The 144,179-nt window shown below is 36.7% G+C and overlaps 2 protein-coding genes across 3 annotated transcripts; both read left to right on the top strand.

The window, feature by feature from the left end:
- Positions 1–60,593: 60,593 nt before the first annotated feature.
- LOC149820806 (DEAD-box ATP-dependent RNA helicase 20-like) lies at positions 60,594–115,420 on the top strand. Of its 2 annotated transcripts, XM_089983890.1 has the most exons (15): positions 60,594–60,945; positions 63,071–63,163; positions 63,262–63,426; positions 63,538–63,633; positions 73,773–73,847; positions 74,085–74,246; positions 78,847–78,927; positions 97,103–97,201; positions 100,946–101,041; positions 106,001–106,132; positions 106,251–106,325; positions 113,183–113,272; positions 113,397–113,471; positions 114,518–114,771; positions 115,104–115,420. In XM_089983890.1, the coding sequence occupies exons 1-14, from the start codon at positions 60,673–60,675 to the stop codon at positions 114,695–114,697; spliced, it is 1,692 nt and encodes a 563-aa protein (XP_089840016.1). In that variant the 5' UTR covers positions 60,594–60,672; the 3' UTR covers positions 114,698–114,771; positions 115,104–115,420. The 2 variants fall into 2 exon arrangements, with proteins under 2 accessions (XP_089840016.1, XP_089840017.1); XM_089983891.1 differs by lacking the exon at positions 100,946–101,041 and having other exon boundaries at positions 60,597–60,945.
- Positions 115,421–118,597: 3,177 nt separating this feature from the next.
- On the top strand, positions 118,598–122,274 carry LOC149820805 (WRKY transcription factor 55-like). Its single transcript, XM_089983134.1, has 3 exons — positions 118,598–119,013; positions 119,164–119,295; positions 121,529–122,274. Exons 1-3 carry the CDS (start codon positions 118,622–118,624, stop codon positions 121,893–121,895), a joined length of 891 nt encoding a protein of 296 aa, XP_089839260.1. The 5' UTR covers positions 118,598–118,621; the 3' UTR covers positions 121,896–122,274.
- The last annotated feature ends 21,905 nt before the right edge of the window (positions 122,275–144,179 follow it).

Genomic DNA, 144,179 nt, shown 5'->3' with positions numbered 1-144,179 from the left:
ATGACATTAAATATTACATTGTCAAAAATAAAATGTAAACTTATTTTTCTCTTCAAAATAGCGTAGAGAGGACTTTAAAGAATACCACTCCTACACTAGAGTTGATGAAGGTGTAGTTTCCACACTCAGTTGTTGTTTTTTTCAATAGAATGGTGGAGGGTTTAGAGGAGAGAGAGAGAAGGGAGGAGTCACTTTACAAAAAAATGTGAATAGTGTTTTTCCTCCGTTTCTCCAAAAACATGATTTATAAAATGCTTGTGAGGGGGGGGAGGAGAGTAGATGAAGATGGAGAGTAGTGAGTGATGGAATGGGGATGGAGGGTTGACATGAGTCAACACCAGCCCCTTTTCCCTTTTTAAAAATACCTTTTTCATGTTTCACTAAAATAAAAGAAAACCAAAAAGACATTTTTTTATTTGTTGACTTAGCTTGGGAACCAATTTTTGACCCACCAATAGGGCCCTTAGCTTAGGAAGGAGGAGAGGGGTTGTCTCCATCAAGTGGGCCCCACTCCTTTCCCTCATGATTTACAAATTTTTATGGTTTCCTCCTTTGATCTCAAACCAATTGGGTCCAATCCAAACCAATGTGGATCCAAACCTAAAAGCACATTCATATATTTGTTTAGTATACTTTAACCAATTTCACCTTTGGTTAAATTCCAAAAATCACATTTATAAATGAAATGTAATATTTCACCTAACTAATTATACATAATTTACAGCTAATTCTTGTTAGTTAGCAACCAATTACTAATTATTTATAATTAGTGAATAAATATTGATAAACTCTAATTAGCAAAATTAAATACTAAGCCACCAATATTGTCAGTTAAACACTAATTTAATTTGCCACTCAAAAAATTTCCTTTTTATTGATTAAAATTTCAAAAAAATTGGGGATATTACAAAAACAGCTAGCACCACGAGAATCTCAAATAAGGGTACAAGGATTGGGATGGCATAGGGGATGAATGAAACCGATTTTGATCTGGTTTGTCTTGCCTAGCTCTAGGCCAGCAATAGTTGGTCCAGCCCAGCCTGACCGGTAAATGAGTCATACCAATACAGGGCCCAGATAACATCCAAATAGAGCCTTGACCTGTTTACCAGTCTTGTTTAAAAGGTCCTACTTAAGCCACCTAGCCACAACCTGATAGGACCAAGACCTGACATGAACATGACAAGAGTATGGGCAGCCCTCAATCTGGGCCAAGCCGGATGGACATTAGATCGAGCTGGGCTGGGCCAGCCCATTTTTTCCTAGGCCAAGAAAAACCCTCTCATCATCGACCACACCTTGGTAGTCCTTTGGTGGGTAAAACCCTTGAGGTGTCCTCCACCCATCAAGTGCACTATAGGCATAGCTTGAACTTTGTGACAAGACAAAACGTTAGGGTTTGGTGATAAATAAGAAAGCCCGATTAGAATCCAAGTCAGACCCGAAGAGTTAGATTAATATATGGAGCTGGGTATGGTTTGCCACACTTCATAACATATTCGGGCTGACCTGAGTTTTGATTAAAATATGTAAATTTTCAATATAAACATGATAAAAATTATTATTACATAATCTAGGTATATTTTTTCTTATGGTGACTCCGATTAGATCGGAGTTCAGATATCATCATCTCAAATCAGGTTTAGGTCTACTTAACTACTTTGATGATCAGGTCCTTGTGGGAAGGGTCGGTTAAATTTTTGGTCAATCATGTTGGGCAAGATGGTTTTCAATCATCACTGAAATAGACTGTCATTCAATGCACACACTAAACGTTTTAGAGTTTGCAACAGGAAAATTTTCAAATACCTCCCAAACGTTTAGGCTTAATTCATGCACACACTAAACGTTTTAGAGTTTGCAAATGCCCATCAAAGTTTTCTCATTGTTTAATCAAATTACCCCAATTGAAAACTAGTGTTAGGTTGTTCTTGGGTTAACCTGACTCATGTTTTAAGGTTATAATTTTACTTCTATAACTTGCAAAATCAAATTACTACTTTGACCTTATTCTAGAAACATGAACAAAGTAAGCTTGACCATGTGTAAGGTTGTCTATTGAACATATTTAATAAAAAGTTTATTGCTTACAATGATATTTGAACCATTGACCTCCCCAACAAAAAAACAAGACAATTGTTGATTGTTTTATAAAATATTTTATATAAAGCTTAAATTGCAATAAGCCAATTGACCCAACAATTACTAAACCCACTAATAATGCAAGTGAGCCAGTTTGGTTCCTCAATAACTGACCCTATAAATATCCTAACCCAAACTAAATGCATTTTCTTAAAAACTAAGCCTTCTCCTATGGCAAAACATATGAATAGCATGGTCAATTTTAAAAACTATTACTGAAGTAGTTAGAGGTAATTAAATTATGAGTCTCAAGTAAAACTTTGGTAGGCATTTGAAAACTCTGAAATGTTTGGAGGGTATTTGAAAATTTTTCTAAAAAATAATAAGTCAATTAATAATGAAAGCAATAACCGAAATGAGAGGGTGTTGTGTGTTCTCCCCCGAAGATGCACTGTACAGTGCGTGTTCGGGGGTCCGAATGAGCTCCACGTATATAAGCATGTGGGGCTCGTATCCCCATTTGTGCCGGCATCACTTAGCATCGTAGTTCGGTGTTGTTGCAAAGACTTAAGTACCCTTTTCCGCCATTCTTGTCATGAAATGATGGTTCGAGAAAAGGACAAAAATGTCCTCCATTCATAAAAGGGAAACGATGGTTCGAGAAAAGGACAAAAATGTCCTCCATCAAGAAAGTCGAGGATGATGTTAACTCTTCAAAGTCCAAACGTTTCGTTTTTGCCCTAAGCAGTAAACTTTTGCACCATCTGCTATAACAGGAGCTTTCTTTGACGACTCATCCTTTACCATTGTCCGTTGCCGCTAGAGCAGCCTTGTCGTCGTCTCGAGTCCAGGTTCCCACCTTGGTTTTTAGCTTATGTTACAACACATTGTTGCCTTCTCGTTCCTGCCTTGTGTTACAAAATATTTCTGGGTTTGTTCCTACCTCGTGGAGATAACTATAAATCGATTGACTGGTTCGATCATTCGTGGGCGTCATAGGGGCATTTGTCGGCCATCTCTTTTTACAGTCTTCTCTTCTTTTTCGTTGTCGTTAGGTAGTATGGAAGAAAGCAATGATGCACAAACATTCCAACAAGTGCCATTAAGGCATCATGAGTACCTTTCCATGTCATCATGCTATTGTTGAAGAACGTATGTCGTCGTGAGTGCCATTAAGGCATTGTTTTGTTATTGCAGGTGGATCTTGTCCTTTCAACGGTTTGAAAATGAAAGATATTTGTAAGACGTTGAGATCTGTTGACAAGAATGCTTGTTTACATATGCGAGAAAGGGCCTCTACCTCATCCGGTATCGTTCATTCACTCAGTATATGCAATGTATCGCAAATCGTGGTTGTAGTAACATACTACCGATTTGTGAGATATCGTTTTGTTTGTTAATATCGATTTGTAAACTATTATGCTGAATTTTCGTATCGATTTGAAATATATTTTACGATATGTATATCGATTTGTAAGATATTATGTGTTTTATAATGTCGATTTGTAAGCTATTATGCTGAATTTTTATATTGATTTATAATATATTTTATGATATAAATATCGATTTGTAAGATATTATGTATTTTGTAGTGTCGATTTGTAAGCTATTATGCTGAATTGTCGTATCAGTTTGTAATATATTATGCGGTATGTATGTCGATTTATAAGATATTATGTGTTTTCTAGTATCGATTTGTAAGATATTTGTAGAAAGAATTTTACAACATGTGCATGCAGAAATGCATTGTTACGCGCTTGCGGTGGCGATTTTTGTATTCAAATCGCTGTTCATTTAGCGATTTCTATTAAAATCGCTTCACAACGTCGTAGATATAATTAAATCGTTGTCACGTGAATTGCTATAGTCAACACACATATATGACAAAACATTTCTTTTATTGGCATGGTAAATAATAACTCGATGCATAGTATAAGCAAATAACAAATTGTTGTTGCTTTTATACTGTGAACATGTGCACTAATGACGCACATGATAAGAAGGGTGCATGCATTGGATTCACTCTTTACTTGAATGTTCCAACAGAAGAAATGCAATTCGATAATGAGGTAGACGATCATGACAGTACACTTGATAAAGGTGTAGGCACTGGGAATGTACATGATAGTATACTTGACTATGTTCTCGTAGATAGAATGCAGTTTAATAATAAGAAAGCTGCATATAAATTTTACAATGATTATGCCTTAAAACTTGGCTTCAGTGTTAGAAGGTATTATTGATCAAAAAATGCACAGGGTGTTGTTGTAAGAAAGACATGTTTGTTTTAAGGAAGGTTAGAAGAAGTCAAGTGAAAATCCAACAAGGAGCAAGTCAGATTCAAGATGTGGATGTCTAGCGAGAATGGTGTTAAGAAGACTTCTGAATGAGAAATATGTAGTTCGTACTTTAATCAGTGATCATAACCATGATTTAGTAGCTTCATTTATGACTCCTATGTTAAGGTCACATCGTAAAGTAACTGAAGCGCATGCTGCAATTGCTGAAATAGCTGATAGCACCGGCATTGCACCAAGAAAGACATATAATCTGTGTGTGCACATAGATGATAGTCACGAGAATGTGTCATTCACACCTATGGATCTAAGAAACCACTTGAGAAGGAAGAGGACAGATAACATGAAGAATGAATAAATATATTCTTTGGTTGATTACTTACAGAAGAAATCAATCATTGACCCTAGTTTCTTTAGTGCAATGCAACTGGATGAAGATGGATATGTTGTGAATATGTTTTGGCCAGATTCAAAGTCAAGAGTAGATTATGAATGCTTCAATGACAGTGCTTATTTTTTATACGACAGTGAAGATTAATACTGAACAGTGGTCATTTGCGCAGTTTATCAGAGTAAACCATCACTCACAGAGTTGTATATTAGGCGATACTTTTTTGTATGACCAGACTAAAAAAAGCTTTGCATGGTTGTTCAGAGTATTTACACATGTAATGAATGGAAAGCAACCTGAATCTGTACTTACAGATGGTGATCACGCAATTGCGATTGCAGTGTCTCATGTATGGTCATATGCACATCATCGCCTATGTTTGTGGTATATCTTTCAAAATGCGGTAAAGAACATATGACACATATTTAATCAGAAGACATGGTTTGACAAAAAGTTTACAAGGTGTGTACTTGAGAGCGTAGACGTGGTCACTTTTATGTCTGCTTGGGAGGAAATAATTCAGATATACGACCTTGAATTCTATTTGTGGTAACAAAATTTATATGCAGAAAAAGAAAAGTGGGTATTGGTATATGGAAGACAATACTTTTGTGCAGGTATGATAAGCACACAAAGAGCTGAATCTATGCATGCCACACTGAAGAAAACCTTGTATTCATGTTTAATAATATTTTGCTTCATGGAGCAATATGAATTATTTGTAGACGGTCTTAGACAAAATGAGTTTGAACAAGATGTGAAATGCTTCAATACATGCCCTGTAACTTTTGGGCATAAAAATATTGATGTGACCTGCAGATCTGTATATACTAACTATATTTGAATGGATTAAGAATGAGGTTATACAAGTCATGAATTACAACATAGAAGGACGCGTGCAAACTGAGAATATGCACAAATATCATATTGTATGGGAGGGTGAAGAGCATTCGAAAAGGCAAGAAGCACATGTCACGTACAATGTTGACAATGAAACAGTTGATTATACCTGCAAAATGTATGAATTCAAAGGTATTTTATGTCATCATGCATTAAAAACACTTAATCAAGAGAAGATACAAGAAATACCTGAGTCATATTTAATGCGAAGATGGAAGAGACAAGCAAAGATTGAACGACTGGATACAGATAATGTCAGTTAATCTGGTGTTGATAAGAAGTGCCACATAGCCTCCCATTACCAATAATTGTATAGGTCACTTATGCATGTTGCAGATTTGGCATCAAAAAGTAAAGAAGCCTATGTATGTATGAGAAAATTGTCAAGGGAGTTACTTGAAAATGTGCAGTTAATTCATCATCAGTCTGTTGCAGCTCATGAAGGTCAGTTCAACAACATGGGAATGAACAGCGAAGGTAAAAATCATGCTTCTCTTGACCCACATAAGAAGTTGCATTGAAGCATAAACATCATCTTCAACAAGTCAGGAGTCAACGTTGTAGATTATGATGAAAATATTCACCTAGGGAAGGATATCAAAAAGAAACCTGCCTCTGATCGCAGTCGTCGAAGGACAAAAGGTGCACTAGAATTGGTTGGCAAGAAAAGCTCAAAAAAACTACCAACCTCTAAGCAAAAGCAATCAAGTCATTCACATGAACAGGTATGTAATACATTATATTGCTTCCTATGTAAAATGCATTATGTGTAGCTTATCACTATTTAACTTGTATAATTTCTAACATGCAGCAATACCCTACAGACATGCACTACAACGTTGGAACCTTCAATCCTCCTGACTAGTTTTTCTAGAACGATAGCTTCAGTTTTACAAGTCTTTTAGTATGTAATCAATGTTGGGAGGATGTTTGCATTTCTTGTGAAACTTAATGCAGTGTCTTATATTGTTCTGTTTCATGACAGGCTCTGATTATTTCGAAAGCGAGCTATAGAACACAAGAATCGCGTGTGAATTATGTTTATATCTTACCATAAAGTTAGTTGTTATGCCTCTTTGCATGACCCAATTTCCACATTGTCAGATTTGTTAAGAGATTAACAAAATAGGAGGTGAATATGCTTATACACTGGATGGTCTTATTAAAAATGAGTTTGGGGATGAAGTCATTTTCATGAATCATGAGCCACAAAAATAGAATTGTTAATATTTTTGTGGATCACCATTCATGGAAATGGCTTCATCCAAAAAGCTATGGAACACGGGAATGGTGTGTGAATTATGTTTAATAATGTATCTTTCACATATATAAATTGTTATAATATGTAGCATTCACATGTATAAATCGTTATAATATGTATAGTTCACATGTATAAATTGTTGTCTCATCTAGCCTATAGAGCTATAATTTTGATATCGTAGGTAAATCGTCGTTGCTCAATGCTTGTACAATTACTGAAAATTGTTGTCTCATCTAGCCTTTACATATATAAATTGTTATATATATATATATATATTATAGTTAAATCATTACGCAAAAAGTTGTCATGTAAATAAACTATCTTAAAAAACAAAAAGTTGTTACATTTACTACCTGTGCATGATCGTTGTAGCATAATTTTTAAATCATTAGTAAATCACCTCTATGGTGATTTATTTGGTATATAAATTATTATACCATGTAGTGTCCTATCATGATTTACATAATGATGTCTATGTCGACCATAATTGGATTAAAATTGCATTGTGCATGAGTACAAATCACGGTAAAAGTGCACGGTTAATGTTTATGCAAATCATTTCAGCCGTTTATCAATGTTTGTGCAAATTGTTTCAGCCGTTTATCAATCATTGTATAAATCGCGATAGAAACACAGCTCATAAAAGCAAATCAGTGGCATTTTTACAATACACAACAGTAAACGTTTGTTTGATTTTTATTTATGAAGGTCGATCGTTACAACAATTTGTTCAGTGGCATTCATGTGCTACACTTATTAAAATAGATTTATACACTTATAGAATGTCACGTTACAGAAAAGAGCTCGTTACCACTGTACACAACGCTAATCGTTTTTACGATTTTCATTTATGAAGGGCGAACATAACAACGATTTGCTTTTGCTACAAATAACAGTCCAACTTCTTGGCGTGTTTAGTAAAATTGAAATTTTATTTATTTCAACCTAGAGAGATTTACATTAATTTGTATACACAGTCTTACAAAATTTGTATACAAAATTTGTCTACAAAATTTTGTTGTACAGTCTACAAAATCTATTAGAAGTCAATGTACATCATATTACTCCTGAGGGGGTCGCATCGTTTGTTGCCTTCTAGGTATTCTTGTCGGCTGAGTTTTTTTCTCTTTCGCAATTAAAAACTCCATCAATTTTTCGCATAGTTCTCTACGAAATCCAGGTATATCATCCTGCAATAAAAAGGTAATATGACACCAATATATAAATTGAGTCCCCAATAATAGAGGATAATAAAACATGTTTAAGTGTAGAGCATACAACATCAAAATCAGGTTCTCATCCATTATATATTGCTTTAATATACTTTATTATAAATACGCCATAATCAACGCCATTATTTTGTAAAGGAGCATCATGTGCTGAGCGAAACCTCCACTCGCCAATGTCGACACCCAAAACATCTTTGACGAAACACACCTGTGGTTAATGCAGAAGCAAGTAAATTCCAAGCCACCATACATGATATGATACCCTTATAGATAGAAACTTACCAAATGCAAAATGTTACATTGTACACCAGTGTGAAAGTCCAATGAGTTGTAACACAATATTTATTTTTTTCGTAAATCCATTACGTATAAAATCCAATGTTGAGTAATTTGCCAGAGTGTAGGAATCAATATCTGCAAATCGATACAATATCTTACAAATCGATAGTATAAATTGTGTTGGACAAGTGGTTTCTTCACTTACCTTTTCACTTGACCAAAAGTCTCCGCAGTGATCATCGTTACCCAAGTACGGTAGTCCATCTTGAAATCCAATGGAGTATGGTAATCGGCGGATGAAACTCTGTTAAAACACGAAGCAACAAGAGTACATTAAAAAAGAAAATAAACATATAAGAGAACCGATATACCATGAAATAAAGGGGTGACGACAGGTCTAGTATTGGTTGTTGCATTGCTTTAAATATACATGACGAAATCAGATATAGTCTGTTTGTAACAAATATGCATGTGTTAACATACATACTTATGGCATACGTAAATATATAACTAATAGTGGTTTCATATGTACAAAATTACTGATAGTGTTTTCTTCTGCAAAATTGTTTTGCAACCGATTGATATTATCTTGGAGCTCTTTGCTATGTTTTCAGGCACAGCTTCTTGTGGATGTTCCACTCACATTAGCAGAATATTCAAGACACAATATTGAAATTCCTTTCTACAGTACACAACGCAAATCAAATATAAGCCATAAAAGAGACAAATTTTGAAGAAACTCGTCATGAGGTTTAGACAATATATGTTTGATTCACCATTGTTGGTCGTGTAGCTGTCGTCGTCTCCTTCCTGGTCTCCTTCTTCGACATCTATACCCCCTTTGCGATAAAGCAGGTTATATGTTTGATTCACGAACATGTCATTTATAAAGGAAACATCGGTTCGTTTGTTCCTTAATCACGAAGCAAAGCGAAGCAACACCCTCCTGAACTTGTGCAATGTGTCATTCATATATAAAGGAAGCATTGTTTCACTGTTATCATTGCAAAATTTTACTTTTGCAAGTCAAACTGACCTTTGAAAACGATTTTAAAAATAGCTTACCTCGTTTTAAAATGCAGAATAATTATGAGGAATGGGACTCAGCTATCGATACGAGGTTCAACCGTTCCTGGCACCATGACCAGGGGTAACCAAACCAAGGATCAATCATGTTATTTGCATTGCTCAACTTGTTTAAATCAGTGTTCTATTCCTAAATGTACAGAGAATCAGGCATGCGCTATAACTTTCAAAAAATGCAGATTTAAAAACATGATGTTTGCTTCAAATGTTGGAAAATACTTGAAAAATGATACTTTGAAAATTGTGAATCAGTTTTTGGGAAAATATTTTGAAGAAAAGGAAAATCGATTTCTGAGAAAAAGGATATCAAATTCCGAAGAAACTTTGGAGACTTTTGAGAAAATCAATTTTTTTGAGTTTTGAACTCTCGAATTGATAAAAAAGATGGGTGTCTAGCCCTGTGAAAAACTATTCATGATGCAATCTAACCTAGAGGAATGAATTAATGCAATTTGAGAAAATATTTTCTGAAGAATTTTGATAAAAATCATTGATAAAAAGGATTTTTTGTGCCTTATAGAACTTAGATGAAATAGATTCAACGCATGTCCCTGACTATGGCCATGAATATGCATTGAATTATATATCATTTGGTTCTAAAAGGAGAAAATACTTGGAAAAACTTTGAAATATGTAATGATTTCTGAAGATGCCTAAGAGTGTAGGCCATTTGGGGCTTAGAAAAAGATGATAAATCTGGGTTTCGTTTGTATTCTGACTATAGCCACAAATACAAAACCCACCGAGTTTATCAACTCCTTAGAAGCTAGTACACGTGTCATTCGTGTAGACCATGGTGGATTTGAATATGCATGAATCATCATCCATCACACATTAATATTATTAAAAAAAATACACTATATGCAATGCAACTCTATTCTAAGTAGGAAATTAAATTCTTATTCCAAAGTTTTTTTTTATAATTTACATCAATATTAAATTAAAAAAACAAAAAAAAACAAAGAAAATATAGCCTTGAGTTTCCCTGCAAAACTAGCAAACTTGTTAGTGAAGATATGTCAGTTTTTCTGGATTTATCCAATAATATCTAGAAATTGCTGGATTTATCCAGATATAAGCCCATTTCCATATTTTCCTGAGATAAACATAATAAAAGATAATATAAAATTGAATAAATAATAAAAATAAACAAATTTGGAATTTTGAGAAAAATAACAAAAATGCGCCTGAAAATAAGACTATGGCCTTGAAATCATGTTTTTCAGAATAGATTTTTGTAAAACTTTTGATTTAAGAATCAAACAGATTCAGATCAACACCAAATCGGGTATGAAGCACCCTAGCATGATTATAAACATGATAAAACCCTAAAACATAAAACATTTCAAAAAAAAATTGAAATATCATAAAAATTGCAAATTTTGCCCATATTTCAGTTGAATCGAGACTCTGCGGGCATCCTATTTTTGCTATTTAATCAAATAAACCCTCAAATGAATTCCAAAATTCACAAAAATTGGCATGAACACTTCTACTAACCCTAAAATTAAAATAAAATTGAAAACTAAAAATTTTGAAATTATTTTGAAATAAAAATTAAATAAAAATATGAAATAGAAATATGAAATATGAAATATGAAATATGAAATATGAAATATGAAATATGAAATATGAAATATGAAATATGAAATATGCAATTTTGTCCGCGGGCACATACTTGTCACAGTGTCAGACCTAAATCAGGAATCAAACCACCATAGAAATTTAGAACAATTTACAGAAAGGTACTATAAAGATAAACAAAAATTTTACTTTTACAGATCGAAAAAATCATCTCAGGTTATGGAGATATCATTCTGGCAATATACGCTTGATTTTGGCTTATACGTAACGAGTTGAAATAAATATATCTGGTTTCGTGTATAGGAAAATATATCAAACTATGTACAAAAATTATAAAATTTTAAAAGATGATAGTAAACACACAGATAAAGATACTCCTTTTTACGGATCATCAATCAAATCTCTGGTAAAGGAGATACGATCTACACAAGTCGATCTAAGGTTTAGACAGTGCATAATGGGCTCTGTAAAATTGATTTTGATTTATGACAAAGGAAAAATAGCAAACAGATAGATAAAAATTTTGCAGAAAATACTAGACATGATAACAAACATGCTGCAACTTACAGATTGTCGATTATATCTTCGATGAGGGAGATATCACCTCAGCAAGCCGTTCTCAAATCCACATAGCATTTTCACGATTCAAAAATCATAATTTGGTTTTTTATTTTTTTGACAGGGTTACATAACCCAAAACAAACCAAATTTTTTATAAAAAATCACTGGCAAATGCCTGGATCAACCCTAAAAAAATAGTATTTTTTTTATAGAAAATTGGATATGAAATAACGTGGTTCTCGCATGCCCGAGATCGAGATGCACAGTTTATCGATAAGGCATGAATATACCTAATCTAAACAAGAAAATAATAAAGAAAAAGCTATAAATAATATAACAAATTTGTATTTGATGCTTGAACATATAAAATAATCATTAATATGATGAAATAAAAAAAATCAGGGAAAACACGATTGCAATTTGATTTAGCCTCTAAAAGATGGATTCGACTGATCGAGCGGTCAAATCTTGATCTTTTTCGGGCGTTTAGCATAATAAGCACAATATCAATGATTTTGATGGATCAAAAAATTTGAAAAAAATCATGAATGATCTGTAGATCATCATATTAAATTGTTTTAGGGCTCCTTAAATGAAAAAATAAAGGAAGAAGCTCATGCATAGAGGCGACAAGGGTGAAAACGCATAAAAAATATAAAATAATAATAAAAGAGAAGAGAAAGAAAACTTACCTTGGGCTGCAGCAATGGAGGAAGACTGTTAGAGGATAGGATCATGAATTTTTTTAGAGGGAGAGAAGGTGAGAAAGCATGGGTTGGACCCCTTTTAGGTTCCCCTATTTATAGCTTTTCAAAATTCTTAATTAAAGAGTTCAAAAATTTCAAAACACTAGTTAATTAATTAAGATAAGTGCTAGTGGGGTTTGACTTTTTAAACTCTTTAATTAAACCCTAATTAATCTAATTGAGTCCTAATTAGCCTAAAAAAAATCCAAATATGGTGCCACCTACTGTGGGCCCACATTTGATTTTAAAAGTCCTAATTTCAAGGTTTTAAAAATGAGGTTTTAAAAAGTGAAAATAAATGTTAGGTTTTTAAAATCAATTTGGCTTTTCAAAACTCCTAAACTAACTTAAATATCCTCAAATGTGGTGCCACCCACTGTGGGCCCCACTTGGTTTTTCAGAAAACGATTTTGGAACTTTGAAAATCAAGGGGATAAAAATGATTTTTCTCAAAAACTTCAAAAGGACACCTAAACTAACTAATACATCTTTTTTTTTTGAAATATGAAAGATATGAAATGAAAAGAATTTGAAAATTAGGGTTTTGCACCCCTGCAGGGTGGGTCCTGCTTGAAGAAAGTTGAAAACTGATTTGAAAATCAAGTTTTTGAAATAAAGGGTTTTAAGAAAGAAAGTTTTTAAAAGAAAGTTTAAAAATAAAATCGAAGTTCTAAATCAACTAGAGTCCTAAATGGATTAAAACTCTTCCAGATATGGCGCCAACTGTATGGGCCCCACACCAGAGTTTTGGAAAAGTTGAAATAAAGATTGAAAAGGGTTTTGAAACGAAGTTGAAATCACGAGATGAGAATCAAAAGTTTCAAAAACAGAGTCCTAGACTGAATGAAACACTGGGGTAGAGTCCTAAAATTTTAAAACTCTATAATAAAATCTTGAAATTTAAAATTTGACTGTTTGAAAGATAAATAAAGAAGTTTTTGAAAGATTTTCTAAAAAATGAAGTCAGGATTAGAGAGCTAATCCAACAGAAACTCTGGAACAGAGTTCTGATCCGACCAAAACTCTAAAGTTTTGACTTCTTTCGAAGGATTTTGAAAGATTTTCTCAAAAACATATAAAAATAACGAGGAAAGATAGAGCCCTGATCCGACTGAAACTCTGAAATAGAGTCTTAGTCTGACTAAAACTCTGAAATAGAGTCCCAGTCTGACTAAAACTCTAGATTTTTGACCAAAATGAAAGAATTTGACAAATTTTATTGAAAATAAATAAAAATAGAGATGAAAGACAGAGTTCTAGTCCAACTGAAACTCTGTGATAGAGTTCTAGTTTGACTAAAATTCTAAGATTTTTATCTTTTTTAAAGTGAGATGAGAAAGTTTTTGAAAATAAGTGAAAAACATGAATCAAGGATGAAATCGGGATAGAGTCCTAATCTGACTGAAACTCTATGATAGAGTCCTAGTCCGATTGAAATTCTAAGATTTTGGCCAAAATGAAGGGAATGGACTAGGGATAAGACTTCTTCTGATTTAAAACCAAAGTGGAATTTTTAAAGGGTTCAAAAATGTAAAAAGATAGAGTCCTAATCCAACTAGGACTCTAAAATTTAAGAAATTTGGATGAAAGAAGAGATCTAGAAGTGACACCACCTAGATGGGTCTCATCTGAGAATTGAGATCAGTTAAAATTGAGTTTAAAAATGAATCCAAATCGCTTTCTGAGGAAAATATTTTAAAATAAAGAAATATAAGATCCTGGGGGTTGACAAATGACAAATATTAATTTTAAAACTCAGGTTTTTAATTTCGAGATAGGGTTTTAAAATCGAATCTGGATTGAAAGATTTTAAAAAATCAGAGTGTTGGATCTCAAAAATGATATGCAATGTGATGAAATGACATGCAATGATACAAAATGATGTGAAATGATGCTAAATGATATGAAGTGATATGAAATGAGATGCAAAAGGCAAACCCTAGAAGAGGAGTTTGAAGTCCTGGACCCCTGACGGAGACAAAAAATTAAACATTTATGTTCGAAAGCAAGAATTTTGAAATATCTGAATTTGGGGCAAAATTTGAGCTCTGAATATCCCTGGCTCAGGTGTCAACCAACTGGTTTCCTGAAGGATTTAGAGAGTGGGTCCCAGTGGCAAGTGAAAAGGGTTCATGGGTAAAGGTGAAAAATTTGGGGTGTTTACAGATGCCCATCTTTGCTACTAAGCTGGTTAGAAGCTAAGCTTAATGGCAAAGAAAAATACACCAAATTTGGTCTATTAAAAATGCCCCAGTTAGAAGAATCTGACTAGGTATGAAAGAATTTGCTCTGGTGATAATGGTAGATATGAAATGGAGAATGAAGAAGAAAATTCACCTTGTCGGAATGAGGCTCAGGCTTAGCCCTTAACCTGAATGGGATGAAAAATACCTCATGGAAGAACGAGGTTCAGGCTTGACCCTTGACCTGAACGGGGAAAATAGAATGGAGAAGAAAATTCACCTTATCGGAATGAGGCTCATGCTTAGCTCTTGACCTGAACGAGGAAAAAAGAAGAAAATTCACCTCATTGGAATGAGGCTCAGACTTTGCCCTTATCCTGAAAGAGGAAAAATACCTCGTAGAAGAACGAGGTTCAGGCTTGACCCTTGATCTGAACGAGAAACGAAATTCTTAAAAGGAGAAACCATGATGGAACCTTCGGGTTTTGCATAATAAATCCGAGAGGGGTTTGCAAAAAGATGAAAATGGGTCCCTAAAGCTTGAAAAGTGATTGATCTTGGGCGTCTCCTTGATGAGACTGAATGGCTTTTAAAATGGATGACCTTTTGCAAAAATAATTCAGGTTTAACCCTTACCCTGAACGGGAAAAATGAAACAGAATCCTTGAAAGAAGAAACCATGATGGAACATTCGGATTTTGCATAATAAATCCGAGAAGGGTTTGCAAAAGGATGAAAATGAGGTTCCTTAAAGCTTGAAAAGGGGTTGATGTTGGGTGTCTCATTGCTGAGACTGAATGGATTTTAAAATAGATGACCTTTCGCAAAAACAATTCAAGTTTAACCCTTACCCTGAATGGGAATTGTCTATGGTGGGACGATGAGAAACACAGAAAAGTGTGCGGATCTGAGAGCCCAGACGTTTAGATCCAAACAAGAAGGGAAGGATCTTGAAAACTCTTGTTATCAAGTCCTAAAGAGGGATAACAACAATGTCAAAATATATCAAAATGGACATCAAGCTCTCACTTCATGTCAGGATAACTTAAAAATATTGTCAATAATGATAAAAATTGTAGTTGATTCAAGATAATTGAAATGTAAGCATATTTGTGCGAAAATATATTTCCTCTTCTACCTAGAGTATTACCTCCAACCGGGCTAACTCTGTAGAATCTAGAATCAAAATCAAATTATTGTTGTTGAGTTTCTTCAAGGAAGTTATCCATTTCCTTGATACAAAAAGAAAGGAACTTGTGCTCAGTATCATAAAAGTGATTTATGGAAAGATATTGATAAAAGAATTTCACATGAATAAAGATAATTCTTGACAAATTTTGCAGTTTGATATCTAGGGTTTACCCATTATGATCTTTTTGTATTCTTTTGAGACATAGAGAATGAGCTTTCTTAAGATTTGGTGAGAATTTCATCACATCAGCCTTCAACTCAGCTATGTTCTGATTTTTCCTAGAATGACACATCACATACTCCTTCAACTTGGAGATGATCTGAGTCTCCTTTTGTATATTAATGTTGTCTCTTTAATTGAAATCTCTTGATAATCTTTTGCACTCTTTTGAGATACAAAAAATGAGCGCTCTTGGGATTTGGTGAGAATTTCATCGCATCAACCTTCAACTTGGCGATGTTTTAACTTTTTCTGGAAAGGCATGTCACATACTCCTTCAACTTGGAGATGATTCGCGTCTTCTTTAGTCCCAAGAATTATATTGATAAAATTGTCTCATTGGATTGAAAATCTCTTTATGATAACAATGATCAAATAACTTTTAGGGATTGGCAGGATGTTCTTCGCATCAGCCTTCAACTTGACGATGATTTAAACTTTTCCTGGAAGGACACATCACATACTCCTTAAACTTGGAGATGATCCGAGTCACCTTTGGCCCTGGAGGTCTAACTCATCCATCAGTCTTCATCTTGATGATGCTTGAGAGATCCCTTTTGCAGATAGTTAATTGTAGCTTGAATGATTGGAGAGATATTGAAATTGAGTGGATGCTTTTATATCGCCCAGGATATTTTCACTGCCTTATTACCAGAAGAATGGTCTTTAAAAATGTGTCATAGCTATGATCAATATCAGTTCACTTATGACTTTTCAACATCATTGAATTTTCCTTTACCGATCATATCGAGGATTTTTCTTCATCCTTTTGGTTGACCAACAGAAAAATCTTAAATTTTTTTCTTTCTTCACAAAATCTTTGTCCTTTTGGAGGGAATACTAAAGGTAATATGAGGTGAAATTTTATGCAATAAAGATTTTGAGATCAACAACTTTTTTTTATGATAAATTGGCAAAATTTTCTTGGAATCCTTGGTGAAAGAAATCGCTTGAGGTCTATTTGACACATCCGTGGCTAAATTCTCCTCTCATTTCCCCAATGGAGCGACTCAGGCTTGACCCTTACCTGAACGGGTAATAAAAAATACTCCTCCTTTCCTTGAAGAGAAGGTGTTTGCAAAACGAACTTTCGAAGAGAAATTAAGTTTTTGTCAAAACTTCCTAACTCTAGGCTTCTCTTATGGAAAGGTGGCCGATAATAAAGATCAAGAAAAATGTCATAGAGGAGCAAGTCCATCACACTCTTCCTAGAAAAGGGTCATCGATGACGGGATGGCCTAACAAAAAATATTGGGGGGGTCACAAGGAGAACGAACTTCTGTCGAAACTCTCTCTGGAAAAAGGGTTCCTTGTGTGATAATAAAAAAAATGTCTTGCAAACTATTCATGAAACATGAGTCTCTTCAAACTCTCCCTAAAAGGAATTCAGCAAACCAACAAAAATTCTATGCGAAAAGAACGAGCTCCCTCGAACTCTCCTTATAAGAAAGAGTCCCTCGCAAATGAAATGATTGATAATTGATTTTGAGCCAATTGGCAGACAAGTTCGACGCAAAAGTCGAATCGTGAAAGACCATGATTGACGGATGCAACCCGAGGGTTGAAAAATAATGACTTTGATAGAATTGATAACCCAAAGGTTTGCTTGATAAAATTGGTGGCCAGAGGTCTGACTGACAAAATTGGTGAAATGGGAGACTCGGAGGTCTGATTGATAAAACTTGATTAATAAAACTTGATTGATAGAAATTGATTGATAAAAATTGATTAATAAAAATTGATTGATAAAAATTGATTGACTTGGAGATCTAAAAATGATTGATTTTGATAAAATTGGTGGCCAGAGGTTTGATTGATAGACTGAAGTGACCCGAAGGTCTGATAAAGATTGTTTGGCTCACAGGTCTGAAGATTGGCATTGAGCCTGAACCCTAATGCAAGACTAGTGCTTAGATTGAATTTTGGAAGAGCGACCAGTATGAAAACTGAATTTTGAAAAAGCACCAGCACGAACACTGGGTTTTGAAAGAGTACTAGCACGAACACTGGATTTTGAAAAAGTACCAGTACGAACACTGGATTTTGAAAAGGTACTAGTACGAACACTGGATTTTGAAAAAGTACCAATACGAACACTGGATTTTAAAAAAGTACCAGTATGAATACTGGATTTTGAAAAGGTACCAGCACAAACACTGGATTTCAAAATAGTACCAACATGAACACTGGCTTTCAGAAAATTATCAGCACGAACAGTAGATTTTGAAAAAGTGCCAGTACGAACACTGGATTTTGAAAAAAGTACTAGTACAAACACTGAATTTTGAAAAAGTACCAGCACGAACACTGGATTTCAAAAGAGTATCAGCAAGAACAATATATTTCAGAAAATTACCAGCACGAACACTGGATTTTGAAAAAGTACCAGTACGAACACTGGATTTTAAAAAAAGTACCATCACGAACACTGGATTTGAAAAAGTACCAGTACGAACACTGAATTTTGAAAAAGTACCAGCACGAACACTGAATTTTGAAAAAGTACCAGCACGAACACTGGATTTGAAAAAAAATAGCAGCACAAATACTGGATTTTGAAAAAGTACCAACATGAACACTGGATTTAAAAAAGTACCAGCATGAACACTGGATTTTGAAAAAGGTACCAGCACGAACACTAGGTTTTGAAGAAGTACGAGCACAAACACTGGATTGAAAAAGTATCAGCATGAACACTGGATTGAAAAAGTACCAGCATGAACACTGAATTTTGAAAAAGTACCAACATAAAGCTGAGTTTGGAAGGAAAGTTTGAGTTGAAACTCGAGTCTTCAAAAGAAAATTAGACTAATTGGATTTGAAAGAAAATTCGAGTCGGAACTCGGATCTTCTAAACCAATTCTAGAATTTGAAAGAAGGAAATTTGAGTCAGAATTCAAATACTCAAAAGAAAACTAGATGAATTGGATTTAGAAGAAAGTTTGAGTCATAACTCAGATTTTCTAGACCAATTCTTGAATTTAAAATAAGGTTCAAGTGGAGACTCAAATTTTCAAAGAAAAGCTAGATGAATTGCATTTGGAAGAAAATTTGAGTCAGAACTCAGATTTTCTACACCAATTCTTGAATTTAAAAGAAGGTTCGAGTAGAGACTCGAATTTTCAAAGGAAAACTAGACTAATTGGATTTGGAAGAAAGTTCGAGTCAGAACTCAGATTTTCTAGACCAATTCTTAAATTCGAAGGAAAGAAAATTAGATGAATTGAATTTGAAAGAAAGTTCGAGTTAGAACTCGAATTTTCTAGACCAATTCTTGAATTTAAAAGAAGGTTCGAGTAGATACTCGAATTTTTAAAGAAAAACTAGACAAATTGGATTTAGAAGAAAGTTTGAGTCAGAATTCGGATTTTCTAGACCAATTTTTAAATTTGAAGAAAATAAAATTAGATGAATTGGATTTAAAAGAAAGTTTGAGTCGAAACTTGGATTTTCTAGACCAATTCTTGAATTTAAAAGAAGGTTCGAGTAGAGACTTGAATTTTCAAAGGAAAACTAGAAAAATTGGATTTGGAAGAAAGTTCGAGTCAGAACTCGGATTTTCTAGACCAATTCTTAATTTTGAAGGAAAGAAAAATAGATGAATTGGATTTGAAAGAAAGTTTGAGTCGAAACTCGGATTTTCTAGACCAATTCTTAAATTTGAAGATTGACTTGAAAGTTGAACTTTGAAAGCTCGATCAGTGTGAAGACTGGATTTTAAAATAGTCCAACCAGTACGAAACTAGATTTTGGAATAGTTTGACCAGTGTGAAGCTGGATTTTAAGAGCTTGATCAGTAAAAACCAGATTTAGGAAGTTCGACCAGTGAAAACCGGATTTAGGAAGTTCGACCAGTGAAAACCGGATTTAGGAAGTTCGACCAGTGAAAACCGAATCTGGGAAGTTCGACCAGTAAGAACTGGATTTGAAGAGTTCGACCAATAAAAACCAGATTTAGGAGTAAGAACCGGATTTGGAGAGTTCAACCAGTGAGAACCAGATTTGGAGAGTTCGACCAGTGAAAACCGGATTTAGGAAGTTCGACCAGTAAGAACCGGATTTGGAGAGTTCGACCAGTGAAAATCGGATTTAGGAAGTTCGACTAGTGAAAACCGGATTTAGGTGGTTCGACCAGTGAGAACTGGATTTAGAAAGTTTGACCAGTAACAATTGGATTTAGGAAGTTCGACCAGTAAGAACCGGATTTGGAGAGTTCAATCAGTGAAAATCGGAATTGGAGAGTTTGACCAGTAAAAATCGGATTTAGGAGGTTCGACCAGTAAGAACTGGATTTAGGAAGTTCGACCAGTGAAAACCAAATTTAGGTGATTCGACTAGTGAAAACTGAATTGAGGAAGTTCAACCAGTAAGAACCAGATTTGGAGAGTTCGACCAGTGAGAACTAGATTTAGAGAAAGGCTCAACCTGAAGGTTGATTTTGGTAAGATTGACGAAAATAGTTTTGATAACAGACTCGACCCGAAGGTCGAATTTGAAAAAGACTAGTGTTTTTAAAAAGTGCTTGTTGATTATGATGGGAGATTTTCTATCTTCACCCTCATGAAGATTTGGACAACTACCGGGGTCTCAGAATTTATCCCTTATCCTGAATGGGTAATATAAATTTGATGTAAATGGATGCAAATAAATGCAAAATGCAGATGAATGTGAATGATGAAAGATTTTGTTTGATCTTGCCTGCATATAGGACGTTTTGAAGTAGAGACAAATTTTCAAAAAAAAATGCTCCAGTGTAACTGGGGAGTAGGATGTTGAACGAAAGGATAAGTAATTGATATTTGACGAAAGCTCTTTGAAGATAACAAGGGAAAGATTAACGATGCGCTTCTTGATTGATTTGGGAGGCGCTCTGAAAGAGGTCATTCCTCGCAAGCAGACATTTTACAAAGAAGGAGATGGTGTCAAGTTATAAGGAAAATAGATAATTTTATTGATTTATTAAAGAAAGAATGACAAATCAAGGAAAGAAATGAGACTACATCATCCCTTTAAAATGACAAAAGCCAGATGAGGAAGCATTGGCATTATTATTTTTTTGAATGATCAAGGAAAGGCTTGGTCAAGACGGTCAGCTGATCTTCTTCTTCATCTACCACAAGAAGCTTTTTGTCGATGCAGTCTTAAATAATGTTCTTGAGGACAAAGCAATGTTCAGTATCATGCTTCATTGCTCGGTGGAACTTGCAGAAATGATCTTTCCCCTTTCCTAGGGTGACTGGAGGATCAGCAACTCTTGAAAGTTTGATCATATCTTTTTCGAGTAGGTATTCAAGAATTTCTTCAAGCGACTAATCTAAAGGAGTGAACTCGCGGTTGTAACCCCAATCGGCGTGCTTTATCTTCTCTCAAGTGCTTAGTTTTTGTGGGGAGCCAAAAGACTTGTTATCATGCTTAAGGGCATCACCCTTTTTGTCCTTCATGTTGCTGCTATTGTTTTGGCTCATGGTGTTGGTTGTGTAAGCGGCTCGCACTTTTTCCTTAGTGTCTGAGCTATTTTTCGAGAGCGTGAGGCTCTCATATATATCATTTTCTATCCTCATTTCCAGCCATTCGACTCATTCTATTGATTCGACAAAGGATCGTGTCGGGGAGGTAGAGATCAGGCTCATCAAGGGTTGGGAGAAATTATTTAAGATCACTGACAATGCATGTCCTTCTGATATCGGATCTCTCATTCGATTGGAAATGGATCTCCACCTGTGAATAAAGTTTCTGGCCTTTTTGCCCTCTTTCTGTCTCAGGCTGCACAGATGGTTCAATGTGGGCAAGGCTTTAGTATTGAACAGAAATCGCTCAATAAATAAATTAACCACATTGTCAAATTCCTTCAATTTGATAGGATTGATATGCTCTGAGTACCACTTGGCAACAACGCCCTCCAAACTGCATGTAAAACCAAGGAATAGAGCTCGATTGTCTCTTTTTAACTTAGAACACTGAGTAAAAACATGGCAAGATGGGCCTTGGGGTCGCGAGAACCATCGAATTTGATGAACTTTTTAAAGAGATTATCGAGACTATCATCCCCATCTAAACCGTCATAAAAGTCTTCACTTGTGAAGACCTTCTTGCCCTTTTTACGGGCCTGCAGATCCTTGACCATTTTGACCACATCTCTAAGTTGTGGCTGAGCAGGGTCATCAACAGACTGATTTTTGGATTTGTAGGCCGACCCTTGCCCCTGAGTCAACTTCTGAAAGGCTTGCTGAGCCTCACACTCTTCGTCGGAGTCAACCACTGATTCAGATTCGTTAGAGGTGTCCTCGTGCTGAACCCGTTTCTTTGAAATTTTTGGATGCTTCTTCATTGCTCGGCCATTAACCTTCTTTTTGCTAGGAATCTTGCCTGAACTAGTCTCTGCATGCTCAGACAACATCTTGTTCATTATCTTTCGGAATAATGAATATATCTGAGGATCGATATCATCGTTGGCCTGCTAACTTTGGTTCCTGACAGATTGCAAGGAGGTTATTCCTTGTTCAGATGCGAACGGGTAGTTGATCTGTTTGATGGGTGCGATTTTCTTGCGGAACCTTGTCTGAACCATATAGAATTTCAAATGCTCTCTGCAGAATATGAGGGATCATTAGGTTCTAAAAACAATTTTAGGATAAAGACAAATAGAGGGAAATATTTGTTGAGGATCAGGTTGACAATTTGAAAGATATCCCATTACCAGGGATTGGGTCATTGCTGGAATCACGACAATTGCGTTGATATTCTTGTAAAAGAGATAAACTAAAATATGCGTTGTTACCTAGGCAAGGTCGTCAAACCATGATAAAAAGATTAATTGTTGAAGAAGAATGATTTTATTAATAATAAACTTGATAGAGAGGGGGTAGACAAGTAATTTGCCACCACTCATGGTAATCAGAAGACACTCGAGGACCAGGAAAAATCGTGAGGGTAACAAAAGAATCCCATCTATGCTTGGCGGAATAGTATGTTCCGGACCACTGAGCGGACTTTAGATCAAACTCTGGCACAATGCCTGACAATAATCGAGCTTTAATGCACTTTTGTCTCTACGAGAACTGCCTGACACATCGCTTTGACTAATAATAGACGAAGAAAAGGGGTCTGAGTAGCTTGAATCGCTTGCCATATGCATAAGTATATCGAAGGAATGACTCTCGATGGTCAAAGTAGTCCCACACAATTTCTTCTTCATGAAAGTTTTCGATCAATAATCTATACCGAGAAGTAGGTAGTGGCTTTTTGCTGTTATATCTGAATAAGTGTGAACACCCCAAATTTTTCAAATTTTATAAAATTTCCCTCTTGGTCTCTGACCTCATCTTTCTGAATAAATTGAGTCATTTTTAATCCAAATTCCAGTTATTTCTCGGATTCACTGGAATCCAAATTCATGTTATATATCTGACTCAATTTCAGATCCGGATACAGTGCTAGAATTCCAATCTGAGCCTCGTTATCCATTTTTCAAAATCAATTTTACAAAAGTACCAAAATAATTTCTAAAAGGCTCAAACAGTCCATTCGGTATCCATTTGGATACATTTACTCTGTGTTTTTCAATTCGAGGTCCAAAACTTGAATATTTCCTCAAAACCAGGATCCAAATCCATTTTCTGAAGAAATCGAACCTGAATTCTCAGAAAACCACTTTTCGTAAATATTTCTCAAAAATACAAAAAAATAGTTGTAAACCCCTTTATTTCCCTTCAGTTTTTAGAGTTTTATTTAAAAAACACAAAAAAAATACAGAAAAAGAAAAAAATATAAATCGATTTAGGAACCTTTTCAAAAAGCCTATTTTAGCTTAAAAGCCCTTTTCAGAAAAAAACTTTTGAAAACAACCACCATTTTGCAAAAATCTCCTTTTAAATCTGTTATTTTTAAAATTCTCCTTTAAATTTTGTTTAACTTAGATTTTAAAACCTTTAAAATCATAAAAAACATATTTATTTTTTTTCAGAAAGGCCGCCTGATGCTGCATCGTCCCTAAGACCCTCCAGAAAAATGGGAAGAAAAGGAGGAGGAAACAAAGGAAGAAAAACAGGAGGAAAAGAAGCAGAAAAGAAAGAAGAAAATGAGCAGAAAAAGAAGACGAAAGAAGGATAAGAAGAGAAAAGAGGGAAGGGAGAAAACATTCAGCGATTGGTGGTCAGCTCTCTCTCTCTCATCTCTCCTCTTCACTTGGAGTTTACGAAATTTGGAGAAGTTTCCAGTCCTTTCTTTCAGACCCCTTCAACCAAGGTGAGTATTTCCCTTCTATTTCCTTAAAATTTCTTGTTATAACATGATTAATAGATTAGAATCTGAGTTTTCATCTTTCTATTTGCTGCATTTTAATCTTTGTTTAACATATTTTGATTAAGCCAAAAGAATTGAAGTGATTTGATCTTTTTAGATCAAATTCTTCTTTCAAATGGGCTACAACAAGTTAGATTTATGCCTCAATTATTTTGGTTTTCTTTTAATGCATTTTCTATCTTAATTTTTTATCATCCATGCATGCATTCATGTTTTAAGGCATTAGATCTCATGTTTGAACATCTACGCATGTGCAGTTTGCTTTCATTATGTTCAGTTGCTTTCTAAATTATACTTTGAATTCTGGTGTATTTTAAATCTATCGATTTATATGTAACCAGAGCTCATTTTAATCTGAATGTTTTACTGCGACTTCATGCATATGTCTTCATGCTCTTCACCAAAAATCATATTATTTTGAGTTTGTTTGACCCACTTTAAAAATCGAGATTCAGAATCTGTTATTTTGCATCGTCAGGATTTTAGCAGAATCGAGACCAACTTGCGGGAGTGATTTCTCCATAACCAAAGATGATCTTTCTAATCCGTAAATAACGTTATTTTTTTAAATTGAATCTAGTTTGTTCATACCAAATTTCATTGATTTCTATGGTGTTTTCATACCTGTTTTGGGTCAAAAACCATAACCCTGTCACCCTGTGTCATTTTAATGGCTCAGATTTTGATCCATTTTGTCAGAATTTTATTTCCTTAATGGGAGATCACTTTTCAATTCTGTAAAACGGGTTCTCTTCGTTTATATGTCTAGTTCATTTCTGTAAATTTTTAAAAAATTTTATTGTCAATTGCTATTTTATTTTGATTAAATACCAGCACCTTATATCCAGATTTTGTATATATTCTGATTTTGGCCCCCATATCATGACTGTTGTAGCATTCCTTCAACAAATCGTCATCTGATTGACAACATTCTTCAGCAAATCGTTGTTATGATTTTTTGGGTCTCTAATGAGTCGATAATACGATTTGTAGTGTTTTCGGGTCTCCAATGACCCCTACAACGATTTATAGTGTTGTCTGGTCTTTAAACTACGATTTGTAGTGTTTTTAGGTCTCCAATGACCCCTACAACGATTTATAGTGTTGTCTAGTTTTTTAACTACGATTTATAGTGTTTTCGAGTCTCCAATGACCCCTACAACGATTTATAGTGTTATCTAGTCTTTTAACTACGATTTGTAGTGTTTTCGAGTCTCTCACGACCCCTACAACGATTTATAGTGTTGTTTAGTCTTTTAACTACGATTTGTAGTGTTTTCGGGTCTCCAACGACCTCTACAGCAATTTGTAGTATTTTCTGGTCTTTTAACTACGATTTATAGTATTTTTGGGTCTCCAACGAGACCCGCAGCGATTTATAGTGTTGTTCAGTCATCCTATAGCGATTTGTAGTGTTTCTCACTAAATACTACAGCGATTTGTGACACAAATCGCTGTAAATCGCTACCCGAATTAGGACCAACTTGTCAGGGTCATATCTCCCTAACTATAGATTGGATTTCAAATCCGTAAAATATGGTGTTTTTATTATGGAGTCTAGTTTACTCATGTAAATTTTCAATGATTTCTATGGTCATTTGATACCCTATTTGGATAAAAAACCAGACCCCATTAGTTTGCCTTATATTGAGTAACACAGGTTTTTAGTTCATCTTGTAAAAGTCATATCTCCCCAACGAGAGATTATTTTCCAAATCTGTAAAAAGGGTTTTTTTACTCTATGTGTCTAGTTTATATTTAGAAAGTTTCATAACTTTTTATGCTCATTTGTTATTTCAAATGCATTGAAAACCGAGACTGGTTACAGAATTTTAAATTTTGTAACACGTTCATTTCCTGTTTGAAAACAGTGACTTCTCGAAGTTGTCATTTTTAAAACAAAATTGATTTTTCAATTCTGTAAATTGAGTTAGCTTTTTAATTGAGTTAAGCAACCTTTTCTTTAAATTTGGGAGAAATCTGGTCTGTTTAGCATGTGTAACATCCAGTTTACTGAAACCTGTCTGTTAAAATCTAATTTCTTGTTTCTGAAATTAATGCTCTAATGTTTTGATCATAACTCTAGTTTCAAGAATGATTTTGATATTCTGTAAAAAGGAAATGCTTCCTTGATATGTCGTGAATCCAAGGGTTCATTTTGTGTTAAAACCAAATTGTTTAAGACTTTTGTCCACTCAGAATGCTCTAACAGGTTCACCTGCAAAATCCTGATTCTGCAAAATCTTGTCTTATCTAAATAAGAGAATCCAAATTCAGGTTTTCCTCAGATGATTTCTTGGCATTTTTAATTCTACAACATTCATCAGATTGTTATGCATCCACATATCATTTTAGGCATTTCTAAGGTCATTGACCATTCATTCATTGCATCTTTCAAAAATTGATTTCATAAAGAAGCATTGTTTTGTTAAAATGAAGTTAAATTGGGCATTTTATCATTCTTAAATTCGATTTTTAAACATGATTCATATATTTCATAAATAAAAAATGAATTTTATCAAGTTGGAATGCCTTAACTTCATTTGAAACAAGCTTTGGAGTTTATTTGCCTTTATTTCAATCATTTTCAATAGATTTTCATAAAAATCTCAATTTCAAGGTTAAACTCACTTTCAACTCTAGCTTTAAAATGTATTTATACATTTTAAATCCCCAATTACTAAAATTTAAAACTCCAAAGCACCATTTTCAAATGAAATCATGCATCATATGTGTTTATTTTATTTAATTTTCTTTATCTCTAAGGCATAAAAGGCTAATTTTGGATGTATTCTTCAATTTTTCAATAATTGGGGGAAAATCAATAAAAGCCTACACTTATTTCTAACAAGTTTGCTCATTTTGCAGGATTTTCTATTTTTGTTATCTCCTTTTCAATTGTTGTATCAATTCCAAGGTTGTAATAAATCAATTAATGAGAAGTTTGCTTTATGCTTAGATTAGAATGAATGAGCTTATAGTTTAACTTTTCATTTTCCATAATCAATGTGTTGCATTTTTATTTTCATTTTCAATAACACTATGGTTAAACACGAATGGCACAAGCACCATTCTAATAAAGGTGATTAAATCCTAAGTTGACGATTTGCATTTATGGTCATAGTCAAAATGTGAACAAAACTTAGGGTTTTCATCTTTTATAGAATAACATTAGGTCCACACTTGATCTCTTTCCAAAAAATCATCATGTTTTTCTAAATATTTTCTTCTTTTATCAGAGTTTAATTTAAAATTAACTCAAAATATATATCAATGGTCATAATCAGGATATATTGAGAGTTCTTTTTACTTTAAACTCTATAAAGGCACCAAAATGTATTTTATTCTTCAAATGAATTTAAATGCGATTATTATATAATACATTTTATGGTCATAGTCAGAAATGTATTATATCTTCAATCTTATTTCAATTCATTTAAAGAATGAAATATGCTTTTCAAAACCTCATTTCAAATTCCCTTCAATGCATTCATCATTTAAGATAGAATTGCATCAACATTTTCCACCTCTTTGAAACCATTTTCAAATTTCCAAGTGAATTTTGAAATAATTCTCAAAAATGTTTTTTTCATTTCCAAGTCATTGTTTCATTCCACTTCATAAATTCAATCTTCTTTCTCAATTTCATTTTCAATTCCCTTTAACTTAAAATCCTATTTCAAATACCTATTTTCAATTCCCAATTTTCAATTTTATTTTTAAATTTCTATCTTTGGATTTTTACATTCCAACTCTGAATTTTATTCCTTATTTCTCTCAAAACCCCAATCTTGATTCCCAATTCAATTCAGACCTCAAATTTCAAAAAACTTGACTCTGAATTCGATTTCCAAATCTTCAATTTCAATGATTTTAAATTCATTTCAAATTCTTGAATTTCAAAATCGTCATCTGATTGGCGGCATCCTTCAATAAATCGCTATTGTGATTCACTGTGTCTTTCCATAAATCATTGTGCGATTTACAATGACTTTTAGCAAATCATCCTGCAATTTACGGTATTGCGATTTATCGTGTCTTTCAGAAAATCATTATTGCGATTTACATCATTCTTCAATAAATTTTAAACCAATTTTTGAACTTTCGGGCCGTTTCTTAAAGGATGTTTTCAAAAATCCATTCCCAAAATCACTTGGAAATTCTCAAATTTTTTGAAGCATTTCTAAAAAATATGCATTCTTCTCAAGTTCAAAATCATAGCACAAGCATGATTCAATGTGCATTTAGGACTTAAAATAAATACTTAGATAATATTTTAGCAATGCAAAAAGGCATAAATTTGATCCTTGGTTTGATTACCCCTGGTAAAGGCGTCAGGAACGGTTGAACCTCGTACCGACAAGCGAATCCCGTCTCTCCATTTTCCCGCAAATTTTTTAAAACGGAGGCGAGTGATTTTTCAAAACATTTCTTTGGTCAAATGAGACCTTGCAAAAGGGTTTCTCTCTCTTCTTCCTTTTCTTTTCTCTCTTCTTTTCTGTCTTTTATTTCCCCTTTAAAAAAAGAAAATAGAGGCTAGAAAGGCAAAGAGAAGGAAAAGAGGAACAAGAGGACAAATTTTGCATGATCACAGAAGTTGGCGACCGTGATGGGACCCGTCTTCGTCCGGTCGAATTTGTGTCTTTTGTTTTGCTTTGATATTGTCTAAGTCTTTATTCTTTCAAATGGCAGCTTCATTCATGCAAACTTTAGGAGCCTAGACTTTGTCCTAGCTGACATAATGCATATAGGATTTAAATATGGTTTGGTAGGACCATATTGAGGAGATTATTGCATGCTCACTGAGACTTAGGTCTGAAATACAACTCTCCTCGATTCTAGGGATTGAATATAAACAATGTATGCAAGTGTATGCTTCTTTTCATTTAAATTTTATCTCTTTAGGACTTGCATTAGAGATTTCTAGTTTATTGCATGTTGAACATGTTTTAAAAAACATCCCTACCTATATTGTCCCGGTCTTAACGTTGTTGGGTTGTCTCACTAAACCATAGTTCGGGAGAGAGCCTCACAACTGGACCACTTATTTGGGTTAGCGCCCCCCTACCACGTACCTAAGGGCCATAGTCCGAGGTATATTGGTAGGTGATCAAGGATGTTGGGAAACCATTACCTTAGAACCGGAGAGATATTTCTATGCCACGTACTTCAAGCTTCGGCTTCAGTATATCGGCGTACTTTGATTGGAATCAGATGATCTCAACCATATAGTTAGGATTAAGGTTCTACAAACCATTTTAAATACTACATTTAGAGTCAACTTCTTAGAGAGTGTTGTTTGTGCATCCTTGTTTGTATATCTGTGATTCTGTGATACTTATTTCATCTCCTTATATTTTCTAAAAAACTCTGGGTATATTATTCAAAATTTCTTCTTTGTTTTTAAAACCCAGGTGTATTTTTACTTTCTTCTTCTGATTTCTTCAAATTCTCTAATCCTGCCTGCAATTCTTCAAATTTTAAATCTTTGCCATATGTTTTCAATTTCTTTTCCCTCCTATCTTTCCAATGTATCTTCTGATTCTATTTTTCTTTGTTTACCTTTTCATAAACGAAATCTCTTTTCGTCAAGAGATATTTTTTTCAAAATAGCATTTTCCTTCGTGTTTTAGTTGTTTATTCTTCCTTATCGAGTAACAACGCAATTGTCACGAATTCTGTGACGACTCAATCCCTAATAATGGGATATCATTTTTCAACCCATTTTAACCTGATTTCTTCTTTTGTTACCATTTCTTTTAAAGTTCTTTTTTCTAAATATCCCATTTTTAAATTCTCCTATTTTTCTCAAATAGCATTCTTCAAACATTATTCTTCCTTCCCAGTTATACTAGGGCATTTTTTTATGAAAAATCACTTGTTTCGAAAATCTACTTACAGGCAGGATCAAATAAACTCTTTCTTTTCTTAATTTCTTATCAATTTTCATTTAGCTTTTGTCAGTCTTTATCAACTTTACCAATTTTTATATCCTTTATTAAATTTTATCGATTTCTCGTCAAAATTTTGGTCAAATCTTTATTTCATACCCTTTCAGGTTAAGGGATAAACCTGATGCCTCTTTTCAATGAGGTATTTCTTTATTCTTTTTTCCCCTCAGGTTAAGGGATAAACCTGACCCTCGTTCTTCAAGGTGTTTCTCATTCAGGATAAGAGATAATCCTGAGACCCCTCATAGGAGCATAAATGCTACCTGTGAGAATTCTTTTGCAAGACAATTTTATCAGTTTCCTTAATTTTTCTTCCAACAATTTCTATCTCTTTGTTTCCTCAATATTATTCTTTCCTCGTTCAGGATAAGGGGTTAATCCTGAAAATCAAACCACATGCAAGTAACTATGATAGTCTTCTTCATTGCAAGTCAAATAACCCAGTCCTCGAACTGGTCATTCTCAAAACTTTCAATCCCAGTCCTCGCAATGGCGATTTTCAAAATTCAATCTGATTAAAGATTTTCCTTTGAGATTCGGGTTTCGACTCGAACTTCTGACTCTCCTTTGAGATTTGAGTTCTGACTCGAACTTCTGGTTTTTCCTTTGAGATTCGAGTTTTGACTCGAACTTTCCAGTTTTCCTTTGAGATTCGAGCCCTGACTCAAACTTTCCAGCTTTCCTTTGAAAAATTGAGTTTTTTTTTTGTTTTCTTTCCTTCAAGATCTGAACTTTCCAGTTTTTCTTTGAGATTCGAGCTCTAACTTGAAATTTCCAGCTTTCCTTTGAAAATTTGAGTTTTAACTCGAGTTTTCTTTCCTTCAAAATCTGAACTTTCTAGTTTCCCTTTGAGATTCGAGCCCTGACTCAAACTTTCCAGCTTTTCTTTGAAAATTTGAGTTTTAACTCGAGTTTTCTTTCCTTCAAAATCTGAACTTTTCAGTTTTCCTTTGAGATTCGAGCCCCGACTCGAACCTTCCAGCTTTTCTTTGAAGATTTGAGTTTTGACTCGAATTTTCTTTTCTTCAAAAAACCGAGTTGGTCTAGTTTTTCTTTAAAGATTTGGGTTCCTCGACCCAAATTTTCTCTCCTTAAAAACCAAGCATACTAGCTTTCCTTCAAAGGCTCGAGTTTCGACTCGAATTTTCCAGCTTTCCTTGTAGAATCTGAGTCCTGATTCTGATGTTCTTTCAAAACCAAACCTTTGAGTTAGGCTTACCATCAAAATCCAGTTTTATGCCAAGTTTGTCTTCAAAACTCCAAATTTGTATTTACCTTCAGAATTTAGCTTTGTGTTGGATTTTCCTCCAGAATCCCACTGGGGTGTCAAAACTCGATGTTAAGCAAATTTTTCGCCATCAAGGATTTCAGGAATATTTTGCCAAAGTTGCCATAAAAAAATAGTTGTTGATCTCAAGCTTTTATTACATAAAGAATTACCTCAGAACTCCTTTAGTATTCTTTCCAAAAGGGTGAAGCTTTTGTGAAAAAAGACTCAAAATTCAGATTTTCTGTTGGTCAACCAAGAGGATGAAGAAAAATCTTCGATATGACTGGCGAAGGAAAATTCAATTATGTTGAAAATCTATAAGTGAACTGATATTGATCATACCTATGACACATTCTTAAAGATTATTCTTTGGCAGTAAGACAGTGGAAATATCCTGGGCAGTAAAAAGAACCTACCTAATCCATATCTTCTCAGTCATTTGAGTTGCAATCAAATATCCGCAAAAGGGATCTCTCAATTATCGTCAAGATGAAGACGAATATGCGAGTTAGATCTCTGAGGCCAAAGAAGATTTGGATCATCTTCGAGATGAAAGAGTTTGTGATGAATCCTTTCAGAGAACGTTTTGAGCACCGTCAAGATGAAGGCGACTGCAATGAACTTCCCAACAAATCCTAAAGGATATTTGATTTATGCTATCATCTAGAGATTTCAACCCAAGAACCATGTCATCAAGCCTAATTCCTGAGAAAGAAAAAGAAAGATCGGAGCATCTCCAAGATGAAGGAGTTTGTGACGTACCCTTCCTCGAAAAAGAGAGAAAAGTCAGGACATCTCAAAAATGAAGGATGATGTAAAAGCCCAAGAAAGCTCCATGACTCAAAAGAGTGCGAAAAGATCATCATGGAAAATGCCCAGAATATCAAACTGCCCAAACTGTTAAGAATCTTCTTTATCTATGTGAAATTCTTCTATCAATATCTTTTCATTCAAACGCTTTTATGAAGCTAAGAATATTTTCTCTCTTTTCATATCAAGGAAATTGATAGCTTCCTTGAAGAAAACCAACAATAATAATTTGACTTTTATTCTGGATTCTATAGAGTTAACCCAGTTGGGGTTAATACTCTAGGTGGAAGAGGAAACATCTTTCAAAAGTGCTTACCTTCAATTACCTTGAAACAACTACAATTTTTATCATTTTTGGCAATATTTTCCAGCTTTCCTGATAAGAAATAATAACTTGATATCTGTTTTGATACGTCTTGGTGTTGTCTTTTCCTTCTTTTGCATAGTCGAAAGAGTTGCCTTCCCCTCTTTCATAGAGTTGCCTTATTCATCTTTCGCATTGTCGAAAGACTTGCCCTTCTCCTGTCAAAAGGCTTGCCTTATTCATCTTTCGCTTTGTCGAAAGACTTGCCCTTCTCTTGTCAAAAGGCCTGCCTTATTCATCTTTCGCTTTGTTGAAAGACTTGCCCTTCTCCTGTCAAAAGGATTGCCTTATTCATCTTTCGCTTTGTCGAAAGACTTGCCCTTCTCCTGTCAAAAGGATTGTCTTTTCATCTTTCGCATTGTCCAAAGACTTGCCCTTCTCCTGTTAAAAGGATTGCCTTACTCATCTTTCGCATTGTCGAAAGACTTGCCCTTCTCCTGTCAAAAGGATTGCCTTATTCATCTTTCGCATCGTCGAGAGATTCACCTTCTCCTCGCTAAAAGGATTGTCTTATTCATCTTTCGCTTTGATCGAAAGATTTGCCTTCTCCTTTCTAAAAGGATCGCCCTCCTCATCTTTCGCCTTATCGAGAGATTCGCCTTCTCCTTTCTAAAAGGGATTGCCCTCCTCATCTTTTTGACGAGAGATTCACCTTCTCCTTGTTAAAAGGATTGCCCTTTTCCTCTTTCACTTTGTCAAAAGATTCACATTCTCCTTGATAAAAAAATCGCCTTATTTATCTTTCACACTGTCGAAAGATTTGCCTCTTGTTACCTTATTCATTCTATTAAAAGAATTGCCTCAGATCTCCTTATTTTTCATCTTTCACATTCCCAAAAGAGATGCCTCGTTCAGGCGAGGTATCTCTCCTAGTCCCATCACGGTTTCTTCATTCGAGGATTTTGTACGGTACTCACCCGCTCAGGTTAAAGGTCAAACCTGTACTTCTTGCGAAAGCCATTTCAAAAGCTGATTTAGTCTCAACAATGAGACGCCCAAGATCACCCCTTTTCTCAGCTTTAGGGAACCCTATTTTTTTTTCTCCTTTCGCAAAACCCTTTCGAATTTGTTCATCCAACTCTAGAGGTCCCATCAAGGTCTCTTCATTTCGAGGATTCTGTATGATTGTCCCAATCAGGTTAAGGGATAAACCCATTTGCCTAATGTTTCCATAAGGTATCTTCCTTTTCAGGTTTGGGTAAAACCTGAGTCTCGTTTCGACAAGATTCCTCGTTTCAACGAGGTGTGTTCTCCCAGTTCCATCACGGTCTTCCTCATCAAAGAAATTCATATCTTTCATATTCACCCAGGAAAGGATCATACTTGAGCTTCATCTCACGAGGCATTTTTCTCAAAAATGTCCCATCAAGGTCCGCTCATATTTCTTTCCTCATTCAAGTTATCTTGAGATATCTTCGTCCCATCCAGGTTAGAGGTTAAACCTGAGTCGTTCCAAAAAGTTGATCTTGTCTCACCCATGAGACTCGATCAAAATTTGCATTTTTTTCATCATCCTGGAGTCTTCGTCCAAAGTCCCATCATGATTTTCTGATTCCAAATATTCAGTTATATCATTTTTTTTTAGGATTTTGTCTCTCCAAAACCATTCAGGATAAGGTTTTGAGCCTGAGAAATCATGTTTTTCAAAATAAAATTCTTCCACACCCAGTTCAGATCTGCTGACTAGGGCATTTTTCAAAATTTAGAGTATTTTCTTTGCCACTAAGCTCGACTTTCAACCGGCCTAGTAGCAAAGAGGGGCATCTGTGAACACCCCAAATTTTTCAAAATTTTATAAAATTTCCCTCTTGGTCTCTGACCTCATCTTTCTGAATAAATTGAGTCATTTTTAATCCAAATTCCAGTTATTTCTCGGATTCACTGGAATCCAAATTCATGTTATATATCTGACTCAATTTCAGATCCGGATACAGTGCTAGAATTCCAATCTAAGCCTCGTTATCCATTTTTCAAAATCAATTTTACAAAAGTACCAAAATAATTTCTAAAAGGCTCAGACAGTCCATTCGGTATCCATTTGGATCCATTTACTCTGTGTTTTTCAATTCGAGGTCCAAAACTTGAATATTTCCTCAAAACCAGGATCCAAATCCATTTTCTGAAGAAATCGAACCTGAATTCTCAGAAAACCACTTTTCGTAAATATTTCTCAAAAATACAAAAAAATAGTTGTAAACCCCTTTATTTCCCTTCAGTTTTTAGAGTTTTATTTCAAAAACACAAAAAAAATACATAAAAAGAAAAAAATACAAATCGATTTAGGAACCTCCTTTTTAAAAAACCTCTTTTAGCTTAAAAGCCCTTTTCAGAAAAAAACTTTTGAAAACAACCATCATTTTGCAAAAATCTTCTTTTAAATCTGTTATTTTTAAAATTCTCCTTTATATTTTGTTTAACTTAGATTTTAAAACCTTTAAAATCATAAAAAAAACATATCTTTTTTTTTAAGAAAGGTTGCCCGATGCTGCCTCAGCCCTAAGACCCTCCAGAAAAATGGGAAGAAAATGAGGAGGAAACATAGGAAGAAAAACAGGAGGAAACGAAGGAGGAAAAGAAGCAGAAAAGAAGGAAGTAAATGAGCAAAACAGATGCAGAAAAAGAAGGAGAAAGAAAGATAAGAAGAGAAAGGAAGGAAGGGAGAAAACATTCAGCGATTGGTGGTCAGCTCTCTCTCTATCTCTCATCTCTCCTCTACATTTGGAGTTTACGAAATTTGGAGAAGTTTCCAGCCCTTTCTTTCATACCTCTTCAGCCAAGGTGAGTATTTCTCTTCTATTTCCTTAAAAAAATTTGTCATAACATGATTAATAGATTAGAATCTGAGTTTTTATCTTTCTATTTGCTGTATTTTAATCTATGTTTAACATATTATGATTGAGCCAAAAGAATTGAAGTGATTTGATCTTTTTAGATCAAATCCTTCTTTCAAATGGGCTACAACAAGTTAGATTTGTGCCTCAACCATTTTGGTTTTCTTTTAATATATTTTTTATCTTAATTTTCCATCATTCATGCATGCATTCATTTTTTAAGGCATTAGATCTCATGTTTGAACATCTACGCATGTGCAGTTTGCTTTCATCACGTTCAGTGGCTTTCTAAATTATACTTTGAATTCTGGTGCATTTTAGATCTATCGATTTGTATTTAACCAAAGCTCATTTTAATTTGGATTTTTTCTGCAACTTCATGCATATGTTTTCATGCTCTACACCAAAAATCAGATTATTCTGAGTTTGTTTGACCCACTTTAAAAATCGACATTCAGAACCTGTTATTTTGCACCGTCAGGATTTTAGCAAAATCGAGACCAACTTGCGAGAGTAATTTCTCCCTAACCAAAGATGATCTTTCCAATCCGTAAAAAAGGTTGTTTTTTAAATTTAATCTAGTTTGTTTATACCAAATTTCAGATATTTTTGTGGTGTTTTCATACCTGTTTTGGGTCAAAAACCACAACTCTATCACCCTGTGTCATTTTAACGACTCAGATTTTGATCCATTTTGTCAGAATTTTATTTCCTTAATGGGAGATCATTTTTCAATTCTGTAAAATGGGTTCTCTTTGTTTATATGTCTAGTTTATTCCTGTAATTTTTCATAATTTTCCATTATAAATTTTTATTTTATTTTGATTAAATACCAACACCCTATATCCAGATTTTGTATATATTCTGATTTTGGCTCCCATATCATGACTGTTGTATCATTCCTTCAACAAATCATCATCTGATTGACAACATTCTTCAGCAAATCATTGTTATGATTTTTTGGGTCTCTAATGAGTCCCTAATATGATTTGTAGTATTTTCGGGTCTCCAACGATTTATAGTGTTGTCCGGTCTTTTAACTACGATTTATAGTGTTTTCGGGTCTTCAATGACCCCTACAACGATTTATAGTGTTGTCTAGTCTTTTAACTATGATTTGTAGTGTTTTGAGTCTCTAATGACCCTTACAATGATTTATAGTGTTGTCTAGTCTTTTAACTACGATTTGTAGTGTTTTCGAGTCTCTAACGACCCCTACAATGATTTATAGTGTTGTCTAGTCTTTTAACTACGATTTGTAGTGTTTTCGGGTCTCCAACGACCTCTACAGCGATTTGTAGTATTTTTTGGTCTTTTAACTATGATTTGTAGTATTTTCGGGTCTCCAACGAGACCCACAGCGATTTATAGTGTTGTTCAGTCATCCTATAGCTATTTGTAGTGTTTTTCACTAAATACTACAGCGATTTGTGACACAAATCGCTTTAAATCGCTACTCGAATTAGGACCCACTTGGAAGGGCCATATCTCCCTAACCAGAGACTGTATTTCAAATCCGTAAAAAATGGTGTCTTTATTATGGAGTCTAGTTTACTCATGTAAATTTTTAACAATTTTTATGGTCATTTGTTACCCCATTTGGATAAACAACCAGACCCCTATTAGTCTGCCTTATTTGAGTAACACAGGTTTTTAGTTCATCTTGTAAGAGTCATATCTCCCCAACGAGAGATCATTTTCCAAATCCGTAAAAAGGGTTTTCTTACTCTATGTGTCTAGTTTATATCTAAAAAGTTTCATAACTTTCAATGCTCATTTGATATTTCAAACTCATTGAAAACCGAGACTGGTTACAGAATTTTAAATTCTGTAACACGTTCATTTCCTGTTTGGAAACAGTGAATTCTTGAAGTTGTCATTTTTAAACCAAAATTGATTTCTCAATTCTGTAAATTGGGTTAGCTTTTTAATTGAGTTAAGCAACCTTTTCCTCAAATTTGGGAGAAATCTGGTCTGTTTAGCATGTGTAACATCCAGTTTACTGAAACCTGTCTGTTAAAATCTAATTTCTTGTTTCTGAAATTAATGCTCTAATGTTTTGATCATAACTCTAGTTTCAAGGATGATTTTGATATTCTGTAAAAAGGAAATGCTTCCTTGATATGTCGTGAATCCAGGGGTTCATTTTGTGTTAAAACCAAATTGTTTAAGACTTTTGTCCACTCAGAATGCTCTAACAGGTTCACCTGCAAAATCCTGATTCTGCAAAATCTTGTCTTATCTAAATAAGAGAATCCAAATTCAGGTTTTCCTCAGATGATTTCTTGGCATTTTTAATTCTACAACATTCATCAGATTGTTATGCATCCACATATCATTTTAGGCATTTCTAAGGTCATTGACCATTCATTCATTGCATCTTTCAAAAAATGATTTCATAAAGAAGCATTGTTTTGTTAAAATGAAGTTAAATTGGGCATTTTATCATTCTTAAATTTGATTTTTAAACATGATTCATATATTTCATAAATAAAAAATGAATTTTATCAAGTTGGAATGCCTTAACTTCATTTCAAACAAGCTTTGGAGTTTATTTGCCTTTATTTCAATCATTTTCAATAGATTTTCATAAAAATCTCAATTTCAAGGTTAAACTCACTTTCAACTCAAGCTTTAAAATGTATTTATACGTTTTAAATCCCCAATTACTAAAATTTAAAACTCCAAAGCACCATTTTCAAATGAAATCATGCATCATATGTGTTTATTTTATTTAATTTTCTTTATCTCTGAGGCATAAAAGGCTAATTTTGGATGTATTCTTCAATTTTTCAATAATTGAGGGAAAATCAATAAAAGCCTACACTTATTTCTAACAAGTTTGCTCGTTTTGCAGGATTTTCTATTTTTGTTATCTCTTTTTCAATTGTTGTATCAATTCCAAGGTTGTAATAAAACAATTAATGAGAAGTTTGTTTTATGCTTAGATTAGAATGAATGAGCATTTAGTTTAACTTTTCATTTTCCATAATCAATGTGTTGCATTTTTATTTTCATTTTCAATAACACTATGGTGAAACATGAATGGCACAAGCACCATTCTAATAAAAGGTGATTAAATCCTAAGTTGACAATTTGCATTTATGGCCATAGTCAAAATGTGAACAAAACTTAGGGTTTTCATCTTTTATAGAATAACATTAGGTCCACACTGGATTTCTTTCCAAAAACTCATCATGTTTTTCTAAATATTTTCTTTCTTTATCAGAGTTTAATTTAAAATTAACTCAAAACATATATCAATGGCCATAGTCAGGATATATTGAGAGTTTATTTTACTTTAAACTCTATAAAGGCACCAAAATGTATTTTATTCTTCAAATGAATTTAAATGTGATTATTATATAATACATTTTATAGCCATAGTCAGAAATGTATTATATCTTCAATCTTATTTCAATTCATTTAAAGAATGAAATATGTTTTTCAAAACCTCATTTCAAATTCCCTTTAATGCATTCATCATTTAAGATAGAATTGCATCAACATTTTCCACCTCTTTGAAACCATTTTCAAATTTCCAAGTAAATTTTGAAATAATTCTCAAAAATGTTTTTTTCATTTCCAAGTCATTGTTTCATTCCACTTCATAAATTCAAACTTATTTCTCAATTTCATTTTCAATTCCCTTTAACTTAAAATCCTATTTTAAATACCTATTTTCAATTCCCAATTTTCAATTTTATTTTTAAATTTCTATCTTTGGATTTTTACATTCCAACTCTGAATTTTATTCCTTATTTCTCTCAAAACCCCAATCTTGATTCCCAATTCAATTCAGACCTCAAATTTCAAAAAACTTGACTCTGAATTTGATTTCCAAATCTTCGATTTCAATGCTTTTAAATTCATTTCAAATTCTTGAATTTCAAAATCGTCATCTGATTGGCGGCATCCTTCAATAAATCGCTATTGTGATTCACCGTGTCTTTCCATAAATCATTGTGCGATTTACAATGACTTTTAGCAAATCATCCTGCGATTTACGGTATTGCGATTTATCGTGTCTTTCAGAAAATCATTGTTGTGATTTACAGCATTCTTCAATAAATTTTAAACCAATTTCTGAACTTTCGGGCCGTTTCTTAAAGGATGTTTTCAAAAATCCAGTCCCAAAATCACTTGGAAATTCTTAAATTTTCTGAAGCATTTTTAAAAAATATGCATTCTTCTCAAGTTCAAAATCATAGCACAAGCATGATTCAATATGCATTTAGGACTTAAAATAAATACTTAGATAATATTTTAGCAAAGCAAAAAGGCATAAATTCGATCCTTGGTTCGATTACCCCTGGTAAAGGCGCCAGGAACGGTTGAACCTCGTATCGACGAGTGAATCTCGTCTCTCCATTTTCCCTCAAATTTTTCAAAACGGAGGCGAGTGATTTTTCAAAACATTTTTTTGGTCAAATGAGACATTGCAAAAGGGTTCCTCTCACTTCTTTATTTTCTTTTCTTTTTTCTTTTCTGTCTTTTATTTTCCCTTTAAAAAAGGGAAATAGAGGCTAGAAAGGCAAAGAGAAGAAAAAGAGGAACAAGAGGAAAAAATTTGCATGATCACAATAAGTTGGCACATGCCAGAGAATCAATACTGCAAGGCATAGATGCACCCTTCCACTAAGAATGAATCTTTGAGAGCTCCACGGTATAAGAAGGCAAGTACGACCATGGTGATTGAGAGACGGTTGGTCTGCTTACTTCTCTATCTTTGCATCAGTTGTAATATTCTGATACCAACGTAGTTCTGTCTATCTTGGAAGAAGGCTAATCCTACTGTGCATAAGACCATTGCATGTTGAATCCTCTCTTGTGTTGTTCGGGATAAGGAGTCGACTTCTTCAAATGTTCCATATTGTCGGTATAGCTCAAACAAGTCGACACACTGAGTCTCATAAACTTCTATCAGTGGCCAGGATTTGCGTCCAGTCATACAGATTAAAGCGTCTCGGAGGTCGAGTCCCTTGACATTGATAAAAAATTATTGCTCCAGTGGGTCCTCAGGCTAACCACCTGGCTCAGGTAGACCCATAATATCTGAAAATTCATCCAATAGTAGAGTCATCTCTCCCCACGGGAACCAGAAGGTACAGTGACATGGATTTCACCGCTCTGTTAATGCTTGAATCAAATTGTCGTTGATAATCTGCTCTCTTACTGATGATGTCAGTTTCAATCTGCAGTCACTCAGATGGTCCAAGAACATACGGGAGAAATTCTTGAGCAAGGAATAGTACCACTGGGGAATGAAAGATCTAGTGCTTAGAGTCCAATGATCAGAGAGACCTTGCTGCACCTCATAAGAGATATGGCTCTCAGGAAAGACTGAATCAAGTTGACTGGATGCCATCAGGATGGGCTAGAAAATAAAGAAGAAGTAAGGACAAGACTTGAAAGTATACATGATTTTTGAAAAAATTACAGGCAGGATAAAACAAAGCTGGAAATTCGAGATCCAGGGGAACGGAAGGATAGAAAATCACCTGTAGTTTTAAAGAAAATTGTGATGCCCCAAACCTCAACCTTGAAAAACCTCTGGTTTTTTAGCATTTTTTTTTTAGATATGAATTCAAATCAACAACGAAAGTACAAAGCAAAAGGGTAAGCAAAGGCCGTAAGTATGAGCGGGCCACAATAAGTGATACAAACCACAAGTCAAGTCTAAATATATACACTACCAAAGTGTTTTAATATTACAAAATGAGACATGATACATCAATACAACCAGTATCTCAAAACAAGAGGAAAATTTCCTCAAACCCCAAAACAAGAAGGAGCCAGGATCTGCAGCTAAGTGTGGGTCCCAAGCCTCCAACTGTGCATCGTCGCATCGCCACTGAACCTATTCGTCACATGTATCTCTATGAAACGAGGTTAGTACTCTTGTGAGTTGGTGAAGAACAACAACAACATCATATATCCATTATCAAGGGAAAAGCATACAGTACGAAGCATGATACAAATATAACATCAAGAGCTACGAGTAACAGTCTATAGCTAACATGATGGCACAGTTAGAAATATTTGAATTAAAGTACATATGCGTGTGTCAGGCAAGTGCACATGCTACAAGTCTAAGCAACAAAGAAAGTAACGAGCTACTATGAACAAAACAAGGAAACTAAGCAAGCAACTACTGAACAACAGGTAACACAAGAACAAAATAGTACTAACGCAAGCAAGCAAACAACTAAAGTATATCAGTCTGTTTGGTTAGTAAATATGTTCTTTTGATTACTCTTTTGGGTACACGAAGAAACCTCGCATTCTGTAAGACATGCACCCGACGTCTGTTATTCAAGTTTTAGTGTGGTAACCGAGGATGCTACAGACCGAGTCAACCATTTACGAGCAGCGCACAACTGGGAGAAACCTTTCGCAGGGGCAAAGGATTACAATTTGTACTACTCTAGTAGTAGAGGTCCCTAAAAAGGGTAACCTCGACCTCCCTAACTCTGAGTGACTGGAGGTCAAAGGACGCTACAGCTCCTACAAACAAAAGTATCGTAGTAACGACGTGTCACTCAGGGTTGTACCATTCACCCTCTCCCTGAGTGAACTATTTTGTGAATGGGGCACGACAGTATATCTTTCTTAGTCTGGTTTGACACTCACACCTCCTTTCGAGATGTATATGCCTCTTGGTCCCACGGGGTACGCAAACGAGGACTTGGTCTGCCCATTCACGTGCTCGGCCTCACATGGCCGACAAAAGAGCACATCGTCGGTGAAGGCGATTACAACACCATTTTCATTTTCATTTCTAGGGTGTCACAACATGTGAGCTCTCTCACGAACATGGGGCCAATGCCCAAAGACTCCAACCAAGTCAAAAACCTCAACAGGTATTCTGTGCTATACCCTTATGGTGTTCCAATTTCATTCATATGTCACATCAAGTGTGTATTACGCCTTTGGTGTATTTCTAATATCTTGAGCACAAGACTAAAGCGTACCACTCGAGGTATGTACTAAACAGTACAAGTGTCAAGATGTGCTACTGTGCACATGCGAAGCTAAATGTCATATATTTTCAAGCCTTTCACATAAATATCAAAATGAAAAGCAATGATACATACGTATCTCTACGAGAAACACATTCAACATATGATAATGTACTATTCAAGATACGACATCCAAGAATGTGTAACTTAGTCATGATTTTATGTATATCAAGCTAGAACAAGTATCGCATGCTTTGAGTGCGAACCAATGTTGCAAATTTTTAAGTACCTGTATTTTCATACATCGGCAAGTTCGTATAATGTGACCATTCGCATAGAATCTCTGTGATATCATACACACAAGTGTTGAAAGTGGATTTTAAAAATATTCTCATACGTATAGGAATTACATTGGTATCTCCACGGTGAGTCACCGCACTTGCGGAATCCAATAACGCCAAAACGGTGGTTTTTGATGAAATGGTCAAAAACCTAAGACGTAGGAAGATATATATATACGAGTGGGCAGCGTACCGCTCGCCACACAACTCACCTTAATGCTGCCAAAACGAGGCAGTGAAGAGGTCACGATGGTTACTCCAAACCAACCGCGTCATAGGCCAACCGCAAGCGACAAACACAACGCACGAAGTGCCAATGAGTCAAAAACACCAACCGCGACCCATGAGGCCACAGTTGTGGGTCCGTACCATGCACAATCAGTGCCAAGTGTACTGCTCAGGGCTGCTGGACAACGCACACAATGTTCCAAAAATTCCCTTCTTACTTTTCCTTTCTTTTCTTACTTTATTTCGCGCTTTATAGGTCGGCGACAAAGAAGGAAGGCAAAGCGGGCCAGACCACTAGGTCTGGTCTACCGAACCAGACCACACGGATCACACAGAGCCCTGGTTTGAACCCAAAAGTTCAGACCAGACACTGCACCCTAGGTGCAGCTCAGTTCGTGACCAGGTGGTGGTCGACTGGGTCACTCGGGGCACACAAGCGCCCGACACCCGCTACCGGGCCAAAGCGAATGCAAAAGGGATGGGGTCTGGTCCTTCAGACCAGACCTCGGAGCCAACACAAACCCTGGTCTGAACCCAAAGTTTCAGACCAGGCACTGCACTCAGTGTGCAGTGCGGTCCAGGGCAAAGGAAGGGGGCGGTTAGGCTACCCGAGTGCACTAGCACCCGGGGCCTACAGTCGCGCCAAGGCACTAAGGGGGAAAGGGGTTTGTGGTCTGGTCATTTGGGCCCGACCACAGGCCATACTTGACCCTGGTCTGAACTTAAAGTTCAGACCAGATGTTGCTGAGATGCAGTAGGTCCACAACAAGGCACCCAGGACGGCAAGGCTGCCCCAGGTGCGGCTAGCGCTCGGCGGTCAGCTGTTGCGCCAAAGGCAAACCGAGGGAAAAAAAATGAGGTTTGGTCCTTCGGACCAGACCACCAGACCAGAGCTGACCCTGGTTTGAACTTAAAGTTCAGACCAGTGGCAGTTGAAATCCGCAGGTCCATAGCCAGACACCCAAGCCGGTAAGGCTAGCCGAGTGAGGCTAGCGCCCAACGGCCAGTGGCTGCGCCAAGGGGTCCCAGCTGGGTGCACCTAGTCGAGCCTATGCTCAAACCAAGGTGCTCCTGGCTGGGTTTGTTCTGTGTGGGTGCAGACCAACCAGAGAGTACAGTCCTACAAAAAAAGAAATTGTTAGGGATAAAAAGAATAAAAACGTGCAGCTCCATAGTGCTGCGGAGGAAACGTATGGCATAGAGAAGTGCCACAGTTGGACTGGGCTTCAACCGAACCCAGCCCAACACCACAACCACCAAAGGTGACTTAGAGGTGCTTCAACCATCCTCATGACAGAGAGAGGGGCTAGGAGCAAGGCTATCATGTCCGAGCAAACCAAAAATGAAGAAACGGCCCGGACTATGCCTCTATGGTGGCATGCAACAACAAGATAAAAGAAAACACTGAAACCAACATGCTTTGATAAAACAAAAAAAAAACTGTAGGGAGTTGCAAAACATCAACCCATTTGATCTAGAACTAACATGAACATAACGAATCATAAAAAAAAAGAAACTAAGTTGAATACTTCACATTTCATGCGATATGACATTTTCTAAGAAAAATGAAAATAAAAGGTTGAAGACTTCACCTTGGGATTTCCGGATTGAAGATGGAGGAAGGGATTCGGTTGAAGTGCTTGAGAGACTTCCAAGGCTGCACAACTCCTTTACACTCAAGGCTCACTCTCTACTTCTACTTAGAGAGAAAAATCGGTGGAGGAGTGGAAGAAAGAAAAGTTTTTCTTTCTCCACCCCCATTCAACGCCTTAAATAGGTTGCAATAGAGATTGAAGGGCTATGATTTGGGAGAGGGAGATGGAGGGTCCTCCCATCTCACGCACCCCCTTCACTAGGTTCTCTAGGGTTGACCCTTGAAAGACCCCTTTCAAGGGTCCAACCACTCTCACCTAACCTTCACCCACTTCCCTTAAATCAAGGGTCTATGTTTAATGCTTTTTGACTTTTCAAAAATGAGAACTATGCACTTTTTTTTTAATTCAATTTTTTTGAAGTAGCATGGGCTAAGCTCATGCTCATGTTGGCCCCATGCTAACCACTTCTTTAAAATTCTAAAAACCAACTTGCTTTTCAAGATTTTTGAAAACCTTCCTTTTTTATATAAAATTTTGCTTTAACTCTTTTTTTTTTCTAAAAGATTCATTAATATATTTTCTTTTTTTAACACACATTAATGTAACATGGGCTGAGCTTATGCTCACGTGGACCCTATGCTAACTACCTCTTTTAATACCCCAAAACAACCTTTTTTTTTTAATTTATGAAAACCTCCGCTAGTTTTTATCACATTCCAATTTGACTATTTTAAAAACCTAAGTATCTTTTCATTTTGAAGTTAGGTTTAAATGTTTGAATGCCTCATTTTTAACTTATATTTTATGGAATAAAACCTAGGTTTTGAAATTGTTTTCCTTAAATTTTCATCTCTCGCGAAAGTCGCCCTCGTTATGACTCATATCCTATCAATATACACTTTCACTAATTCACATGAAATAACGAGGTTTTTTCCTCGTTTGGGTCTCAAATTCAAAGATTGACTAATTATATATATTATGAATTTAATTTAGAATTCTTGAAATTTAATATAGCATGGATTTCTCTCAATCACTCCATACATCTTACTTACGCGATTTAGGACCTCGTATATCCATATGTATATATATATATATATATGTGACTTTCTGAAAATTTCTCGTAATCATACAAGAAATTTCATCTACTGAAATACATCATATATTACATTATCTCAGAAATATCATGGGCCTTACAAAAATAAAGGTTTTGGGAAAATCATCTAGGGTTTGAGAAAATAAAAGGGAATGTATGAAAATAAATAGAAAATAGGGTATTTTGAAAAACTGTCTAGTATTTTAAAAAAAATTATGAAAAAATATAAAGAAACAAAGGGAATAAAGAGAAATAGCATTCAATCACATCATGCACAAATACGTATGCGCATACAACATTTCCTAAAAGGCTGACTCTAGATGCACAAATTTTGAAATAGTTGTAGGAGCTTAACCCTAACTCTAAACTCAGATCATCTGTGTCCAATCATGTTATGCCGATATACTCGAGTCGAGGCTCGATGTACGTGGCATAAAAGAATTTCTCTGGTTCTAGGCTCGTGTTTTTCAACATTTTTGAACGTCTGCAGATATACTTTGGACTATGACCCTCAGTACGTGGCAGAGGGGATCAACCCAAATAGGTGATCCAGTTGTGAGGCTTTCTCCCAAACTATGGTTCTAAAAGAAAGCCTAGCAACGTGGTGGACAGGTAAAAGTAGGTGGGGTTGTTTTTGAAAAATGATCAACATGCAAGAAAACAGAAGGCTCTAATGACCTAAAGAAGTAGAATTTTGAAAAAATTATGAGAAGCAAACATTGTTTTCAATCAAATCCTAGATTGAGGAGGATGGTATTAGACCTAGGTCTAAGTGAGCATGAATAATGCCTCCTCAATCGGTCCTACCAAACCATGCCTAAGTCTACATGCAATCCATGTCAGTTGGGCTTGATTCTAGGCTCCTAGGTTCACATGAAATAAAGCTGACATTGTAAGACACGATTTTGACAAGTTGAATAGAAAAAAAACTCAAGATTGCTCAGGCGAAGACAGGTCTCATCACGATCGTCAAACTTGTTATCATTGAAAATTTTTACTTTTGCAAGTCAAACTGATCTTTGAAAAAAATTTAAAAATAACTCACCTCTGTTTTAAAATGCAGGATAATTTTGAGGAATGCGACTCGCTTGTCGGTACAAGGTTCAATCGTTCCTAGCAACATAACCAGAGGTAATCGAACCAAGGATCAATCATGCACTTTGCTTTGCTCAACTTTTTTAAATCGGTGTTATATTCCTAAATGCATAGAGAATCAGGCATGTGCTATGACTTTCAAAAAATACAGATTTAAAAGCATGATGTTTGCTTCAAATATTGGAAAATACTTGGAAAAGGATACTTTAAAAATCATGAATCAGTATTTGGGAAAATATTTTGAAGAAAAGGAAAATCAATTTCTGAGGAAAAGGATATCAAATTCTGAAGAAACTTTGGAGTTTTTTTAGAAAATTATTTTTTCTGAGTTTTGAACTCTTGAATTGATAAAAAAGATGGGAGTGTAACCCTATGAAAAACTATTCATGATGCAACCTAACCTAGATGAATGAATGAATGCAATTTAAGAAAATATTTTTTGAAGAATTTTGATGAAAATCATTGATAAAAAGGATTTTTTGTGCCTTATAAAACTTAGATGAAATAGATTCAACACATGTCCCTAACTATGGCCACAAATATACATTAAATTTTATCTCATTTGGTTCTAAAAGGAGAAAATACTTGGAAAAACTTTGAAATATGCAATGATTTCTGAAGATGCTTAAGAGTGTAGGTCATTTGTGGCTTAGAAAAAGATGATAAATGTGGGTTTCGTTCGTATTCTAACTATGGCCACAAATATGAAACCCACCGAGTTTATCAACTCCTTAGAAGTTAGTACACGTGTCATTCGTGTAGACCATGGTGGATTTGAATATGCATGAATCATCATCCATCACATATTAATATTATTAAAAAAAATACACTATATGCAATGCAACCCTATTCTAAGAGGAAATTAAATTCTTATTCCAATTTTTTTTTATAATTTACATCAATAATAAATTGAAAATGAGAAAAGAAAATAAAGAAAATACATCCTTGAGTATCCCTGCAAAACTAGAAAACTTGTTAGTGAAGATATGTCAGCTTTTCTGGATTTATCCAATAATATCTGGAAATTGCTGGATTTATCTGGATATAAGCCTTTTTCCATGTTTTCCTGAGATAAACATAATAAAATATGATGTAAAATTAAATAAATAAAAATAAGCAACTTTGAAATTTAAAATTTTGAGAAAATTGATAAAAATACCCCTGAAAACAAGACTATGGTCTTGAAATCAGGGTTTTCAGAAAAGTTTTTTGTAAAACTTTTGATTTAGGGATAAAACAAATTTAGATCAACACCAAATCAGGTATGAATCACCCTAGCATGATTATAAATATGATCAAACCCTAAAAAATATAGAACCTTTTCAAAAAAAATCAAAATATCATAAAAATTACAATTTTTGTTTGTGTTTCAGTTGAATCGGGACTCTATGGGCATCCTATTTTTGTGATTTAATCAAATAAAGCCTCAAATGAATTTTAAAATTCAAAAAAATTGGCATGGACACTTATAATAACTCTAAAATTAAAATAAAATTGAAAAATAGAAATTTTGACATTATTTTAATATAAAAATTAAATAAAAATATGAAATACGGAATTTTGCCAGCAGGCATATACTTGTCACGGTCTCCAACCCAAATCAGGAATCAAACCACCATAGAAATTCACAAACTTTTATAGAGATATACTAAACAGATAAACAAAAAATTCTCTTTTTACATATTATAAAAATCATCTCCGGTTAGACATATATTATTCTCGTAATATACGTTTGATTCTGGCTTATACGTAACAAGTTAAAATAAACACATCCGGTTTCAGGTACAGAAAAATATATGAAATTGTGTTAAAAAATTATAAACTTTTAGAAGATGATAATAAACACACAAATAAAGATACTCCTTTTTACAGATCATCAATCGGATCTTTGGTTAGGGAGATACAATCTACACAAGTCGATCTAGGGTTTAGACAATGCATAGCAGGCTTTGTAAAACCGATTTTGATTTATGACAGAGGAAAAATAGCAAACAGATATATAAAAAACTGGAAATTTTACAGAAAATACTAGACATGATAACAAATGCACTGCAACTTACGGATCATCGATCGAATCTTCGATGAGGGAGATATTGCCTTGGCAAGTCATTCTCGAATCCACATAGCGTTTTCATGGTTCGAAAAGCATAATTCGGTTTTCAATTTTTTGACAGGGTTACAAAACCCAAAATAATTTGATTTTTTTTATAGAAAATCACTGGAAAACGCCTGAATCAACCTTAAAAAAAATCATATTTTTTTGACAAAAAATCGAACATGAAATAACATGGTTCCCGCGTGCCCGGGATCGAGATGCATAGTTTATCGATAAGGCATGAATATACCTAATCTAAACACGAAAATAATAAATAAAAAGCTATAAATAATATAACGAATTTGTATTTGATGCTTGAACACATAAAATAAACATTAATATAATGAAATAAAATAAAAAATTAGGGAAAACACAATTGCAATTTGACTTAGTCTCTAAAAGATGGATTCGACCGATCGAATCTTGATCTTTTTCGGGCGTTTAGCATAATAAGCATAATATCAATGATTTTGATGAATCAAAAAAATTGAAAAAAAATCATGAATGATCTTTAGATCATCATATTGAATCGTTTTAGGGCTCCGTAAATGGAAAAAATAAGGAAGAAGCTCATGCATAGAGGCGGCAAGGGTGAAAATGCATAAAAAAAATTAAAAAAAATAATAAAAGGGGAGAGAAAGAAATCTTACCTTGAGCTGAAGCAATGGAGGAAGGCTGCTGGAGGAGAGGATCATGATTTTTTTAGAGGGAGAGAGGGTGAGAAAGCATGGGTTGGACCCCCTTTAGGTGCCCCTAGTTATAGCTTTTCAAAATTCTTAATTAAAGAGTTCAAAAATTTCAAAACACTAGTTAATTAATTAAGATAAGTGCTAATGTGGTTTGACTTTTCAAACTCTTTAATTAAACCCTAATCAAACCTAATTGAGTTCTAATTAGCCTAAAAAAAATCCAAATGTGGCACCACCTACTGTGGGTCCACATTTGATTTTAAAAGTCCTAATTTCATGATTTTAAAAATGATGTTTTAAAAAGTGAAATAAAGGTTAGGTTTTTAAAATCAATTTAGCTTTTTCAAAACTCCTAAACTAACTTGAAATAACTTAAATATCCTCAAATGTGACGCCACCCACTATGGGCCTCACTTGGTTTTTTAGAAAACGATTTTGGAACTTTGAAAATCAAGGGGTTAAAAATGTTTTTTCTCAAAAACTTCAAAAGGACACCTAAACCAACTAATAATTTTTTTTGTATTTTTGAAATATGAAAGATATGAAATGAAAAGAAATTGAAAATTAGGGTTTTGCACCCCTGCAGGGTGGGTCCCGTTTGAAGAAAGTTGAAAACTGATTTGAAAATCAAGTTTTTGAAATAAAGGGTTTTAAGAACGAATGTTTTTAAAAGAAGGTTTAAAAATAAAACCGAAGTTTTATATCAACAAGAGTCCTAAATTGATTAAAACTCTTTCAGATGTGGTGCCAACTATATGGGCCCCACACCAGGGTTTTGAAAAAGTTGAAATAAAGACTGAAAAGGGTTTTAAAATGGAGTTAAAATCACGAGATGAAAATCAGAAGTTTTGAAAATAGAGTCCTAGACTGACTGAAACTCTGGGGTAGAGTCCTAAAATTTTGAAACTCTACAATAAAGTCCTAAAATTTGATTGTTTGAAAGATAAATAAAAAAGTTTTTGAAAGATTTTATAAAAAATGAAGTCAGGGTTAGAGTGTTAATCCAACTGAAACTCTATGACAGAGTCCTGATCCGACCCAAACTCTAAAGTTTTGACTTTTTTCGAAGGATTTTGAAAGATTTTCTTGAAAACATAAAAAAATAACAATGAAAGATAGAGTCCTGATCTGACTGAAACTCTGAAATAAAGTCCTAGTCTGACTAAAACTCTAGAATTTTGACCAAAATGAAAGATTTTGACAAATTTTATTGAAAATAAATAAAAATAGAGATGAAAGATAGAGTCTTAGTCCAACTAAAACTCTGTGATAGAGTTCTAGTTTGACTAAAACTCTAAGATTTTTGTACTTTTAAATGTCAGATGAGAAGGTTTTTGAAAATAAGTGAAAATAAGAATAAAAGATAAAATCGGGATAGAGTCCTACTTCGACTAAAACTCTGTGATAGAGTCCTAGTCCGGTTGAAATTCTAAGATTTTGGCCAAAATGAAGGGAATGGAGTAAGGATAAGACTTCTTCTGATTTAAAATCAAAGTGGAATTTTCAAAGGATTCAAAAATGTAAAAAAACAGAGTCCTGATCCAACTGAAACTCTAAAATTTAAGAAACTTGGATGAAAGAAGTGATCCAGAAGAGACACCACCTAGATGGGTCTCATTTGAGAATTGAGATCAGTTAAAATTGAGTTTAAAAATGATTCCCGATCACTTTCTGAGGAAAATATTTTGAAATAAAGAAATATAAGGTCCTCGGGGTTGACAAATGGCAAATATTAATCTAAAAACTCAGGTTTTTAATTTCGAAATAGGGTTTTAAAATCGAATCTGGATTAAAAGATTTTGAAAAACCAGAGTGTTGGATCTCGAAAATGATATGCAATGACATGCAATGCGATGAAATGACATGCAATGATACGAAATGATATGAAATTATATGAAATGAGATACAAAAGGCAAACCCTAGATGAGGGGTTTGAAGCCCCGGACCCCTGGCGGAGACAAAGAATTGAACATTTCTGTTCGAAAGCAAGAATTGATGATTGAAATTGGAGATTGAATTTTAAAATATCTGAATTTGGGCCAAAATTCGAGCTCTGAATAGCCCTGGCTCAGGTGTCGACCAATTGGTTTTCTGAAAAATTTAGAGAGTGGGTCCCAGTGGCAAGAGAAAAGGGTTCATGAGTGAAGGTGAAAAATTTGGGGTGTTTACTTTCACTTACCGCCAGTTTTCAAAAATCGTGCACAAATAAATTTTATTGTGCATTAACTAAATGAAAAAACATTGTTTCATCTGCCTTTTACAAAACTAGTCAACGCGATAGGACGTATCAAGCAAATCATGATAGCATGTATCATTATAGTGATATCGATTTGCAACTAAGTCTCGATTTGTAGTTTACTAAGTCAAAACATCGTGTCGATTTGTTTATTGTTTTTCTTGACATATCGTTCACATTGACAAAGATCGTAACAATAAATCGTGATAGAACAAATATTGTTATATTATGAAACTTAAAGTCTTTTGATTATAAGTCAATTTGTATTGATCAAGTTAACTAGATTTGTAGTTTAACAATAAACATCATGTCGATTTGTTTTTTATTCCTTTTTCGTCTTTTAGCAGTCATTGTGTAAATCACGATAGGACAAATCGTTAACATAGACAAAGCTCGTCAACGCAAATCGCGATAGGGCAAATCGTTACAGTGAAATCGATTTGCAACTGTGACTTAAATCGGTATCAAGTTGTAAATCGATTTGTATTTATGAAGTTACCTTGATTTTTACTTTATCTAGTCTAAACATCGTCTTGATTTGTTTATTGTTTTACTTTTCCATCTTTTATTATTCAGTCATTGTGTAAATCGTGATAGGATATATCATTCACATAGACAAAGCTCGTCAACGTAAATCCCGATTGTGTGATGGGTTTAGATGGGGGTGATTGGATCGGGTTGGTTGTGAGACCCATTTAGCTCAGAAGAAATCCAAACCCAATCTACATCCTAAACCCTAAAACCCGAAATCCTAAACCCTAGCCCCTAAAACTCTAAACCTCAATCCCTACAATATAAAACCCAAAAACCTAAACCTAAAACCTAAACCCTAGACCCCTAAATGATAAATCCTAAATCCCTAAAACCCTAACCCCTAAAACCCTAAACCCCGATCCCTATAACATAAAACCCCAAAACATAAACCCTAAACTCCTAAATCTTAAATCCTAAACCCTAAACCTTAAACCCTAAACCCCAATCCCTACAACATAAAACCCAAAAACCTAAATCCTATACCCTAAATCCTAAACACCTAAACCCTTAACTCTAAACCCTAAACCTGAAACCCTAAACCCTAAATCCTAAACCCTAAACCCTAAATCCTTAACCCTAAACCCTAAGACATACAATATCGATATGTCTTTGTGAATGATATCGATATATAATATAGCGATTTACTCATACGATTTCAACTGTTACTGCGACAATGATATGTCTTTCTTTGTATTTGTGAACGATATCGATATATACTATTGTGATTTACTCATATCGGTTTGCAACTATTACAAAAATATTATGAATGAAACAGTGAAATCGATTTGCAACTGTTACTTAAATCGGTCTCAAGTTGTAAATCGATTTGTACTTATGAAATTACCTCAATTTGTATTTACTAAGTCTAAACATCATGTCGGTTTGTGTACACGTGCATAAAGCCCTAGTATCAAGCAAATCACTATAGCAAGTATCGTTACAGTGAAATCGATTTGCTACTAAGTCACAATTTATAGTTTATTAATTTTAAACATCATGTCGATTTGTTTATTAAGCCCTTTTATGAATCAGTCATTGTGTAAATCGTGATAGAACATATCCTTCACATAGACATAGATCATAAAAGCAAATTGTTGTATAAAAAATATTATTATATTATGAAACTTAAAAAATTATGGTTCTAAGTCGAATTATGGTTTTTGTCGTGTCGATTTGTGTACACATGCATAAAACCCTATTCTATGTAAAACCCTAATATAGATCTGTATAAAACCCTATTCTATGTAAAACCCTACTTGACCCAACCCGTTGTTCAGGTCTAAAACCCTAATCTATTTAACCTCTCTTCCACTTTTCTACGGCAACAACTTCTTTTTTTTCCTACGCCTTCTTCTTCTTCTTCTTCCTTGTATTTTTTTTCCTCTTTGTTCTTCTGTGTTCCTTCTACATGTGCTTAATAGATGGGGTTTGATGCTGATAACGTAGTTATTTCACGCCATGAGGAAAGATCTGTATAATCTCCGATGATGATTATGGTGGTTATCTTCTGTGTATACATCGATATATTTATGACACATACGATTGTGGCGTACTTGTCATGAAGTATATCGAAGCTTACGCAGAATATAACGACCATAATCATCTTCAATCATTGCCGCCATACAGGAGCAAGCATAGATATTATGCATAATAGACAGGGGGTGATGCTGATGTCCATCTATTTGATCTATTACTACTATCGGACCCTTCATTGTTCGCAAACCATACTTCACAGTTGGAAAAATATCTGCCTAATCTTCGATATACTTCATGACAAATACGTAAAAGTGATTTATCATGTAGCCCATCGGCTCCTTCAAGGGGACAATGCCTGAGCCAAAGTTTGTGAAGTATATTCTCAAGAGTGCACCATTGCTAGAGTCTCTAAGAATCAACCACAGTCCAAAGAAAATGGTGCAGTGGGTTGCCATTAATAATGAGCTCATTTTCTTGGAGAGGATGTATCCAAGAGTGCACCATTTTTATCATGAACTCGATGATGAACGATATGAATGTTTTGGTGATCTCTTCTATAAAAATGAGTGTCTTTAAAAGATGGATATGAGTTTGACGAAAATATTCTCCCATAAATAGCTTTCTACATTCTCGTACTTAGATTGCATTAGAAGCACATCACTATTTTGGACGTGGGTTTCATATTGGTGATGATATATGTATGGTCACCACATTCCTGCACCTTGATTGCTAGTGATAAATGCATGACCTGAAAGACCATTTGCTTTTGCAGTACATTCCTCCAACCTTTGCAAGGCATATCAAGTTAGATAAATGTGCTAATGTCACCTTAAACAGCCATACAGGCAGCCATTGGCGTTGAACAAGCCTATGCATAATTAAGAGGTACAAATATGCTGCAAAAAAAGCTTGCAAAGAGATAAGGACCTCCATTGGTAGATAGGTTTGCCTTCTATCATTCCCAGTGACTAGCAAAGGCCACTCAGTAAACTGAAGGTACTAGTCGTGCGGGCTGCATCTTCTCTGTCTGTTGCAATCCATACCTTTGAAATACTTCAGTTATGCCTGAAAGCAAGCTGGATTTCATGCACACCTGGATTGCACTCGAAGCACATAACTATTTGAACGTGGGGATGATGCTGATAATGATATCTATTTTCTTTGATGATGATGGTCATGTATTGTAACTAAATACTCATATATTTTGTAAATGAATGTGGTTGTAATGTATCGTTGAAGTTAACTTGATTTATAGTTTACTAAGACTAAACATTGTGTCGATTTGTTTATTGTTTTTCCTTTCTACCTTTTATGAATCAGTTATTGTGTAAATTGCAGTAGAACATGTTGTTCACATATACAAAGCTCATAAAATTAATTCGCGAGAGGACCATCGGTATCAAGCAAATCGCTATAGCAAGTATCGTTACAGTGAAATTAATTTGCTACTATTTCAGGATTTGTAGTTTACTAAGTCTAAACATCGTGTTGATTTATTTATTATTTTTCTTTTCTGCCTTTTATGAATCAGTCATTGTGTAAATCGCGATATGACATATTGTTCACATAGACATAGCTCGTAAAAGCAAATCGCTAGAAGAAAAATATTATTATATTATGAAACTTAAAGAATTATGGTTCTAAGTAGATTTATATTTATTCGCCTTTTATCAGTCAGTGTAAGTCGCGATAAGACAAATTGTTGTACATATAATGTATCTGAATCGTTATACCAGATATTGTCCCAGAGTGATTTATACAATGGCGTCTGTATCATTGAAGTTAACTCGATTTGTTCGTTACTAAGTCTAAACATCATATCGATTTGTTTAGTTTTCTTTACTGCCATATATGAATCAGTCATTGTGTAAATCGTGATGGAACGTATCGTTCACTTAGACAAAGCTCCTAAAGGCAAATCCCAATAGGATATTCAAACAGATTTGGTTTAATTATTTGATGGGTTTTTGGCGGCATGGTTGTATATATCATGATATAACAAATCGCGATAGTACATAGTCTTTATACATACAAATCGTTTCATCCTTTTATCAATGTTTGTATAAATCGCGATATGAAGACAACTTGTAAAAGCAATTCATAATTTGTGTAGTACACAACGCTAAACGCTTTTTCGATTTTTTTTTATGAAGGCCGAACATTACAACGATTTGTTCGGTGGCACTTGTATGTTACGCTTATTAAAAAGAAATTATATTTATAGAATGTCACTTTACAAAAAAGAATTATAGAATTACAACAAATAAATATGAGGATAAAAAAATCATATAATATTTATTCAGTGGCACTTGACGACTTAGATGGACTTTGACATACAAATCATCAATTTCTTTTTCTTGGTGGATTCTCTTTCCTTGGTGGCCTCTTGGTTCTCGCAATCTTATTAAAACCATTGGTAATCAACTCTACCAGTGTATCATATTGTGACCGGATTTGTCTCCTTAAATTCCTCACCTGCTTTTATAACTCCTTATTCTCCCTCTCCAGCATCTCAAACCTTGTGGCAGAGACAACCTTCTTTTTTTCTGAGTTGTGTTCGCTCCTCGTTAATGTACTGTGACTGAGGGAATCATTATTGTAGACGGAGGGACACGATAGACGTATTTTCTATGCTGGGAGACGACATGATGGGGGACAGGAGGGACGCATGGGTTCTCAACATTTCCACGTTCCTTATTCTCAATCTTCATATTTCGACGCATGGGTTCCCAATATTTTTTGAAATAGTTGGGGTCATATTGTCGTTCTTTATAATCATACGCTATGGCACAAACACCTTCTTTGTTCCAGTTATCCAATTATTCTCTGAAGTGATCATGCCAATTCACGTTACTGGCCCCACCACGTTTCATCTTTCTTCTCACTTCCACAGGCTGCTTTGGGGTAGACTGTCCCAAGTCAGCTTCATAATTGCTAAACAGTCAAATATCGCAGCCAGATAGTCTCGCAGCCTGAGCAACAATCTCTTGGTCCTCGTCCTCTCCATCTTCATCTCCATATGGTTTCCACACAATCTGTACATTGGAGATTATGGTTTAGGTATAAACATAATTATTCATGCTAATGAATGTTAAATATTAAAATGATCTATAATAACGAGTGCTAAATATATTACAACGACTGTTACTAATGAGAGCTTTGTATTAAAATGATTTATACTAATGAATGCTACATATTACAACGATTTACAATAACGAATGCTAAAAAGATAACACTTTGTACTAATGAAGAAATAATCCTACAATGATCATTACTTAAAAAAACTATCAATTACAAAGATTTACATGCGATAACGATTTGTACTAAGAAATATAAAATCCTGCAATGATCATTACTTAAGAATGCTAACGATTACAACGATTTACACTAATAAAAGTTAAATGCTAATGCAATAACGATTTGTACTAAGGAATACAAAATCCTGCAATGATCATTACTTAAGAATGTTAAACATTAGAACGATTTGTACTAACAAAGTAAAAATCCTACAATGATGATTACTTAAGAATGCTAAAAATTTCAATAATTTATACTAATGAATGATAAATGCTGAAACGATTGTAAATGATTTTAAACCATTTACCTCATTTAATTGCAGATCATCTAAAATGAACTTAGCATTATCTTGCTTTACATTTATTCTAGCCCACCGGCCGATCTTTGGAAAATCATAAATCACAGAGCCACACTGAGGACGCAAGGCAACAATATGCTCCCACAACAAGGCCTACAAAATTATATATATTAGTAAGACTATAACCTTCAACTATCTTAGTCTACAACTATAAAATATGTAATAAATAATTACCTGAACAAATGGCCAAAACCCTACGACGGTTTTTATACCATTACTCGTATGGTAAAGTTGACTGTACAAGTGTGCCAGCATAGCAGCACCCTATGCATAGTTGTTGATTTTATCTAAGCCTTCCAAGAATTACAGCCGCATGTAACTTATTCTCGAACCAGACAAATCAGAAAATAAAGTAAGTCCAAAAAAATAAAGAAGAAAGCCGCGCAACTCTTGGACAGCTCTTTCAGATGCATATGTAGCGGACTGACCTTCTCATTTATTATGGAAAGAATAAACTTTCAGCGATGTGGAATTGCTTTCACCATAAATATATTGCCTTCATTCCTCCATTGACATTTCTAGAAGTGCCATGCACTTGTCCCTTGCGGTATAGTTTGAATCCCGTAATATGACAACACTTTCATGGCACTTAAGGCTTGTAATCCGCACCACATCTTCTGGGGTCATGGTGATCTCACAAAAAATAATCTGGAATGTGTTCGTCTTATTATTCAACTTATTTACCAGGTGGGTCATGGTGTTTCAGCACGTTTCAAAAGAATGTTGATCCAGACGGTCGCCGAAGTGCATATTTCGCAATCAATCCTTTTGATATTGACTCAGTTGTCCATACTACGACAAAACTATAGGCCACTGACACCGCCCTCTAAGCTTTTCACCTAGTTATTTACTTTTCTTGTGACCTCCTAGTAACACAAAATAGCATATTATTCGTATCAAATCAAAATTAGTCTCATTTGTACTTTTACACGTCGTTGTACATAGTAATCGTTATAAATAATAATCGATGCACACTCGTTGTATATATTAATCACTATCACAGTAATCATTGTACATAATCATACCTATAACAGTAAATCGTTTACAGTAATCACTATACATAGCAATCGCTATCACAGTAAATCGTTCACAGTAATCACTATTACATTAATCACTATACATAGTAATAACTATCACAGTAAATTGTGACAGACATGATCGATTTACGTACCTTGGTCACACTTTTTTCCTCTTTATCCCCTCCCTCGATTATCTGCCTTTCTTTGCTCCTTCGGCTCCCTACTTTGCTTTTCAATCTCTTTCTTCCTTTTCATTTTCTTCTCTTTCTCTTCTTGCTTTTTCCTTTCTTTTTCCTTCTCTTTCTCTTGCTTCTTCCTTTTCCTTTCCTTCTCTTCCTCCTCCTGCTTCTTTCTTTCTCTTTTCTTATCTTCCTCGTCCTCTTCCTTCCTTTGCCTTTACCTCTCATCCTCCTCTTCATTTGCCTTTGCTTTTCATTCTCCTCCTCCTTCTTCCTTTGTTTTTCCTTCTCCTCGCCATCCTTCTTCTTCTTCATCTTTAGTTATTCCTCATGCTTCCTTTGATCTTCAACCTCAATATCTGATGGATACTGCTCCACATAATACAATTCCAACGCTTTGTCCCTTTCTTTATCATTTTCAATCTTCATTATATTTTGGTACCTTTCATAACGCTCATATAGATGAGACTGACAGATCATTTCAGTAACTCTCATAAAATTGAACGATAGAAGATTTCTTGTCTGACGAGCTTTCGACATTGCTAACCTGCACAACACATAAATGTAACAACATCATTATATGTTACAACCGCCTCTCCAAGTATATAATATTACAAATCATCATAATATTTGACTTCATAAGTAAACATCATTGTAAGATTTAACAACCTTAAGTACAAATCAAGGTAACTTCATAAATACACATCGCTACTGCTTTAAATGTATAAATTATTGTTGCTTCAAACTTACAAATCGTTGTAGAAATTGTAACCTTCATAAGTACAAACCGTTGTAACGTTTGAGCTTCATACATAAACATTGTTGTACGATTCATCAAACTTAAGTACAAATCATAATAATTTTATTAAATTGTTAATGCTTCAAACGTATAAATTGTTGCTGCTTTTTAAGAACAGATTGTGCTAACTGTTTTTTGATGCTTAGAAGGTGGATAGGTACAAATCGATTTGTTTTAGTATGAAAACAAATGTTATTTAGCATGAATAGTACATTCAGTTGTAAGATTTAACATTCAGATTTACAAATTGATTTGTTTTCATAACGAAATCTTACACGAAACTCACAAAAATGATATAAGTTTTGGTGATCCGACAGTGGAGGAGAAACACCCAGAAGGTAGACAGTTGATGGTGACAACGATGCTGCTATTGCATAGATGATGGTAAAGGATGCTTTGGCGACAACAGACGACGACAAAAGGTGCTCCGACGATAGCAAACGATGATAAAATGAACTCTGGTGAAAGCAGACAACGACAAAAGAGGGTCCGGTGAGAGCAAAAGATAGTAAATTGAGCTTCTGTTACAACAGATGGTGCAAAAGTTTACTACTTAGGACAAAAACGAAACGTTTGAACTTTGAAGAGTTAACATCATTCTCGAACCAACGTTTCACTTTTCTAGATGGAGGATCTCGAACCATCGTTTCACTTTTCTAAATTAAAAACATTTTTGTTTTTTTCTCGAACCATCATTTCATGACAAAAAAAAGATACTTAAGTCTTTGCAACCACACCAAACTCCAATGCTCCCCACTTGCTTATATAAGTGGGGCTTCATTCGGACCCAACACGCCCTGTATCTTTCGGGGGAACATATAACCTGCTTAGAACCCAAATGATACGAAGGCCGATTAGGTCATGCCGAAAATGAGTGTTTTTGCTCATGCGGACACCGTAGCCGTGTGTTGAATCGGATGACCACGATGTCAGCATGAGCGAAAACGCTCATTTTCAGCTGATCTGCTTCCAAATGATACATACCAACGCAAGGAAATGACCCATATTATTTAATTTTACTTTAGGGGATAAATTGATATGATTGCATCCCTCTAGAGAGAGAGAAATATGCCTATGAAGGCAATGAGCCATGTTGCTTAACTTCTTTGAAGGATCCCGAGAGAGAGAGAGAGAGAAGCATGTCTTATGTCCCTCCCCACCTCAGGAATGGCGCTCTTCCTCACCCACTCTCCTCATCCAACAACTCCAACAGGCCAAAGCTCCTCTCAGATCACAATGACAAGCCTCTTTTCCCTTCACCAGGCTTCTCCACGCCGTCCCCAATCGTCCCCTCGGCCAAGAATTCGGATCCTGCCTACGGTCGGAGGGCTGTCAACGGGCTCTCTACGCCCGACCCAGTCCTCCCACAATGGCAGCCATCAGAGAGAGTTCTCCGCTGGACGCCAGAGCAGGTGAGAGCCTTCTTGGTGGTGTGCTTTGGTTTTCTTGTTCTTCTTTGCTGTTTCTTCTCGTGGGTATGGCGAAACGCATCAGTTTGTTTGATGGGTAACGAGTTTCCGGAGTTCTTGTTTGTTGGGTGTGAGTATTTCGTTGTTTCCTCGCTTAGTTAGGGGTTTTGAACTCTTGGGGTTTTCGTTTTTTTTCACTGGTATTGAATGAGAAGGAGATGGGTTCTTTGAGTTTCTTGGATTGTTAGCTTTTATGAATTTGGGTTTGAAGTTTACGTGGGAAGATTGAATTCCAACTAGTAGGGGAACAGTACATGCTTTTTTTTGCTTAATTTTCTGGGGTTCTTTTCTTTCTGTCTACCAAGAAACCGCGCAGGGAAATCTTGATTGCTACTGTCATCGGCACCGAGTAAATGATAGATATTCTGTTGTCACAAGAGTTTGTTATAGACTCGATAATGTACCATTATAGAAGTTTTCTGCGATTTGTATTTGAAGCAGTATTGGGAAACCGACTACTGGGAAATATCTGTTATTTCGGGTTGCTTACATTTTTCTAGTTTCAAAAGAAGATTAGTTACACTTTCTTGGTTATTTGTGGATGAGCTTGATCGTGTTCTATATCTATGATTAAGCGGATTCTGTTAGCATAATTATTTTTTTTTAGGCTTTAGCTTTAGTGTTGATTAGGGTAAACAAGGGTTGTGATGGAAAAATACTTGTCTCGGGGGTCCATGGAGGTAGGCCTGCACAAAGCTCGGCTTGTTTAAGCCCAGACTGTGCTGATCTGAGAGGGTAAACGAAACGAGCCCACGCACCAATCCCAGGCTCGTCATTATAAGAAAGCCAAGCTTGATTAAACCTGCAAGCCCGATCAGGCTCGTGTTACAATTATATAGATATGTTTTGTTGCATGAAAAACAAAAGAAATAATCCTATCTGTTAGGCTATGGTGTTCGACATTTATTCAAGAAGCGGCGGGTTTCAATCCTTCCCCCTCTAAGTTTATGAAACAATGTTGTCTTTTCATTTTCTTTTTTTAATTTAAATAGAACCATTGGGTCGGCTCGAACTGAGCCTTACTTGAGCTCGCTCTAGTTTCACCTAAGCCCAGTTTGACCAATGTTGTTCAAGCCTGGCTCCAAGCTCAGACATATTGTTTTCTAACTGAGCAGAGCTCCTCAAGCCCAGGCTCAGCTTCAGCTCGTCTGCAGCACTACATGGAGGCACCAGAAGCTGTCAGAAGAGTCCCTAGAGGCAGTTTTCTAGATGAAGTTTGAACTGTTTAACATCAAGTCCTGGGATATTCAAGCACTTCATTTATGTATGTGAAGTTGTGAACTTAATATTTAGAGTTCCACTGATATGGGAAATGCTTGATAGAATTCAAATGAAGTTAATTCATCTATTTGAAAACGCATGTCCACATCAATTTGTGGATGTACACGTGTGCATTTTTGCATGAACATAAGGCCAATAAGAGTACTCTAGGATGAGTTCTGGTATCATCCTTCTTTCTGTGCTCACATTCAAACAGAAAATTGAAATTGGATGAAGTTATAGGGTTAGGAAGTCTTATACATGTTTTTGAGGAGCTGGCTGTGCCCTTCGACTTGTACTATTTGTTGTTAACTTTCTTGTTTGACTGCCTCTTTGTGAGGAGTGGGAACTTTCCTACGCTTTAGGCACCACAGGCCTGCCTTGTCAAGTGGAGCCTTCATAATGCTGACTCGGCAAAGCTGATTCATTCATCTGCATTGTAGCTTTCTGCGTGAGATCATTAATTAAAGCTTTCTTTTTGATGAAAAAATGAAACATCCATAATGTTATGTAAGGTTCAACTTTGGTGCCTCTGAGTTTTCGTAAAAGATTATGATCGCTACATGAAATTATTGCATACTCTCAGACAAAGAGAATGAGGTTTTAATTGTTCAAGTTTCCAACAACACTGCAGGTAATATTGTAGTTCCAAATCTAAAAAAATAACAGTTTCACAGCTGAATCATGTGAAAAACACATAAAAGGGTCCCTAGTACTGTCGGTTAATTTGTTTATTATCTTCAATAGCTTTGAATTTCTTATCATTTTCGAAGTCTGTTGTGAAGCTTTCCTTTTCTTCTGTCATCAGATCGAAGAAGTTAGATTGCGGTTAAATGTTGATGTGACAGTTCCTCCTGACACTGCTCCTGCTTCTGCACCAATAGAATCATTTACTGACATGGTACAGCCATGCTTGTCTTATTTTGTATTATATTTACTTGTAATCTTTTAAAGGCATGCTGACTAACGTGTCTGTTTTTTTGGGTTAAATTTTATCAGTGTTTACATCCAAGTATTATGAAGGATGTGAATCTTCATGATTACACTAGGCCAACTTCTATCCAGTCACAAGCTATGCCAATTGCTCTAAGTGGGAGGGACCTCTTGGGCTGCGCTGAAACTGGTAGTGGCAAAACGGCTGCTTTTGCCATTCCCATGATTCAGGTATTCTATGTGGTTTCGTTTTTGCTATATAGGTCCCTTGGGCCTTCTGCATTGTGAATTCAACCATAAAGTTTTCAATAGGTTTTATGAATTTTAAGTCCCTGTTTGCAGCACTGTTTAGCTCAACCACCAATTCATCAGGGTGATGGACCTTTGGCACTGGTGTTGGCTCCTACAAGAGAACTTGCCCAACAAATAGAAAAAGAGGTTAGTGAACCTTATTTTTATTATGAAGTATGTGTGAAAATATATTCAAGAATATAAAGTCCAAAGATGACTTGATTAGCTCACAAGAAACACAAAAAGAATAGGTGCACAAAGGTACAAAGAAACACTCACAAAGGAGCACAAATAGACAAAGGCATAAAAAAGTTATCTTTTATTGAGGGAGAGAACACTCCAAAGCATGAACTTACAATGGGAAAACACCCCTTATTTATAGACTGAAATGGAACCCAATGAGGGGCATAGACGTTGGAGACCCTCCAACGGTCATATTTATGACCGTTGGAGGGGTCTAACGTCTATTATGTGGACCCCTCGTTCACTAATAAAAAATAAAAAATAAAAAAGAAAAAAGAAAAAAGAGAAAAGAGAAAAGAAAAAGAAAAAGAAAAAGAAAAAGAAAAAGAAAAAGAATAAAAAGAAAATACATTATTCAAGTGAATATGCGAGTTACACATGAAAAGACCGATTTACCCCTAAAGGGTATTACAAAGAATATATATATATATACACACACACACATAGCCATATATATGGAATGTATATGTATATGTATATGTATATGTCTGTCTCTCTATATATAAATATATATTAGATACAATTTAACACCCCCCTCAAACTTGTGGTGTAATGATCGAAAGTTTGCCAAGGAGAAAATTGAATCTAGAAGAATAGAGCGCCTTAGTAAAAAAGTCAGCCAGTTGATACTCTGATGTTACGTAAGGAAGATCTATAACTTTCTTCAGATATTATTCTCTAACATAGTGGCAGTCCATCTCGATATGCTTTGTGCGCTCATGAAGAGTGATTTTTGGCCATATAGATTGAACTCTTGTTATCACAACAAAGCTTCGTGGGCCCTTGAACATGAACCCCGTGTCCTCCGATAGCTGGCGAATCCAAACAATCTCCATGGTTGTAGTTGCCATGGCTCGGTATTCGGCTTCAGTAGATGACAGAGACACCTTTTGTTGCTTCTTGCATCTTCAAAAAATTAATGATTCCTCTAAGAACGCACAAAAACCAGTGGTGGAGTGATGGTTATTTGGATCACCTTCTCAATCAGAGTTAGTATAAGCAATTAAATTTAACTCAGAAGATGAATATTAGAAATACTCCCATATTCAAAGATCCCTTTATATATCTGATGATTCGGATAATTGCACTCATATAAACTGATGTAGGCGCATGCTGGAATTGACTTACAACATAAACGACATGTGAAATATCAGGTCTAATGATGATAAGATACATCAAAGACCCAACAAGTTGCCTGTAAGGAGTAGGATCTTTTAGGAGAACCGAATCATCGATTTTTAACTTTGTTAAATGCTTAAAAAATATGTCAGAAATCCCAAGTCTGACATTTCAAATTTATCTTTTAATATAGACTTTATACTCTTAATCCCTTAGGATCATCACATGTAATTAGCATATCATCAACGTATAATAATAAAATCACAATTCTTGCATTGGATTTCTTGACAATCAAGGCCGTGTCAGTAAAACATGAAGTAAATCCATTTTCTATCATTAAATTATTAAACCGATCATACCAAACTTTGGGAGCTTATTTCAAGCCTTAAAGAGATTTTCGTAAACGAAGAACTTTACCTTTAGGAAGTTTCATTCCTGGAAGAGTATCTATATAGACTTTTTCATTTAGATCACCATTCAAAAATGCATTTTTGACATCCATTTGATATATGTTTCATTTTTTAATTGAAGCAATAGTAATAAAACACCTAACAGTAATCATACGCATAATGGGGGCAACAGTTTCATCGTAGTTTATTTCATATTCTTGATTATACCCTTTGGCAACTAGAAGGGCTTTATACCTTTTAAGAGCCCCATCACTCTTCGTCTTGACCTTGAAAACCCATCTACATCTTATAGTCTTTTTTCCACTAGGAATATCTTGAAATTCTTAAGTTTTAGCTTTTATAAGAGCTCTAAGTTCATTATCCATGGCATCCCTTCATTCGACAATTTTCTTAGCTTCTTCAAAGTTTTTAGGTTCCACGTATGAATGGATGGCGCTAAGGCATGCTCTATATTTAGTTGAGAAGAATTCATAGGATATAAACCTAAAAGGAATTCTTCTAGCTCTTTTGGTTCTTCGGGGATTTAGATCGTTTGTAGAGGTAGGCTTACTAGATTCACTATATTTATCAATTGCACTTCTAAAAGTGTTTCTATCTCTATGTGTATAGGTGATAGGGTCACTAGATGTTCTTCCTTCGATATGATGATCAATAGATTGATGAGAAGAGTTGTTATTCTCTTCTATATTTTCATTATCACTAAGATCATTATATATGAGTTCACCAGAGACATCATCATTTCTAGATAACAACTCAAACAAAAAAGAATAATCCACATTTTCTTTATGAGGTTCACATTTTTCAAAACCACTAACATTTTCCAAAAAGGTAACATTCCTAGAAACATATAATTTATCATTTTTAATATCATAGCATCTAAAACCTTTTTGAGTTTCAGAATATTCAAGAAATGCACAAGAAATAGCTTTTGATAAGAGTTTATCATTTTTATCTGTAAGAACAAAACATTTGTATCCAAAGACTCTCAACCTATTGTAGTCGGGTTTTTTTTGATATAGAATTTCAAATGGTTGAGGTGTTTTGGGACCACTAGAACTTTGCTTATTTCTCAAAACATTCCTAAAAGATTTTGGGCCGAGGCGGCTCTTGCATCCGTTTATCTTATAAATCGTCTTCCCTAAAAAAATTTAAATAAAATCTCACCTTTTGAAATTCTATATAAAAAAGAATTTGACTACAATAGGTTGAGAGTCTTTGGATACAAATGTTTTGTTCTTACGTATAAAAATGATAAACTCTCACCAAAAGTTATTCCTTGTGCATTTCTTGGACATTTCGAAACTCAAAAAGGTTTTAGATGCTATGATATTAAAAATGATAAATTATATATTTTTAGGAATGTAACCTTTTTTAAAAATGTTAGTGGTTTTGAAAAATGTGAACCTCATAAAGAAAATGTGGATTATTCTTTTTTGTTTGAGTTGTTATCTAGAAATGATGATACAACAACAAACAACAACAACAACTACGCCTTCATCCCAAAACAATTGGGGTCAGCGATATGAACCAAAAAAGAAATTCATTTTGGGTCTTCCACATGAATCCTTTTCCTCCAATCATTTCTATCCAACGCCATGTCCTCGGTGAGGTTCAAAGCATTCATATCCTTTCCTATCATCTCCATCCAAGTCTTCCTAGGCCTACCCCGACCTCTTTTAACTAATATATTTTCCCATTTCTCCAACCTTCTAACTGGAGCATCATTAGGCCTTCGCCGAATATGTCCAAACCACCGTAAACGATTCTCTCGCATCTTATTTTCAATGGGTGCAACACCTACCTTCTTACGTATCTCTTCGTTCCGAATCTTATCTTTTATTGTATTTCCACACATCCATCTAAGCATCCGCATCTCAGCTACACTCATTTTTTGAATATGATGTCTCTTGGTAGCCCAACATTCCGTACTATATAGTAAAGCAGGCCTAATAGTCATCCTATAAATCTTTCCCTTCAACCGCAATGGCATTCTACGATCGCACAACACTCCAGTTTCACTTTTCCATTTTATCCACCCAACCTTTATCGTATGATTTACATTTCCATCAATTTCTCCATACTTTTGAATGATAAATCTCAAATATTTGAAACAATCATCCACCGATATTTCTTGCTCACCAAGCTTCACTACACTCCCATCACTACTTCGTTGCTTACTAAACCGACATTCCATATATTTTGTCTTACTCTTACTCAACTTAAAACCTCTTGCTTCCAATGTCTGTTTCCATAATTCTAACTTTGCATTAACCCCAGCTCTAGACTCATCAATCAAAACAATATCATCAGCAAACAACATACACCACGACACATTTTCTTGAATTGATCTCGTAACCTCATCCATCACTATAGAAAATAGGAAAGGGCTTAAAGCAGATCCTTGATGTAACCCAACCGTTATAGGAAAATTGGATATCACCCCTTCAGAAGTGCGCACATTGGTTACTACTCCTTCATACATATCCTTAATTATACTAATGTACTTGAGAGAAACACCTTTCTTCATCGTTGTCCACCAGAGAACGTCCCTAGGTACTCTATCATACGCCTTCTCCAAATCAATAAAAACCATATGCAAATCTTTATTCCTCTCTCTATTTCTCTCAATAAGTTGTCTAAGAAGATGTATAGCTTCCATAGTTGATCTTCCAGAAAACCAAATTGATTCTTCGATATCATGACAACCTTCCTCAACCTAGACTCAATCACCCTCTCCCAAAGCTTCATAGTATGACTCATGAGTTTTATACCACGATAGTTTGTGCAATCTTGTATATCACCCTTATTCTTATATAGAGGCACCAAAGTACTCTTTCTCCACTCATTAGGCATCTTATTTGTCCGCCAAATCTTGTTAAAAAGATTTGTCAACCATTCTAAACCTTTCTCTCCCAAGCATTTCCAAGCCTCGATAGGTATACCATCTAGGCCAACTGCCCTTCTTGATTTCATTTTCTTCAAAGCCTCTGCAATTTCTTTCTTTTGAATCTTGCGCATGAAGTCACGATTCATCTCATGAAAAGAAATGGACAAGTCTCCAAGATCCTGAGCATGACTTCCATTAAATAGCTTATCAAAATAATCTTTCCATCTCTCCGTAATCTCCTCATCTTTGACTAAAACCCTATGTGTTTCATCTTTGATACATCTAACCATACCCAGATCTCTCGATTTTCTATCTCTCATCTTTGCAAGCCTATAAATATCCTTCTTGCCCTCTTTGGTATCCAACTTGTCATAAACCTCCTTATATACTTTATCCCTCGCGTTTCAAACTACTTTTTTAGCTTTCTTCTTTGCTATCATATACTTCTCCCAATTCTTATTATCACGACTCTTACTTAGATTTCTATAACACTCTCTTTTAACCTTAATAGCTAATTTGACATCCTCGTTCCACCATGATGTATCCTTATCTAACGGTGCACCACCTTTAGACTCACCCAATACCTCCTTAGCCACCTTTCTCATGCCACCTGCTATCTTATTCCACATTGATTCTGAATCATCCTCGAGACACCAATCAACTTCCTTAACTACCTGCTCTACAAACATTCCTTGTTTAGCTCCTTTCAGTGCCCACCACTTAATTCTAAGATCTATCCTATGTCTATCCCTTTTGCGGCATTGTCTAATTCTAAGATCTAAAATTAAGACTCTATGTTGTGTAGCTACACTTTCTCCCGGTATAACCTTACAATCGATGCAACAACCCCTATGTCTCTTTCTAAGTAGGAAAAAATCTATCTGACTCGTATTAACCCTACTTTTAAATGTTATTAGGTGAGACTCTCTCTTCCTAAACCAAGTGTTTGCTAAGATCATATCATAGGACAAACCAAAATCCTTTCTCCACTTTCGTTTCTTTCTCCTATACCATAGCTTCCATGGATACTCTCAAATCCATCCCTACTAATGCCTACATGTCCATTAAGGTCACCGTCGATGAAAAACTTTTCTCTATAAGATATCCCTTGTATTACTCCATCTAAATCTTCCCAAAATTGATGCTTAATGGAATCATGTAAACCTACTTGAGGTGGATAAACACTAATAATATTAATAATATTCATACCTAATACTAATTTAATAAGTAAAATCCTATCACCCTTCCTACGAACCTCAACTACATTATCTATAAACTCACGACTCATAACAATCCCTACTCCATTCCTATTTCTATTTATTCCTGTATACCAAATCTTATATCCCCAAGGTTCTATCACTTTTGCCTTCTCACCTACCCATTTGGTCTCTTGTAGACATAAAATATCAATCTTTCTCCTACACATAACATCTACTAACTCTACCAACTTACCAGTTAAAGACCCTATGTTCCAAGTGGCTAACCTAATTTTATGGTCTTGACTAACTTCTTTACCCCCACCTATCCAACAAAGTGAGGGAACCCTTGCCTATTTGACACCACACCCGAGCGCCGGTGTGACGCGTCGCTTCCGGGCGACGACCTAGCAACCCTTGCCCATTTATCACTGCCTCCGGGCCTATAGAGTATAGCGCGTCGCTCAGTAGGGAACGCCCTAACGAAATTCTCATATTGATTCATATTCATAGGGTATGACTAAGTTTTTATGTTGGCTGTCACTGGCCTACCGCAACCCTCCTCCTTTATCCGGGCTTGGGACCGACAGTGTATAACTAAACAATTATACACAGGCGGAGTTGACAGTTTTTCTCTTTAAGTAGAGAAATATGGCTTTAGTCGATCTTTTCTTGATCATTCTCTTTTCATATTCAAATGCAAAGATATAATTACCCTGTTATTGATATATGTAGATGACATTATCATTACAGGTTACACTAATGAACATATTGAGCAGGTCAAAGAACTCCTCAACCACAGGTTCAAGATAAAGGATTTTGGTAAACTGCGATATTTTCTTAGAGTAGAAGTTGACAGGACTACTGAAGGCATGACACTTACCCAACATAAGTATACCATTGATGTTCTCAGCAAGGCAGGTATGATAGATTGCAAGCCTCTAAGCACACCCAATGTACTTCATCAGAAACTCAGTTCCCAAGATGAAGATTTGTATTAGGACCCTACAGAATATCATAAGATAGTAGGGATGCTTCAATATCTCACCTTCACTCGCTCTGATATTGTCTATTCAGTAAATCAAGTATCTCAGTTTATCCATGGACCACATATTAGGCATATGGAAGCTGTTAAACGCATTCTTCGATATTTGAAGGGAACTATTGAGGATGGTCTTCTGTACAGAAAGAGTATGAATGAACATCTCATTCATGAACTTCTTGCTTACACAAATGGAGACTGGGCAGGAGATCCAGATGAGCGCAGGTCAGTCTCAGGATACTGTGTTTTCATTGGCCTAAATCTTGTCTTTTGGAGCCGTTGCCAGGTCGAGCACAGAAGCTGAATATAGATTAATGGCAGCTGCTACAGTCGAAGTAACATGGATTAAACACCTGTTAACAGAAGTAGGAGAATTGATATCTAAATGTATTCTCTTATGTGACAATCAAAGTGCCATCAATATGTCATTTAATCATATCTACCACAGTCGTGCCAAGCATATTGGAATTGATCAACATTTTGTAAGACAGAAGGTCAAAGAGAAGGAAATTGAACCCGAGTTCGTTCGGATTGCTGATCAAGTTGCTGACTTGTTTACAAAAGGGCTTATCAAGGACATATTTTGGATGTTAAAAGGCAAGTTGTTCGTGGTTCAAAACCATGTACAACTTGAGGGAGGATGAAAAGAAGTCGTCATTCACGACTGGGTTTGGATTTCGGATCCAGACCCAACTCGAGTTTATTTAGTGACATGTTCATTAATGGTCTATTGTAATTTAGCTTGTTGTGTAATGGGTATTTTCGTACCCTAATATTTATACTAGCCTATACTTAATGATAAGACAAATACCACAGACTCTAATTGAGGTTTTCTGTAGCCACCGGCGTCTCTCTCTATTCCATGATTCTTCTTGTGATTGAATGATAGAACACTATTTCTAACAACTTTTTCCCCATTGTGTGTATGGTTATTGTTAGGTGTCTTATTATTATTGCTTCAATTAAAAAATTGAACATATATCAAATGGATGTAAAAAATGCCTTTCTGAATGATGAAAAAGTCTATATGGATACTTTGATTATTCTAGATATTGTTGGATATATTTTCTTAAACATAAACATAAAATTTTTGCATTATTTAAGGCATATCACATGATGATTAAAAATCAATTTAATGGTAATTTAAAGATTCTTAGGACCGACTTCGGAGGTGAATATCTTTCAAATAAATTTAAAATTTATCTTGAAAACTATGAAATAGTTCATCAAAAATCTTGTCCCAAAACACCTCAACAAAGTGGTTTAGCCGTAGAAAAATATCTTCAAAACATTCCTAAAAGATGACTTGATCAGCTCACAAGCAATACAAAAGGAATAGGTGCACAAAGAAACACTCACAAAGGAGCACAAATGTACAAAGGCATAAAAAAGTTATCTTTTATTGAAGGAAAGAACACTCCAAAGCATGAACTTATAATGGGGAAACACCCCTTATTTATAGATTGAAATGGGACCCAAGGAGGGGCTCCCAAATATGACCGTTGGAGGGGGCCCAACGTCTATTATATGGACCCCTCATTCACTAATAAAAAATGAAAAAGAAAAAAGAGAAAAAAAATACATATTCAAGTGAATATGCGAGTTACATGTGAAAAGACCGATTTACCCCTAGAGGGTATTACAAAGAATATATATATATATATATATATATATATATATATATATATATATATATATATACAACAACAACAACAACAACAACTACGCCTTCAACCAAAAAACAATTGGGGTCAGCGATATATATATATATATATATAAATAGATAGATATAGACATATATATAGAATATATATGTATATGTATATGTCTCTCTCTCTCTCTATAAATATATATTAGATACAATGTAACAGTACGAACCTAAATATGTCCTTTTATTAGTAAAGCTTTGTATCGAAAATCAAACTCGTATAGAAAAGGCTCATTTATATCATCCGTTTACATCATAAAATTTAAACTGGAAGTTACTGAATGCAGTTGCATGACATGTTATTTCACATTAAGCCCTTTTAGTTCTTCATCCTAGAGGAATAATAAAAGAATGGTGTTTCTGTAACATTTTTTATACCTGTGCATTTGCTATATTGTCATTTTTGTAAATTATCATGTGTGCAGTGGCATTTTCATATAGCACTCAATTCTAGTCATAAGGATATCTTTTAATTAGATAAGATTGGATAGGCACTTGGTAGCATATTGCTTTCAGGCAAGCAAAGTTCCTTTGCAAACCTGTCACCTGGGTACGGTTACGGTTACGGAGGGTACAACACAACAATTCCAAAAAATGTGGGTACAGGGACACAACTATATACATATATATATTAAATATTACATAAATACAAAATAAACTGAATATAATCCAAATATACATGCTATATCTAAAATATATATTATATACTGAAAATATAAAGTTATAAACTGAAAATATAATTATAAATTGTAAATTAAATAAAACTTGTATGTACGTAGGGTAAAATGGCGTGTCCGGGTGTCGACGCGTGTCGACACGGGGATATGCTTGTCGACACTGGTACTGAGGGCAAAATGGGGTGTCCGGGTACCATGGTTGCAAACCTATCATCAATCAAATGGTGTTGCTTTTTGAAAGCCGAGCTTAGTGGCAAAGATAACACTCCAAAATTTGAAAATGCCCCAGTCAGCAGATCTGAACTGGGTGTGGAAGAAATTTATTTAAAAGATGACTTCTCAGGCTTAAAACCTTATCCTGAATGGTTTTTGGGAAGACGAAATCCTCGAAGATGATGTGATTAAATAATAAAAATGAGGAAATCGTGATGGGACTTTGGGTGAACATCCCGAAATGGTGGAATAAGAATTTTGATCAAGTCTCCTGGATGAGACACGATACGCTTTTCGAAATGATTCAGGTTTAGCCCTTAACCTGGATGGGACGAAGATATATCCAAATGAATTGAATGAGGAAGGGAATACATGAGAACCTTGATGGGACATTTTTGAGAAAATGCTATTGTTCATTTTTGCTATGTATCCTCAGAAAATGATTGTTTTGTAAATCTATGTCAGAAGTGTTGTCAAATATTGATTTTCTGTATTCCCATAATCTTCAAATGGAAATCCTTGTCAATTTGTTGATTCTAGTTTGTTAATAATCAGTTGGATAGAAGCTTTAGCATCATATTGGTTATCTTATTTTGTCAATGTTTTTTGTGCTTGCCTTTATTTTCAGGCACATCAAAAACTTAATTGCAGCTTTTAGATAATTTACTGTGTTTTTTTCTTTCATTGTTTTTTACTATGGTTTTTAAAGATCTGGACACCTAGCTTTTTGCAACCTCATAGACCTGATTTTCTGTATCATATTCATGGATTATCTCTTATGTCTTTTCCAGGTCAAGGCCTTCAGCAGATCTCTGGACTCTTTCAGAACTGCTATAGTTGTTGGTGGAACAAACATAGCAGAGCAGGTAATTTTTGCATCATAACTCTAGTGTGATGCTTGTGTTCATCTGGTCTGTCAGTCATCTGCTTATCTTTTTATGTGATTTATTATTCATACTTTATTACTTTTTATCTGAACAAGCCTCTAAGGCCATTTCTTTCACAATAGTAAGTGGAATGTGGTGAAAATCTAAGTGCATGCAAGAATTAATCTGTAAGAAGTCTCTTATATCTTTTCATTTTGCTGGTTCGTGCCTTGACAGAGAGCAGAACTGCGAGCAGGTGTCCATATTGTGGTTGCGACACCTGGACGCTTAATTGATCATTTGCAGCAAGGAAGCAGCTCTCTTTCCAGGATTTCTTTTGTTGTTTTGGATGAGGCTGATAGGATGTTGGATATGGGTTTTGAACCACAGATTAGAGAGGTCGGTCAACATTATCTGCCATCAAATCTTTATGCAACTGTGTTTCGTATTGATTTTTCTCATTTCTTACAGACCATTTGTTTAGCTTGGTTAAGGTTGTAACTGATACAATGGAACGTAGCCTGTAATTGCCACATTGCAATATGTAAACCCTTTGTTATTTTTTTCTTTTTATGCTGCCACTCTGAACATGAAAACATTGAGCAAATACATAACTTTGAAGGGCAAGAATTTGGTGGCCATTAGCTTAACTGGAGGGTGGCATATCACCCATCTTGCCTGTCAAACAGAAAATGAGAAAAGGAAATTCCTATGCAACTCAATGCAATGTAAACATCTGAGAGACGTTTGGGGTTCATAATATTTGCAGGTTCGCACATCAATAAATAAAGTTCCATTAAAATTAACTTCCATTGGAACAACTTGAAACTCATAACTAGATACCTTTTGATTTTGGTGCATATCTACAATTCACATTCAACTTTATGATTTCTTAAGGTAATGTTCTATGCATAGGTTGCACATGACTTTAAATTTGAACATAGGCATGGATTAAATTAGTTCTTCAGAAATAAGCATGGAAACTATAGGTATATCCTGAACACTGGTTGCACATGACTACAATTCAATGGCTTTAAATTGAACCGGAAAGGTTATACATATTTTAACACACGATATTTTCAGAACAATTCAATAACATTATTTTGACTCTGCTTTATTAACACCATTAACAAAAGCATCTTAGCTATTGACACATTAAACATGTTTTATTTCAAAATAGACGTCTTTAACCCAATAGAAGCACATTAAGTGAGTTTTGTTAAAATTGCGAAGTGGATTTTCCGTAAAATTTATTTATATATACACATGGCCTCTATAAGGGTGTACAATGAACTGATCACTTGTGAGAGGCTTCGGTAGGTAAGGACCTATGTCTCATGGGTGCAGGTGCGGCAATGTGGCACTTTAAAAAAACTTGGGTGTGGGGGTGCGGGAGGGCAAAAATATAAAAAATTATATATAATATATTATATATAAATTTTAAGTTTTAACAGTTACAACAGTAACACTAATGAAATAAAAAACAATTATCATAATATCATCAAATCAATTCATCATCATGCATGCAATAAATCAAATTAACAATCTACAAGTCTATTTAGTGGAAAACATGCATTAAATTGGGTGTATTTTATGTTTAAATGGGTTTATAAAGAGATCCAATTAAAATTAACAGTCTATATTGCAGCAAAACTTTGTGATAAAAAATCAAATGTTTTGGTTGAATTAATTCAATATCAAAGCATATTTTCTAGTAACAAGCCATGATAAACACATCTACAATACATGCATGTTCGGATTTAGGAAAAACACCAACAACTATGCTTTCTTTTTTAATTGGTGTGTGTGTGCGTGTCACAAATATCACCCACATTTTGAAAATATTGCGCTAAATTAGTGATATTTTCAAATGACAATATTATAACAAAAAATACTATTTATTAATTTAAAAATATTATCTAATTCTTGTTAAATTAATTCAGTCCAAAGCATGTTGCTTTGTGAGTAAGCAATTATAAACATATCTACAGGTTTGGATTAAGCATTAAACACATGTAAATAAGAGTTTTAAAGGAATCCGAATATATATATATATATATATATATATATATATATATATATATATATATATATATATGAGAACTGAACATATTAAGCCTCATTTCTCGTTTTGTCCCATTCTGCCCCATAGTTTTGAAGTGTCTTATTGATAGATCTGAACCATTAGATGTGTTTAGCATGCTCGATTTAGTGAGAATCGACTCTTGGATCATGATTTTTTGATGAAAAAATATCTTTTTATGAGCAAAAAAAACTGATACCTTCATACTTCATAGCCATTGATTTTGATTCTTGAATCATCGGAAAAACCTGTATACAGGTCAGATTCCGGTGATCCAAAAGCCGGTTCCTACTAAACAAAACCTATATATCACATCTATGGTGTTGAATGTGAGAAAAACACCAAAAAACTGTGATTTTGAGCTGAGAACAAGAAAGTGGGCAGTTACGGGGAGAGAGAGATTGAGAGACGAGGGGAGAGAGAGAGAGATTGAAGGAGAGAATGCGTACCAGACTTCGGTGGTAGCTCGAGGTCGTCGCCGGCATCGAGGTCGGGGGACGGGTCGTAACGTCGGGGTCGGGAGGATTAGGGCAAATTTTTTTTGCCCTAATCCTCCTCTCAGCCCATTTCATTGGGCTTTTTTTTAAGTCCAAAATTTGGACATTTATGACCCTGGGTGCATTGACCGCACCCAAGGTCGGGTTGACCACACCGGGTGCCGCACCCGCGTCGCGTCACGTCGATGCGGGTGCGGCACCTGGTTGGCCAAATCCCTGTGACATAGTTAAGGACATGACACTCTTGTTTAATAAATGAACCATGGTAGCCTGAGCCTAGGCTTGTCAAGGGCTGGGTAAGCTTGTTAAGAAAGATAGGTTGATATGTACTTTTTGTGTACAACAAAGGGAAAAAAATGCATGAAATAAGGCAAGGAGGAGGGAAGGCTGAATATTGCATTTTATCTCAAAATTCTAGTGGAAACTTTACAATTATGAAGGCGAGGGTGAGCAAACCTATTAAAGGAGGTGTATGTGTTAAAAGGATGGCATTGGCAATGGAATAGTTTGATGGATAAAGCGGTCTGGTACTTGAAAGGGATGGCTATATAACTGATTTTTTTTTCTGGAGTGTGAGAAGCTCTGGAAAATGGATGTTCCATATCATTCTGGAAGGATCTGTGGCTGCTTGAGAGAGGACTATGCAATCAGTTCCCTGCACCATTTTCCATTGCAAGATACTAGTCTCGTTGGAGCATCAACAATGTCTGGGAGGTCATTTAATAAGGCAACCTAATGAACAAAAACTCCTACTGTGGATCAGTTTTGATGGAACTACTCAGTAAGATAAAACCCAAAAGATAATCTAGATAACTTGTATTGGAAAAACTCATCTACAGGTAAACTTTTGGTTGCCTCATGCTGTTTTACTCTTATTCCATCTGGGAGTGACCCTTTCCCAGTTAAAATTATTTGAGTGATGCATATAAACCCATGTGCATGACCATTGGGCACAGAAAATATCATTCCGTGAGGATGCCAATTCTATTCATGGTGGTTGATTTGAAAGAGAGGAATGCAAGGCTTTTTGAAGGAAGTATACAAAAATATAAAACATTACTTGCGTTGCATCTACTCGCAGGTGGTTGATGGGTAAATGCGGATTTTTCTTGGGCCAGATCTAATTGAATCAAATAGAATCATATTTCTTTTTGTTATCAATATATGTGTATTTTGGGATCAGGTGACCACTCATCACTCGTTCCATAAACTTAGGTTTTAATAAAGTTTGACTTTCATTCCCTCCAAAAAAAGCGCTGCCAGCTCATGTACTGCTTATTTCTTTATTCAAGCAGGCCATTATTTCTTCATTATATTTTGCATGAAAACAAAAGTTTGTTATTAGCCATTATCAGGTGCCATAAATACTTGGTAACTAGTAAATAAAAAAGCATCATTCAAGTTTTGGAAGCTGATAAAGTTATGGTCTGGTATGGATGAGAATGATGAAACCTGTCAAGTTCTGGCTTGAACTAATTTCTAAATTGTGCCACAATTGTGGAGTTCCTCAATGCTCCAAAAACCAGAGGGGCACACATGTCAATAAGAGCTTTGTTTCGTATCAGAAACTTGAGCATATTCAAGTGAACTTTTGGAGATGCAATTTGCTCAGTCAGTGTGATATATATGTTCTCTTAGCGATCCCAACTCTCCTAGCTCCTGAAATATCCTTGCATCAAATCTCTGGGCAGCAAGACCCATTTCCCATGGGGTTATATTCGTGTATGTTTAGACCATTTGTTTACATCATTCTCCATAAGGCTGTCCTGATTCTAACTCGTTCTGTAGCGTTTAAGATACCTAGTGAACCATGTCAAGTGCATGCTATATGTCACATCTATCTTTTAGTTGCAAAATTGATGAAAATTGTGTATAAATTTATCCATTGCAGCCCAGCGCCACATTTTCTGGGCATACACACAATGACACAAATGCATGTCATACATACAGTATTTAATCTTATGCACATACATATACAGGAAGCACACATGCATACACATATATACATGTAACTCTTATGTTTATTTATTCTATTCATGTCTGTCAACATCACTGGATTAGTCTTAAATGTCTGAGTGCCATTTTTGTTAATTTTAGTATTCATACAATAATGCTTTATTGTGGTTGATTTCTAGTTGGTGGTCTCAGTGGAGTGGACTTGGCATAATTCTCTGCTTGAGGCTCCCTTATAAGTTGTGTTTGGCACATAAAGAAAGTTTACTCGCACTCATAAATATTGATCATATTGGTTAAGTCTTCACTATTACAATGTCCAGCTTGCATCTTTATAACTTCTTCGGACATGCTACTGTTGCAATTTTTGAAAGTTAGTTTCTTGAATTAGTTGCTTGTCTTGGACTGTGCATTCATCTTTAATAAAGTTCATCTTATAGGTTTAATTTGTTCAATTTGGTTACAGATTATGCAAAATCTCCCCAAAAAGCATCAAACACTTTTGTTTAGTGCTACCATGCCTGTGGAGATTGAAGCACTTGCACAGGTAATCTGGTTTAGAATGTTTCATCTGTTTTCAACTGATAATTTCATGACATTAGCTTGTTGATAGTCTAAAGTGTTTGGTGTATATGTGTACTTTGGAAAATTAAGCTGTTTGTTATGTCTTCGCAGCATTTTGTTGTTAGAAAGTGACTTGGAATACATTGGGTTCAATAATGAACCCATGCTTATGCACGTGGAGTGCAAATATACCCATTAAAGGGAAACAACATAAATAATGGAGAAGGGGGTAAAAACCCCATTACAATGGAGCATAAGCTCCTTCAAGAATTAAGAAATACAAAGGGGAGAGCCCCTATTTATAACAACAAAAAGGAGCCTTGGAGGGGCTCCACTCATAGACGTTGGAGCCCCTCCAACGGTCACAAATGTGACCGTTGGAAGGGGCCCAACGTCTATTTGAGTGGGCCCCCCAAGGTACCTTTTGGTACTTGAGAAAAAAGAAATAAAAAATAAAAGAAAAAGAAAAATAAAATAAATTACAATCACATTCATAAAGTGAATGTGCGTAAAACAGAAGAAAAGACTAAAATACCCCTACGGCTAAACAAAAGAAAAATATATATTTTATATATATAAATAGGAGGATACATATACATATATACCATATATGTATATGTATCATCTTTTATATATATAAAATATGTCTAATTACAACAATTGATGGGTACATTTTAACATTTGTTTCTAATGAGTGTGATCTGATCTAGGTTGGAAGTTTATGATTTTCATAATGCTGTCATTTCATAGCTTTTCAAGTTTATCTCCAAGGTCATTGATCCTCTTGCGTTGGTTGGTTATTAATCGTCCTTATGCTGTTGTCAGATACATTATATTTTTTATGCCTACTCTTTTGTCATCTTACGAGTTTTTGTTTTCCGTTTTTTTCAAGATTTTGAATAAATATTTGAAGGTGTTGTTTTCGTGATAAAAAAAGATGGTTTTGTTTCCAATGCCACTTATTTACTCTCTTTTCCTATCAAAAGGTTTTTTTTTGGTCTCCCTCTTTGAAACTATCTTCATAGGAGCAAAATGTAAATTCTGTTTCTTAATGCAATCACTGCATATTAGTTCTTCAGTTGATTCCTCTTCTTGCTTGATGAGGATGTGTTTGTCCGTTCCATGTTATGTGCTTGAGCTGCTAGGATGTGTCAATCTTGCAGGTTTATGCTTGAACTTTGTGAATTTTCATGAATATTCAGACACAAAATTCTAACATTCAAACTTCAAAGCAATTCTCTTCGTAGAAATAGGCTGGGACCGGCTTTGACTCATACGAGCTCGTTAAGTAGTAAAAGCTATGTTTTAGATATAGTTTACATCATATAGTATATGTAGAACATACGATTAAACTATTTGGTTTGCAAAAATTGGTTTAGTGGTAAAGTCCGATTACTTCTAGCTCTGAAACAATGCATTTTTTGTAACCTTATTTATTCCATCTCTGTTTAGTTATCCACTGCCGGTCCCAAGCCCGGATAAAGGAGGAGGGTTGCGGTAGGTCTGTGACAGCCAACATAAAAACTTAGTCATACCCTATGAATATGAACCAATATGAGAATTTCGTTGGGGCGTTCCCTACTGAGCGACGCGCTGTACTCTATAGGCCCGGAGGCAGTGATAAATGAGCAAGGGTTGCTAGGTCGTCGCCCGGAAGCGACGCATCACACCGGCGCCCGGGTGTGGTGTCAAATAGGCAAGGGTTCCCTCACTTTGTTGGACGGGTGGGGGTAAAGAAGTTAGTCTAAGACCATAAAATTAGGTCAGCCACTTGGAACATAGGATCTTTAACTGGTAAGTTGGTAGAGTTAGTAGATGTTATGTGTAGGAGAAAGATTGATATTTTATGTTTACAAGAGACCAAATGGGTAGGTGAGAAAGCAAAAGTGATAGAACCTTTGGGATATAAGATTTGGTATACAGGAATAAATAGAAATAGGAATGGAGTAGGGATTGTTATGAGTCGTGAGTTTATAGATAATGTAGTTGAGGTTCGTAGGAAGGGTGATAAGATTTTACTTATTAAATTAGTATTAGGTTCGAAGATTATTAATATTATTAGTGTTTATGCACCTCAAGTAGGTTTAGATGATTCCATTAAGCGTCAATTTTGGGAAGATTTAGATGGAGTAGTACAAGGGATATCTTATGGAGAAAGGCTTTGCATCGGCGGTGACCTTAATGGGCATGTAGGCATTAGTAGGGATGGATTTGAGAGTATCCATAGAGGCTATGGTATAGGAGAAAGAAACGAAAGTGGAGAAAGGATTTTAGATTTTGGTGTGTCCTATAATATGATCTTAGCAAACACTTGGTTTAGGAAGAGAGAGTCTCACCTAGTAACATTTAAAAGTGGGGTTAATACGAGTCAGATAGATTTTTTCCTACTTAGAAAGAGAGATAGGGGTTGTTGCATCGATTGTAAGGTTATACCGGGAGAAAGTGTAGCTACACAACATAGAGTCTTAATTTTAGATCTTAGAATTAGAAAATGCCACAAAAGGGATAGACATAGGATAGATCCTAGAATTAAGTGGTGGCCACTGAAAGGAGCTAAACAAGGAATGTTTGTAGAGAAGGTAGTTAAGGAAGCTGATTGGTGTCTCGAGGAGGATTCAGAATCAATGTGGAATAAGATAGCGGGTGGCATGAGAAAGGTGGCTAAGGAGGTACTGGGTGAGTCTAAAGGTGGTGCACCGCTAGGTAAGGATACATCGTGGTGGAATGAGGATGTCAAATTAGCTATTAAGGTTAAAAGAGAGTGTTATAGAAATCTAAGTAAGAGTCGTGATAATGAGAATTTGAAGAAGTATATGATAGCAAAGAAGGAAGCTAAAAAAGTAGTTCGGAACGCGAGGGATAAGGTATATAAGGAGGTTTATGACAAGTTGGATACCAAAGAGGGCGAGAATGATATTTATAGGCTTGCAAAGATGAGAGATAGGAAATCGACGGATCTGGGTATGGTTAGATGTATCAAAGATGAAACGCAAAGGGTTTTAGTCAAAGATGAGGAGATTAAGGAGAGATGGAAAGATTATTTTGATAAGCTATTTAATGAAAGTCATGCTCAAGATCTTGGAGACTTGTCCATTCCTTTTCATGAGATGAATCGTGACTTCATGCGCAAGATTCAAAAGAAAGAAATTGCAGAGGCTTTGAAGAAAATGAAATCAAGAAGGGCAGTTGGCCCAGATGGTATAACTATCGAGGCTTGAAAATGCTTGGGAGAGAAAGGTTTAAAATGGTTGACAAATCTTTTTAACAAGATTTGGCGGACAAATAAGATGCCTAATGAGTGGAGGAAGAGTACTTTAGTGCCTCTATATAAGAATAAGGGTGATATACAAGATTGCACAAACTATCGTGGTATAAAACTCATGAGTCATACTATGAAACTTTGGGAGAGGGTGATTGAGTCTAGGTTGAGGAAGATTGTCATGATATCGGCGAATCAATTTGGTTTTATGTCTGGAAGATCAACTATGGAAGCTATACATCTTCTTAGACAACTTATTGAGAGAAATAGAGAGAGGAAGAAAGATTTGCATATGGTTTTTATTGATTTGGAGAAGGCATACGATAGAGTACCTAGGGACGTTCTCTGGTGGACAATGATGAAGAAAGATGTTTCTCTCAAGTACATTAGTATTATTAAGGATATGTATGAAGGAGTAGTAACCAATGTCCGCACTTGTGGAGGGGTGACAACCAATTTTCTTATAACGGTTGGGTTACATCAAGGATCTGCTTTAAGCCCTTTCCTATTTGCTATAGTGATGGATGAGCTTACGAGATCAATTCAAGAAAATGTGTCGTGGTGCATGTTGTTTGCTGATGATATTGTTTTGATTGATGAGTCTAGAGCTGGGGTTAATGCTAAGTTAGAATTATGGAGACGGACATTGGAAGCAAGAGGTTTTAAGTTGAGCAATAGTAAGACAGAATACATGGAATGTCGGTTTAGTAAGCAACGAAGTAGTGATGGGAGTGTAGTGAAGCTTGGTGAGCAAGAAATACCGGTGGATGATTGTTTCAAATATTTGGGATCTATCATTCAAAAGTATGGAGAAATTGATGGAGATGTAAATTATAGGATAAAGGTTGGGTGGATGAAATGGAAAAGTGCAACTGGAGTATTGTGCGATCGTAGAATGCCATTGCGGTTGAAGAGAAAGTTTTATAGGACGACTATTAGGCCCGCTTTACTATATGGTACGGAATGTTGGGCTGGCAAGAGACATCATATTCAAAAAATGAGTGTAGCTGAGATGCGTATGTTGAGATGGATGTGTGGAAATACAATAAAAGATAAGATTCAGAACAAGGAGATACGTAAGAAGGTAGGCATTGCACCCATTGAAAATAAGATGAGAGAGAATCGTTTACGGTGGTTTGGACATATTCGACGAAGGCCTAATGATGATCCAGTTAGAAGGATGGAGAAATGGGAAAATATATTAGTTAAAAGAGGTCGGGGTAGGCCTAGGAAGACATGGATGGAGGTGATAGGAAAGGATATGAATGCTTTGAACCTCACCGAGGACATGGCATTGGATAAAAATGATTGGAGGAGAAGGATTCATGTGGAAGACCCAGAATGATTTTCTTTTTTGGTTCATATCGCCGACCCCAATTGTTTTGGGATGAAGGCGTAGTTGTTGTTGGTTGTTGTTGTATTTGTTTCATCTCTGAAACAATGTATTTCTTCTATAAACAACTAGCTCTAACTCGGCTCATTTAACTCAGGCTCATTATGAGCTCAAACTCGGCTCACGACAAGAATGAACCAAGCTTGAACACTTCAAGCTTGGCTAGTCACTGTTTGTGGACCAGAACATGAAATAAGTGTTTTCTTTGTCCAAGGAACTGGATTCCCGAGCTTGATGGAAATGTTTAAGCTTCATTAGGGATGCACACGAGCAGAGTTTGAGCTTTGAGCTGAGTGTTAAAATGTAAACTGTAATACATATATATAATATTATTATTATATATATTTTTCTTTTATTATTTTTTATTTTCCTTTAATTTCCTTTTAGCATCTAGTTCAATAGGAACTAGATATTACTCTTCACCTATTTTGTATACATAGGGGTGACCTCCTTCAATGTAAGTGAACAATGCTTCTTAAGCATTTTGTGCATGAATAAAGTATTATTTATTTTTCAAATGTTCTTCCTTTTATACCCTTTCAAGGGTCATGCTTGTAGTGTCTCCAATAGACACTTGTTTGTGAGTTATTCGTGCATTTGTGAAAGACCATCATTTCATTACATGGTATCAGAGCTTGAAGTGCTTCTGCCTCGATTTTTGTGCCACATTTGCAAAAGGTGTTTCATCACCTTGTTCTTGGCTCAATAAGATTTGTTTAAAGAAAGGAGGACTTGTCCTACAAAAATTGGTTTTGTACCCTCTTTCTTATTCCCTTGTCTACTCTTTTTTTTCCCTCTCTCTCTCTCTCCCCCTATCTATTCCTCTCTTACCCTTGTAAAAGATGGATGACAATGATAAGATCACCATTATTATACCTATGAAACTAAATGATACTAACTATTTAATGTAGGCTTCGATTATGAAGCACCACATTTGGGGAAAAAGTTTATGGGGTACAGTGGATGGTTCCGATTCGAAACTTAAACTATCTTTTACCAAGAAAGAGGGTGATAAAGAGGTTCCTATAACGGAGGAAGAGAAGAGTAAGGCATTAGCCACTTATGAGAAGAAATGAAAAGAGTGGAGGATAGGGCATGCAAAAATTATGTCATGGCTAATCAATAACGTAGATATTAAAAAATGCTCTAGTCTAGCCAAGTTTGGGCATGTCGATAAGGCTTGGGAATACGTCAAAAACATGTATTCTCTTAAAGATATTGCAAATGTGTACAATTTACAAGACAAAGTTCGAACAATGACTCAAAAAGATAGAACTATTCGATAATATTATGATGAGTTGTCCGAACTTTGGGAAGAGTTGACTCTTCTTGAGCCCCAATGGCATTGTGCCGAAGATATCAAGCTTCACCAAAAGCAACTCGATATGAAACATTTCTATCAATTTGTGAATGGTCTAAGACCGAAGTTTGAATCCACCAAATCGACCCTTTTTACATTGTGGAAAAATTCCTTCTATTGTTGATACTATAGAAGAGCTCACTATGAAGGAAAATAGACTTAGAAAAAGTACTCTAAAAGTTGATTATGACTCAGTTCTAGCTGTGTCTAGACCGTAGAATCATACTCGCACTTACAAGCCGCCTCATTTTGGAAGACGAAATTGTGACTTTGATAAAAGAAAAATCATCTGTCATCATTGTCATGAATCAGAGTACTATATAGGCCTCAATGTCCAAAGTTAAAAAGAAAAGAAAAGAAAAGAAAAAAGAGTTGCATCTGTTGAATCTGAGTCAAAAGATCAAGATGCACCTGTATCTATGGCTCAACTGATGGAAATCCTTTAACCTCTTCTCAAAGGGGTATCCTCTCTCAATTGAAGCCTCAACTGGAGTGGTTGTTGCATCTTTCTCTGGTCCATGTAACTTTCCTTGGCTTTTAGATTTTGATGCTTCTTTTCACATGACCCTAAATGTTAATACTCTATCTGAATGCTTTAAAAATAACTCAAGTGTGTCAAAGATTTTTCCAGCCGATGGCACATCTCTTGAAATAAAAGGAATAGGATGTTTTGAAAAATTTCAAAAATCTATTTTTTTATCCTAGAAGTTAGATATATCTCTAAACTTAATTTGAATCTCTTATCAGTCTCGTAAATATCAGCCTATGGATGTAATATCTCCTTCTATTCTCATGGTTGTTGGGTACAGGATCGCCGGTCAGGGAAGCTGGTTGAAGAAGGCCATAGAGAAGGACTCTATCACATGGACTTTTTGGAATTACCCAAGAATGCATTTTGTTATAATGTTCAGAAATTAGAATTGAATTTATGACACAAAAGACTTGGTCATCCTCATATGTCTAAAATTCAATATTTTCCAAGTTTGAAAAAATTTTGTAATTTTGAAAATTTTTCTTGTAAAGACTGCATTCTTGGCAAAATGAAAAGGTTACCATTTCTTAGTAAAACTTTTGTTTCTTCACGACCACTTGAGTTAATACATTCGGATGTTTGGGGCCCCGCACCTTTTATTTCCAAAGGTGGTTATGCATATTATGTCATTTTTGTTAATGACTTTTCTAGACATGCTTGGATTTATTTTCTTAAATATAAATCTGAAGTCTTTGCTAACTTTTAAATATTTCATAAAATGGTTAAAAATAAGTTTCAGAATGATATTTTCATTTTTCGCACTGATTCAGAGGAGAGTTTATGTCCAAAGAATTCAAAGACTATCTCAATTTACATTGTATTACGCATCAAAGATCATGTTCACACACTGCACAACAGAATAGCCCAGCCGAATGCAAACATCAACACATTCTAGAAACTACTAGGACCTTGCTAATTGCAAATCAGGTTCCAAAAAGTTTTTGGGCTGAGGCGGTCCTAACTGCCACCTACCTTATCAATAAGATGCCATTTTTCTCGTTAAAGAATATAACTCCAATAGAAAAAAATGTTAATTTAACTCTAGTTTATTCTAGATTAAGAGTCTTTGGATGCAAATATTTTGTTTTCACCAACAAAAATGACAAACTCTCTCATCGTGCAATCCCATGTGCCTTTTTAGGATATGCTGATAATAAAAAAGGCTATAGGTATTTCGTTTTTCAAAATGACAAATTATATGTGTCAAGAAATGTATCTTTTTTGGAAAAAGAAAGCTTCTTTGAATTTGAAAAATCCAAGGATGTCACTGAATACTCGTTTTTAATTGATCTAACTTCAAAATCCAATGAATGTGATTTTGAATGTGATCTTGACAATGATAAAAGTCCTATTGTTGTTGAAAATGATGATAATGAAGAGTAAATCCATAGGGATGTTAGTCTACAATATTCAAGACGTAGAGAGCAAAATCTTCTATGTGCATTAGAAAAATACTTCAAAGTTTCACCCAGAAGGATGTCTAGAATCTCTAAACCTACTGGAAAATTTATGTCTTACGAATCTTTTTCACCCACATGTAGGGCAACTATTGCATTAATACAATCATATATCATCCTATTCTTAAGCCAAAAATCATATAGAATGGATAGAAGCTATGAAAATATAATTGGATGCATTAAAAAAGGTCAACACTTGGACTATCCAAGATATCCCTCTAGGTAAGAAACCTATAGGCTGTAGGTGGGTATACAAAGTCAAAACCAAAAGTGATGGAACCTTAGAAAGGTATAAGGCCCGTTTAGTGACAAAAGTATATCATCGATTATGAAGAAACATTTGCTCCTGTGGCCCGTATGACCACTTTCATAACTTTAATGGCCTTGGCCTCCATTAGAAAATGACCTATGTTTTAATTGAATATAAAAAATGCTTTCCTGAATGAGAATCTCATTGAAGAAGTATACATTGGAAGCCCCACCTAGTATTAGTATCCCTAAGGGTAAAACTCTTCGTCTAGAAAAAGCTTTTTATGGTCTGAAACAGGCTCCAAAAGCTTGGTATGACCGATTTAGTCATGTTATAATTGATATTGGTTTTCAATCTTGTTTAACTGACACTGCTTTGTTTGTTAAGAAATCTGATGCAAACATCATTATTCTTCTTCTCTACGTGTATGATATGATCATCATCGGAGGCGACAAACAGGGAATTGCAAATATCAAAACTCTTCTTAAAACTCACTTTGAAAATGACTGACTTAGGTTTATTAAGATATTTTTTAGGCATTAAAGTCGCTTCCCTCGGGGGTATTTGATATCTCAATTTAAATTTGCTCTTGATATTGTTTTTAGGTCTGGAATTACAGATGATAAGAAAGTGGACACTCTAGAAATTGTCAATGTTAAAATAAAAATTGACGATGGAGAACTTGATGATCCTACTCTTTACAAACAACATATTGGAGCACTTTCTTATTATTTCATTACTAGGTCAGATATAGCTCATGTTCATACAACCAGTCAGTTTCAGCATGCTCCCACCTCTGTGCATATGAGAGCAGTTTTGCGTATTATTAGATACTTAAAATCCTCTCTTTTACGAGAACTCTTCTTGCCTGCTTCATCTTCATTAAATTTAATTGTATATACTGATATTGATTGGGGAGGTGATCCCAATAATAGACACTTAACTACTGGTTTTTGTGTGTTCTTAGGTGAAACCTTAATTTTGTGGAGGTGCAAGAAGCAACAAAAGGTATCTCTTTCCTCCACCGAAGCTGAATACAGAGCCATGACAACCATCACTATGAAGGTTGTTTGGCTCAAACAATTGCTTGCAAATATGGGAGTTGAAGCTGATGCAGTGAGGACGTCGACTGCTGCGTCTCTTGTGTGTTGAATGGCAGGAACTCGACTCACTCATCGTGCACGATGCAGAAACAAACAAAGAGCAACCACCGTAACACAGTTGTATGGATTTTATTCCAATGAACTTTCAAAATAAACAATAAACTGAACAGTAATGGGTAGAAAGTAAGTAACTACAATGATAGAATCTGAAAATCAAATGAAGAAAACTCTGACAGAAAAAAAAAAGACAAAAGGAAAACTACTCCAAAGAAGGCTGCTGCATTTTTCTTAATATCCTCCCTCCCGCAACCCTAGAATAGGGTTTTTAAAGAGGTCAATCGGATCTGGGTCCAGTACCAGACCCGAGATGTCTTTCTGCTGCTGCTGGGCCTGGGTCGTACGTGCCTGCACTCTTCTTGAATAAGTACGTAAGGGTACATCAACTCCTCGTCGTGGTGCCATGGACCGAATCGGATCCAACTCCTGGATCCCACCATCTGTCCCCTGGAGTGGATCGGGTGGTGCCTGAGCCGAGTGTGGGTCACGTGGTACTGATCCAGTAGGGTCCTGCTCTGCATCATTCTCCCCTGGTTGGGAAAAAGTCGACTCTGACGACTTGTTGTCTCCACAGTAAGCATATAGATCAGACACGTTGAAAATAGGCGAAATGTGCCAATCGTCGGGCATCTCAAGAAGGTAGGCATTCAGACCCAACCGCCGAAGGACCTTAAAAGGACCATACTTCTTAGGACTCAACTTGTTGTAGGTGCCTACTGGAAAACGCTCTGGACGCAAGTAAACCCATACTAGTTGACCGACTTGAAACTGGACATCACGACGACCTTGGTCTACGAAAGCCTTGTAGGATTCGTAGCTCTCCACAAGTTTGGCTCGGACTTGTCGGTGAATATCACACATGTACTCAACCGTGTCAAATGCATCTGGAGCTGGGCCAGGTATGCTAGATACAGGAGCTAGGTCTTCTACATGGGTGGGTGAACGACCATAAACCACTTGGAACGGGGATTTTCCAGTAGACCGATTGATGGAATTGTTATATGCGAACTTGGCCTGAGGCAATACGAGGTCCCAAGTTTTGACATTCTCCCCCACTAAACTCCGTAACAGGTTTCCTAAGGTGCGGTTGACAACTTCGGTTTGACCATCTGTTTGAGGGTGATACACACTACTGAACTGAAGCTTGGTCTTCAATAAGGCCCATAACGATTTCCAAAAATGGCTCATAAAACGCGTGTCGCGATCAGAGGTGATCGTACGGGGTAACCCATGGAAACGGGCGACGTCCTTGAAGTAATAGGAAGCGACTAAAGAGGCGTCAGTGGTTCGCTTACACGGAACAAAAATAGCCATTTTGGAGAACCGTTCAACAACGACTAAAATTGAATCAAAACGACGTGGAGTTCTGGGAAGGCCCACGATAAAATCCATGGACACGTGCTCCCACGGTCGCTCAGGAACGGGTAACGAAGTATACAGACCACTATTCTGACGATGACCCTTGGACACTTGACACACATGACAACCTTGAATGAACTTGACAACATCTTTGCGCATTTTGGGCCAAAAGTATCGTTCATCTAGTAGAGCAAACGTCTTGTCATGCCCAAAATGCCCGGCTAACCCTCCCTCATGTAATTCAAAAATCAACTGAAGCCTAAGAGAGAAGTCAGGCACGCATAACTTGTTCCCACGAAAGAGGTAACCATTATGAATACTAAAACGGTGGTCGGCGGCGTGATCAGAGGAGATGCACCCTTCCCAGACTTGCTGGAAATCAGGGTCCGTCGGGTATAGCTCCTTGCACTGCTCGAACCCAACGACCTGCACTGACATGGTCATCAGAAGGCTGTTTTTTCTGCTAAGAGCGTCAGCCACCTTGTTCAGAGTACCCGATTGATGACGAATCGTGAAGGTGTACTCTTGCAAGAAGCTGACCCACTTGGCATGACGAGCACTAAGCTTCTTCTGACTATTCAGGTATTTCAATGCCTCATGGTCCGTGTACAAGACAAACTCCTTATAAATGAGATAATGCCTCCAATATCGAAGGGCTTGTACTACGGAATAGAACTTAACATCATAAGTGGAATATTGGCACTTAGCCTGAGTTAGCTTCTCACTAAAGAAAGCAACAGGTCGGCGGTTCTGACTCAAGACGGCACCAATTCCCACTTTAGAGGCATCACACTCAACTTCAAAGACTGCATTGAAATCAGAGAGAGCTAAGACAGGGGCACTAGTCATTCTTTCTTTGATAATCGTAAAGGCTTTTCCGGCAGCAAACGTCTAATTAAAACTAGTACCCTTTAGACACTCCGTGATGGGGGCCATGAGGGTGCTAAAATTTCTCACGAATCTTCGGTAAAAAGTAGCTAACCCGTGGAAGCTACGGATCTCTCCTATAGTCTTTGGGGTAGGCCAATCGACGATCGCACGAACTTTTGCGGGATCTGCCTTAACTCCATCAGATGACACAATAAAACCTAAGAACACGACACTAGACGTCATAAACTCACACTTTTTTGCATTGACATACAATTTTTCTCTCCTCAAAATTTCTAAGACCCGATGCAGGTGACTCAAGTGATCAGACAAAGACGAACTATAAATCAAAATATCATCAAAATAGACAACGACAAACTTTCCTATACCCGGACGCAACACTTGGGTCATCATGTTCATGAAAGTACTTGGGGCGTTGGATAATCCAAACGGCATGACTAACCACTCATACAACCCATCACGTGTTTTGAATGCCGTTTTCCACTCATCCCCTTCCCGTATACGAATTTGGTGATACCCGCTTTTCAAATCTATTTTGGAGAAAATGGAGGCACCAGATAACATATCAAACATATCATCCAAATGGGGAATGGGAAAACAATATTTAACCGTGATGCGATTCATCGCATGACTATCTACACACATGCGCATGGATCCATCCTTCTTAGGGGTGAGCAGGGCGGGTATTGCACAAGGGCTAACACTCTCGCGAATGAAGCCCTTTCGCAGTAACTCCTGAACCTGTCTCAATAACTCGGTATGCTCGGATGGGTTCATGCAATATGCGGGGAGGTTGGGGAGGCTTGATCCTGGCACAAAATCAATGGCGTGTTGGACTACCCTCGTCGAAGGTAATCCATCAGGCAGGTCATCCGACATAATGTCGTGAAATTCCCTTATAAGAGGGGCAACATCTACGAGAATGGACACAAACTAATTCGTCAATAGCTTTGCCACCAGGGCATAACAATAGCCATCTTCCTGACAACGGTTCAAGCAGGGACGGTATGAGAGGCCCACAAGCCTGGGGACTCGCTCAGGCTTATCCACGGTGGGAAACCCGGTTTCCTTGATAGGGAGAAGGACTATCTTATGGCCATTAAAGATAAAAGAGTATCTGTTCTTGCAGCCATCGTGAGTTGTCTGGCGATCAAACTGCCAGGGACGTCCCAAAAGGATGTGGCACGCGTGCATAGGGGCTACATCACACCACACCTCATCATAGTAGTGTTCCCTCATGGAAAACCGGACTAAACATTGCTGAGTGATGGGGACCTCGTTCCCCTTCTTGAACCAAGCCATCTTATAGGTTGGGACAGCTTCTCGGTGTCAAGTTTCAAAGTAGACACTACACTTTCGGACACCATGTTCTCGCATGCCCCGGTATCAATGATAACATCACACGCGTGACCCTCGCAGTTGCACCGAGTCCTAAAAATGTTATTCCTCAACCATTTCGATGGTGTTGATTCCCGGGGTGCGGTCAAAACATGTCGGATGGACAACAAATTTTCGATGTTACCGTCAAACTCTATGACCTCCTTCTCATCCTCGTCCTCAACTAATGACTCACTCTCACTCTCACTCTCAGACGCTGACTCCACAATACCTTCAACAAGATGGGTATTCTTGCTCACGGTGGGACACTTAGGCGCGACATGTCCTAACTCCTGACACCTAAAACAACGAATGGTCGACTCACTAGGTTTGGCTTTGGACCGGGTATGGAAAGCTGGTCCTGACTGGTCAGGCCTACTAAAATCTGCTCTAGGCTTTGAGTCACTAGGGGAGCTTGCTCCCCTGGTTGGGAAACCCGACTTAGGCCGACTGATTGGTTCACTACGAGAGGTCCTATATTTCTGCCTCCTTTTCAGCTTTTCCTCGACATTTATAGCATAACTGCTTGCCTGATCTAATGTCTCAATTGTGATACAACTAAAATCATCAGAAATAGCAGGACGAAGACTAGAAATGTACCTCGTGACCTGCTGGCGGGCGGTTTCCTCGATCTGCACACGTAGGGAAAGGCGATGAAACTCAGCAATGTATTCCGCCACAGTTCGGGTGCCTTGACGCAGGGCAGGTACTCCTTGTAGGCTCTCTCAGCATGATCTGAAGGCACAAACTTCGACTGCATCAATCTCTGCATTTCTTCCCACGACTGTACGCGCTGTAGTCCCCGCCGTTCTCTCGACCGTTGCAGCTCCACCCACCATGTCTGTGCTAGGCCTCTGAACCGAGTAGACGCTAGAGAGACACGACGGTGTGGTAGTCAAAGAAGAACTGTACGACATAAGACCAGTCGAAGAACTGTTCCGCGTCGAACCGCCCCGCAAACTCTGGAAGATCCAGCTTCACCCCGTAAGTGGAGGGGTGCTCTGGTGTTCTCTGCTGACGAGCCTTAACCATTCCTGCAGGATGCGCGTTCCAGAAATCGTCGTCGTCCCATACTGCTTCATCGCCCTCGGTGTGGTTCTGCTCGCCTAAATGATGGTGCTGACGAACTCTACCGATGATGGGTGGTCGGCGCTCAGGTCGCACCGGTCCCTGTTGAATCTGCCGCGGCCTGGCTTGCCCGCAGGTGGGGGCCATCTGTGGCTGATGCTGTTGCATCGGGATGTAAGGGGGTCCTACTAAAGGCGGGCGAGCTTGTTGGGTCTCGGGTTCTAAGTGGGTAGAAACGGGGTAAAACGGGTTTGGGTTATGACAAAGGTGTTGGACCTGGGTTTGGATCGGTAATGGGTTGGTTTGAGTTCGGGTATCTGGTTGGATTGGTATAGGAGTGAGATGATTCGCCCGACTGAATATGGATCGGGCCTACTCCTAAACTATTCGTCGAACCCAGATTTGGATAGGTTGGATCGGGGATCGAGTTGTGGGGGTAAACGGCTTGGTTTGAACTCGATCCATGATCCATACGATTATGGGTCTGGTTTTGACCCGGCTCAACATCAAACTGGAGCTTCGTCCGGGTCCGATACAGGTTTGGGTCGGTATGGGGTCCAGTTTGGGGTTCGAAGATAACGGGTTGGGTCGGATTCGTAGTAAACTGCGATCCAAACCCAACTGGGTAGGCTGAATATGGGTTTGCGGGACCCGTACCCGCCATCGGGAACCCAAAGGGTGGTCCCTGGAAATCGGGTATGGGTCCGATCCTAGTGGGATCTCGACCGGACCCTGCTGGAGCAGGTCCGATCCATAGGGGTTCAGTCCCCTTGGTCTGCAAATGGGTTGCAACAGCGCTCCCGCGCACAGGTGCTGGGAAAACTGACAGACCCACCCCAGTCTGGGCTGAGGTCGGTGTGTTTGCAGCTTGACTCGGCATCAGGTTCGGCCCACGCAGACCGTGCCCGATCGGCAACCCCTGTTGCGTGGGTCGCTGCCATGCTTGCGCACCCAAGTTGCTGATGGGCAGGCTTTCTTCCCCCATCCGAGTGGACTGCGTGCCACGGATCATCGTCGGTGACCCTTGGTGGGGCAATGCCTGGCCAACGTCCCTGCATAACTCCTTCCCTGTATCACTAGATGGCACGACCGACGGAAAGTGTTGTTGGGTCACAGCCACAGATTCGACAGGGACGACAGCACCATCGCCCCTCCCCGCGTTAACCTGCTGAGTAGACGCTGTGGGTGGTACTGCCGGTGAATCAATCACTGCAACTCGACTCTCTACCCCATCTAATCGCTGTGATATACTTGCCACGTCCCAGCTGACTCGCAATACGCTTTTCTGCATCTTCGTCATCATTTCCATCATCCGTAGCATTGGGTCTGCGTTGCCGGCATCCTCCTGCTCGATCTCTATCGCCGGATCGCCCCTCACCTTCGAACTCATCTTGCTGTCGGGGAGAAAGGCGCTGGCTCTGATACCAACCTGATGCAGTGAGGACGTCGACTGCTGCGTCTCTTGTGTGTTGAATGGCAGGAACTCGGCTCACTCGTCGTGCACGGTGCATAAACAAACAAAGAGCAACCACCGTAACACAGTTGTATGGATTTTATTCCAATGAACTTTCAAAATAAACAATAAACTGAACAGTAATGGGTAGAAAGTAAGTAACTACAATGATAGAATATGAAAATCAAATGAAGAAAACTCTTGACAAAAAAAAAAGACAGAAGGAAAACTACTCCAAAGAAGGCTGCTGCATTTTTCTTAGTATCCTCCCTCCCGCAACCCTAGAATAGGGTTTTTAAAGAGGTCAATCGGATCCGGGTCTCGGGTCCAGTACCAGACCCGAGATGTCTTTATGCTGCTGCTGGGCCTGGGTCGTACGTGCTTGCACTCTTCTTGAATAAGTACGTAAGGGTACATCAACTCCTCGTCATGGTGCCGTGGACCGGATCGGATCCAGCTCCTGGATCCCACCATCTGTCCCCCTGGAGTGGATCGGGTGGTGCCTGGGCCGAGTGTGGGTCACGTGGTACCGATCCAGTAGGGTCCTACTCTGCATCAGAAGCAATACAAGCTTCAAAGATATGCTGGGACAACAAAAGTGCGATCTACATTGTAAGTAATCAGACATTCCATGAGCGCACCAAACACATTGAGATGACTGTCACTATGTCAGAGAGGAATACTTACATGTAACCATTGATCTGTCATATGTTACATTAGAATATCAATTAACATACTTCTTCACCAAGCCTCTCGCTGCTCCCAGATTTCACTTCCTCTTAGACAAACTTTCACTCATTGTACCGTAAGTTTGCGGGGGAGTGTTAAAATGTAAACTGTATTACATATATATAATAATATTATTTAATAATATATATATATATATATATATTTCTTTTTATTATTTTTTATTTTCCTTTAATTTCTTTTTAGCATCTAGTTCAATAAGAACTAGATATTTGATCCAATCAAGTTCCTGTTGGAACTTAACTATGCTATAGTCGTTGGACTCTAGTCCAACGACTCTTTTGGAGAGCTCACCTCTCTCTTCCACTATTTTGTATATACAGGGGTGAACATCTTCAATGTAAGTGAACAATGCTTCTTAAGCATTTTGTGCATGAATAAAGTTTTATTTATTTTCAAGTGTTCTTCCTTTTATACCCTTTCAAGGGTCATGCTTGTAGTGTCTCCAATAGACACTTGTTTGTGAGTTATTCATGCATTTGTGGAAGACCACCATTTCATTACACTGAGCCTGAGTTGTTCGAACTCGGCTCAGTTCAAAATACCTCTGTTCAAGCTCGTCTCGAGTTCGGAGCCGAGCTTGAATGACATTGTCCAGACTCGGCTCGGTTCTGAGCTCGAGTCGAGTCGAGCCGAGCCGAGCTTCAATGGCATTCCAACAAAAAATGATCTTTTAAAAATTTGGAGAAGGTGGGATTCAAACCCTAACCTCTCTCAACGTTTCACAAGTGACTCACCACTAAGCCAAAGCTTGTATTTTGTTTTTTGAGACCGAAAAAATATGTACATATTAAAAATCCTCTAGATTAGCGTAAAGCATAAAAGGTAAAAAATGAGATTCAAACTTGACACCTTTTTGAGGAAAAACTAACGCCCTACCCATTACCGTAACAATGACTTTTTGTTTTTGTGCAAACATATTATATATATACTTGTATCCAAGCCTTATCGAGCCTACCGAGGCTTATCGAACTCGGAAGGCTGATCAAGCTTGGCACGTTTGCTCGTTCGAGCCTCAGAGCCATGTACAAACTCGCTCATTTAAAGCATGGCCGAGCTTAGCCGAGCCCAGCTCGAGCCATGGCTCGGTTCATTGTGCATCCCTAAGCTTCATACCGAGCTCGGCTCGGTTCGTTCTGCATTCCTAAGCTTCATACCGAACTGGGTGTGTGCTCCCATATTGTTGGAATCATTGTAATGCATCATCTCTTGAATTGCTGGTAAAAATTCACTGAGTGGAGAATCTTCTTAAGGGAAGACTGCAGCTACACATGACAAATGGTGTCTTAGTAGTGCTGTGACCTGGTCCCACCAAAGCAGGTCCAGTTATCATGTTGAATCTACAGAGTTCGAAAGTATCTTGGACCCAGGCCTTGTGTCCTTGTTCGTGGTTTACAAACTGGACCCATGTCTGAAACAAGACCCTATTACAATCCAAGAAAAAAAAACATTTTTCTTGGAAAAAGAGGTGCTTCCTGATTAATCCAATCTGATTTTGACCACCTGGTTCTGGTACTGGCACTTCAAAGTCAGACGGCTCCAGACCTGGCTGGGTGTAGCCCCAACCTAATAATTGAAATCCTTAGTTATGAGAACCATGATACCTTTTCTATTCATTATTCAGGTACACTTACCGTCGTGTTATATTTCAATCTCTTTGCTTCAAAGAATTATAATTGCCATATATCATGCAGAATGTTGCTGGGATCAAATATTGGTGGAGCAATCCTGTAGACTTTCTTGTGCTTTTCTTCCTGGATGAATTTATGCTTATTTATTCTGTTTTTGGTCATTGTGTTTTTGTTCTTTGTAATATTGTGTCTGACTTGTCCTTGTTCAATGTCTATATGATCAGGAATACCTAAATAAACCTGTTCAAGTAAAGGTGGGAAAAGTAAGTAGCCCAACTATGAATGTATCTCAACTTCTGGAGAAAGTCAGCGAGAGTGAGAAGGTTGGTACATCTGACAGTTTGAATGGAATAATTGTCAAGTGCAAATAAGGTTACTGTCACTTGGTGCCTGCTAGAATTTTCTTTTCTAAACTAGCATTCTGTTATATGTTGTGCATACTACATAAAATCCCGTTAGGGTGGAAAGATACAATGAAAGTGGAGGCAAAAGTTGTCTAACTAAACAAGTTCAAAGATATTGTCTAATTAAAAATTGTGAGGTCCTCGGAGTTAAAGCCAATAACTCAATGAAAAGACATAGCATTACCCTATTTGATTTCTATCAATGCAGTTGTAGGAAATGTGGAAGCTTAGTATTTAATTACTAATAATTCTCTACTAACTCAAAAAGAGACATGGAAATTATTTTATCTTTAGTTAGTAGTTTGTGATTTTTTTTCCCTCTTTCTTCTTTGTCTTCCTTTGCATCCTTCTCTCCTCTTTCTTAATCATTGTTATTTGTGGTTCTTAACAGATAGAATACGATTCACTTTTTACCCCTCCACAATCTTCTCTTGCATATTACTCTTTTTCCCTCTTCTTTTAGGAACTTATGGTTTTATCTTTTATCAAAGTTCACCATGCTACAGAAGTCATGAGTGGTAAGTAAAGGAATCTAAGATCTACTGAAAGTGGCTTTTACAACTCACCTGTGATAAAATGTAGTCTCGCTAAGGCTGTTATTTTGTAAAACATGCTGATACTTGTGAAGCTAGTAGATTCGTCATGTTACAACTACAACCATATATATGTTCTCTATAATGCATAACATATATTATGCAATATTTTAATGATATACAGATCTATGTAATTGTATTAAGACTTAGATTCTAGTACATGACTCGCTGAGACTAAAATCTGGTGAGATGAAAATTAAGTAAAAGATTCTTCCAAGCCCATCAAGTTTGGTTGATTTTATCACAGGCTTTTGTACTTCATTAGATTTGTGGTAGATTCAAACTATGATACCCTTGTCCAGGAATTCTTTAAAACATCAATTTTTGGGTCTTTTCAGTTGAGTCAAAGATTCTGGTTTGACCAAGCATGGGTCAGTGGAGAATTCCATCCGGATCTTATTCATGTTAGGTGGTATGAATGAGATGTTAAAATGTATCATTCAATCTTTGTAATCTTATATATATTTTATATATATAAAGGATGATACAGAATCTGCTTTAAGCCCTTTCCTATTTGCTATAGTGATGGATGAGCTTATGAGATCAATTCAAGAAAATGTGCCGTGGTGTATGTTGTTTGCTGATGATATTGTTTTGATTGATGAGTCTAGAGCTGGGGTTAATGCTAAGTTAGAATTATGGAGACAGACATTGGAAGCAAGAGGTTTTAAGTTGAGTAAGAGTAAGACAGAATACATGTAATGTCGGTTTAGTAAGCAACGAAGTAGTGATGAGAGTGTAGTGAAGCTTGACGAGCAAGAAATACCGGTGGATGATTGTTTCAAATATTTGGGATCTATCATTCAAAAGTATGGAGAAATTGATGGAGATGTAAATCATAGGATAAAGGTTGGGTGGATGAAATGGAAGAGTGCAATTGGAGTGTTGTGCGATCGTAGAATGCCATTGCGGTTGAAGGGAAAGTTTTATAGGACGACTATTAGGCCCGCTTTACTATATGGTACAGAATGTTGGGCTGGCAAGAGACATCATATTCAAAAAATGAGTGTAGCTGAGATGCGTATGCTGAGATGGATGTGTGGAAATACAATAAAAGATAAGATTCGGAACGAGGAGATACGTAAGAAGGTAGGCGTTGCACCCATTGAAAATAAGATGAGAGAGAATCGTTTACAGTGGTTTGGACATATTCGACGAAGGCCTAATGATGTTCCAGTTAGAAGGATGGAGAAATGGGAAAATATATTAGTTAAAAGAGGTCGGGGTAGGCCTAGGAAGACATGGATGGAGGTGATAGGAAAGGATATGAATGCTTTGAACCTCACCGAGGACATGGCATTGGATAGAAATGAATGGAGGAGAAGGATTCATGTGGAAGACCCAGAATGATTTTCTTTGTTGGTTCATATCGCCGACCCCAATTGTTTTGGGATGAAGGCGTAGTTGTTGTTGTATAAAGGATGATACATATACATATATGGTATATATATGTATCTTCCTAATTATATATATAAAATATATATTTCTCTATTATTAGGCATAAGGGTAGTTTAGTCTTTTTACCTTTTTACGCATATTCCATTTGGAATATGTTTGTAACTTTATTTTTATTTTTCTTTTTTTATTTTATTCATTCTTGTGGTTTGCGCCACCTAGGGAGGCTCCCCAAAGAGTCGTTGGGGAGCCCCCAACGGTCACAAATGTGACCGTTGGGGGCTCCCAACGACTCCTTTGGGAGCCCCCTATGTGGCTCCTCTCTTGTTATAAATAGGGGTCTCCCCCTTGTAATTTATTCACTCCTTTGGAGGAGCCTTTGCTCCATGTAATGGGTGTTACACCCTTCCTCTTTTCAATAATATCAACTTATGCCTTATAGGCATTTTTGCCCCTTTGTGGGTTTATGTGTTAGCACATTATGTGCTTGTGTTTTCCCCTTTAGTGGGTATATTCGCACTTCATGTGCATGTGTATTGGTTCATTATTGAACCTAATATATTCAAAGCCGTTTCCTTACATGACAGTTGGTGCAAACAAGCAAGATCGTGATGTTCTAAAAGTTGTTCTTGGTTCTTAGAGAGCTAAGACTTTTATTTGAAATACTGTTAATTTTCTGTCCATTCCAAGCCTTATATGCATATCAATATGTTGTTGTTTGTCAATTCTAAGTAGAAGTCATGACTGTATAAGTGCAATATCTCATAATTATGTTGATAGGTGCCTGCATTTCTTTGGCCTCCCTCCACCACATCTCTGATATTTTGGAAATATTTCACCATTTTTTTCATGTTTTTTTAAAAAAATAAGAAATAGGAGATTCTCAAAATATCACTGAATTTGAGTTTCTTAACAACATTATTTTTATATTCACTCAAAAGTATAATATTAAACTTAAAACTGATTTATTATTTTTATCCTTTTTCTTTTTGAAATTTTCTGAGTCCTCTTGATATAGTTTCCACGACAATAATTAAAAGAAATTCTCTCTGGACATTTCTGATAGTCTCCCATGAACTGGCACTTGTGTTGTGTTTACTTTAAGTATATGAATTTTAAACCTACAACTGGTAAATAGTCAAAATACTCTTTCAGTGGCATTTTCACATAGTTTCATGGAGGGAAACATTGATTGTAGAAAGCTGCCCATATCATCAACTTGCACTTTTATAAAAAAGGACTTGCATAATTTCATTATTTGTGAACACGGATGAAAGGCCTTTGATGATATTGTAAAATTGCTGGCACCTGAAGTCTGCAGTGTTCATTTCCTTGTGATGTCATGATGGCTTTTATCCAATGGGACTTGATCACCACATGGTATAGTAAGATACTTTGGTAAGTTTTCATGCTTGAGCCATATTTTTCTGTTTCTTATTCAGGCTCCAATTTTCTTACTCGACACAAAATTGAATCCTTAGCTTTTGGTGCAGGTGCTACCTTCTCTTTTTACATGTCATTAGCATATAATGCTTTTGACTAGTATTAATTCTGTTGTGTATATTTGATTAATAATTCATTCTTCACATTTTCTTAATCTTGCTAATGGCGCTATTTTATCTGCAACTTATAGAAAAACTTCTCATCACAGTTCTAAATGAATATTGTTGTGCAGATTGATAGGCTCCTGTCTATGCTTGTGGAGGAGGCATCTCAAGCTGAAATTTCTGGCCAAGCTTTTCCTTTAACCATTGTTTTTGTTGAAAGGAAGGTGCGAGAGTCAGTCAAGAACATGTGCATTTCATGTAGTAGAGTAGAAAAATACTATTTGGTCTGTTTCATATATTTTCTGCTCTTCATCATGATCTTATTCCATAGTATAGAACCTCAAATTTATGCTTTTCTTGTGAAGTCTTTGATATATTTTACATTTAAAAATTATAATTGTATTTACATCTTTCAAACACTTGGAAAATATTCACATATCGTCATTATCATTGTTCAGGGAAGGTATAAATCCATTGGGTTTGAGGAGAATATTTTACATCAACCCTACAACTGGGAGGCTGTATTTTATGTCCTGAAATTTCATGATTTTGATATTAAGCCCATAACCTGCTTATCTTTATGAGCAACCTAATAGAAACCATAGATGAATGATGATAATTGGTAAGAACTTTATCAATTCCATACCAACAGTTCAAAGAAGTGGAAAAAAGTCCTATCTGAAAACCCCACAAGAGAAGGACCATATTTTGATAGATGGTTTTGACAAAATTGAGTCTAAAGAGCATATTGAGTACTCTTTTTTGTTTGATTTAGCTAATAACCGTGATAATGTTGATGATAATTTTGATAGTAATATGAATGATAATATTCATGATCTGCGTGAGAGTGACAATGATGACACTCATGATGAACATGAGAATAACAATGATATTCAAGATGATATAGTTGAATTACACAATGAAATGCAGGTCTATACTCGTCGTACCGAGGATCACTCTCCATGTGCCTTAAAAAAGTATTCCCAAAATTAAGATATAGACCAATCTAGTGTTAGAAGTTCCATGAGAATATCTAAGGCACCTAGAAGATTTGTATCCTATGAATCCTGCATAAGGCAAGGACTTGGTTGAAACAAGCCCCTAAGGCTTAATATGATCATTTTAGCAATGTAATGGTTCAAGTAGGTTTTAAATCCTGTTACATGACACTGCGTTGTTTGTTAAGTCTTCTGATGCAAGTATAGTTATTCTACTTTTCTATATGGATGACATGATTATCACAAAAGGTGATAAACAAGGAGTTAGTCATATCAAAGATCATATCTTGATTTTCTTTGATATTTTCTTAGAATTGAAGTTGCATGTTCACCTCGTGGGTATTTTTTATCACATATTAAATATGCAATTGAGATAATAGAAAAATTGGGGCTTATTGATGAAATGCGAGTTTATACACTAGAGGTTATTAATGCCAAAATGAAGAAAGATGATGGAGAATATCTGAAAGATCCAACTCTATACCAAAAAATGATTGAAACTCTAACTTATCTTTCTATTACTCGTCCTGATATTTCACATGCTATTCATTCTGCTAGTCAATTTCAACATTCTCCACTGCAATACACACGAGGATAATTAGATATGTTAGGAATATTATTAATCATGGTCTACTTTTATTATCTTCTTTCCCATTATAAGTTATTGTATATTCTTATTCTGATTGGGGAGACGTGAATGATCAATGCCCAACTATCAGGTTTTGTGTTTTTTATAAGTGACTCCTTAATATCGTGGAAGTGCAAAAAACAACAAAATGTGTCCCTATCATCTACATAAGCCGAATACCGTGCCATGGCCACTACGACTTCAGAACTAGTGTGGTTGAGACAATGGTTAGAAGACTTGGGTGTCCACATAGTAGAACTTGCAAGATTATGCTGTGACAACAAAAACTCTGTCTATATTGCAGGCAATCATAAATTCTATGAGCGAAGCAAACACATCGAAATTGATTGCCATTATGTTAGAAAAGAATTCTTAAAAAAACCATTACATTGCCATATGCACCATCTGAGTATCAACTGACACCAAAACACTTCTGTCTCCAAGATTTCACTTCCTCCTTGGCAAAATCTTGGTTGTCACACCGTGAGTTTGAGAGGGGGGTGTTATAATATGTTCATATTACATGTATATATATTTACTTTGTAATAGAAAATATTGTCTAGGGGTATTTTGATAATTTCACTATGTAATAGGGTCTGTCCTTTAGGGACAAAATAATCTTTTTATACCATGTACTTGTAATAGGCTTTGCCCTTTAGGACCAGAACAAACCTTTTCTTGTCTTTTAGTCAATATAGCTGTTGGGAATCTCCAACAACTATATTTAGTTTTGTCTTTTAGTCAATATAGCTGTTGGGAATCTCTAACAACTATATTTCTAGTTGTTGGGGCCTTTTCCAACAACTATATGAGTCCTCTTGGCCCTGTTGTTTGTATATAAATAAGTACCTCTCATCCCATTAGAGGTCATGCATTTTCCTAATGCATGTTTTGTGCATTCTTTTTTCAAATCTGTATTATTTTTTTATATGTGCTCTCTTGGTCCTTAGTGCCAGAAACTTTTGCACTTTATGACCCATATGACTACTATATGAACCTTGCTTTCAGTAGTTGCAGTGAAACAATGAAACTTGTGATAAATAGATATGAAGAATGCCTTCTTGAATGGTGATTTGGATGAAGAGGTATATATGCAGTTGCTACAAGGATATTCAGATCATGAGGACAGAGTTTGCAGGTTGAAGATGACTCTGTATGGGCTCAAACAAGCTCCTTGAACTTGGTTCAAAATTTTTAGTAATATTGTCGGATCTCTTGGTTTCAAGCAAAGTTACTATGATCCAATCTTGTTTGTGACATATTTTTCTCAAGGGAAGTGCATTTTACTCTTGTATGTTGATGATCTGATTATCACAGGAGATGATTTAAAGAAGGTAGATGATACAAAGAAGTTAACCAACATTTTTGAGATGAAGGATCTGAGAAATCTGAAATATTTTCTTCGCTTAGAGAAAACTTTACTTGTCCCAACATAAGTATGCAACTAATTTAGTTGTGAAGGCAAGATTAGTGGATGATTAAAAAGAAGGTTACTCCTCCTATGAAAGCTAATGTCAAGCTGAGAGCTTCAAATGCGGTGGAGCTAGATGATCTAGTGTTGTATAGGCAATTAGTCGGGAGCTTGATATATTTGATTATATCCAGACCAATCAGTTTATGAACTCCCCCAAGAAGATTCATCTTTGCTGCAATACTTCAGATTGTCATATATGTGAGGGACACCATGCACTATGGGATGTTCTTTTCATTGTCCTTTTCTACAGATGTGAGAGCCTTTTGTGATGCTTATTTTGGAGGCTCTATCCGGGATCATCTCTCCACTCTGGGTTTTTGTATTTTTCTTGGAAGCTCCCTGATCTCATGGAAAAGTAAGAACAAAGAGTTGCTTTATCTACAACTGAAGCTAAATACGGAGTAATGACAAGGTTTTGACTGAAGTTATTTGGATAAGGTGGCTATTGGGAGAGTTGGGAGTTCTTATATTGTGACAATGTGGGTGTCATTCATATTGCAAAGAATCCAAAATTTTATGAAAGGAGTAAACATATTGAGATAGATTGTCACTTTACAAGGGCTTATGAAGATGAAGTCATTTCTCTTGAGCATGTAAGCTCTAAGGATCAGATTGCAGACATGTTTACCAAGAGTCTTGCTCCGTTGCACTTTAGCATATTCATTTTCAAACTTGAGATGTTCTTGCATCATCTCAAGTTTGAGGGGGAGTGTTGAGTCTTATGTACATTATCTGGATTACATTTTGGGTTACTCCCTTTATGTGTACATTACATTCTTTATAGGGATATTTTTGTACTTCTAATAGTGTAGAGTCCACTGTTTTTGTCCTGTAGTGGGATAGGAGAAATGTCCTCTATAGGTTGTATTCTTTATTTTCTCTCTCAATGAAATTTCTCCTCATCTTCCTTGCTATCTCTCTCATGGTTTGAAGTCTATTGCTTTAATAGATCCTATTCAGGGATTACAAAATCTGTAAGACCTTTATTGGCCTAACATTCTATGAGTCCCTTCCATCTGTATATGGCATCACCACTCTCTTTGGCATTATTGTTCATCATCAGTCTTTCTATATGAATTATATAAACCTTTTTCTTGTTTCACTACCCATGAAAAGAGTTATTGATCACCTTTGGTACACCTAATCACGTATGATTAATGAAGTCAAAAAATGACATGAGGCTGAAAACCTCCAACCCGACCCAACCAAATCAAAATCTAGTATTAAATGGTATAGATCTAGGACCTATTCTTGTGTTTTGTAGAAAAGTCTGAATTTAAAAGAAGATACTCTTTCATAAGTTTTGGTATCAAATAGAGATTTATTCATATGACTCGACTAGGAAAGTAAGTAGCTTTTTTTGTATAATAGTTTGTTTTGGTATCTGAATCTACAGCAATTGCTTACCATTATAATTCTACCAAATTAAACTTTATGCTAGAAGATTACGGTCTTTTGGCTTGAAAGAGTTGTGAGTCTCTGGACTCAAGACTCGTCACCTTTTGGTAAAACAGCAATCCATGTGGAAATATGAAGCTAATTTTCATATGACTTAGACCACTGGGCCGTTCATTAATGCATTTTTCTCCTTAAGCTGAAGCTAATTTTCAATGATTTGGAAATGTGAAGGTCTTTTAAGTAAACCAGATGTCTTCTCCTGGGTGATGGTGGTGTTCTTTGAGTAAATCGGAGATATTTTTTTTCTTGAGAGATTGTGATATGCAGTCAATCCATGCATGTGCATATATCATGCACACTCACATGGGCAAGCACCTGAAACTTGTATGCAGGTACACCTATAGGACAAAGTCAACCCTTTGGGTGCTGGCAATTCTGTAAATATGAAGCTGTATTTTGTCTCATTTCACTATGCGTATATGGATCTCATGTTAGAGCTGCTTGTGCATTTTGGAGCCCCATTTTTTTTTTCTATTTTTTATAATTCTTCTAGTTGTATTTACATTTGCTTGTCATGTTGGAAGGGCTTTTTACTTATTCCCTACTGTTCCTTTTTGTTGGTCATTAATCTTATATTTTTTAATTTTTATTTCTATAATAACTTGCAAAATTACATACCATATAGACAAGGTGTGATGAAGTTGCTGAAGCTTTAATAGCACAAGGGATGCTTGCAGTTTCTCTTCATGGTGGTCGTAGTCAAAGTGAAAGGGAAGCAGCTCTGCGTAGTTTTAGAAATGGGTCTTCGAACATTCTGGTATGAACAATGTCATTGTTGATTAGGACTGAATTGCTTCAAGATTTGTTTTTTCTTGTTGATGGGCTTACTTTTGTATTTCGGGTAAGAATTATTGAATATTGGATTTCACTTTCAGGTTGCCACAGATGTTGCGTCACGTGGTTTGGATGTGACAGGAGTTGCACATGTTGTCAATCTTGATCTTCCAAAGGTGTGGTTGGCATCAGTTGACATGCATAGATAATGGTTGATTTTTCTATCAGTTGATGCTTGCTGGTGCCACTCTGGAAATGTTCATATAAGTGGTGCAATAGACTCTTGTTTCTGGTTTATATTACATCATACAATGCTTTATCCATCTCTTCAATTTCTTACAAGGTCACATCTTATTGCAGTTGTTTTACTTCCCTCTCTCTCTTATACGGTTAATTGAAGTTGAAAACCTTAGCTTAAAGGGTTTAACTGGCCAATATTGCAAAACACCCTTAAGATGGCATCATTTTTGAGAACTGATGCTTTTGTTGACGTTCCTTGGCTCTGTGTTCTTATTTCATGCCAGTTGGATAATCCTAAAGCTAGCACAATGAATTTAACTTGGATAAACCCATCCATATATGTGTACCATATATATATATATATATATACTATTTCTTTGTTACCTTTTGTAATGCCCACTAGGGGCAATTTAGTCTTTTTCTATTTATGTAAGTAGGCATGTCCGCTAGGGACATTTTTTCCTTTTTTAATTTAATTTAATTTTTTAATTTTTGTCATTTATGAAGGGGCAAAGGGGTTCAACCCATAGAGTCATTGGGACCCTCCTCAACGGTCACAAATGTGACCGTTGGGGGGCTCCCAACGACTCTATGGGGGCCCCTCTTTGGTCCCATAAAGTGTATAAATAGGGGCCTTTTGTCCCCATCTCTCTTCAATGCTTTTATGAGCATTTCAATGCATTATTTTTATTTCACTCTCTCTCTCTTTCTCCCGCATTGTGTGTGTTTGGTGCCTATCCCTTTGTGGCTTATTGTATTTTGCCCATTAGTGGGTTCTTGTTTTTGTACTAGTGCATTCATTGTAGTCACTTTGTGACATTTGTTATTTGCACTAGTGCTTTATTGCATGGTATGAGAGCCCCTAGGTGATAGAGTACTTTTGGGACTTTCATTTATTTATATTTTTTGTGTGCTTGTATTTTGCACTCATTGTTATCCGCTTTCCTTCCTCTCTTCCACCCAACAAGGATACAAAGATTGATCTTTCACCCAAATTGAGTGAGACTAGCTATAGGATGTCGGCGGCCGCTATAAAAAACAACCTCAAAGATGAGAAACTTTGGGGATTTGTATGTAGTATGGCTCTGAAACCTCAACTAAAGCTCACCAAGAAGGAAGAAAACGAGGAAAAAACCTTGAATTAAGAAGAAAAATCAAAGGCCATTAATGAATACCAATCCAAAGTTGAAGATTGAAAAAATAATCATGCAAAATATTGGCATAGTTCATGAACAATGTGAAGCTCAAAATTTGTGTTAACCTAGACAAATTCAAGAATGCAAATGAAGTATGATTCTTCATGAAAGGTATGTACACTAAAAAAGATCTTGCTAGATATTTCTTTTTGCAAGAAAATGTGAGAGAAACCAAGGAGCCGAGTATTAGAGACTAGACTAATATAATACTCTATCTCCTCTATAGATTGAACTTGCTCTCCTGAACCCCAATGAGAAGGAAGTGCTATTGCTATGATGCAAGAACAAATGGAGAGAGAAAGATTCTTTCAATTTATTCATGGGCTTAGGCTCAAATTTGAACAACTACGAGGATCCCTACTTCATAGGGCTTCAATTCCTCATAGTGAAATTTTTGCCGACCTATGCAAAAAAAAAACACGCTCGGCTCTAAAAAAGGATATTGATCAAGTATATTGGTATCTAAACTGGGTAATAATACGAGGACGTATAAGCCTCCTCATTTTTAGAAAAATAACAACAATGGTGTTAGAATAAAAATTGTGTGTCATCATTGTAATGAACTTGAGCATCTTAGACCCGATTGTCATAAGATTAAAGTGTCTTTCGTTGGAGAGAACTCAAGCAACTCAAATGAAGATAAAAAAGGATGGAGATATCAAGGACTTCATTGCACAACTAGCGTAAGCATTTCACTAATTTGTGAGGAACAACTCTTCTATATCTTCTACTTCTGTTGCCACGCTTTTATCAACTCCCGGTATATCTTCTTGGATTCTTGATTCGGGTGCTTCATTTCATATGACTCCAAATGCATCACTTTTAAACAAACCAAGCACTAATTCTTTCAAATCTTTTGTTTCTACGGCTAATGACACATCTTTGAACATTAAGGGAATATGAATTCTTGAAACCACTTTAGGCAATAAAAAAAACTCTTTGTTCTAAAAATTAGAATTATTCCAAAACTTAATTTAAACTTTTTTTGGTTTCTCAAATATCTGATCTTGGTCATAGTGTCTTTTTTTCATCTTCAAATTGCTATGTGCAAGATCTCCGGTCCGAGAAGCAGATTGGGCAAGGCTATAAAAGAGGAGACCTATACTATATGGATCTTTTGTCATTAGTATCTAAGTCTTTTTGCAATCGTGTTCCAACAAAAGATGCTCCCACTTGGCACAAAAGACTTGGTAATCCTAGTCTCTCTAAGATGCATCTCTTTCCTTTTTTTGAGAAATTTTGAAATGAAAAAGAATTTACATGCAATGATGGCATCCTTGAAAAAAGCATTCTCTCCCTTTTCAACGTAGCAACTTCATTTCGAAAAGACCCTTTGGGTTAGTACATTTGAATGTACGGGGACTGACACCCGTCATATTTAAAGGTGTTTTTTCATGTTATGTTGTCTTTGTTGATGATTTTACTATACATACTTGGGTTTACTTTCTAAAAAACAAATCCGATGTTTACTTTTAAAGAATTCCTTATTCTTATTCAAAATCAATTACAACATAATATAACTATCTTTAGATCCGACTTCGGAGGGGAATACGTGCTAAAAGAATTTCAAAATTTTCTTAAACAAAATGATAATGTTCATCAAAGATCTTGTCCCAAAGCTAAAAAAAAAATGGTCTTGCTGAAAGAAAGCATAAACATCTTATTGAAACCACAACTCTTCTCATCTCTAAAAATGTTTCAATTTTTTGTTGGTCCGAAGTCGTTCTTTCCGCAACATATCTTATAAATAGGATGCTATCCTTATCTTTAAAAAATGTTTCTCCTTTTGAAAAATTATTTAAAATATCTCCGAATTTCAAAAGATTAAGATTCTTTGGTTTTAAATGTTTTATTCTCTTTTAAGGACAAGACAAACTCTCACCAAAGGCCCTTGAATGTGCTTTTATTGGTTATGGTGAAAATAAAAAGGGATATAGGTGTTATGATGTTAAAAACAATAAACTTTATGTTTCAAAAAATGTGACTTCTTGAAAATCAAAATGGATTTGAACATCAAAAAACCCAAGGAAGATGTTGATTATTCATTTTTATTTGACTTGCTTCTTAGAGATGACTCTAAAAATTCTAATGATACAATTTGGGATAGTAAGATTGTTTGTGATAATGAGAATGTTTGTGATAGCCATTCTTATCAAAGAGATGATTCTCCTAATGAGAATCCTAATGATATTCATATATATACTTGGCATGAGGGAAATGAGTATCAAAATGCTTTTGACATATACTCACAAAATCACCCTTTAAATGATCAAGTTGAGGAATCCTTACCTTGACGATCCTCTAGGAGCATTAGACCTCCTCAAAAAATTGTATCATATGATAACTTTTCTCCAAATTATAGATCTTGTCTAATGATGATCCATTCCTATCATGAGCCTTCCAACTTTAAAGAAGCTAAGCAATACTCTCATTGGATAGATGCCATACACCTAGAATTAGAAGCACTCAACAAGGTCGACACTTGAAAAATTGTAACTATCACTTTAGGAAAAAAGGTTATTGGTTGTAGGTGGGTCTATAAAGTAAAGACTAAAAGTGATGAATCATTAGAAAGGTATAAGGCTTGGTTAGTTGCTAAGGGATATGCACAAGAATATGAAATTGATTACGAAGAAACATTTGCTTCAGTTGCAAGAATGACGAGTGTTAGAACTCTAATAGCGTTAACATCAATCAAACAATGACCTATCTACCAACTAGCTATGTCACATGGGTGCGGGTGCGGCAAAAATATAAAATTTTTATTTTTATTATATATATATATAAAGTCCAAAAGTTGGACATAAATGACCCTAGGTGCGTTGACTGCACCCAGAGTCAGGTTGACCGCATCGGGTGCGGGTGCGACGCAGGTGCGGCACCTAGTTGCCGAGTCCCTGTGACATAGCCAACTAGATGTCAATAATGCATTTTTAAATTGAGATCTTGGTGAATAAGTCTTTATGGATCCTCCGCTGGGTCTTGAAATTGAAAAAGGAAAAACACTTAAGCTTAATAAAGTTCTTTATGGTCTTAAGCAAGCTCCAAAAGCTTGTTATGACTGCTTTAGTAAAGTTGTTTTTTATAGTAGATTTACTTCTTGTTATACTGACACTACTCTTTTTGTTAATAATGCAGGGGATCACATAACTATCTTACTGTTGTATGTTGATGATATGATCATCACTAGAAATGATAAAAGGGACATTGAGTCTATTAAAAACATTCTTCAAAATAATTTTGATATGTCTGATTTTGGATTTCTGAGATATTTTTTAAGGATTGAAGTTGCATATTCTCCTTGGAGATATGTTTTTTTTCAAATGAAGCTTGCATCATATATTATTGCTAAGTCTGACTTAACTGACGAAAGAAAGCGAAGATTCTAGAAGTAATCAATGCTAAGACGAGAGCCAATGATGGACCTCCTTTAAAAGATCACACTCTTTATCGTCAATTAATCAGATCTCTAATATATTTTTCTATTACCAGGCCAGACATTGCTCATGCTGTAAGCAATGAAAGTTAGTTCCAGAATTTTCCTACTACTATTCACATGGCAGCTGTCATACGAATTATCAGATATCCGAAGAACAATATAACAAAAGGATTATTCTTATCATCTTCTTCATCTCCAAACTTAATTGCTTATACTTACTTTGATTGGGGCGGAAAGCCCAATGATCGTATTTCTACCACAGGTTATTGTGTTTTTCTTGGAGAATCATTAATTTTTTTGAGATGTAAGAAGCAAAAGGAGGTTTTTCTATCTTCTATAGAAGCCGAGTATAGGGCGATGGCCACCACTGCAACTGAACTGGTTTAGTTAAGAAGCAGTGTTGTTAAAAGTGCGCCTTGAGGTGCAAAAGGCGCGCCTCGCCTTGAGGCGAGACCCTCTGCGCCTCAAGGCGCCAGGCTAAGGCGTGAATAATAATAATAATAATAATAATAATAAGATTTTTTGCTACTTAATAAAATTTGAGGCTTACGCCTCTGCCTCAGTTTTTGGTGGAGCGCCTCGCTACGACTCAACGCTTTTCACAAGATTGTTAAGAAGTTTACTCCAAGACATGGGAGTTCTCATTTCTATTCCCTCGAAACTATGTTGCGATAACAATAGTGCCATCTACATTGCTAGAAAACTTACATTTCATGAATGAACAAAGTACATTGAGATGAAATGTCATTATGTTCGAGATGAGTTTTTATGGGGTAGTATTGAACTGTCATATGTCATTTCAGAATACCAGAGTGCGGATTTCTTTACAAAAGCTTTACCATCTCCTAGTTTTTTTTGTTCTAAGCAAACTATCGGTAATCTCACCGTTAGTTTGAGGGAGGGTGTTAAAATATATGTATACCATATATATATACTATTTCTTTGTTATCTTTTGTAATGCCCACTAAGGGCAATTTAGTCTTTTCTATTTATGTAAATAAACTTGTCCACTAGGGACATTTTTTGCCTTTATTTATTTTTTCTTTTTTATTTTTGTCATTTATGAAGGGGCAAAGGGGTCCAACCCATAGAGTCGTTGGGACCCTCCCTAACGACTCTATGGGAGCCCCCCTTTGGTCCTATAAAGTGTATAAATAGGGGCCTTTTGTCCCCATCTCTCAATGCTTTTATGAGCATTTCAATACTTTATTTTTATTTCACTCTCTCTCACACACATTTTGTGTGTTTGGTACCCCAACGACTCTTTGGGAGCCCCACTTTGGTCCCATAAAGTATATAAATAGGGGCCTTTTGTCCCCATCTCTCCTCAATGATTTTATGAGCATTTCAATACGTTATTTTTATTTCACTCGCTCTCACACATTGTGTGTTTGGTGCCTAGCCTTTTGTGGCTTATTGTATTTTGCCCTTTAGTGGCTTCTTGTTTTTGTACTAGTGCATTCGTTGTAGTCACTTTGTGACATTGTTATTTGCACTAGTGCTTCATTACAATATGTATGAACGTATGTATCCTTCAAGTTAATCTATCCTGGGAGATGGTCTTGATATCATTTCCTGCTAGTTAATTTTCTTTTGATAGGCCATCTGTCTCTGCCTACCAGTTCCCAAAATTTGATAAGTAAAAAATTCTAACCATTTGTAGGAGGCACTGATATAATACACATTGATTTGTGTCATCAGAAAAAGAAAAGCAAATTGATTTGTGTTTAATCGCATAAAAAGTCCCCGAAACAGGCATGCTATATCAATATCAAGCTTCTCATGTTTCAGTAAACTGAATACTGCCAAAGCTTCAGTAATTAAGCATCAGCTGTTTCTTAAGGTGCACACAAGAAGGGATTCTCAAAATGTATCCTTCGAGGCTTGCATTGAATATAGTTATTTTGGGATATCTTTGGAACTTCATACAGTTCTTCCTTTTTGTTGGGGAAGTTGAAGGCTTGCTTAAATTGTGTATGTTTGCCTATGAAATCTGTATCTTGTCATATTTTCAGATTGCACTTTGAACTGGGAAGCTTTTCGTTATTATTGAATTCCAAAACTTTTAATTTTCTTCTCATATTTTAATCAAATTGTTGTTTCTTGAACCTTTATCTGTAATGTGTACCCCATTTGCTAACCTTCACCTGTTTGACAGTCAATGGAGGATTATGTGCACCGGATTGGTAGAACAGGGCGTGCAGGATCTATAGGTCAAGCTACTTCTTTTTATACTGATCGTGATATGGTATAGTTGTTTCTCTTTTTCTTTTCCACTTATCATCTTGTTCAATTATTTCTATGTACATCTAATCAGATGATTAGCTAAATTGTCTACATTTCATTAACTTATGGTCCACTGGCCCTTGCAGTACCTTGTGGCACAAATCAGGAAAGGAATTTCAGATGTTGAGGCAGGGAATTCAATGTCATTTGCTACTGGGAAGGTGAAACATCATAGAAATTTATGAAATTCTTATTTGCAATATTGGTGAAAGTAATAGTTGCTGCACTTCAAGTTCCAATCAATAATTATCTCGTTGCTTTATACATGATGATTTCCATCTTGTTTCTTTATTTATTTTTGTTCCATTTTCAGGTGTGGATAGTGTGTCCTAGTTAGTTGAGGGAAATACTTGTATGTAGTTCTGCTGTTGTCCAGAAATGATCTTATCTGTCTGGTTGGTTTTTAAATTAGTTAAAATTTCAAATCACTATGATACCATCAATCCACTCATTTTTGCAAATGACATTCTTGGGGTTATAATTTGATATCTAGTTTAGAAGCATGGGGTTTTCTCTTTTCAGGTTACATTTATTTCTTGGCTTACCAGGCTGGGGTTAGGATGACCTCTATGTGATGGAAGGTTTGATTTCAGAAATGATCAGGTGGTAATTGTTCTAGTGAGTCTAATCAGCACTGCCTACTGCATTGACTTGGTGCTTATACAGGGTCCCTAAATGGGTTTCAGCTCATAGATTTCAATGTTCACAAGTATGCATCTGCTGAGTATCCTGGTTGAAGAAAACAAAGGGTTTAATAATATTTCCCAGATAACCAATTCACAAGAATAATCTTTGCATTCCCATTAAAGGGATCTACCTTGTCACACCAGTATCAATTTTGTTTAGATGCAAGGAAATTCATCCTACTTATCTGGATTGTGATTTTCTTCTTGGCTATATTTCAGCTGAGTTTAGTAACTTCTGGCATTTCAACATCATCCTGGGTTTAGGGAAAGATTGCTATTACAGTCCAGGACGAGAAACATGTATCAACATGTAGAGGGCATTGACCATAGAAGTTATTCCTCTTTTTAAATTTTCATTCTCCAAGAAAAGGACATTTCTTGCGATTCATCCTTTCACATAGTTTGATTTTCTTCCTTCTCTAATGCTTTACAAGAATGTTGAGCAATTAAACAGAATCACTGTTATTTCTTCTTTTTTGGGATCTCATGTACTGAGATTGTGATCTTGTGAAATTTGCCAGGTTGCTAGGAAGAAAGAAAGAGAAGTAGCAGCAGCACAGAGAGAAGCAAGGTTTGGGATATCCAAATTGTCACTAGCACTGGGTCCTACAGCAATAAGTGTTGATGACAAGTACAAATACATGCTGACCCCTGTGAGCACGAGGAAAGAAGGGTCAGCAGATGATGCTTGGGATGATTGAGATAATTGTTCCATTCCCTTTTACAAAAAGGATCACTAAAAGTTCAAGTTCTGATTCTGAAGATTAGCCAACAGGTAATCACCCAGATTTCTAAGTCCCAAGAGGGCATATTCACTATCCTTTTATCTGGATTGGCAAATTTCTATATTTTATCTTTTGTTTTCTCTGGATAATCTTGTGTGGATATTAGTAACTGGCCCTCAGTAGTCATGCATTAACATTGTGTATCTACCCTTGGGTATCTACCTTCTGCAAAGCCTAACAAAGCTGCACCAGTGTGAGTAATGGTTATGCTCATGCAGTATAGCAGCATGTACCTTCATGACATATGCATTTGATTTGATTTTTTGAATAGCTAGTTAAATTATAAATTTACCAGGTTCTAACTGGTGAGCTCCATGAACAGGTTCTGATGTACAAATCAGGGTGTGGCAAGGCTCATGACTGGGCGTTGCAAGGTGAAAGGATGAGAAAGAATGTTGTAAGTAGATTTGTATCCTGTTTTCCATCAAGAACTCCATTAACCTCTGTATCTACAGTTGAGTCATTGCAGGATTTTCTAATATTTCTTGCTTTATGTGTGATCCTCATTTTTTGATGTGGTAGTGATCACATGGTGATGTCATGGTCTCTGTCGCCATCATTGTCCTCAACTGTCACAAATATCGGCGAGATTATGAAAAATATCATAATTTTTTTATCTTCAATTTTCAAAAGCCAAAACATTCCAGAGTAAAATGTAATATTTTCGAACATCGCTGAGATTTTGCCAAGAATGATTGTTGCCCAACATCAGGTAGCTGCCATCGCTAAGCGGCTACCATGTCATGCATGGTCCATGTTGGTGCAAGTGGGATGGTGTCAGGCTGTTCCAAACCCAGCCTAATAAACTACATGGGCTCAAAGATTAGGACCCTCATCTTGTTTGTTTTTCCAAGTTTTGTGGCCTAGTGCTGGGCTGAACCTGACCTAGAGTTGTCCATGCCCCATTATGCCTGTTGCATGTGGCTTTGAGTTGGCCGGAAAAAGGCCGAGGCCTATTGCTGCACAGCCCATTCGTACTAGTTTTGGGCCCTAACGGCGATGCTTCGTCATGTTTTTTTGTGCGCTCACGAGATTTGACGGCGGCTTTTGTGCGCTCACGAGATTTGACGGCGGTTTTGAATATATATAGGAAAACTAAAATATGTTTACCAACAAAACATGTTTGTTGGTATGAACTAGGCATTTTTTATGTTTTTTTGCAAATCTAACCTTGCATGTGCATTCGGCATGGACCATTTGATAGGAATCGACTATTGGATCATTGTAATTGGGTCAAGAAATAGTCTTTTTATGCCTTAATATTTATGAAAATTCTGAGCCATTGATTTTTGAGCCTTAAAAGATCCTTCTTATGGATTGTAATCTGATGATCCAAGAGTGTGATTCTATAAAACCAAGCATCTAAATTTTAGAAAAAATAAATAAAAAAAACTTATGAAAATCTCAGTTCATACCAACAAACATATTTTACTGGTAAACATATTCCAGTTACCGTAACAGTGGACAGGCAAAACACTGAAATGCGTTTGCGCGCCTCCACCCTTCATCTAAGGGAATTAGTGGCAGTCCTTGACCGTTAATTGCATGGGCATAAAAATGCCCTTTAGCAGCTGTCGTGAACCACTTTTAAAGGGTGTTTTTGCCTAACCAGCGTGCAAACGTCTGATAACATTAGATGAAAATGTATCGCTCACAGTTATGGGTTTTCATATATATATATATATATATATATATATATATATATACACACACTATTGGATCTGAGATCCGATGGGCCTGAATCTTGTGCCCGGGATACAGTTCATAAACATATTGTCAGCTTTACAAGCAGGCTGGATTCATAACAAATAATGTGGGGTTTAGTCGGATCCGATGGAATCCAATAAATAGATATGTTCTTTTTTTTTTAAGTTAAGCTGGGGTTAGGCAGACGCCTCAAAGATATCTCTTAAGCCCCGTGTTTCAGAGGGATTTGAACCTGGGCCTTCAGCTTGGCAATGGACCCTGCTTATTACATGGGATGCCACCTCGATTGTAATAAATAGATATGTTCAGAACTGGTTCATAAGCGTGTTTGGTTCCAACAATTTTTATCTATTTCAGAGGAAAACCAATAAGCATGAACCGTTTTCTGCAGATCCAGTATAAATGGGGGGACAAATTAGTTATGGATCCTACCACGTGTTTCTGGGTGGATCTGGATCAAGAACTGGACATGCTAATTTAAGATTGGTCGGATCCAGTGTCCGGTCAACTCTAACCTGATCTAGATCCAAACCTTTTGCAACCCTAACCGCATGATATATATAAATATAGGGCTATAATCAATGTGAAACCTGATCGAATTTTGTACCCTATGAAGCCTGACGAGATCCATTCCTCTCACGTTTATTTTTTTCCTATCAGTGTTTGTACCAAAACGTGCGAATAAGTATCTATTCATAACCTTATGGATTTGATACAGGGTGCACCTAGTAAGAGATGGTTCTGGATCTGACTTGGTGTTTTGGACCAATTTCATTTACAGGTTCCTTCAACCAGATCCAGTTCAGACCCTACTGACCTTGTGAATCCATTCTGAACCCACGTGATTGCACACTTTTAGTTTGCTGCTGCACCTGATTGCCGTCCACCAGTTCTTGTGTCCCAAAACTGACAGGTCCTATCTCTAAGATTGAATGTGATCAGTTGCAGTGGTACACTAAAAGTGTGCAATCACATTGCACCTGATATTTTTTCTTAAGTGACCCAATTCTCGGTGAGTAGGGTTATTCTTAAGAAAAGGAAAAAAAAAAAATCTTAACAGGAAAACTAATGACTAGTTTAGAGGGGGGGGGGGGGGGGGGGATTAAATAAGTCATTCCTTAAGAAGGTTGGCTAAGGAGGTGGAAGGATACTATGCCCTCTTAGAACACGACCGGGTTTTGGGCATTTGAGATGGATCCGAATCCAATACTTGTTCTGCAATTTTTGTGAAAATTTATGATTAGATTACAGGAAGAGGATCAAATGAGCTATATATTCCTATAAAAATGGTTGGATAAATAGGTGGGATAATACGCCCACTTAGAATCTAAGCGGGTTTAGGACATTTGGGATGGATCCAGATCAAATACACATTCCATGATTTTTTAAAGCAAAGAAAAAACTGTGATTGCATCGATTTAAGACTACACTCAACCTAGTTAGATCCGGATCGATCACATCAATTGGATCGAATAAGCCTACCTCCATCTTTGTCCTTCTTGGACAACAGGGTCTGGACCGAACGGGGATTTTAACTTATTCCCGGATAATTTTACCTGAAATTAATTTGAAAACATGAAATTGGGATTACCCAATAAAGTTCAAGCATGCCGAATCACATTCAGACCTAGACATAATGTACTGGATCCGGTTAGATTTATACCCGTAATCACATGGCTGTCTTAAAACAGGACCTCAAATTAGGGTATCTGCTCCAAGTCCAAAACTTGAATGCTTATACACGTCATAGGGCACACAATTGATACAAAGTTACAAACTCCAACTGCACCTAGTCTTGGACTTAGTCAAGAGCCGGTCAGGTCCAAGACCCACCTGGCTCTCATTGGTGGACTTGTCACAAACTTTTTCAACCTTCCACTAGAAGAAGACAGAAAAGGTATCCCTTCTAGACTCAAAAGCACATTTAAAAACAAAATAAAATTAAGGGAAAAGAAAAATCAAGATGACCAAGACTAAGTCGTCCATTCAAATATTCCCAAGTCCCAACCTTCAACGTGTAAAAGATGGCCTACCCTCGAGCCCATTTTTCCTACCAACGTGTGGCCGCCCTCTCTATTTAAGCCCTACCTTCCCAACCCAACAAGGCCCATCCCTCTCACCACACCAGGCCCAATGGAGGACGCCCTGGCTTTCCTCCTTCATGGCTGTGACCTAGCCAAGAGGCTTGAGTCCAACCTACAAAATCCACCTGATGACCTCTCAAACTCATGCCGAGACATCATCAAAGCCTTCACCAACGCCATGAATTTCTTGAATTCTCAAAACGCCGGTGCCACCGCGCTCCGGTTGTCAGAGAACAAGGCAAAGGCGCCGGAGATGATCCGGGACCCGTTCGACATGCTCGAGAACGAGTTCACTAGAGCAATGGATCATGTCGTGACCACTCATGATGTAGATATGCAGGTGCAACTCAAGGGGTGCAAGTGCAATGAGGCTGCCGCCATTGCTGAGACGTCGGATTCCGAAAGAGCTGGTTTTCCGGCAGCTCAAGGATTGAAGAAAAGGTAAAATCTAAAACCAAAAAATGAGTTTTACTCTTCCAAGACAGCGACCTGCAGGCAAAGCCAGCGCGGCTAGGTCTCTGATCCTGTGGCAGTTTTTCCGCGAAAATATAAAAAAAGGAAAAATAATTTTTGGGATATTGGTTTTTGCAGGAGAGGATTTAGCGAGAAGAACACGATAAGGGTGCCCGCACCACCCATAGGAAACGTGGAGATCATACCGGAAGATGGGTTCACTTGGAGGAAATATGGGCAGAAAGATATCTTGGGATCAAGGTTTCCAAGGTATGGATGCATATTTTTCAAAATTTGAAAGTTGGAAACTGAAAAAAACAGCCTTTGCAAGGCATGTAGGAGCAAGTATTGCCGGATTCCCTTCCCGCCAAATCCGATCAAATCTTTACCGTTGATCCCCACCAATTCCTCCTACCCCTGTTCTCCTCCTGTCGTTCTTTCCTTCTTTCTTTTTCAATCCTTAGATTTTTGAATCAGTAGAAAAAGAGAAAAGCGGTGACTTGCCGTTGGTCACAGCGTTTTCCGACCGTGTTGAGGAGAATAACCTCTCTCTCTCTCTCTCTCTCTCTCTCTCACGGATATCAACGGGCCAGATGTAACCCGACATCCGATTAGTCGCTAATTGGATTCGGTAGCCAAAATTGGATCCGATTAAAAATCAGATTCGAATTCTACATTGAAATCCGAATCTGAATCCGATTAAGTGTAAACATCAGGTTTTAGACTAGTCGAATCCAGATTAGATTTTATCTTTCTCCATCGGACTTCGAATCTGACTAGGTCAGATCCGATTAAGTTGGATTCAGAAATGACTAGATCCAACCCGAATCCGACCTGTTGACATCCCTACAGTCTTTTTTCAGGGGCTTGCCGCCAGTAAAGGGTGCAAATGGATTGGATTTGGTCAGATGTCCAATTCTAATCCGATATTTTATTTTAGAATATGGGTCTTAACATAAATTTTGGGTGTGAATTTTTGTCAAGTAAAAACCAATATGGTCATACTTTTTGGATTACCATCTGGACTTTGACCAATATTTTACATCAAATTTTTATTCGATCTGGTTTAAATTTGATTTACTCGAAACTTTTACACGTAAAACCTTATTTTCAATGTTTCTTTTACCCAATCCAGTACTATCAGATAAAATTCAGATCCGGATTCAACTCTGTTACATAGGGTCTAAGACAGATACGAAGTCAAACACGGATCTGCTGCAAAATTTTGAAATTCGTATTCGGATCTAGTATTTCGTGCCATATCTGACCCGTTTGACAGGCCTATGTAAATGGAGCGAAAAAGGGCGGACACAGTTGTCCCCAATTGAAAGATTGGGCAAATTGTCAAACAATTCCAAAAGGGGACATGTTTGACATTTTTTAAAAAGTCAAATCTTACTACCATTTCCTTAAGCTTGGCTTTATTAAAAAATGACAATCATATCCATTCTATTTAGAGGGTTGAACTTGAACCAGTCATCTTGCTCAAATGTTCCCCAAAGGTCAGGTATCCCAGACCCTGTGGAACATATGGACCTAAAAAGGTCAGCCGCCCCGGGTCCAATTCTTAGACTATTTGTCTGAGCAAAAAACTCCAGGATAAATAGTCACGTCCATTGGGGTTCGACTATTTAATCCCCGTTTTTTTGGGACCAGTAGTTCTGGGCCCTAAAAACGAGAAAAACAGCTGTGTTTGCATTAGTGCTGGGACAACATTTGGGTCTCACCAAGTTTGAGACAAATTGTCTCTAAGAGACAATGTTGGTGCATTCAAACGCACCTTAAATAATGAGCTCAAACATTGCCAAACAACTTGAAGGGAAAAAACTAGGCTGGTTAGCTTAATAAACATGATGCAGGCTATATGTACATTTAGTCAGGCCCAGTAAATCCTTATCGATCCAATTCACTTGTTGGATGGTCATTGCATGGTAAGTGCTTCCACTTAGGTAAGCAAACGGGTCAGATCCAGAACAGCTGAATACATGGGGGAGTCGGATCTTGTCGGATTTGGAATAGCCAAGAATTACAACACCTTCATCTTGGATCCGACCCATTTGCATACCTAGACTTCTAGTGTCAGCTTCAAAATGTGGTTCATCATGAAAGTGGAAACTTCACTTCTTCACAAGATCGAATTGGGTATGACCCCAATTGGGCAATCCGGTTCTCTAATACTACTGGAGCCGGTCAGTTTTGAATAGCTTTTACGTGGATCCAATACAAAATCTGATCCGGTTAGAACCGGAACCAGATCCTGAACTTGAAGGTCCAATTCATAATTGTCAAGGGTAGTCAAGAACTCCTGAGTCCAAAATTCGTAGTCCAACCTTGTTGTCGTCATGATGGTGTCACCGTCCACCTCCTTTCATCCTCGTTGCTCTTGTTTTATCCGTTAGTCCACGTTTTCAAAATTTGACCGTTTAAATTTCAAACTTTGAACTCACCAACCTCCTGAGTCCTGCCTTGACCAGTTGACCTTGCGTCGTTGTTTCCTTCACAGGAGCTACTACAGGTGCACCACCCACAAGTCATTCTACGGCTGTGATGCCAAGAAGCAGGTGCAACGGACGGACGAGGATCCTAACACGTACGAGATCACATACTGTGGTCACCACACGTGCCACACCCCCATGCCCATCCTCATCAAACCCGTTACAGCCATGGAGTCAGAGGGGCTCGAACAGTCATCGTCGAGCGCGTTCCCGATCGGTGGCCTGCGCATGCTGGAGGAAGAGGAGGAGCAGGTAAGGCGCATGGAGGATCAGTTCTTGGAGTATGCAGAAGCCATGTTCAACTCGGGAAGCAGTAGCAGTCATAGCTTGGATTTCATCTTCTCTCCAAAGGGGAGAGAAGTAGGAAGAGGTTAGACTCCCACCGGGTGTGCGGGTGCCTTTCACTGGTGGGCTGGGCTCTATAAGGGCTTTGGTGTTGGTGACTCCACTCGAAGATTACCCCCGCTTCGGCAGGGAACTTCGCCATCGGAAAAAATAGGAAGGCGGCCAAACAGACCCCATGATTGTCCATTGTAGAGATTTTAACTAGTTCTTCTCTCCCTGCCATCACCACCTTCTTAATTAGTCCCACTTAGGTTATTTGGTTTTAAACTGAATTGTTATAGGATATTGAAGAAATTTGATTTTAATTGGGAATTGTGATTACTAGATTTGGTTGATTATTAATTTATTGGTAATGTAGCCAGCTTTCAATTAATGAAAAAATAATGCTTCAAGTGTTTTATCATTAAAAGCTTAGCACAAATTGGTGTTTAAGTACTGTTGGATATTGTTCTATACCATCCCATCATCAAAAGCTTATGTGTCATTGAGTAATGGCAGAATCAATTTAGAAAAGCGTTTGACTGTTGGGGAAAATTCACTATTTTCTTATTTTCATTGAGGATTTTTAGTGCAAAAAACTGCATTTATTGTTTATTTTTTGAACAAAGAATATCAAAATCATGGTTTTTTTTACTCAAGATTTGGGTTGCAAATCGGTCCCTGCCTTATAGCTGATTTGCAAATCAGTCCCTGCCTTATGTCATTTTCCAAATAAGTCATCTCCATTCTCACCGTTATTACAAACTGATCCTTCGGTCAGCAACTGTTAGTCTGATCGTGGTCAAACATTGACCATGGATAACTGGTCGCTAAATTGCCCTTCATCAAATAGTTGTGGAAAATGTTGTCAGTATCGTCTCGGGCCATGAATCATTTTCCAAACGATTCAGGTGAATTGGGCGATACCGATTCAGGGCTGAATCGGTTGAATCTCCCAGCTTTTAACCACAAAAACCACGTGTTAAAATAATATTTAAAACTATTTTTAACCATTTTCAATTTTTTTTATTTTGAAAATTAGCCGGTTCAGGCCAGTTCCATATAGATTTCTTGAGGATACTATATGTATCAGGCGATTCAGGCCGATATTCCCCGATACTGACAATATTGGTTGTCAGTATTGGTGCTTATCGGCAGAAAAGCGATACGATTCAGGGGTGAATCGGCTATTTTTTAATAAATACAACAAGATACTAAAAATTAAATTTTAACACTTCACTCCTGAATCAGCTATTATTATTTTAATAGTTTTAACACGTGTTACATTCTGATTGACATGTAATTTTTTTTAATTATAGATTCGAACGATTCACTTGACTATCGGTATTGGCCAGATTCACCTGAATCGTTTGACCAAACGATACAGGGCCGATACACAACATTGGTTTAAGGCTTCTTCCTTCATTACTCTTTTTAGTCTTCCAAGTGCCCTCTCTCTCTCTCTCTCTCATCACATTCACACAGGCACATGCACATGCGTGCAACTAAGGGTGACAATATTGGGTGAGGCCGTTTGATCTAATCCGGACCTGTACTGGATCTGGTAGGGTCAGCATTTGGTAGCAAAATGAGAGGTGTAAGTAACTATCCGGGTCAGACCCGTGCGATCCAATTAGTATACAGAGCTGACTACGGTTTATGAAATTTCATATCTGGATCTGACCCAAGTTTCGATTGGAAGACAAAGTTAGGATTTTGGAAGGGTTTAGTGAAAGTGTTTGAAGTTTCCTGCAGAGTGTGAAGGTACGAGTGAGGGATGAAAATGCAAAAATTTTGCAAAAAAATTTGGAGAGACTTATGGTGCACATATGGTTCTCTTAGGCATCTATATCCTGATTTATTTAAAATATGCAGGGGAACCAGTGGTTCAGTAAATGATTGATAGTCAGATGAGCAAGCATGGTTGGTTCAGGTAAGGCTCAGTTCGTACAACTACGAGATCTTCTACACTTGATTAGTGGGATACAACCCTTGCTGCATGATTACAGGCCGGCTGCGATGGATGCACATCAATGATGGGGACTTCACAGTGACATCTTGATATTGGGCGCAGTGCAAACTGGGGGTGTTGTGGCTACCAGACCATGGTTTGTGGGGAGAGGGTCTTCCCCTGGTGCTTTGATGTTTGGTTGGACTGTTCTTTATGATAGAGCCAAAACAGACAACAATTTGAAGCGCATGGGAGTGCAACTTGCAAGCCGATGTCACTTGTAGAACACTTGTTTGGTCAATGTACATGGTTCAAAGATTTGCACTAAGAATTTTGAAAAATGCTCCCATCAAACCATTGCAGGAACTCGCGGGACGTTTTCGTGTTTCATCGGCTCACTGGTGCGGGTAGCGAAGGTGTGGCGAAGTTGGGTGCTTATTACATGGAGACAAATGTAGCTGCACCAAAATGAGATAGTTTTTAAGGGAGTGGCCCTATGTCTGCAGAAATACACAGCAAAATATGCAGTGAGCTTCGAGCAGCCCGGAGTGTAAAACCAGGAAATCACTGCAGTGTTTGAAAAGTTGAGTTTGCTGTTGGAGAGGTTTCAATATATTCTAAGATTTTTCCTCCCCAAGATTTGTGACATTGGTGCTAATGCTACCACAGTAATATGGGGTCTTAGATTAGTAGCTCATGTTGGGTTCGGCTGGGGATTTACCGCACTCCGGTCTGGTGCGCCGGAGGCTCTGCCATCACCTAGCATACAGCCCCTGCAAATAATGAAATACACAGCGTACCTGAGGCGGCCATTGACGAGCTGCTGTGCTTGCCGGAGAGGGGTTTCCTTCAACTCAGCCGGTCTGCAGCCACCACAAGCGCATGCCTCTGAATGCTACCGGTGAGTCGACCTCTTCCCTCCTAAAATTTCTGTATTTGCGCTCTCTAAAAGGGTTGCTCATGAAACCCTTTTATAAGCACAAAATGGGAACGGTTGAGTAACCGTTCCCTCTGATTGCAGGTTTAACGAAAGGAACACATTCATGTGGGGAAACATTACCCACATCATGGGTAACCACCACCAACGTGGTGGTTTAACCCAACATTCTCCCACTTGTTCCGACGATAAACCCTTTTAACCAGAAAAAAACTTATGAGAATAACTTGATGAATAGAATGACCTTTTTATTCTATTCTAAAGGTCCTTAGTTGAATATCTAATCCTTAAGATATTGACAACAACCATAATGAGAATCAAATCTGAAAGTGATCACTTTATTTACATGCATATGTCAAAAAGAGTTTAACAATCCCATCCTCATTACATGTTCGGAATATAATCCTGATGCTAGCCCTTTAGTAAGAGGATCAACGATCATCTCTTTGGTACCAATATTGACAATATGCACTAAATGATTCTCCGTCTTTTCTTTAACAACAAAATACTTCAATTTCATATGCTTGCATGACATAATACTTTTGTTGTTGTTCGAAAAGGACACTGCAGCTTCATTATCACAGTAGACCTTCAGTGGCTTCTCAATGGAATCGACCACCATTAACTGTGATATGAAGTTCTTTAACCATATAACCTGCGATGTAGTCTAGTACAAAGCTATGAATTCTGCCGCCATGGTGTGGACAGCAATGGTCGTCTGCTTTTCACTACTCCAAGAGATCGCTCCCCCAGCAAGTAAGAAGACGTACCCAGTAGTAGACTTTCTACTATCAAGGCATCCTCCTAAATCCGCATCTGAGTAGCTAATGACCTCGAGGTGATCAACTTTATGATACGTTAACATATAGTCTTTTGTCCCTTGCAAGTACTGCAAGACTTTCTTGGCAACCTTCCAATGGGGTAAACCTGGATTAGACTGAAATCTGCCAAGTACCCCTACTGCAAAAGAAATATCTGGTCGAGAACATGTCTGCGCGTACTGTAAGCTGCCAACAACTGATGCATATGGATAAGCACTCATCTGTGCTTTGTCAATATCGTTCTGTGGACAATCCTTTAGGCTCAGCTTGTCACCTTTTGATATGGGTGTAGAAGTAGGAGAACAATTCTCCATCCCATATCGCTTTAACACCTTTTCTATATAGGATCTTTGTGAGAGGCCTAGAAACCCTTTTGTTCGGTCTCGACGAATCTCAATGCCAAGAACGTAAGCAGCCTCACCCATATCTTTTATATCAAAATGTGATGCAAGAAACTGTTTTGTCTCTGAAAGCAACTTTATATCGTTGGTTGCAAGTAAGATGTCATCCACATACAATATCAATATAATAAACTTACTCTCACTTTCCTTAAGGTATATACATTGATCAATAATGTTTTCTGTAAACCCGAAAGTCACAATGACTTAGGAAAATTTAATATACCACTGTCGGGAGGCCTGTTTAAGTCCATATATTGATTTGTTAAGCTTACAAACCAAACGATCATTTTCAGAGAAACCAAGAGGTTGTTCCATGTATACCTCTTCATTCAGATCCCCGTTGAGGAACGTTGTTTTCACATCCATCTGATGTAGCTCTAAGTCATAATGAGCTACGAGGGCCAGAATAATCCTCATTGACTCCTTAGTTGAGACAGGAGACAATGTCTCATTATAGTCAATGCTCTTCATCTGGGTGAATCCTTTAGCAACCAATCTCGCTTTATGTCTCTCTATGTTACCTTTGGAGTCCTTCTTGGTCTTAAAGACCCATTTACACCCTACGAGATTTATTTCTTTAGGTAACGTGACAAGATCCCACACTTGATTTTTAGCCATAGAGTCTAACTCTTCTTTCATGACTTCAATCCAGTGCGAAGATTGTTTGCTTTCAACAGCTTCCATAAAATTCAACGGGTCATCATCCATATCTATGAAATCACCAGGCTCCTGAAAGTACACCACATAATCAAAATGTATGGCAGATCTCCTAATCCTTGTGGATCTCCAAACAGGTCGTTCCTCAGGCTCAGATTGAACCTGATCATCTTGTTCGTGCTCTTCTGCATTGTCCACAATAGGTTCACTTTGAATTTGTGCATTAACAATCGAATGATCAACCACACCATCATTAGAAATAACAATGTGGTATCTTTCGATGTTTTCCTTAACAGGTGATGAAACTGGATCCTGTATTTCCTCAAAACTAATGCTTTGAAATGCACTTAATCCTACTGAACCATCTTCTAGGAATTTAGCCTTATCCGTTTCAACAATATGTGGTGAGTGAGATGGGCAATAAAACTTGTACCCTTTTGATCTTTCTGGATAACCAATGAAATATCCACTGGTTGTTCTTTGATCAAAGGCTTTAATGTGGGGGTCATATAGTTTAGCCTCTACAGGACATCCCCATATGTGCATATAAGACAGTGATGGTTTCCTACCTGTCCACAGCTCGTAAGGAGTTTTAGGCACAGATTTCGTAGGAACCTTATTCAAAATATGCACAGCTGTCTTTAAGGCTTCACCCCACAACTTTATGGGAAGTGTTGAATAATTCAACATGGCCCTGACCATTTCTTTAAGCGTCCGATTTCTCCTTTCAGCTACACCATTCTGATAGGCACTACCAGGCATGGTATATTGAGGCACAATGCCTTCCTCTTTAAGAAATCACGTTAATGGTCCTTCCCTTTGCCCCATCTCAGTAAACCTACCATAATATTCGCCACCTCTATCAGACCTGACTATTTTAAGAACCTTATCAGTTTGTTTCTCTACTTCTTTCTTAAATTTCTTAAACATCTGAAAAACATTAGATTTTTCGAAAATCAAGTAGAGATACATATATCAAGAATAGTCATCAATAAAGGTGACGAAATATTTTTCGCTTGTGTAACAGGGAGAAAACGGTCCACATACATCCGTATGGACTATTTCTAATATCTCACTACTGCGTTTGACACCCTCTCTATATGTGTTTGTATGCTTAGCCTTTATGCAATCAACACATGGGTCATTGTCAGTAAAATCTAGAGATTGCAAGATCCCTTCATTTACCAGTCTCTTTATTCTCTTTTCAGAGATATGACCCAACCTTCGATGCCAAAGCATGTAAGATTTATCATCTATCATGCTACGTTTATTTTCAACCAATGCGTATTCAGAAGTCAAAGACTCCTGAGTTTGGATCTTCACATTCAATCTATATAAACCATCATAAACTGATGCAGAACCAATTTCAATTGAATTTCTGAATATGAACAATTTGGAATTTTCAAACTTAAAACAATATCCAAATTTATCCAACTTTGAAATTGAAATTAAGTTTCTACTATACGATGGAATATAAAAGACATCATGAAGATCTAAAACTACTCCTGTATCTAGAGTAATCCTGCAGGTTCCAACACCCTTCACATGTGAACGCATCTTGTTTCCCGAATAGATGCTTTTCTCATGCATTGTTGGTTTCCTTCTGCTCAGGAACAGTTGTAGACAGTTGAAAATATGAACAGTAGCACCAGAATCAATCAACCAGCTATTGTCAGGAATTTGTAATAAATTACATTCATAAGAAACAAATGACAAATTACCTATCTTTTCCAACCACTTCTTGTACTTTATGCAATCTGCCTTTATGTGTCTCTTCTTCTTGCAAAAGAAGCACTTTATGGGAGCAGAGTTGGATTGCTTATCTTGGGATGACTTATCCTCAGTTGGCTTCTTCCTAACATTTCTCTTAAATGCATTCTTCCTTGGTCCTACTTTGGACGTATGAGAAGCCATATGTGCACTCTGCACCTTCTCACCTTTCATCATCTCTTTTTCTTCAACACACTTGGACATGAGTTCATTAAATGTCCATTCATTATTATGTGTGTTGTACGAGATTTTGAAAGGTCCGTATTCCAAAGGTAAGGACGTTAGAACTAAATGCACTAGGAAAGAATCAGAGATGGTGAGCTTTATGTCATTCAGCTGAGACACTATGTTTCTCATCTCCAAAATATGTTGGCGAATGTTTCTCCCTCCAGTATATTTCATAGATATCAGTTTCAATATCAGGGTACTGGCTCTGGTCTTGTTTGAACTCACAAACTGTGCCTCAATGGCATTCATGAATTCTCTCACTGTTCTGCATTGTGGAATAGCACTTCGAATGTTCTTAGCTACTTTAGATTGCAAAAGCAACAAGCTAAGTCTATTCGAGCGCTCCCACTTCTCAAAAGCAATCTTTTGATCAACAGTACTCTGATCAGTGATGGCAGCGGGTTCATCTATCCTTAAAGCCAAATCTAGATCCATATACCCTAATGCAAATAAAACAGTTTCTTTCTAATCACTAAAATTGGATCAATCTATAAAAGGTATAGAGCTAGAGTCATCTAAAATCACAGAACTAGAAACTGCATGACAAAAGACACGTATCAGGAAACATTCATACGAGACTAAAACTTTAGTGGAAAAAGCAAAATAATAAAGGCCCTTGATATACTTCTTTTCAGGCGAGTGAAGGGGGTCATCAGAGTCCTACTTTGGTAAGAGCTCCGACACGCGAAACCACTTCGCCTACCGACCATATTTGGTAAAACTAAGGTTCTTGTGAAGTTAGACCATCAACACAAGGTACCTTTGGATACTCATGTGTGATGTATCTCGACACATTTACCTTATTCTACCCTACTTAAATTCCAAACACGATAAAACTACCTTTGGGTCATCTATCCTTTAATGAATATAAGTACAACATTAATATTGACTAAAACCATATGATAGTATAACATTTTGACAACATACGTGTATTCAGTCACTTTGGTGACATGAATACACTAAGTTATCTGACTATCCTTAATGCCAATATAAAATAATATCTTAAAATAGTCCGTAAACCGAATAGACTAGACATATGACTCTCGAAATGGTTCTAAAACTGAATGAACATGTCATATGTTTCACGAACCGGTCTTAAAACACTCTGAACCGGTCTGAAACAGCCCCGAACCGGTCATTTAAGGGTCCGAACCGGTTCTGAACCGGGTCAAGTATGAACAAAAGTTCATTAAAACCCTATAACTGTATGCCAAAATCCCTGTATTTTCTTATATTTAAGAAAATAGAGTCTTAGCATCCCGGAACCGGTGAAAAACTGGAAGGAACCGGCCAAAAACGGCTCTGAACCGGTCCCAGAAAGGGGCTGAGTCAGTCCCTGATCCGGTTCAGGCCAAATAGTGCATGGACCCTCCTGGATCCGGGTCAGACCCCACTGCAAAAGTGGATCCGGGTCAGACCCGGGGTTATCCGGATCCGGTCGGACCCGGTACAGGCCGGATCCGGGTCAGACCCGGGGTTATCTGGATCCGGGTCGGACTCGATACAAACCGGATCTGGGTCAGACCCGGGGTTATCTGGATCCTGGCCAGACCCGGTTAAGACTTGGATCCGGGTCGGACCCGGTACAAACGGGATCCGGGTCAGACCCGGTACAAACCGGATCCGGGTCAGACCCCGGGGTTATCCGGTTTCGGGTCGGACCCGGTAATGACCAGATCTGGGTCGGACCCGGTAATGATCAGATCCGGGTCGGACCCGATAATGACCGGATCCGGGCCAGACCCGGTAATGACCGGATCCGAGTCCGACCCAATACCGGACCCGATCCGATTCCTGTCATTAAAGAAAAGAAAAAAGGGGCAGAAAACCCCGATATTTTCAGAAATAAGGGGTTTTCCCCTTTTTCATTGTCGGCGACCAATGTCGCCGGTCGGCGACCCACGCCGCCTGCCAGCGACCCATGCAGGAGCTCTGACTGGGAAGCACACGGGAGCCCCTCCAGCGACGCACCACCGGCAAAAATTGCCGCCTGACACAGCCAGCTGCCCTAGAATATGGCGTCGGAGTGCCCTGGATGTCGCCGTCGCCGGATGGCATCTGACGCCGACAAATCGTCCGTCAAAAGCTACAGTATTCCCTGGCGAAAGACCTACAACCTAATGGCCTCAGATAAATACCCAAAACCTCTGTATATATATATATATATATATATATATATATATATATATATATATATATATATATATATATATATATATATATATATTTTGTCGCCCCACGGCGACAATCGTCGAAAAAAGGGTATGTCGCCCCATGGCGACTGTGGCTAGAAAACACTGTTGCCCAATGGCGACAGTTGCCGGAAACCTCGCAGCGGAAGGCGAGGTGTGGGCCCATAACCCAATATTGGGTTCGGCTGGGGATTTACCACACTCCGGTCTGGTGTGCCGGAGGCTCTGCCATCACCTAGCATACAACCCTTGCAAATAATGAAATACACAGCGTACCTGAGGCGGTCATTGACGAGTTGTGCTTGCCGGAGAGGGGTTTCCTTCAACTCAGCTGGTTTGCAGCCACCACAAGCGCAGGCCTCCGAATGCTACCGGTGAGTCGACCTCTTCCCTCCTAAAATTTCTGTATTTGCGCTCTCTAAAAGGGTTGCTCATGAAACCCTTTTATAAGCACAAAATGGGAACGATTGAGTAACCGTTCCCTCTGATTGCAGGTTTAACGGAAGGAACACATTCATGTGGCGTTATGGGTAACCACTACGAACGTGGTGGTTTAACCCAACAGCTCAATGATGGATAACTGGTTCATTCCATAATCACAAATCTTGTGATAAAAGTTTGGTTTTGTCCAAATAATTTCAAGAAAATATCATACATACAAAAATACTAGATATACAAAAATATATATACAACTATAGTAAACATATAAATGATATAAAAGCTTGCAGAAAATCAATCTTGATGAATTAGAATCACATTAAAGATGTGATGTTTAATAGCAAAATATTGCCATGAGAATATTGTGCCATAGTTACAGGAAGTGCCTCCTTAAAGGGGAGTGTCTGAAGCGGGAAGGAAGTGCGGGACTCGCTTCCCACTTGCATCATTTTAGCTTGTCATTCATATCCCTTTGGCTTCTCACTTGTTTTTATCCTCGTTTTCTTTTGCTTTTTCCTTACTTTTTGTATTTTTATGATATTATTATTATTGTTTTGCTTCTCCCTAGCTTCCCACTCATTTCTCCTTCATTTTCTTCACTCACGCTTCTACAATCGCTTCTAAAATGAATCCTGCTTCCTGCTTCATACTGCTTTTTACTGGCTTAGACTTCACACATCACTTTCCGTATCCGTTTTGCTTCCTGGTGACTATGGTCAAAATCTCAATATTTGTTACCACGGTTTGTTCCTCCTGAATTCATTTAACAATGAGAAATAAAATCTAAACAAATTACTAATAAAAAACCCACTTTACTTCCATTCGTACAAACAATTTCCCAATTTAGTCCATTGACTTTTCCACAACTTCTCGTTCACAACAGAGCCCACACATAACACAGACCTAACATCCGAATTCTACCAGGTCCCAAAGGACGTGTTTGGATGCTACCAAAAATCAAGAACTTAATGGATTTTCAAATTTCCCATTGCTCTTCCTCACTGATCCTCAGAAATCCAGTAAATTATAATAAACCAGTGGTTCACACAGTTGCATCATGTACTGATAAAGTCACCTTGATCAAGATCTTCAAACCCCAGAAAGCTGATAAAATCCATGTCAAGTCCAGGGAAGCTGCATTCACCAGACATTGCATCACTCTCATCTGAGCTCACTGGTCTTAGCTGTTTGAAGATCTCAAGAGGCTTGCCGACATCGAAATACGGTGAAGACCGGCAACTGGTCTGGTGGCTGCAGGGTGTGGGCTCACTCAGCATCTCTTCGTTGTCTTCCTGATTGAACAATCCAAAGGAGGAGAGGGAGAAACCAGAGGGTTTGGAGTACTTGGTTTCAAAGTTCAATAAGAATCCCTGTCTTTCACATGAATTTGCTCCTTCAAGCTCCGCAATCCCACGTATGCGCTTGCACGTGTGGCTCCCTATGTATGTGACTTGCATGAGAAATGAGTCCAGCTTCTGCACTTGCTTTGAGGCTCGGCACCCTTGGTCGTGCTTGTGGGTGCAGCGAAAATAGTTCCTACAAAACAAAAATTCTAACTGAGAGAGAGAGAGAGAGAGAGAGAGAGAGAGAGAGAGATTGGAATATGTAAACAACCATATGACAAATTTGTAAGGGTGTCAACCGATCAGGTTTCGGGTCCATTACTGGGTCTAATTGGACCCACCATAAGAGAAACCATACCTAGACCCGATAAGAACAACATGAACCCGGGCCATACCCAGTTAAATACTATTTTTTATCATTTTTATATTGAAAATTTGCAAGTCTTAATCGGAACTTGGGTCGTGCCTGGGTATGGTATAAAATTTCACAAACTATACCCGGATTCATGTATTAATCGGACCTTCAATTCTAGACGAAGGTCTTAATCGGGTCTTCTTATTTATCACCATACCCAGACCCTATAGGGTTTGGTATGGGTCAGGTCTGGGTAAACCCGACCTGTTGACACCCCTAGTATTTTGGACACCTTTTTTTACCACAAATGTGACATTGCCAATGTGTTCTATCGTCATAGCCTATTGGCTAGGAATTGACATTTGGATCGTATTTTTAAATGAAAATATGTTTTTTTGAGCCTTGAATATTTATGAAAATCTTGAACCATTGATTTTCAAACCCCTATAAAAAAACTGCATCAGAATTGAATGATTCAAGAACTGATCTATATGAAATCAAACATGAAGATCACGTCTGTATGGTTGGACTAATAAAACAAAGAAAAAAACCCTTCAAGAATCCAGTTTTCACATTCATATTGCGCACACACAGACCCCTTTTAGCAAACATATGCATCGTTTGTTTGCACGTATAATAAGTTTTTTTAAGAGCTTAATTCAACAATCCGATATGCCTTAAAATTTTAAAATTGGACAAAATCGTGTTTTTTTTCATTTGGGAACCACTCCTCAAAGTGCATTTCATAATTAGGAAACCAAATAAATCTCACACTTATTAGTTTTAGCTAGGGAGTTCAGTACTCTAGAGTATACCATACTACCAATACTACAAACCATCTATGATTCATAGTAACTAGGCACTCCGACACCTTTTTTTTTGCATATCTTACCTTGCAGATATATAAACATTTGGATTGTGCTTTTTTGAACAAAATATATGTTTTCTAGGGCCTGAAAATTTACGAAAATTTTGGGCCATTGATTTCAAGCCCATAAAAGCCTATCTATACGTCACAATCAGATTATCCAAAGCTGACTTATAAAATCAATCACGTAAAACAGGACTGTATGGTCAAATAAAAAAAAACTCCAAATTAACATCCCAATTTACACAAAAGTGTAGATCTTATATATATTTGGTGGTACAAAACTATTGAGTATAAATAGATTGTTTTTATAATTTTCAGATTTTTTTTTGTAGATCCGACCTTGTTGATGTGATATACAAGGTTTGTTTAATAGAAATGAGTTTTGAATCATGTGACTTTGACATGTAAGCAGGTTTTTTAAGGGCTTTTAAAACTCAGCAGCTTATAATACACTGAAATTTCATGACTCAAAAAAACATATTGTTATACCAAAATAATATGATCCAATGTTTGATCCTTATCAAACAAACCAGGTTGAACATATTTATCTAGTTAGATTAAGTTGATAAAGGTTGAACATATGACTTTCAGCTTAGTAGTTAACCTTATATATCTGTATCGTACACGCTTGATTTACATAAATCTAAGCTTATGCAATATCTAATTCATGTTTAACATTTGTTATTTTCATGTGTTGAAGTATTGTATTTTATACCATTTCTAGACCACCCATATTTATGTTTTTTAAAAGGCAAGTTGGGGTTAGCATGTTGAGAAACTATGTTTTGATGATACATGATAAATATGATATGCTTTCATAATGCATATATATGATACACGATAAAAATGATATGCTTTCATGAGATATGATAAATATGATATGCTTTTATATATGAAACTGAATATGTTATATTATGACTGGATATGATGTGCTATGAATCTAACGTGTATTTGATGCAAGGTTATTTCACTTAAAAAGAGTGAAGACAATTTGATCGAATGCAACAATTTAATGCAATCATACTACTCTGAAGAAAAAGCTTGATGAGCCAAAGAGATGCATTAAAGACTATCCAAGAAGATCGGCTACTTCAAGATGAAGAGTTTTCTTCTTTAGAGTCATATGTAATAGAACCTTCAGAAGCATGCATATTTCATATTAGACTATATGCTTTAAAATCATACAAGCCACTCATATACAAAAAGACAAGCTTTCATAAAAAGATACGTTATGTATATTGTAGTATTTTAAAAGCACCTTTTTGAAATAAATCATTGTACTTCCTATAAGCATTTATGAAAAAGACAAATTGACAAGATATAATAACTCATGATTTCAAAAGCATTAATTGTACTTCCTACAAGCAATTTATGAAAAAGACAATTTGACAATATATAAAAGCTCATAATTTCAAAAGCATTTATGTAAGAAAAGACAAAATGCATTGGTTCATAATACACAAACATTTACGTAAGAAATTTGTGTTCATAATATATAAACATTTATATAAGAAAAGACAATTTGTGAAAAGATCTATTGGTTCATAATACACAAACATTTATTTAAGAAATGATTATTTGTAATATAAGTATTACTCAAGCATTTATTGTACTTCAAGTCATTCATTTTAAAAATGACGATTTGAGAAAATAAATATTATTTTATACACAAATATTTATTGTTGAACAAAACAATTAATTTAAGAAATGACCATTTGTATTTATTTTATTTTAAGCATTAAATATAATTTCAAAAATACTCACTCAAAAAGTGACGACTTATATTTGAAGTCATCATTCTTTTAATAAGCATTAAATGACACTTCAAAAGCATTTACTCAAGAAATGACCAATTGTAAAATAAAGTACTAAACAAGCATTTATTGTACTTACATACATTTAAACAAAGAAGTGACGATTTGTAATAGAAATAAACTCAAACAATTGATATACTATAAATCATTTATTTAAGTAAAGATAAATTATAATATAAATTACATTTCTAAATACTTCAACGTTCAATGTACTACAAAACATTTATTTGAGAAAAGACCCATTACAAATTAAATCTCATTCTTAAATACACCAACATATATTGTACCTTAAAATATTTAATTTAGAAATGATGACTTGAAGAAACCATCATTATTTAAATACACCAAACATTTATTACTTAACAATTATTTAATTTATGGAATGACTGTTTTTGAAAAAGCAATATATAGTACACACATTATTTCACACATTTTCTCATAAAAGTTGTTTTTGAGATGACCTGGAATCTCACATCACAAAATGACAATTATTTCAAAGCATTTCAAAAAGCAACGACTATTTTTGAATATCTATATATATACAGACAAAATAATATTTCAAAGGAACACATACATGTGAGCTTTCAAAGAGAAACATTCTTACTCAACACACTGAAAAAGAGCTCAGAAAAAGAAAGACAAAAATAAAAAGAAAGAGACAAGAAAAGCTCTATGACAAAAAGAATTAAGTGTGTGTCTGAAGAAAAAGAGAAAAAGAACATTATGTTCTCCTGAAAGATTATTCTGCTTATTTTTAAAAGATAGAACAATCTGAGAGAATCTTCATACGTGCATTCATACTCTGCATATCATTCTGAAGGTTCTATAGAAAAGTATTGTAACTTTCTGTTTCCTGCTGTTTCCCTTCTCTGTTGAGAGAAGTAGACCTCTGAGGAAGATGGTGTTTCCTTATCTGTTGAGAGACGTAGACCTCTGAGAAAGAGAGTGTTGTACTATTTATCCCGTAACACGAATTTTATAGTGAAAGGCTCAAGTGTTTTACTTGGAAACTGGATGTATGTCAATAACTCGGTCGAACCAGTATAAATCATGTGTTTATTGTATTGTGCCTAAATGTCTTATTTTTTATATTATCGATCTGTAACGAATTTTACTATTCACGCCTGCTCTAGTGGAATTTCAAGGCAGACCCCTATCAATTATACAACAATACCATTGGGATTTAAACTTGTAACGTCCCAACACAAGATGACATGCACTAACTGCTCCTACCAGACAAGTGAAGCCCCCTCTGGTTGGACCATCCTAATTTTCTGAATGACGGTCCATCGATTTTCACCATCTCAAGAGTAAAATCTTTTGAACATGATAATATGTTAAGCACATCTATACGGTTAGATCAACCATTTGGGTGAAAAGATAAGGTGCAATATGATTGCATAAATATTTGTGCATTAAGCACCTGATCACTCTCCATTTTGCGACAGGGCCTGTCAGGTGTGTTGGCCCAAGACGTGATGGATGGTGATTAGGTACTTGATGCATATTTTTTGTAAACTCATATTGAACTCATCGATCCACTCTCACCATTTGGTTAGGTTCATACAAAATAATATATATATATATATATATATAGAGAGAGAGAGAGAGAGAGAAACCTTGGGTATTTGGCGCCAAGAATCTCCTTTTGTCCATACTTGCGCCAAGCATATCCATCGTCTGAATCAATGGCCGAGATTATAACCTTGGTTGCGGGCAATTGTGATAGTTTTCTGTACATCAAGAGTTGGCAATGAGAATAGCAGCTCTACTTTAGTAATGCTATCATGAGTCTGTAATTATACATGTGACAGCTTGCTTTCATGTCTCGTAGCTATCCACAACGTACAGTGGTAAGGCTTATCGTACAACGTTGACGTTTGGGGACATGATTGTCATTATAAATTTTTTAAAAATAAGTATCACCATTTTAAAACTAATTATGTTAGCAATTAAATATAGAGTAGTGGCCATTGTTTATAGGAAACAATCTCTACCACTCAAGTGCTCTCTCTCTCAATGGTATTTTCAGCTAAAAACTAGATTATCCAGTTTTATTAGCAAAATGGCTTTAGTTTATCATTTCCAGGTAAGACACAATGTTGGCAGTTCTTATAAGGCCGTGCCAACTCATGGAAACGTCCTTGTTGGTACAGATCAAGTGCAATCACATTGCACGCCAAAAGTGTGCTGCTTCACAACTGCCCTCCATCTCACTATTGGGCCTCACAGCTGACCGGCACACATTTAGTGTGCAATGTGATTGCATCTGATTTGCACTCAGAAATGACATTTCCATGAGTTGGCTATACTTAGAGATGGATGGTGGTCAGGTGCAGCAGCACACTTTTGGTATGCTATGTGATTGCACCTGATTTGCCTTTGTTGGAGAATGAGCTTTTAATGAGACCCTCCATATGGTGTATGACGGATGACCGGGGTGGGAATGAGACCCGGCGTTCCTAATTGAGATGTGTGGTGAGGATTGAATGTAACCAATGACCTGATCAGCCCTCATCCACAACCCTCAAATTTCTGAAGGATCCTATCTTATGACATATGATGGATTGATTCTAACCGTCGAACAAAATGCATCTGGTGGTCTGTATTCTCTCCTGCTCATACACATGACCCTAGTCGTCCAGATGCATTTGTTTGAGGGTTAGGATAAGATGCAATACTTTTGCCAAATTCCTAGATGGGAAGCAAAAAAACACCGGCTATGTTTGGGAGCCGGTGTCGAGTAGAGAGAAAAATGGGTGGTGGAGTTGTCAACTACCTCTTAAAAAACAAAAAAAGTGTAGTTAAAATGAAAAGATGGAAGGCTATCTCCACTCTCATCTCCCAAATCTGGTTTACCAAACAGCAAGGAGGTAGGGATTATTGAAACCCCATGTCTCCTTCCATCTCCATCACAAACATGCAATGTTGCTAAAATCGGTTCACTAAGCGAATCAGTTTCTAATTAGGAAAATAAAAAAATCAAATGGAATCAAGCTGAATTGATCAACTTTTTATCATCAGATAACGTGTCATTAAAAAATAAAAAAAAAATTATAAATTTTTTTTAACCCCCTTAAAAATATTTATAAAATGAATTTAATCGGCCCCTTTTGAATCGACTTTGAGCCGATTTTGACGAATTTAAAAAACATTAACCTTACTCTCACTCTAAAAGGAAACAAGCTTTAACCTTTTCTTATTCCTTCCCCTTCCTTGAGTCTCTGCATTCACCCTGGTGGGGCTCTCGGAATATGGATCACCACCACCACCACCACCACCACGACTTTGATCTTCTGTTATTTTCTGGCCAGCATCATTAGGTCTCAGGATCACAATCGCGGCCTCGAAAGACTGAATGACCGCTTCGACAAGCACCCTCTGCCGCTGGAGCCCATCGCCATCAGCCGGCGAGGCAAACAAGTTCAGCAGCTGCTGCGCGAATTGGCTCCCTTGGTCTAGCTCCCTGATCAACTTCATCTTCTCTTTAAACGCTTCTTCTTCTCTTAACATTGTCTTGCTCTCTTATCTATCTTATGTTTTAGAGAGAAATCTCACTCTTTGTAAGCTTCTAACCTCTCAGAGAAGCCTTTCAAGGAGAGCGTGAGATCAAGAGATCGATCGATTCTCAGCCTTTGATCTCTCTCTCTCTTCCCTTACCTTTTTTATGCCAACTATTCCAAGTTAAATAGTGGGGGGAAGCATCTTCCGCTACATCAGTGACGTCATCCCTATGACGTTACCTACTTAAGGCTGGAATCTAGGAATCAGACGATTTTGCTCTTTGACTTTCAAATGAACATAATTGCCCTTCACACCGTTGACTCGTCAAAAGGGCACAATCGGGTTCAGGGTTTGGTTGGACCTTTCATGTGAATCTGACTCTTTATCCCCCAAAAAGGTTCCCATCCCTTGACACAGGGTGCATCTATCCTAGCCATCCAACTGATGTATATGGACGGCTAGGATCAGTACACATCTAGGTGTGAATGTGGGCTAACCTTAACCCTTTGGTTGGACAGCTAGGGATGAAAAACCATATGTCGAATGAGCTATATTGAAATAAGATCCCATAGAGTATTCGGATTGGATGTTGACTTCACTAATGAGATTTTTTTTTTTTGGATTTAGCTTGGATTAAGATCATTATTGTGTCAGATCTATTTTGGGTTTGAATCAAATCTTTTATGTTTGCACTTTTTAGATGTAAAAATATTTGTATTTTGCCTTCTTTTAACAGGTTTTGTGTTACCATATGCGTCGCGGATCCAGATTCAACTTTACTTCATATTGGTCGCGGATCTGATCTAGACGCGAACTCGAATCTAATGTGTGCAAGTGAGATTTAGATTTGGATCAAGTGTGTTGTAGACTGCATCCCATGTTTGTTCATGTTGTAGAACCCTAAAAGGTTAGAAACAATGTGGTCCTATTTTACCAACGGGGCTCCGTGTGGTTGGTAGGAGCTGTCAGTGCATGTCTCATTGCAGGTTCAAACCCCCAGTGGAACCTTGAATAATAACTGGTCTGCATAACTCCAGCTTGCCTTTCAATAAAAAAAATGTGGTCCTGTTTTGGATTATCCAGGGTATCATGGATGGGGCCTATTCTTAGGTATAAGGCCCCACGTTATCGTGCTGATAGCCCGAGCATCCATCATTTGGTTTGTAGGCCTTTACTTCATGCCTTTCCTATGAAATATGTTATCTTTCATAGGAAATCTATTCTCTTTCCTAGAAATGGTGAAACAAATATGTTCATGAGAAATATTTGGTGGGATCCATATAATAAATGCAAAAAAGTAGCTTTCTTGTGATGGGTTGGTGCTTCCTTAGTGGGAAAGCACTTTCCCTCCAAAATGGCCCATTCAAAGGAAACAGGTGGGAGTGTAACTAGCTTGTGTGTTCCTATGTATGTACTATTCAAGGTGTTAGAAAGGAGCATCAGAAGGTCTTCCTTTTTTATTTTAATCACAAGTGGCCCATTCATAAGTCACACCCGCATTATCGAGGGGACAGCCTGAGCACTTTACCATTGCACCAAGCAATAGCCTTAGCTTGGCCTATAGACCCTAGCTAGGGCACTTTAATATAGGGATGGTGGCCGTTTATATACCCTGGATGTAATGCTTGTAGTTTAGAGAATCACATTTGTACAAGGCTTGGATATGTGGTGGGAGTGGGGCTCATGTTTGGTGATGAGCCATGATTTCCATAAATAAATCAAGGCCGTCCATAGTGATTGGATCAAGCTTACCCGAGGCACATGTGCTTAGGCTTAATGCATTAATAATCATTTAATTAATTGGGGTGAGAGCTGTTAATGGTGCATTTCACTATGAGAACCCATGTGCCCCCTTCTGTACGGGTTAAGGTGCTTTGAGATGGAAGGCGTGGCTTCTCCTGATTCGGCTTCATTTTTGTGGTTGATAATCATCTATAACAAAAAACTAAGCATGTAAGGCTGTGCGGCCGTGTCCTTGGTAATTGATGAGGGCTTTTATTCGCCGGAAAAATACAACAACAAGAACTATTCAGAAAAATGTTTCTATGAAATGATTGGTTCTTCTATCATAAAAATATGGCAACTTTAGCAACCTATATATAGTAGTAAATATATTTAAGGTTGAGAGTAGGACAATTTTATATATATATATATATATATATATATATATATATATATATATATATATATATATATATATATATATATATATATATATCAACTGAATTGGGAAATGGTTTCTTCTCAGCAATTGATAAATTATGTGGTGTTTCCTTTTTTAGATCCAACTCATGACTTTATAGACTGTAGATCAGTTAGATATAAAGTGCTTGAAAGTTTGGTATAGACTGTAGGAGCTCATTCTTCAAGCGTTTGGTAAGACACATTGGTAATGGTCCCCAATAGTAAGGGTGCAAAAATGGGAACCCCAAAGGGTTGGATGCAGATCAGGTCATGCTGAAAATGAGCGTTTTTGCTCATGCGGGCATCTTGGCCGTCTGTTTGCATTTTCGATGAATGCCACGTGGTTTTGTTGACTTTTGCGCTTTTTAAAATGCAAATCGGATGGCCACGATGTCGGCATGAGCAAAAACGCTCATTTTCAGCATGACCTGATCTGCTTCCGGACTGGAGGCATGGTTGCCACCCTGAAGGCGTCAAAAGCCAAGCCTAGGACCCTCACCTCCAGGGCCTATGCTTTCTTTGGCTTGCGTGAGGAGGTAGCGTTAATTTGTGGGAATCATACCTGAATGCTAAACCCTTGGAAGCAGATCAGGTCATGCTGAACATGAGCGTTTTTTCTCATGCCGACATCGTGGCCATCCGATTTGCATTTTAAAAAGCTCAAAAGTCAACAAAACCACGTGGCATTCATCCAAAATGCAAACAGACGGCCAAGATGCCCGCATGAGCAAAAACGCTCATTTTCAGCATGACCTGATCTGCTTCCCTCCAGTCCGGTACACAGTTTCAGCATAGGGGTGTCGATGGGTCGGATTTACCCGGACCAAACTCTATAGGGTCTGGGTATGGTGACAAATAAGAAGACCCGATTAAGACCCTAATCCAGGCCCAAATGTTCGATTAATACATGGATCCAGTATAGTTTGTGAAATTTTATAACAGACCCAGGCCCGACATGAGTTACGATTAAGACCAGCAATTTTTCAATGTAAAAATGAAAAAAAATATATTATTTTACCGGGTATGGTCTGGTATGGTTCATGTAGTTCTTATCGGATCCAGGTATGGTTTTCTCTTATAATAGACCTGATTAGACATGGGTCCAGATCCGATACCATACCCAAAAATCTGATTCAAGTCTGGTTTCACTTGGGTCTGAATCAAACCCGACCCGTCAACACCCCTATTTCACCAATATAAATATATAAAAAAAAGTGTAACAATTGGGAATAGCATGTGCAGGTATTACGGTTAGTGTACTATAAGAACACCATACCTGGTGTGAAGAAACTAAGACACGGCCATGTTCAGACTTAAGCATGGTTTTATTGAATGATCCAGCATTTAATAAAAGAATATATGGAACAAAAGACAAGGTGTTTAAGCTCGGCTCATTTTTTTGGCAAGCCTGAGTTAAATTGGATATTTAACAAGAAATGTAAATGTTTTTAAATTGAAAATAACATAAATTGGACTCTAAACCAACTGAGTCAAGCTCACACTAACTCATTTACAAAATAAATACATTGTTATAAAGTATGGAAAACTGGAATATGTTGGTATGAATGGATAATTTCATAAGTTTTTTACAAATCTAACCCTGACAGATGCATTCCACATGGTTCATTTGCTAGGAATAGACTGTTGGTTCACCATAATCCGATCAAGAAATGTGATTTTTTATGCTTGAATATTTATGAAAATTTTAAGCCATTGATTTTCAACCCTTAAAAGATCCCTCTTATACATTATAATTGGATGATCCAAGAGCCTAATCCTATAAAACCAAGCATCTATCACATCCTTGAGAAATTTTCGCAAAAAAAAAAAAAAAACCTATAAAAATCTTAATTCATATCAGTAAACATATTTGGTTGGTAAACAAATATGAAATATATTTGTCACTAGTTAACAAGAGGTGAGCCAGACGCTTATTGTTTGTGTTCCTTCTGCCAAACCCATTTAATGAATTCTTTTAGTCACATTGTTAATTATCAATCATCAGTTATATTCAATCTCTACCACGCATCTCATTTGAAAACCGTGGGAGTGGGGGCAATGCACCTCTCCATCAAGTGAAATGTGCAGTAGAGATTGAATATAACCGGCAAATAGGTTGCATACAATATGACCTGATCTGTCCTCGGTAGCTTGAAAATGCCCAAACCTTTAGGTTTTCTTTGACAACTGCTCTTAATCTCAAACCTGCATAACCAGTCACACGAGCGGACACGCTTGGACACATGGACACCGACACATATCGTCTATATTTGTACATTATTTAATTATTTGTAATATTTTAAAAGTTTTATTTTAATATAAATGTATTTTTTAACATTAAAATATCAAAAAAGTTTTGTGTCAATTAAAAAAATAAAGAATGTGGTCCTTGTGTCTTATTTTTCAAAAAAATTCAAACATGCGTGTCATTCTAATAAATTTCAAGGGTAATTTTGGCCTTTTCTTTTAATTACACTGGCTAAAAAACTCAGCCAAAGCCAATCGGCTACGAGCTCATTTGTGATGACGTATGACGAAGATGCGTCATCTTATAATTCCTACCGGAGAAATGAGATTTGCCTTTTTCAATGGCTCACGTGGCCTCAGTTATTCAAACCAGAATATTAATATGACGGATTTCAAAAGTATATTCTATTAGCAAATCTGATCCCAATTCAATATTGCATTTCCCCCCTCTAAATCCAATTTGTTTTTTCGATATTCAGATAAAGGTAAGACCAATGTGAGTACAGCAAGGCGACTAGTTTTATAATCTTAAGGTGGTTTCTAAGATAAATGTGAGAGGTTGACAATGCTTCCCACAACTTGAGTCCTTGACGAATTTATTTGATTTGCTCTCATGATTATA

This window comes from Nuphar pumila, chromosome 12 (genome assembly GCF_984573655.1).
Source record: "Nuphar pumila chromosome 12, dmNupPumi1.hap1.1, whole genome shotgun sequence".
NCBI classification, from domain to species: domain Eukaryota; kingdom Viridiplantae; phylum Streptophyta; class Magnoliopsida; order Nymphaeales; family Nymphaeaceae; genus Nuphar; species Nuphar pumila.
This window is presented reverse-complemented; position numbering and strand designations above follow the sequence as displayed.

What these genes read in the sequence shown, in the direction of transcription:
- LOC149820806 (XM_089983890.1), top strand. Translation starts at nt 60,673, where the DNA reads ATGTCTTATGTCCCTCCCCACCTCAGGAATGGCGCTCTTCCTCACCCA. An exon ending in TCCGCTGGACGCCAGAGCAG is followed by an intron (nt 60,946 to 63,070) that starts GTGAGAGCCTTC and finishes TTCTGTCATCAG; the next exon opens with ATCGAAGAAGTTAGATTGCG. An exon ending in AGATTGAAGCACTTGCACAG is followed by an intron (nt 78,928 to 97,102) that starts GTAATCTGGTTT and finishes CTATATGATCAG; the next exon opens with GAATACCTAAATAAACCTGT.
- LOC149820805 (XM_089983134.1), top strand. Translation starts at nt 118,622, where the DNA reads ATGGAGGACGCCCTGGCTTTCCTCCTTCATGGCTGTGACCTAGCCAAG. An exon ending in GCTCAAGGATTGAAGAAAAG is followed by an intron (nt 119,014 to 119,163) that starts GTAAAATCTAAA and finishes TGGTTTTTGCAG; the next exon opens with GAGAGGATTTAGCGAGAAGA. An exon ending in TTGGGATCAAGGTTTCCAAG is followed by an intron (nt 119,296 to 121,528) that starts GTATGGATGCAT and finishes TTTCCTTCACAG; the next exon opens with GAGCTACTACAGGTGCACCA.